Source organism: Pipistrellus hanaki, assembly GCF_964339955.1.
Source record: "Pipistrellus hanaki genome assembly, chromosome: 16".
NCBI lineage: Eukaryota > Metazoa > Chordata > Mammalia > Chiroptera > Vespertilionidae > Pipistrellus > Pipistrellus hanaki.
This window is the reverse complement of record NC_140518.1, coordinates 45,931,172-46,067,525: the sequence shown is the minus strand read 5'-3', so window position 1 is coordinate 46,067,525 and position 136,354 is coordinate 45,931,172. Positions and strand designations below refer to the sequence as shown.

Here is a 136,354-nt window from a genome sequence, read left to right as displayed (position 1 = left end):
TTACTGATACCTAATGATCTTCAGAAGAAGTATGTAAAATGTATATTAAAGGGGAAGTGGGTAAGAATGTGGATTAGTATTTGCTTGTGTTGAATTTATATTGCTTGTTTCTTACTTTCAGGAAGAAACTATAAAAGTGGCCCCTAGGGTGGGACCAAGATTTTTCACGTAAGCCTTTTGAACCAGGTGAGCAATTTTTTCTTAAGACGCGGTCAGTGGTAGCACATGCAGCAGAGCTCAGGGGGCCGACGACAGAATGTCCACTGCATCTGAATACAGGTAGGGGCCTGAGGAGTTCTGCAGGAGTCAGGCCTGGTGGGCGCAGAGCAGAGCGGCTCACAGCGGGTGGAAAGTCGATGAGAATCAGCAAGTTTTGCCAGAGGAATGTTGAACTCTGTAACTTGTATAAAAAGCCTCGCTGAAGTACTTATAGAGTAGAATTTATTTATTTAGAGTAGAATTTAAAGCACACAGTTTTTGAGTTTCTTCTGATATTTTATGTTTTGTTCCTGGATCAGACAGAACCATCACATAACTGTCCACTTTGTTTCCTGAAAAGATGTGCTTTTGTGTCCTCCGTTTGTACACCTCTGCTTACCCCGGAGGACACCACAGGCCGCGTGGCACACATTCCACAGTTGGGGAAAACCATCTACTGTGTCACCTGTAGAAAAGCCATCCAAAGTTACGTTCAGGCTCAGTGATACAAAACGCTCACTTCCCACAGGGATGGTTTCTTCCTGGTCAATCATGTAACTGATCGTTTGGCTTTTTGCTATGCTATCAGGAAAATCAGTAACAAATCTTATACAGTCAAACCTCATTTCTCGAAGGTCTCCCATCTGGAACAATTCGGTTCTCAACCAAGTTGTTCACAAAAAAAATGCCTTGGTTGTGGACCAAAACTTGTTCTGGGCCTGACAAGCCTTTCATGCTGATGCCACAGCAGGACACAAACCGCGGAGAATGGTTAGCACAATTTTAAATATATATATTTTATTGATTTTTTTACAGAGAGGAAGGTAGAGGGATAGAGAGTTAGAAACATCCATGAGAGAGAGACATCGATCAGCTGCCCCCTGTACACCCCCCACTGAGGACGTGCCTGCAACCAAGGTACATGCCCCTGACCAGAATCGAACCCCGGACTTTTCAGTCCGCAGGCCGACGCTCTATCCACTGAGCCAAACCGGTCTCGGCAGTTAGCATAATTTTTAAACAGAGACAACCAAGGTGCTGATGGTGCTAAGGCTTTGAAAGTGCTCACCAAAACAGCACAGCCAAGGCAACAGACTGAAAAACTGCTGGTGACTGGATAAATGAAAAGCAGCTGGTGACAGCATTTCAGAAGCAGATATATTAAAAATTTGTTTAAGGCTAGTAGGGGTAACTCAATAAATTTAATAAGTGCTTATTTATAGATTGAACAGCACATTAGACATGCACTATATTTAAGAAAGATTAAAACAGGAATCATTTGAGGGTCTGGAATGGATTGATTCAATTTATATTACTTCTGGGCTGGCTTTAGCTCAGCGGTTCCTCCGAGTGGAAAACTTCTTATCGCACTCGCCTCAATTTATATTACTTCTAATGGGAAAAAATGATTCCGTTTTCAAACAAACTGCTTCTCAAACAGCCTTCGGAACAAATTAAATTTGAGAACTGAGGTTCCACTGTAGTTCAACTTTAACTCAGGAGGCCCATATGATCTCTCTTTTTTTAAAATTATATATAATTGATATATAATCGATATATAAATATCTTGATTTCAGAGAGGAAGGGAGAGGGAGAGCGAGATAGAAACATCAATGAGAATCATTGACCAGCTGCCTCCTGCACACCCCCCACTGGGGATCAAGCCCACAACCCGGGCATGTGCCCTGACCAGAATCCAACCCCGAACCCTTCAGTCCACAGGCTGAATCTGAGCCAAACTGGCTAGGGCTGATCTTTATGTGTATAAATACTAGATACCTATTTGTTCTAATACTGATACTGACTTGTACTCCTAAATATATTTTTTCTAATGTTGATTTTTTTTTTAAATGTAGTATCTACTTTCCTATGACAATGTATCCCAATAAAACTCTGAAAATTCAATGCAAAAAAAAAAAAAAAGTGTGGAAGAGTTAACAAAAAGTATTGTTACCATTGTAATTCAACATAGTTACTAATAACAGACATGGAGCAGGGGGAAGGCCACATGTGGGCACCCCACTTGTGCAGCTTTGCCAGGAAGCTGCAACTTCACACTCCCCAGGAAGCACAGGCCTATTCCCCCTGCAGGTGGCTGCGGGAGGGACTGGACAGGCCAGAACAGACATGCCCAGTGAAGCCTGGGTGCCAGAAGGTACTTGTCAGTCACACCCGGTAACAGGTCATCGGTCAGAGTAGGTGTAGCCACTGTAAGCTCAGGATGATTTGAGAGGTTTATTTTTATTTATTAGTTTTTAAAAATATATATATTTTATTGATTTTTTTTACAGAGAGGAAGGGAGAGGGATAGAGAGCTAGAAACATCGATGAGAGAGAAACATTGATCAGCTGCCTCCTGTACACCCCCCCACCGGGGTTGTGCCCGCAACCAATGTACAAGCCCTTGACTGGAATCGAACCTGGGACCTTTCAGTCCGCAGGCCAACGCTCTATCCACTGAGCCAAATCGGTTTCGGCTATTTACTAGTTTTTAAAAATATATATTTTTATTTATTTCATAGAGGAAGGGAGAGAGAGAAACACCAATGATGAGAGAGAATCATTGATTGGCTGCCTCCTGCACGCTTCCTACTGGGGATTGAGCCCATAACCCAGGCATTTGCTCAGACTGGTGATCTCCTGGTTCATAGGTCAATGCTCAGCCATTGAGCCACACTGGCCGGGCTGAGAGATATTTAATCTCCTAAACAGGAGCTTTCTCTTTTGTGCTCTTGCCCTCGTGGCTCTGGCGCTCTCCTGGACACCACAGGAAGGGCTAAGGGCTGCACCTAGCCCATGGGACCACGCCCCCAGGAAAGGGAACTGGACACCGGCTTTGCTTCTAGCTCTCATCCTCCAGGATTAGCTGACGGGAAACGGGACTGTGCAAACCCACGCTGCAATTCCACAGAAATAAAGCTTCCTACCAATTTCCTCCTACCATGGGCGCCTCCAAAAATGCTTATTCCAGCGGTACCCCGAGAGCCCCACTCCCACCGGAAACGGAGGAAGCCCATCCACGCTGTTCTCCGATAACACTGTCACTACCAGGAAAGGGAGGGTCTTTGAAGGGCTGGTGTGTGTGTGTTTTAATGTTTTTCCTTCATCTGAATTCAATACCCTGGCATATTAAGTTGGTGAAAATTATGGAACTTTCTGTATGTTTTAATAAAAAAAATTTAAAAACCCACAATAGTAGGGAGTATAATCAAAAGGAAAAGGTGTAGGTAGAGGCTTAGGGAAACTCATTCCATCAGGATCCGCCCTCCGCCCTGTGTGAGCGAGGAGGAACCCAGCGCCTCAGCCCCTCGGGACCAGCGCGTCCGCTTCGGGCAAAGCCAGGACCAGGGCCCCGCCGACCTCCCCCCTGTCCCCCTTTCCTTCCACCGGTGACACCCGCCCTCCGCCGACCTTCCCGGAGCCTCCCCTCCGGCCCCACCCGCCGCCTCGGGCCAGCCCAGCATTTGCCTCGGACCGGACGGAGAACTGAGCTCCAGGCGGGCTCTGCCCTCGGGCTCCGGGGCGCGAGGCTCCAGGGCCCTGCCCACGCCCCGCGCCGCCCGCAGAGCCCGCGGCCGTGGGAAGAGCCGCCAGGGGACGCCCGGAGGCCGGAAAGAGCCCAGCGTCGCCGGGCCGCGAGGAGGGCCGGGCCGGGAGAACGCGGCGCCTCGGGCTGGACGCTCTAGAATCCCGGCCCGGGAGGCTGCGTGGACGTGACGGATTCCCTCAGTGGGATGCTGGGTCCCGGAGCCGGCTCCTCCAGGACGGGAAAATGGCGGGCACTATCCCCGAGCGACGGGGCTGACGACGGAGACGGGCCTGCAAGAGGGGGTTCCGAAAGCCCGGGACAGCCCGGCGCCTCAGCCCCCGGAGCTCCCGGGGCCACCCGCCCACGCCCGGCGGATCGGGACGCGCGCGCACGCACGGGGCGTGGCCTCCCTTTCAGCGGGGCCGGGGCTGCCTGCGCGCATGCGCTGAGGCCGCCGCCGAGTACACCCCTGCGAGAGCCGAGCGCACCCAGGGCGGCGTCCGCCCGGGAGCTGGACAGCGGCGCGCGGAGGGGAGGGGTTGGGGGCGTGGCTTCCTCGGTAGCTGGGCTCGTATTGGGCGAAGCATACAGAGGGGGTGGGAACTCCGCAGAACCCCCCGGCGATTGGCCAGAGGCTGGAGGGAGCGTGGTCTTGGGAGGCGGGGCGGAGGGCCCCGAGGGGCACAGCGCGACGATGAGGTGGTGGCGGCGGCCTTAAACAAGTGAGTTTTGAGGTCCCCTCCACTGGGCCGGAAGTCGGCGACCCGCGGGGACCTCCGAGAGCCCGAGGGGCGTCGGTGAGGCGCGATCGGTGAGTGTGAGCCGGGGACAGCCGGTGCCCCGCCCCTCCCTTTCTTCCTGGACCGCGCCTCGGGCGCCTCCCCCACCCGCCCCTGCCTTCACCGGACCTGATCCCTGAGCTCCGAGTCCCGGCGTGGACACCTCCCACGTGCAGCCACCCTCCTTTGCCTCCTACTCGGCCTCCATCGGCTTAGGGAACTTGGAAATTTCCTGGTCCTGCTCCCCAGCCTCAGAGGGGAAACTGAGGTCCTGGTGGGCGGGCCTCGCCTCACCAGTGTTTTCACGCAGGCGCCATGGCCGAGCCCCTGAAGGAGGAAGACGGCGAGGACGGCTCTGGGGAGCCCCCGGGGCCAGTGAAGGCGGAACCGGCCAACACCGCTGCCTCTGTAGCGGCCAAGAACCTGGCCCTGCTGAAAGCTCGCTCCTTGGATGTGACCTTTGACGTGGGGGACGAGTACGAGATCATCGAGACCATAGGCAACGGGGCCTACGGGGTGGTGTCCTCCGCGCGCCGGCGCCTCACCGGTAAGCTTCCCTAGGTGTACTGTTACCAGATGTGGAAACCACTTCCCCAGAGCGAGAAAGCCGCCCCATCTCAGACAGCCAGGAAGGATAGCTGGGATGCAGATTCTGGTTTAAGTCAAACATGGGTTAGGTGCCATCTGGGTGCCAGGCTCTGTGTTGGGTACAGGTCTCAGAGACGCTGTCATGATGGTTTTGCCAGCTCATCAGCCGACATCCTCAGAAAAATGACAGTCCCGATTGGACCAGGTTGGAGATCCTGTGCTGGGTAGAGGTAGGGAGGTAGAAAGAGCACAGGCATTATGGAGTCTAGACTACCACTAACTACAATAGCTATGCAACCCCCAATAAGTTACTGAGATGAGATTTCCTCATCTGTAACTTTGAGCTACTAGTAATTGTCTCAGGAGATGGATGAGAAGGGAAAACCTGATCATGTATATAAAGTGCTTAGCACAGAGGGCTTGTACTAGTAGGTGCTCAGTATACAGTTATAACAACTGCTGTTATTCAGTATGTGGCTGCTCCTTTGGTCGCTCCTGCCCCCAGCCCCCACCCCTGCACCAGCCCCTCTATGGGTGCAGCCTGTGGCCAAGTGCACGCTGTTGTTATTTGCATCCTGGATGGGAGGTGTTGGAGGCGGCCCTGTGCCACTGCAGCTGCCCAGGTACCTTACAGTACCTGCCTTCCTCTGCTCCCAGGCCAGCAGGTGGCCATTAAGAAGATCCCTAATGCTTTTGATGTGGTGACTAATGCCAAGCGGACCCTCAGGGAGCTGAAGATCCTCAAACACTTCAAGCATGACAACATCATCGCCATCAAGGACATCCTGAGGCCCACTGTGCCCTACGGCGAGTTCAAATCTGTGTAAGGAGGGGTGTTGGGAGAGGAGGCTGGATGGGGATGTTTTCTGAAGGCTGGACAGGATTGCCACAGTTCTGGAAGGACAGCTGGAAAATTCCCACAGTTCCAGGACCAGTGTTTCCTTAGGGCAGTGGTCGGCAAACTATGGCCCTCGAGCCAGAGGTTTGTCATTTTGTTGACTAATGAGTTTGCCAACCACTGTCTTAGGGCATTCTCAGGGACAACTGTGATTCCTCAGGAAAAGTACAGGTGCTACAGTTTTATAGACTCAGTATACTGGATGGCAAATAACCACACTCTCCTTTTCCCACAGCAAACATCACTAGTCAATCACAGAACACTTTCCTATAGAAATGGACAAGGTACCACAGTTTTCATCATAGTCTTTCAAGCAGCCACTCCCAAATAATGGAGTTTGCTGCCAAACGAAAACTATTGGCCAGCCCTAGTTTAGTCTGACCTCATCTTTTCTCTCATGGAGAAATAGGTCTGGAGAGAAAGGGCTTTAATTCTTTAAGTTCATGAAAAAACTGTAGAGACTCTAGGATCTTTATACCATGCTGTTGGCCCCTACAGAATCTGAGGGTAAGGCCCTTCCATGTCTGGAGTCAGGAGAGCATGGTGAGCTTGGGGCTGGAATGTGGGCAAGACAGCCATGCCTTTTCCCTGTCCCTTCTAGTTACGTGGTGCTGGACCTGATGGAGAGTGACCTGCACCAGATCATCCACTCCTCGCAGCCGCTCACACTGGAGCACGTGCGCTACTTCCTGTACCAGCTGCTACGGGGCCTCAAGTACATGCACTCAGCTCAGGTCATCCACCGTGACCTCAAGCCCTCCAACTTGTTGGTGAACGAGAACTGTGAGCTCAAGATCGGTGACTTTGGCATGGCTCGGGGCCTGTGCACCTCACCTGCTGAGCATCAGTACTTCATGACCGAATATGTGGCCACGCGCTGGTACCGTGCCCCCGAGCTCATGCTGTCCCTGCATGAGTATACGCAGGCCATTGACCTGTGGTCCGTGGGCTGTATCTTTGGTGAGATGCTGGCCAGGCGCCAGCTCTTCCCAGGCAAAAACTACGTGCACCAGCTGCAGCTGATCATGACGGTGCTGGGTACCCCGTCGCCAGCTGTGATTCAGGCCGTAGGGGCTGAAAGGGTACGGGCATATATCCAGAGTCTGCCACCACGCCAGCCTGTGCCCTGGGAGACAGTGTACCCCGGTGCTGACCGCCAGGCCCTCTCGCTGCTGGGGCGGATGCTGCGTTTTGAGCCCAGTGCCCGCATGTCGGCAGCTGCTGCACTGCGCCACCCCTTTCTGGCCAAGTACCATGACCCCGATGATGAGCCTGACTGCGCCCCACCCTTTGACTTCGCCTTTGACCGGGAAGCCCTCACGCGGGAGCGGATTAAGGAGGCCATTGTGGCTGAGATTGAGGACTTCCATGCCCGGCGCGAGGGCATCCGCCAGCAGATCCGCTTCCAGCCTTCTCTGCAGCCAGTGGCCAGTGAGCCCAGCTGCCCCGACATTGAGATGCCCAGTTCCTGGGCTCCCAGTGGGGACTGTGCCATGGAGTCGCCGCCGCCAGCTCCACTGCCGTGCCCTGGCCCTGCACCGGACACCATTGACATGGCCCTGCAGCCACCCCCCGCGTTGGCCAGTGAGCCAGCCCCTCCGAAGAGGGAGGGTGCCATCTCAGACAACACCAAAGCCGCCCTCAAAGCTGCCCTGCTCAAGTCCCTGCGGAGCCGGCTCCGAGGTGCCTTCCAGGAGCCGCCGCTGCCTGGGGGAGGGGGCGGCCGGAGAGGGACCCTGGGCTTGCACAGGGCCACAGGCTCTTACCTCCCCCCTGTCCGACTTCCCTGCAGATGGGCCCACTGCCCCCCCAGAAGCACCTGAGCCCCGGAAGCCAGTGACGGCGCAGGAGCGCCAGCGGGAGCGGGAGGAGAAGCGGCGGCGGAGGCAGGAGCGAGCGAAGGAGCGGGAAAAGCGGCGGCAGGAGCGGGAGCGCAAGGAGCGAGGGACTGGGGCCTCTGGGGGCCCCTCCACCGACCCCCTGGCGGGGCTGGTGCTGAGTGACAATGACCGCAGCCTGCTGGAGCGCTGGACTCGGATGGCCCAGCCCCCAGTCCCCGCCCCCGCCCCCGCCCCTGCTCCAGGAACAACACCGCCAGCCCAGCCCCCCAGTCCTACTGGCTCTGTAGCCCAGCCCACTGGACCCCCACCGCCACCTGCAGGCGCCACCCCTGGTCCTGCACCACAGCCCGCCTGCCCAGCCCCTGGCCCTGCCCCCCACCCCGCTGGCCCTCCTCGGCCTGGCCCTGGCCCTGCTGCACTCCAGACCACCGCCACCACCTCCGGCCTCCTGGCCCCCCAGGCGCTAGTGCCACCCCCTGGGATGCCTGGCTCCAGCACCCTGGGTGTTCTGCCTTACTTCCCACCTGGCCCACCCCCTCCAGACCCCAGGGGGGCCCCTCAACCCTCCACCTCAGAGTCACCCGATGTCAACCTGGTGACCCAGCAGCTGTCCAAGTCTCAGGTGAGAGAGGAGCCGGGCCGTGCAGACCCTTGGACCTGGGCCCAGGGAGACGGGGTGGGAAGTCTTGGCTGTGGGTGGTGTGTCTCGTTCCATGAAAAGTGAGCAGCAGAGGCTTTATCTCTGCACGTGTGCCCGTGCTCGTAGGAGGAGCATAATGCTGATGAGCAGGTGGCTGAGATAAATGCGATGCTCCCCAGGAAGGGCCCGGCCTGGAGATGGGCCCCAGCCAGCTCGCAGGGATTGTCGAGGCTGGCACTGGTACCCATGGGCGGGCATCCAGCAGAGTCTTGGACAGGGCAGTATCGGGTCAGGGGCTCCCTGCAGGCCTCCGTCTGCTCTTGGTGGTGCCTGCGTTGTAACCTGCCGATATGCCCTGCAGGTGGAGGACCCTTTGCCCCCCGCGTTCTCAGGCACTCCAAAGGGCAGCGGGGCTGGTTATGGTGTTGGCTTTGACCTGGAAGAATTCCTAAACCAGTCTTTCGATATGGGTGTGGCGGATGGGCCACAGGACGGGTGAGTTGTCTGGACTGAACTCTGGAGCAGAGCTGGGTTCCTGGTGCAGGAGGAACGTGCCTGTGGGGGTGAGGAGGGGAGCCAGCCCCGGTAACCACTCTCCCTGCTCCCCTTCCCTGCAGCCAGGCGGACTCCGCCTCACTCTCAGCCTCCCTGCTGGCTGACTGGCTCGAGGGCCACGGCATGAACCCTTCTGACATCGAGTCTCTGCAGCGTGAGATCCAGATGGATTCCCCGATGCTGCTGGCTGACCTGCCTGACCTCCAGGAGCCCTGAGCCCGCAGCCCGTGCTGCGTGCCCGGGAAGACCCAGTCCCCAGGCCCTGCAGGGCACGCTTGGCTTGGGATCATCCGGAGGTTCCGCTGAGACCACCCCACAGCCTTAAGAAGCCACCTGAGCCACCACCGAGCCGTGACAGGATCAGGAAGCCCCTACTCCCCGGGCGATCCTTCTCAGTATTCTATTTTTATTATGTAATTTTATTATTAGTCATTCTCTTTGCCATAAAAATGAGGCCTGTGAAATAGAAGGTTCTCTCTGGCGCTAACTCGGGTGTCTTTGTGGAGTGGAGGGCGGGTGCTGTCAGTGAGGAGAAGGAGGAGCCAGGCCCCGCATTCGGGGGCCAGCAGATGCAGTTGCACGCACAACAGCCACAGCCCACTTGCTCGTCCTGAGGCTGAGACCTCCTCTCCCCTCCTGCCTCCAGCCTGCGACAGCGTCCTGTGGTCCCCTCATGGCCAGACTGCAGCCTGGGCCGGGGCGGACCTCATCTAAGCCTGCCCGGCCTGTGGCTGTTCGGGGAGGGGGTGCGGGGCGTGCAGTAGCTGTGGTGGCCGAACCTCATCTATGCCTGCCCGGCCTGTGGCTGTTCAGGGGGGTGGGGCGTGCAGTAGCCGTGGTGAAATACAGTTTGGGCAGAGCTTTGGAGGCCTGGGGCAGGAAGCAGGGAAGCTAAGGTGACAGATGGGGCAAGGGGCCCGCGGTGCTCACCACTAGAGAAGGTGGTGGGAGGAAGGAAGCGAAGGTGAGACATTCTCTGAGAACAGCCAGGGCGTTGCTAGGGTGTGGTGATGGCGGCCATGCAGGTGGGAAGGAGGCCGGCTAAGGGGAGCACCAGCCTGCCGCCTGGGCCAGCAGCTCGTGGCTGGGGGCTGAGCGGAGGCAGAGGAGGCCTGGGAACTGGCTGGCAGCTTCGCCTCAGGTGGAGGGAAGAGGCCTGGCTCCGGGGATGCCTGGTTGGCAGGGTGAGCTGGGGCTAGAGCTGTTAAGAAGCAGGGCTGACGGGGAGGGGGTACTGGGGGGGGGGGGGGGCGCAGGCCCAGCGGGGGAGCACTCCTGGAGGCCAGCAGCCAGGAGCGCTGCCTTGGGGCCAGGCCTCGGCCTCAGGCCCGGCGTATTTTCATCTCGGTGCGCTTGAGGGAGTAGTAGAAGCCCTTCCACTGGGCCCAGTTGATGCCGTTGGCGTAGGAGAGGTGGGAGCCCCCCAGGTAGAAGCCGTTGAGGTTGGCGAAGTGGCAGCTTCGGAACCAGAAGGCGCCCGAGGAGAGGGCCGCGCAGTTCTGCAGGAAGAGGTCCTGGTCCCGGTCGAAGGTGGAGAACTTCTGGCCGCTGTGGTAAGACAGGGAGTCGCCTGGCGGGAAGAGGGATGGCGCGGAGGCTGAGCTTACGGGAGGGAGGGGCCCTTCCCGAGCCAGAGCTGGGTGCTGAGCTGCAAAGAGAAGCAGCTGCTCCGAGGCGGCGGGCGGGGCTGCGGGGCTGCGGGGCTGCGGGGCTGGTTGGAGCCAGCTGTGACCCTTCCTGGCCAGCCCGCCTCCCCCACTCCCTCTGCCTGCCAGGAGGGTACCTGCCCCGCCGTCCTCGAAGCCGGCCACATAGAGGGAGTAGCCGTCCTCCTCGGCGCTGATGGCGTTGGGCGCGATGGAGAAGTCGGCGTACTTGGCATAGGCCGTGTTGTTCTCAAAGTCTTCCAGGTCCACGCGCAGCTCGTACTTCTGCTTCAGCGTGAGGAGGTGCAGGTTCTGCAGCCCTGTGGAGGCAGCCGTCAGCCTGGTGCTGGCCTGGGGGCCCCCCTCTTGCCTGGGCCCCGCCTTACCCAGCCAGTACTCCCCGTCGGCGCGGCCGAAGCCCAGCTTGTAGTCATTCCAGCCCCGGAAGAAGCTCACGGAGCCGTTGAATCGCTTCTGGAAAACCTGGAGCGGAGACGGCAGGCCTGAGCTTTCAGGGTCCAGGGGACAGGGGCTCCCCAGGTCTGGGCCCCGAGCTGCGAAGGGGTTTGTTAGAGACCTAAGCGGGGCGGCCCGAGGCCATGCGCTCTGCACCCCTCGAGCAGCTGCTGAGAGCTGGGAGGACCAGGGGAGTCCGTGCTGCCCTGTGATGCTGAAGCAGTTCCTTCACTGCCCTGGGCTTCAGTCCTCTATAAGGAGCCTGCCTCCGAGGCTATTAGGGGATCACTGCAGACAGCAGCTTACAGCCCACGCCCTGGGGCCAGAGATGGAGCGATCGGGGCTCCCAGAGGCGCAGCCTGTCACATGCCGGGACCAGAGCTCCTCCCGCTCACCGTCCACTTCCCGCCCTCCGTGGTCATGTCGCAGAAGACGGGCACCGGCACGCTGGGCCCCTCGGGGTAGATGAGGTACACGCCATCCGCATGGTAGCCCTGGCTGTAGATGTCGTCGCAGTCCAGGGGTTGCTGAAGGCAGGACCTCTCCAGAGCTGGGGCCGGGAGGGGAGGAAGGGGCTGAGGCATAGCTCGCACCGTGCACCCCACAATTTGCCTCTGTCCCTAGGGGCAGGGTCTCTCACAAGAAATTGCAAGAGTTCTTAGGGGGTGCTCGAAGGTCATCTCATCCATCTGCCCTGGTTAGAGCAGGAGCCGAGTCCTGAGAGCCGGTGGGCTCCAGACACTGGCTCGGAGCCTCGCCCGCCCGCCCGCCCGCCCGCCCGCCTGTGGGCCCGGCTGCTCACCATCTCCTCGGATCATGGGGGTCTGGGGGGCACAGTGGGGAGTGGAGAGCAGCAGCAGCAGCAGCAGCGGCAGGGCCAGGAGGGTCTGGTGGCAGGAAATTGGGGTCCTCAGCACAGTCGTTCCGATGCCAGAGCCCCCTGCTTTCTCTGCACCCCGCCCCCCCCCCCCCTCCCGCCCACAACATACCAACCCGCCAGGAACCCGCTCTGGGCCAGCCCCGTGCCCTGGAGACAGCGGGCTGCAGCGAAAGCCCCATGCGGTCCCCGTCCCCTCTGGCCAGGGTCCTCCAAACAGGGCTCAGTCCCCACAGGGCCGTACCTTCATGCTGCCAGTTCAGCTCCGAGCGGCTGGGTGTCTGCTGCCCCAGACGGCGACCGCGCCGAGTTATGTGCTGGGCCCCCGCCAGCAGCCGGGCCCGCCCCTGGAGCCGCAGAGCCCCCTCCCCGCGCCGGGCGCCGGACCAGCGTCCGCCGGAGCCAGGGGACCACCTGGGTCTCATTAGGCCTGTCTGCTAGACGCCGCGACGTTAACTCTCACTGGCTCGGCCGAAGACGGTTTTCTTTTCTCCCCCCTTCCCAGGTCTGTGTCACCGCTGGGGTGGTGGGTGCGCGGGCCTGGGTTCTGCGGGGGGAGGCCCAGGGGCACAGCTTCAGAGCCCCCGTGTCTGGCCAGGCTGGGGTGGGCTGGAGGCGGCAGGGCCCGCGGGCTCCTGGCAGGGCCGGGGCATTGCTAAGCCATGAGCGCGGCTCGCAGGCGTCCAACTGCTGTCTGCTCCAGCCCCAGCCCCAGCCAGGGCCCTCCAGCCCCTTCCTCCCGCCCAGACTCCCCCGGGGCCTGTCTGGCCGGCACAGCACAGGGCCTCCTTTGTCTTCCATGCACTGTCCCCCCCTTTCCTCAGACCCTCACTTGGCTCCCATCCAACATCAGACTCCCCTCTAGGCCATCGCACCATTTCCAGCCCCAAAACCACCCCTTCCCTTCTCGCCCCATGTAGCCGTCTGTCCGCTGCCAACCAGCCTGAGGACCCGCGCTCCTGGTGTCACTGTGTCTGGCCTCCTAGCCCGCTCCCCGGCCCTCGTCCAGCTCTTCTGGTCTCTGCTCTGTTCCCCCGTTTGTCCCCCCTGCAGCTCTGCCCCCCCCCCTGGCCCCCTCCTGCTCTATACCCCCCACCCCGCTGCTCTGTGCCCCCCTCTGCTGCTCTGGCCCCTGCTGCTGAAAGCCGCCAGGGCTCCTTCAGCCTCAAGGTTGAGGCCACATTCCTTCCTCACCTTGGGCTTGAGAGGAACTGGAAGTTGTGTACCTAAGGACCTTACTGCCTGAAGCTCATAAAGCCCAGGCCAGCCACACCGGCCTCCCGGCCTCCCTGCTCTGGTGGCCCCTGTCGGCCTCCTCTGTTGGCCATGAGTGCCAAGGACAGGTCTCACTCTGCACCCTCAGCACCCGTCCCAGAGCCTGGCACAGAAGCCTGGCACAGCCCTCCTTCACAGACCAAATGTCTTCTGAGCAGGCACTCGGCGCTGGCTGCTGGGGATACGGTATCTGCCCCCAACGAGAGGCAAACTGGCCTTAGCCAGTCCCTCCAAATGTGGTGTGTTGTAAAAGAACCTTTGTTGAGTGCATGGCCAACGGAAATATTCAGAAGCACCAAGTACCAAGTAAGAAAGCAGCTGTGCCTCAGGTCCCCTCTGAGTCCCGAAGGCGAGCCCCGCTGGCCCCGGGACCGTGGCCCGTCCTCGGGGCCCCTCTCCCTCGGCCTGAGCTCGGCTGCTTCAGCCCCGGTACGGCCACATTTCTGGATTTTGCCAACAAGATGCAAACAGCAGTGCCATAAAGGTGGGTTCTGTCACTGGGCAGGATGTAGGAGTGCCAGCTGCCGCCTTAGACGTGGAGGGCGGGGTGCTGGCCGGTGTCCAGAGGCGCGGGTCCTGCCAGCGCCGTGGAGCGGCCCAGGGCCAGCTCTGGCCTGACCTCTAGGCCTGTTTCACGTGCAAGCGAAAGAAATGTGGATCTAGTTTAAGGCTCTTTTTCCTGTTCCCACTGCTGAATGGAAACCAAGTGCAAATGCCAGCTGATTTTAGCACCGGCTACAAAAGGGAAATCATGAAAAATCGGCCATTGAAACAAAAATGTGATCTAAGCCAAGTATCAAAGGCTTTTGCAGAATACAACTAATAAAGGAACCAGAAAAGGAAGAAAAATTAAGCAATGAGATATCGACCTTATTTTGCCTATTAATGTTCTTTTAAGTATTTTATTTTTTAAAAACATGTTTTTATTGATTTCAGAGAGGAAGGGAGAGGGAGAGATAGAAACATCAATGGTGAGAGAGAATCCTTGATCAGCTGCCTCCTGCACACTCCCACAACCCGGCCATGTGTCCTGACCAGGAATTGAACTGTGACCTGGTTCACAGGTCAATGCTCAACCACTGAGCCATGCCAGCCGGGACTTGCCTATTAGTTTTTTTTTTAAATATATGTGGTTGCTGCTAAGTGGTCTGCTCACTGGGCGACATGTGAATGAGCATTGGGAAGAGAAATTTGGTGACATGTACCAAGGTCAGGGGCCAGGATCCTGTTACAGAAGACTGGAGAAAAACCAAGCAATGCTTAGAGAAATGGAGTTACACTTTATTATTATTATTGTTATTATAATGATGATGATGATGATGATGCATGGGCCCAGAGAAAAATGTCTTTCAACTTTCTGGGCAAAAACATGGTGGAAGCTTTTTCTATTATTACTTTTTCCAGTTCTTTGTCTCCCAAATAAGGGTGTTTTTGGTCCCCTTTGCAAGTTCTTTGAGAGACCTATGTGCTGTGGCCTTGAGAAATCAACCAAAGGCCTGGCCTGGCCCAGCACTGATAACTCTGTCCGGGGATGGCTTATGGCCTCTCTAAGATGGGAGTAAACAGGTCTTGCAGGCCCAGGCAATTAAAGGGGCAGAGACTAGACTATAGGCTAATAGGAATGTGTATTAGGTTAATGGCACAGATTCAGATTGCTAGACCCCAAAAATGTCTAATTTTTGCCATCGTTCCCAGTCTGGAAATACTGTGGGAAGGACACTGGCTTTGAAAAGTTATCTGTGGGCATTGCTGGCTACCCAGCCTGGGAAACCTTTCCCCAGCTTTGTGGTTTCCCCCTAATTGGAATGTGGGGTGCTTGTTCTCCCAGACTTTCTTTAAGTTTGGTTGCTGGCACTGACCTTGGTGCCAGTCAAATGCCTTGCCCTCGGCTTCATTTTGGGAGGTGTTGGTTAGAGAAGCAGGGGCATGAAAAATCCATGCTTCTGGAGCGTCTGGGGTCTAGGGCCTCGGGCTGGTTGGGGGTGACTTTGCAAGTGCTGGCTTTGGCTGCAGGCCTGAGCTTGGCTCTGAGCCCTCCTGGTGATGGGTTGGTTGTGCCCGTTCTCCCAGTCACACAGGTGATGCTCACAGCTCGGACTTCGCTGGGACACTTTGGGGGCACCCCTTCCTGTTGGCCTTGCTTGGGTCCCTTGCCTCCCCTCCCTGCACCTTGCTCTGACCTGCTCTGTGCCCAGGGCATCACTCGGCTCCCAGGGCCCCAGCTTTTGGCTGGATGTGGCCACTGGGAGGCCCTGGCCAGAGATGGGAGAAGAGAGAGGCTAGGGTGGTTCTCACTAGCTCCCGACCTACCCAGTCTGCAGCTTTGGTGATGGCTGGGCCTCCCCATTATAGCGGCTGCTGTCACCCCTCACTGGCCTCTTCCCTTCCCCCTGCTCGTCCCAGGGTGCCTCACACTGGGCTGGGTTCCTTGATGCCCACACTCACTAGTCCCTTCATGAAAGTGTCTTAAAAACAAACAGAACAGCTGAGTCTGCCTTCCTTTCCTGCCAAGGTCATGGGTTTTGTTCCAAAAGCCCAGAAGCCCGGAGTGGCCGAGGACAGCCCCGGGCTCCTCCTCCAGTGAGGGGAGGAGGCCCGGCAGGGACTTGGGGGACTCCCAGGAGGGAGAGCACTCGAGGGGAGAGGTGTGTCCCCAGCCCTGCTAGTGAGGGGCTCCACGCAGGGCTCCAGAGGGCTGTCCTGCCCGATGGAGACGATGGAGACGGGCTGAGCCCCGAAGCCGCCCTCCGAGGCTGCTCCTGCGGAGTGGAGGGACGGGACACAGAGACGCGGGGCCGCAGTGTGTGCAGTCCAGCCGGTGGTGCTGGAGCCTCAGGCAGACAGGGCCAGGGCCTCGCCAGCACTCTCCCTGGTTAAATGCCTGCTCCTGGTTTGTCAGGGTCGGGAGGAGGTTCTGGGACCTGTTGGGGTCTGTGTGGGCCCAGCGCGGTGCCTCCCTGTGGCTGCGGCGTGTTCTGTGAACAGACCAGAACAGACCAGCAGCACAGCCCGATGGAGGTGCTCACCAAACAAGCAAAACAGAAAGGAAAGAGCAGGGCTACGTGAGGAGGGGAGGAAGAGGGGAGGAGGGGGAGGAGGGGGAGGAGGGGGAGGAGGAGGAGGGGAGACCCTAAGGGAGGGAGGGAGGGAGGGAGGGAGGGAAGGAGGGAAGCCCGAAGGGAGGGAGGGAGGGAGCTGTGAGGACATTTGGGTGGAGAGCAGTTTACTCAGGCCCCAGGCGGCAGTGGCCCACATGCTGGAGGGACTCTGAGCCATTGGGGTGCGGAGCAGCAGGACAAGGGGGACAGCGGAGACTCGGAGAGGAGGGGAGCCGAGTCTTCGGGGCCTTGTGACGTGGGAAGGGCTTTGTTGGAGTTATGAAAGGTGGAGGAAGGTGGTGAGGAGTCTGAGGACATTCGTGGCTGGATCAGTCTGGCTGCACCAAGGCTAAAACCTGGGCCGGAACCGGTTTGGCTCAGTGGATAGAGCGTCGGCCTGCGGACTGAAAGGTCCCAGGTTCGATTCCGGTCAAGAGCATGTACATTGGCTGCGGGCACATCCCCAGTAGTGGGTGTGCAAGAGGCAGCTGATTGATGTTTCTCTCTCATCGATGTTTCTAACTCTCTATCCCTCTCTCTTCCTCTCTGTAAAAAATCAATAAAAATAAAATATATATATTTTAAAAAAACAAAACAGACTAAAACCTGGCTCCTGCCTGAGGTAGCACCAAGAGCAGGTTCTTCCTTTTCCTGCCGAGAGGGATGGTTATGAGCCAAAGAGGAGCCTGACCAGGATGAGAAAGTCCAAAGTCAGCTTTAATGCCCCCCCACCCCGCCCCACTGCCGGCCTTGGAGGGCACACAAGGCACTTGCCCAGAGCCAGGCAGGCAGGGGCCAGGCGGGTGCGGAGGGGTGTGCCATCCAGGCTGCCTGTGGGCCCCAAGGCCCCGGGTCTCCCTGATCCAGCCTGGCATTGCCACCCCAGTGTCCTGTGGCCTCTGAGGTCTTCCCTGGCTGGCTGGGGTGATCTTGGCTCTTATGGAGAATGGTCATGCCTATTGGGGCTGGGACTCTGACCCTTGGCATTTCAGATAAAGCTGAATGTGCCAGAAGTGGCTTTTGGTTGTTTCAGTTTGGTTGTTAGGACTAAAGCCCCGTGAACATCCAGGGCTCTGTCTCCTGTGGACGTCCCCCTCGCTCCCCACAGATGTTGGCGAGGCACGGGTGCGGGGAGGGAGGGGGAGAGAGACATCGACGTAAAAGAGAAACAGGATCGGTTGCCTTCCACATGCATCTCCCTAGGGATTAAACCTGGGCAGGTGCCCTGCCAGAGACTGACCTGACCTTTCTGTGCTCAAGCCCCTGGGCCTCCCTGGCCAGGGTGACTGCAGCTGGTGCAGAGTGCCACCTGGTGCCCCAAACAGGGCACCTCAACACCGGCTACTGCAGGGGCTTGTCCTGGGTCCCCCCTACACACTCAGTGCCGCCAGCCTGCGTGCAGGTCCGAGGGTCACCGTGGGGACCGAGGGCAGAGTCTGGTGTGTGGTCCCTTGAGGGGTGTCTGCTGGGAGAGGAGTGGGGATCCCCCCCACCTGGAGGTTCAAGGAAGGCCTCGTGGGGGCGGGGGATCCACGCAGAGACCTGGAGGATGAGTAAGTGTGGCCCAGGCTGGGCAGCCTCCCACGCCCTGCCGGGGAGGGAGGGAGGGAGGACGAGGAGGGAGGGAGAGAACGTGTGCATGGGGGGGTTGGGGGGGCGCGATGGAGAGACGTTTAGGCCGGCACCACAACACCCTTGGAGAATTTGAAGCAGGAAGGGACACACTTTAATTTTTTTAATTTTTATTTTCCAGTTAGAGTCACATGCGGTTGTAGGAAATAACACAGAGAGATCCATGAATCTTGTACCAGTTTTCCCAGTGCGGGTGTCTTGTAGAACTAGTTCAATATCACAGGAAACGGACATGCATGCAGACAGCTGAGCTCACAGGGACCCTCCTGCTGCCTTCTCCAGCTACATCCTCCCCAAGCCCCGCCCCCAAGCCCAACCTCCCAGCCACCACCCAGCTCCTGTTTGTATGATGTTGTCCTTCAAGAATGTCATGTAAATGACATCATACAACTTATAACCTTTTGGGACCGGCTTTCTCACTCAACAAAATTCTCTGGAGATTCAACCATATCAGGTGCGTCAACATGTCATTCCTTGTGACCGGTAAGGGGTATTCCACATGTTCATGCACCACGTGGTTTGATCATTTGCTTATTGAAGGACATCTGGGTTGCTTCCAGTTTGGGGCTGTGGTGAATGGAGCTGCTATAAACATCTGTGTGCAGGCTTTTGTGTGAACTTAATTCTTTATTTCTCTGAGACAAATGCCCAGGAGTGCAGCTACTGGGTTGTATGGTAGCTGCATGTTCAGTTTTTTTATGAAACTGCCAAACCATTGCCCAGAGTGGTTGTACCATTTTACATTGTTTCTCCATGTCTTTGCCAGCATTTGACATCGTCATTTATTTTCTTTTATCGAAATCAAAGGGTAGTTTATTACAAAAACTTTAAGGCAAAAGCTCTAAGGACCACTGTGTACATTGTGCACATTGACATGACTCACAAGAATGAAGCTTTTTCAGATACATTAAGATGACACCACCATGTGATGTCATCAAAAGATGTTCGAGGAGCCGAAACCAGTTTGGCTCAGTGGATAGAGCTTCAGTCTGTGGACTGAAGGGTCCCGGGTTCAATTCCGGTCAAGGGCATGTGCATTGGTTGCAGGCACATCCCCGGTAAGGGGTGTGCAGGAGGCAGCTGATCGATGATTCTCTCTCATCGATGTTTCTAGCTCTCTATCCTTCTCCCTTCCTCTCTGTAAAAAATCAATAAAATATATTTAAAAAAAAAAAAAAAAAGATGTTCGAGGATAAGGCTGACTCCAAACTGCATTGCCATTTTAAAGTGACCACATTTCAAACACACAACACGGCCACTGGCAGGAGAGGTTTGGCCTGGGCGCTCCTTCCTCATTTCACTGCGGACTTGATAGAGGTGAGTTGAGAATGTGCTCTAAACACTGGGCTGGGGGCATCCTTCTCAGAGGTATGTCTGGTCCTGTCTGTGCCCATGCTGTAACGAATGGCTTGCTTTTCCTCTGCCAGGTTTTGAGGGATCTTTTTTTTTTTTTTTTTTTTTTTTTTTAAGGTACAGCCTAGAGTAGACATCTTATTTATTTATTTATTTATTTATTATATATTTTATTGATTTTGTACAGAGAGGAAGGGAGAGAGACAGAGAGCTAGAAACATCGATGAGAGAGAGTCATCTATCAGCCGCCTCCTGCACACCCCCCACTGGGGATATGCCCGCAACCAAGGTACATGCCCTTGACTGGAATCGAACCCAGGACCCTTCAGTCCCCAAGCCGACGCTCTATCCACTGAGCCAAACCGGTCTCGGCTTGAGGGATCTTCACATGTTCGGGAGAGCAGTTTGTGTCAGATGCGTGGTTTGCAGGTATTTTCTCCCTCACGGTGAGTGACGAGCCTTTTACCCTCTCCGCAGGCTGGCCTTTCACAGAGCAGACATCTTACACTGATTGCCTTATTTATCAGCTTCTCTGTGGATTCCGCTTTTGGTGTCACGTCTAACAACTTTTTGCCTAGTTCTGTGTCCCAAAGATTTTCTATTTTTCCCCCTAAAAGTTTTATAATTTTACAATTGGGTTGGTGATCCATTTTGAGTTAATTTGTATAAAAGGGTGAGGCTTAAGTTAAAGTTACTATTATTATTATTGTTGTTGTTGTCTATAGATATCCAATATTGCTGTGGCATCATTTATTGAAAAGGCCGTCTTTCCTACACTGAATTATTTTTATATCTTTGTCAAAAGGCAGTTGGGTCAGTGTGGCTCAGCTGTTTGGAGCATCATCCATACATAAGAGGCGGCAGGTTCAGTTCCTAGTCAGGGCACCTACCCAGGCTGTGGTTTGATCCCTGGTCAGGGTGCACGCAGGACCCATCTGATCAATGCAGCTCCCTCCACTCCCCCCCTCACCCCCATCTCTCTGAAAAGAAAGTCATTGGGGTATTTAGGGTATTTATGTGGGTCTGTCGCTGGGCTCTCTCTCTGTTCCATTGACCTATGTGTCTGTCCCTCTGCCAGCACCACACAGTCCTGATCATTGCAGCTGTATCACGTCTTCAAGTTGGGTAAACTAATTTACCTCATTTCTTCTTCTTTTTTTAAAAAAAGTTTTCACTATCCTAGTCCCCCTGCCTTTCCATATAAATTTTAGAATAATCTTGATATATGTACAAAAATATCTTATTGGGATTTTGATAGAAATTGCATTAAATTTGTATATCAGTTTGGGGAGAATTGCTCAACATCTTTACTATCTTGAATCTTCCAATTTATGAATATGGTATGTCTCTCCATTTATTTAGATCTTTGATTCTTTTGTCAGAGTTGTGTAATTTTCAGCATACAAATTGTGCATGTGGCTTGTTAGATTACAAACAATTACAAAATGGCTACAAAATACAAAATAAATACCAAAAAGTAAATATTTTTTAGTGTTGTAAACACGCAGATATTATTAAAGTATTGCATTTTTAATTGCAGTGTCCATGTGTTCATTGCTAGTATATAGAAATAGAATCGATCTTTGTACATGCTTCTTGCTTCCAACTGACCTTGCCAAACTCACTAATTCCTCCTACGAGTTTATAGGTGTTTTTTGTGAATCTCCTGGGATTTTCTACATTGACAGTCATGTCATCTGCAAAGACAGATTTACTTCATCCTTTCTTGTCTGCCTTTTATTTCCTTTTCTTGCCTATTGCACTGGTTAGGACGTCCAGTGCTCTGCCGAGCAAGAGCAGCGAGAGCAGACACTGTGCCTCGCGCTTAGGGAAGTGTGAGTGTAATGTTGGCTGCAGATGCTCTTTGTCAAGCAGAAGTAGCTTCCCTATTCTTCTAAGAGGTGTTTGTTTAAAAAAAAAAAAAAAATTAATGGATATTGAATTTTTAAAAATAGTTGTTCTGCTCCAACTGATATTATGTGTGTGTTTTCTTTAGTCTGTTCATATGATGGGATGCACTGATTGATTTTCAAGCACTGGGCCAGTTTTTCACCCATGGATTATGAAGTCTTACTGATCTTCTCTCTACCTTTCAGTCATTTCTTGTTTTGTATCCACTTTGTCACGGTGTTTAATTCTTTTTTTCACTCTGCTGGTTTCTATTTGCTGATATTTTGCTAAGGACTCCTGCATCTATTGGTTTGGGTATTTATTTTTTTAGAATTTCTTTTGTTTTGGTATAAGGCAGTACTAGGTTTATAAGTAAGTTGGGAAGTGTTTCCTCTTCCTTCCATTTTTCTGGGAGAAATTGTATAGAAATCACGTTGATTCTTCTTTAAAAGTTGGTAGATTCTCAGAGGAAATCACGTTGACCCTGGAGATCTTTTTCCTGGAAGACATTGTGCCACTTCGTTCTGGCCGCCGTGGATTTTTTTAAATTTTATTTTATATATATTTTTAACAGAGAGGAAGAGAGAGATAGAGAGCTAGAAACATCGATGAGAGAGAAACATTGGCCAGCTGACTCTTGCACACCCCCTACCGGGGATGTGCCCGCAACCAATGTACATGCCCTTGACCGGAATTGAACCTGGGACCTTTCAGTCCGCAGACCGACGCTCTACCACTGAGCCAAACCGGCTTCAGCTCTGGCCGCCGTGGATTTTGAAGAGAAATATGCGTCGTTTGAAACGTTTTCTGCGGAGATGAAATGTTGTTTTTTTTCTGGCTGCTTTACATACATTATCTTTAGTTCTCAAAGTCTAGTTACGATGCATCTTGCCTTGAACTCTTTGGGTTGCCTGCCTGTGGCTTGCTCATCTTCATTAGTCTGCAGGTTTACGTCTCTTGTCAGATTTGGGGCGTTTCAGCCATTATTTCTCTGAGTGCTTTCCCTGCCCTTCCTCCCTGTGCCCCCTTCTGGGATCGTGTGTCACAGCTCCGCAGGCCGGAGGCTCCCCCGTCCGTCCCCCACCACTTTTCTTTCTGTTGTCACATGGGGTATTTCGATTGTTTCGCCTCCCAAGTTGCTGGTATTTTCCGCTGCCCCCTCCGTTCTGAGCCCTCCACTAAACATTCTGCTTCAGTTGTACTTCCGTTATAACTCTCCACCCGGCGGTTCTGCAGTGTTTATTGTTTTGCTGAGGCTGGCCCTGTTTTCGTCGGTCTCTGTGTGTTCGTAATGCAGTCTGGACATCCATCACGGCGCGTCGCTGTCAGCGCTGACGCCTCTGTCATCGGCGTGGGCGTCCGTGTGAGGCCTTCCAAGTTCCCCGTAGGATGAGTGGTTTTTCAAACACCATCTGGGCAGTGCTGAGTTATGTTCGGAGACGCTGATTCTGCTTAAGCGTGTTGTGTCTTCGCTGGCTCCCCGGGCGCCCCTCTGGCAGGGCCGCGCCGCCCTGTGCCCGGAGGGAGCAGGGAGCGCAGGTTCTCCTCCTGCCTCGCCGCATCCCCGGGCCCGCTGCCAGGCTCCGGCTTTGGCTCCCCTGGGACCGCCGCTGGCACTTGGGGTGGGGGAGAGCTTGTTTCTGGCTGAGGAAGGTCAGGCGCTCCTCCTGGGCCTCCTCTCATACATCCTGAGCGGGAGGGGGGGGCGGGCCCGCAGTCTGCGGGCCGGGAGGGGGTGGCTGCCTCTGAGGGTCTGGCCGCAGTAGAATACTCATTGTCCAGGAGTTCGCTGTCTTGCCAGACTTTCCCTCTCCTGGCTCCTTGGCTAGAGAGAGCAGGCTTGGAAGGGGAACGGTGGTGGTGGTGGAGGGGGAGGGGGAGGGGGAGGCTTGGGAGGGGGCGGGTGGTGGGGGTGGAGGGGGAGGGGGAGGGGGGAGGTTTGGGAGAGGGGTGGTGGGGGAGGGGGAGGGGGAGGGGGAAGGCTTGGGAGGGGGTGAGGCTTTCTGTTTGTCTCACTGGCATCTCCAGGTGCCGCAGTCAGTTCTGGACCCCGGGCTGCTCCTGAGGTTGCATGGCGGCCCCAGCCTCAGCCTCCCCTCTCCGGCGCCTCCCGGTGGCAGCTACCGTCCAGGCTTCAGGAGCGGGGAGCAGCCGCCACCGTGCCCCCCATGGGGAGGCCCTCGGTGTGTCCACCAGGGAGCGGACTTGTCCTTCGTCTTCCCACGGCCACCGCAGCCCGGGTGCTCGGGCGCCTGCCGGGCAGCACTCACGGTGCTCACTCTGTGGCCCTGGACGGGGGCGGGCGGGCTGGAGGGGCAGCCTGGGCCTGAGCCTGTGCCTGTGGCTGCTCCGCCCGCAGCTGCTTCCCTCCCTGTGGTCCGGAGCTGAGGCCGCACGGCCGCCCGGACCGGTGCCGGCTCCTGCTCTCCTGCACCAGACGCGTCGGAAAGCGGAGCAGCTGCAGCTGGCAGCTCCTGGCTGACCTCGGGGTCAGCGGCAACGTCCGCTCCTGACCTCGGCCAGCGCCCCGCAGGCCGCCGGCAGCAAACACGCTGGTGCCGGACAAGGCCGCCTCCGCCCAGCCCGGGCTGAGGGGCCGGGAGGGGGGCAGTTGGCCTGGGCTTTGCGAGAGGAAGGAGAACCATGTGTGTGTGTGTGTGTGTGTGTGTGTGTGTGTGAGAGAGAGGGGGGGGGGAGGGAGAGGAGAGGGGAAGACGGGCGTGGTTGTGCGTCCCTGGGTGCCCTCGGCCCCCCTTTGGACCCTGAGGAGCCCAGTGAGCGCGTGATCAGCATGTCAGCGGCACCAGCGGGCGGTGGTTCCTGTGGGCGTCTGTCCTCGTTCCTGTGTGCTCCCAGAGATCCTGCTTCTGTGGGAGTCTCCTGGCTTTTGACCAAGAAAAGGGGGTCAGGCTTTGGGGGAGGCTGAGAGCCACGGCAGGAGTGGGGGGACGTGGGCACAGTGCTATGAGGGCACGGGCTTCTGTCAGTGAGCGGCCACTCTGCCTGGGAGCGGGCGGGACGGGGTTTGAGGGTGCTGCCCGGCGCCCCACGTGCTGAGGACAGCCTTCTGCGGGGTCCGGTGCCCACGCTGAGGACAGCCTTCTGCGGGGTCCGGTGCCCACGGCTGAGGACAGCCTCCTGCGGGGCCGGTGCCCACGGCTGAGGACAGCCTCCTGCGGGGCCGGTGCCCATGGCTGAGGACAGCCTCCTGCGGGGCCCGGTGCCCACGGCTGAGGACAGCCTCCTGCGGGCCCGGTGCCCACGGCTGAGGACAGCCTCCTGCGGGCCCGGTGCCCACGGCTGAGGACAGCCTCCTGCGGGGCCCGGTGCCCACGCTGAGGACAGCCTCCTGCGGGCCCGGTGCCCACGCTGAGGACAGCCTTCGCGGCGGCCGCGGTTTGGGTTGGCTGCCCGCCTGTGTCCAGCTGTGAGTCTCTGCCTCTCACTCCGGAGGGCCAGGGCCTGGGCCCAGCTGGGCAGAGTCTGCAGCGTGGGGGGTGCCAACGGTGCCAGCTGGCCGGCGCTCCGCTCCCTGGCTCCGGAGGGTGCTCCAGGCTGGTGGGCAGCATGGGCGTCGGGAAGGGTGGCACAGAGCAGGGGAGGGTCTGCAGCCACGTCTAGATTCTGATCTGGGGGAGATGAAGCGGGAGGGGGGGGGGCTGGTGCCAACAGCCACGGGCCCCCCGGCCGGCTGGGCAGTGTGCCTCTCCAGAAGGATGCCCACCACTGGCCTCGCCTCCCCTCCGCCTCCCCATCCTGTGGTGCCACCGGCAGGTACATTCCACCTGACCCTGCCTCCGTAGCCCGCTCCCTGCAGCCATGTCTCTGCCTCCGTAGCCCGCTCCCTGCAGCCATGTCTCTGCCTCCGTAGCCCGCTCCCTGCAGCCATGTCTCACTGCGGCTCCTCTGTTTTCTTCATTACACTCAGCAAATGGCCGCTGGGCCTGCAGCCCGCAGCCCGTACCTGACCGCACCCTGGGCCTCCTCCTGAGCCGGCAGGGCTGAGGGCAGAGCCTGCGATGGTGCCTCAGGCCTGGGCCGCCTGGCGGTGCCGCCCCTCACCAGCCGCTCGGTGTCTGGCCCTCCGGGTCTGCCCAGGGGGGTCTTCCCGCTGGAATGTTTCCTCACCCGCAGCCTCCACCGGACAACGCGCCCGTTTTCCAGGCTGAGCGTGGCCACTGCTGTGGGAGTCCCTGCGCAGGTGCCCAGACCGATGCGGTGCCTGCGGTCCCTCCACCCCTCTCTCTGCCCTCCCCGAGCGCTCTCACCGGGACCTGCCTGACCCCCTCGCCGGCTGGAGGAGCCCGAGCCACCACCCAGCCCCGCAGGCACGGCCTGGTGCACACTGCTCCCTACACGTGTGTCCTAGGGACTGGCCCGCATGGCTCCATTGGCTGGAGCATCATCCTGGGCACCAGAAGGTTGTAGGTTCGATTCCTGGTCAGGGCACGGACCCAGGTGGTGGGTTTGATCCCTAGTCTGGGTACACTTAAGAGGTGACTGACTGCTATGTCTCTGTCACATTGATGTCTCTCTCTCCCCCATGGTCCCCCTCTGAAAATCAATTTAAAAGTCTGTAATATGGATGGATCCGTATACAAATAGGTAACGGGGTGGGCAGGCGTGTGAGCAGTGAGAGATGGAAGAATGGACGGTGGCTGGCGGACTCACTCGCCTGGCAGGCATAGGGGCGCCGCGGGTGGAGTCAGCACAGGGCACATCCTGCCCAGGGAGCAGGGGCTGTCCTGGGAAACCCCACTGGCTGCCCTAGAGACCTCCGCAGCTTCCCGGTCTGAGAGCAGCACCGGCACTCCGCAGACCACGGTGGAGGAAGAGGCTCTGGGAGAGAGGGAAGGCCGCCCTCGGCCGCGGCCATGGCAGAGGGGGCTGGGCACTGGGGAGAGGCAGGGCGGGCGGGGAGGCGAGCTCCGGCTGGGTGGGGGAGCCTTGGGGAGAAGAAGCCCACCGTGCTGCTGGCTCAGGGGGGTGATGGCAGAGGGGCCACCTCAGCCCCAGGGTCCCACGTCTGGGCTTGCTTCCTCCATTTGCCCAGGCCCTCACCCGGCAGGAAGTGCCCGGGCAGGTGGGTGGAGGCCGTGGGAGCGGTCCTCCGGGAGAGGGCACAGGGCTGGAGAGCCGCAGCGGCCCGGGCTGTGCGCCCCCGTGTGGCCTGCCCTGGGCAGCTCCCAGGAGCAGGGGGAGGCGCTGCTGGCCGGCAGCTGCTGGGCCGGGAGGGGAGAAGAGGGGAGCAGGACTCCGGCAGAAGGGTTTCTGGTCCTGTGAGCCCCTCCAGCACATGCAGGAGACCGAGGCCGCTTTGCCCAAGGCCACCCCGAAAACTGGCTCAGGACCACCCCGAATGCAGTGCCTGCTTCTGCACAGTCTTCTGCCCCCGTCCAGCCAAGGGGCTGAGCCGCAGTAAGACACAAACTTCTCCACGCTGTCAGCACAGGGACATGATCTGCCACCCAAGGATATGGCTCAGTGGATAGAGCGTCGGCCTGCAGACTGAAGGGTCCCGGGTTCGATTCCGATCAAGGGCATGTACCTTGGTTGAGGGCACATCCCCAGTAGGGGGTGTTGCAAGAGGCAGCTGGTTGATGTTTCTCTCTCATCGATGTTTCTAGCTCTCTATCCCTCTCCCTTCCCCTCTGTAAAAAAGTCAATAAAATATAAGAAAAGAAAACCATAGAGTGTAGTGATTTAAAAGCCTGGCATGGGGCCTGAGTGCCTGGGCATGGGTTCCGCTCTGCCATTGACAGATCTGGGATGAGTGATTTAACCGCTCCAGCCTCAGTTTCCTCATCTGGAATACAGTGCCTCCTCGTGGTCTGTGTTGATGAGGGTGAGTTCATGTATGTGCTTGGAATGGCGCCGTGAGCAGGCGTGTGTGGCCTGTGTTTGCCTATGGGAGTAGGTGTGAGCTCATGTGTGAGTGTGCGTGAGTGTGAGGGCGTGGGGGTACAGGGAGGAGAGAGTGGTGAGGGTGTGTGCGCGGAGTCGGGTGGGAGCGTTTTCCACACGCAGGTGTGTGTTACATGGGAGGCTGTGTGAGGCGTGTGTGTGCCTGTGTCAGGGGCTCCGGAGCCTCCACAGAACAGGTCCGGGCTGAGAGGCTGGGTTTGGGCTCCGACGCTGGTTTCTCCAAAAGTGACTTCACGGACACCTCCTCCTGGCCCAGCTGGTCCCTCGGGGGTGGGGATGGGGGTGGGGGAGGAGCCCGATGGCGGCGGGGGACCAGTGGGCACAGGGGTGAAATAAAGACTGAATTAACTCAGCCCCGCAGCTCCAGCTCCTGACGCCAGGACCACCCTGCCCGCCCCTCCCTGTCCGCTCCCTTCTCACCGGAGTCACCCCTCAGCCCCAGCACCAACCTGTCCACCTGCAGGGCGGGGCCGGCTCGCTGTGGCCTCTCCTTTCCCATGAGCCTGGGTGGCTCAGGGCCCACGGAGAGCCTGCGTGGGCCCTCACCGTGTTAGCGAGCAGGGCGCTTCCTTCCCTGCCAGGGGCGAGGCCGGTGCGGGGGACGCCGGGGGCGAGGCCGGTGCGGGGGACCCGGGGGGCGAGGCGGGTGCGGGGGACGCCGGGCGGGGAGGCCGGTGCGGGGGACGCCGGGGGCGAGGCCGGTGCGGGGGACGCCGGGGGCGAGGCGGGTGCGGGGGACCCGGGGGGCGAGGCCGGTGCGGGGGACCCGGGGGGCGAGGCCGGTGCGGGGGACGCCGGGGGCGAGGCCGGTGCGGGGGACGCCGGGGGCGAGGCGGGTGCGGGGGACCCGGGGGGCGAGGCCGGTGCGGGGGACCCGGGGGGCGAGGCCGGTGCGGGGGACCCGGGGGGCGAGGCCGGTGCGGGGGACCCGGGGGGCGAGGCCGGTGCGGGGGACCCGGGGGGCGAGGCCGGTGCGGGGGACGCCGGGGGCGAGGCCGGTGCGGGGGACCCGGGCGGCGAGGCCGGTGCGGGGCCAGGGCAGCACTGGCCGTGGCCCGGCCCGGTGACCGGGAGCTCTTCCTCCATGTCAGAGGGAGCTCAGCAGGAGCTGCCACAGGAATTGGCGGTTGCCATGAATTTTTAAAGGAGGATTTACATAATATTTACAAGGTTGAATTTGGTAAGAACCTGTACTTATTGTGTAGAAACATTAACCGAGTTTCCTGTTTTGGTCACCCTGATGTTCCAGAACCTAGCTCAGTGCTTGGCACTTCCTGGTGTACAAATGCCTGCTGGCTCCGAGGCACCGAGACCGGTTCTGCCTTCATGGTGCGGCCGCGGTTCCGAGAGGACATGATGGCGGTCCCGGAGGACACGGTGGTGGCGGTCCCCTCTCCGGAGGACACGTGGTGGCGGTCCCCTCTCCGGAGGACACGTGGTGGCGGTCCCCTCCCCGGAGGACACGGTGGTGGCGGTCCCCTCCCCGGAGGACACGGTGGTGGCGGTCCCCTCCCCGGAGGACACGGTGGTGGCGGTCCTCTCTCCGAAGGACACGTGGTGGCGGTCCCCTCTCCGGAGGACACTGTGGTGGCGGTCCCCTCTCCGAAGGACACGTGGTGGCGGTCTCCTCTCCGGAGGACACGCTGGTGGCGGTCTCTGGAGGACACTGTGGTGGTGGTCCCCTCTCCGAAGGACACGTGGTGGCGGTCTCCTCTCCGGAGGACACGGTGGTGGCGGTCCCCTCTCCGGAGGACACGGTGGTGGCGGTCCCCTCCCCGGAGGACACGGTGGTGGCGGTCCCCTCTCCGGAGGACACTGTGGTGGCGGTCCCCTCTCCGGAGGACACGTGGTGGCGGTCTTGTCTTTGGAGGACACGGTGGGCGGTCCCCTCTCCGGAGGACACGGTGGTGGCGGTCCCCTCTCCGGAGGACACGGTGGTGGCGGTCCTCTCTCCGAAGGACACGTGGTGGCGGTCCCCTCTCCGGAGGACACGGTGGTGGCGGTCCTCTCTCCGAAGGACACGTGGTGGCGGTCCCCTCTCCGGAGGACACTGTGGTGGCGGTCTCCTCTCCGGAGGACACGTGGTGGCGGTCTCCTCTCCGGAGGACACGTGGTGGCGGTCTCCTCTCCGGAGGACACGTGGTGGCGGTCCCCTCTCCGGAGGACACGCTGGTGGCGGTCTCTGGAGGACACTGTGGTGGTGGTCCCCTCTCCGGAGGACACGGTGGTGGCGGCAGCAGACACTGGGTTAAGCGGGCACTACCTTGATCCTGACGTTTCCTTTCTGCAGTTTAGAATCATTTTTTCATCAGGTTTCTGATAGACCCTCCCTTCCCCCAGCTGATGGGCGATGACGTGACCTGTGGCCTGGACGTACCTGAGCACCTGACCAGGCACCTTATACGGACTGTGCACTGAACCACCATCTGCCCCTGCCAGATGCCTGAGCCCTGCCCCTGTAGGACCGCACATGGAGCCGCCAATCGGCGCATGCTGAGCACTCTAAGCCCCATCCACCCATCCCTCCCCCCGAGAGGTGCGTTCCTCTCCCCTGCGAGGCAGCCAGCAGCCCTTTCCCTGGTAAAGCCTGCACCCTGGTTTTCGGCTCCCGATTGGTTTCTGTCCCAGCTTCCTCTGGGGAGAGGATGCGCTCACCGGCCTGTGGACAGAGGACACAGGGGCGTCCCTGCCTGACCGCCACAGCGGCCTCCTGGACAGGGTTCTCCTGGGAGCCCGGGGCAGCCCAGGCCTCCCTCCAGGGGCACAGGCTCCCAGCAGGGGCTGTGCCCTCTGCCCGCTCTCCCTGTGCCCACAGTGAGCCCTCCAGGTGCCCGGCCTGGGCTGGGGCTCTGCTGAGCCTCCCCCTGCCCTGTCCTTCCACCCTGCTGTCCACGCAGCGGCCCGAGCGGCCGGGCTGCTCCCTGGGGGTGTGATCGGCCCGCACGTGGGCCAGAGCCGGGCGGCGCCGCCTTCTCTGGAAGTCCCTGCGGTGTGAGCTCGGCGTGTGTGTTTCAAGTGAGGTCTGATGGGAAAATGGAGCAAGCACCCTCCCCCTCCTGCCCTTATCTTTTCCGTCTCCATGGTGACTCACCACTGCCTGCTGCCTGCATCCCAGCCTCTGCCAGGGACTCAGAGCCCGGCCGGTCCCTCCCTCCGCTGGGCCTGTTCCCGCACCCTGCCTCCTCCCCGGCGAGTCCAGAGACAGCTCCTCTTCCCACCGACCTCACATCCAGTTCTCAGCTCTGGCTTGGCTCCTCGACCACCCCTTACGCCCTCCGCCTGCCTCGCGCAGCCCATCCATCCCCACGCGGCCTCACCGGCTCTCTGGGCCTCCGCCCTCAGCCTCCGGACCAGCCCTACGCCCAGCCTCCCATGCCCAGGCCCGCCTTCTCAGTCATTTCCTTTTGTCACCGGTTTGGCAAACAGGCAAGTCCTCTCCTAAGACATGGAGGAAGGAGTGGGGTGGGACGGGGCTCCCTGGAGACGGGGTGGAGCGCAGGGGGCGATGGCGAGGCCGTGAAAACCCCTTCTCTGAATAACGGTTCTGTTGTTACTTCCAAGGAGAGAAAGCAGAGCCTCATGGGAAACAGCGGCAACAGTTGGTAAGCGGCGGGCCTGCTGGTGTGGGTGTGGGCCTGGGCCGGCTGTCCGGGAGGCGGGGGGAGCTCTGGGTTGGACCTGCCGGGTCCGGAGCAGGTGCTGCCGGAAATGGCGGTGCTGCAGGGAGGCGATTGGAGCTCCAGAAGGGGAGTGTGGGGCACCTGAGAACCAGGCCTCACCCCACCACCTCAGCTCCTCCCTAGGAGTCCCCCTCGGGGGTCAGGAGACTGCAGAGGGCTCACTCCTGAGGCGGCCCTGACTCCTCCCTGGAGCCCAAGCACTAGGTGGGGTGCAGGCGCTGGGTGGGGTGGGGTGCAGGCGCTTATGGGGTGCAGGCGCTGGGAGGGGTGGGGTGCAGATGATGGGTGGGGGTCAGGAGGCTGCAGAGGGCTCACTCCTGAGGCGGCCCTGACTCCTCCCTGGAGCCCAAGCACTAGGTGGGGTGCAGGCGCTGGGTGGGGTGGGGTCCAGGCGCTTATGGGGTGCAGGCGCTTATGGGGTGCAGGCGCTGGGAGGGGTGGGGTGCAGATGATGGGTGGGGTGCAGGCGCCAGATGGGGTGCAGGCGCTGCTGGGGTACAGGCACTGATGGGGTGCAGGCGCTGGGTGGGGTGCAGGAGCAGTGCCCAGAGCACCATCGCATCAGCTCTCGCCTGCTGGAGATGCGGGAGCAGTCGGATGGGGGTGAGGGGGGGGGGGCGCCCGCGGTCCTGACCCTGAGTCCCCGCCCCCCATGCGGCTCTCAGATGACCCGTCTGCACCCCCCCAGGTCCCACACGCCGCCCCCCAGGCTGGAGCGGGGCCTGGGGTCCGGGCCCGGGGCGCCCATGGAGCCGCCTGCCTGCGCCCTCTGCCCGGAGAGGCCCACGCGGGACCGGTGCCCCCCGCGCCGCAGGGGCCGGCGGAGGGGCCTGCGGGGCCTGGAAGAGAAGATGGGGCGCCTGCTGCGGAGGCCGCCGCCCGCCCTGCAGGTGGGCCGGGCCCTGGGGGAGGGGGGCGCGGGAGCCTGTCGGGCGCGGGGGCTGCGGCCTGTTCCTGGGGTCGGTGCGAAGTGGGGGATGGATGCGCTCAGCCGGGGGTCTGCTCGGGAGTGTCCGCTCCGCGGGGGGTCCGCTCCAGGGGTCCTCTTGGGGGTCCTCTAGGGGGTCCGCTCCGGGGGGGGGGTCCGCTCGGGTGTCCTCTCTGGGGGTCCGCTCCGGGCCCCTCCGCCTCGGGCACTGACCGGCCTCTCCCGCAGGAGCGCGGCGCGGGCCCGGAGCCGCTGCTGCTGGCGCGCGTGGGCGCGGGGGGCGGCCCGCTGCTCAGGATGGGCGCCGTGAGCCGCGGCCTGAAGCACCCACTGGCCCGCGACACGCCCGTCTGCCTGCTCGCCGTGCTGGGCGCGCCGCGCCCCGGGAAGGCCCTGCTCCTCCGCCGCCTGCTGCAGGCGCTGCCTGGCCCGGTGGGCGCGGGGCCGGGGCCGGGGGGCCGGGGTGGGCGCGGGGCCGGGGGGTCGGGGGGGGGCCAGGACAGGGGGCCGGGGGGCCGGGGGGCGCGGGGCCTGGTGGCCTGGGGTGTAGGGTCGCGGCTTCGGGCGGAGCGGCTGGGCGCACCCTGACGCCCTCCTCTGCCAGCAGGAGGCAGAGGGCTGGCCGAGCGGAGGGGGCGCCCTGCGGGGGTGCAGATGGGGCGCCGACAGCCCGGACAGGGGCGTGCGCATGTGGAGCCAGCCCTTCCTGCTGGGGAAGGAGGGCCAGCAGGTGAGGGAGGCCCGGGGGTCCGGGAGGGGAGGGGAGGGGAGGGGAGGGGAGGGGAAGGGGAACGGGGAGATGGGGTGGGTGCAGGCGCTGGGTGGGGTGCAGGCGTTGGGAGGAAGGGAGGCAGGCTGCCCTCGGTCTGACCCCGGCACAGGTGGCTGTGTTTCTGGTGGACACTGGGGACGCCATGAGCCCGGAGCTGAGCCCGGAGACCAGGACCAAGCTGTGCGCCCTCATCATGATGCTGAGCTCCTATCAGGTGAGGCGCGGGGCCCGGGCCCTGGCACCCCGCTGGGTCCGGCCCTCAGAGCCGGTGCGTCACAGAGCCAGGCTTTGTGCACAGGGTCTCTGCGGATTCGGGGGTGCCCTGCCAGGAAAGGATGCCCCCCGTTGGTGAAGGTGGGAGCATTGCTTGTTCTGAAGGAGGCTGAAGTCCTGGGGCAGTTGCAGTTCAGGGTCATCCCGCCTGCCTCCCGTCTCCCCTCCCCCCCCCCCCTCAGGCTGCGCAGACCCCCGGGCTGGGCCTCCAAGGCCCCGAGACCCACAGCCAGACCGGGGGCTCCCCCTCCGGGGACCTCCCTGGACCCCTGCCCTGGCAGGCCCTCTCCCATGTGTCCCCTGTTCCAGATCCTCCACACGTCCCGGGAGCTGGAGGACACAGACCTCGAATACCTGGAGGTGAGGACTCACCGGCGTTGGGTGCTGCCGCCCCTGCCCACCATGAGGCTAGAGGGCTGGGCCAGCCGGAACCAGGCGCCTCCAGTTCTCACCTGGCCTCCCAGGGTCTGCAGGCGTGGCGGGTTCGAGGCAGAGGAGGAAGCCCGAGACAGCTGGTGGGAGCGGGGAGGCTGGGAGCGTGCTGTGGGCCCCGGGGACGGAGGCGCGGACCTGGCGTGGCCCCAGCTGTGCCCTCGTTGCCTCTAGATGTTTGTCCACGTGGCTGAGGTGATGGGCAGGCACTGCGGGATGGTGCCCATCCAGGTGAGACCCGCTCTGGACGCGTCACGCAGCCGCGGGCCCGCGCGCGGGCTGCTGGTGTCAGGAGCCCTTCTCTTCCAGCGCCTGGACCTCCTCGTCCGAGACTCACCCCACCCCAGCCCGGCCGGGCGGGGGCCCGTGGGGGACGCCCTCCGGGTGAGTGCGGAGGGAGGGGTGCGGGGCGGCGGCAGAGGCGGGGGTCCCGTAGGGCAGCCAGGGCGGGGCCGGACCCCCGCGCAGCCATGCCCTCCGTCTCTCAGGAATCTGGCAAGTACCCCCGGGTCCGGGAGCTGCTGCGAGGGAGGCAGGCCCGCCGCTGCCTCCTGCCTGCGCCGAGGCTGCCGCGGGCCGGCAGAGACCGCGGGAGCCCGGGCGGTGAGTGTCCGGGCGGCAGAGGCCCCGGCCGCCCTCCTGGTGACCGGCCCCTCACTGCCAGCGCCCCCGCCTCGGAGCCCCCTCCTCCCGCAGCCCGTCCTCAGCGAGCGTCCCCGCAGGCCCAGACGCCGCCGCCTGCCCGCTGCGGGCCTACGTCGCCGAGGTGCTGAGCGCGGCCCCCCAGCTCGCCAAGAGCCGCAGCCAGGGCTGCGGGAGCGAGGGGCGCCCCGTGGCCCGGGGGGACGGGCGCCTGCTCACCGGGCAGCAGCTGGCTCAGGAGATCAAGGTGCGACATCTCCCCAGAGACCGGGACAGGCCCGCCCTCCCTCCCCGAGGCCCTCACATTTCCCATATTCCCCAGAACCTCTCGGGCTGGATGGGGCGGCCGGGGCCCGGCTTTGGCTCTCCGGAGGAGGTACGGAGCTCCCTGGGGGCCGGGGGGCGGTGGGGGGCGGAGGAAGGAGAGGCAGCTGGCCTTCCTGTGGACAGATGGCCGCCCAGCTGCAGGACCTGCGGACTGTGGAGGCCGCCAAGCAGGAGTTCAAGGAGTTCGTGCGGCAGCAGGTGAGGCAGCCTGCGGGGGGCGGGGAGGGGAGCGCGGGGGGCGGGTGTCCCCGCAGGCGGCCCTGGGGAGGCTCTCAGGTCCGCTGCTCAGGGAGCCCTCTCTCCCCACAGGACGCGGCCACCAAGCGCATCTTCTCGGCGCTCCGGGTGCTGCCGGACACCATGAGGAGCCTGCTGTGGGCGCAGAAGGACGCGGTCCTGGCCCGCCACGCCGCGGCCCTGCGGGGCCCGGGGAGGGCGCGGGCCCTGGAGGCGCTGGAGGCCGAGCTGCAGGCCCAGGCCCGCGCCTTCATGGACGCCTACACCGTGCGCTTCTGCGGGCACCTGGCCGCCGTGGGCGGGGCCCTGGGCGCCGGGCTCATGGGCCTGGCGGGCGGCGTGGTGGGCGCGGGCATGGCCGCGGCGGCGCTGGCCGCGGAGGCCGGGATGGTGGCCGCCGGAGCCGCGGTGGGGGCCACGGGGGCCGCCGTGGTGGGGGGTGGCGTGGGCGCGGGGCTGGCTGCCGCCCTGGGCTGCCTGGAGGGGGAGGAGGAAGAGCGGCTGCAGGCGGGGGACCGAGAGCCGCTGCTCGGGGCGGAGTGAGGGGCCCCCCCAGACAGGAAGAGGAGGGAGGATGGAGGCGGAGGGAGGAGGCGGGAGGGAAGGGGGGGTTCCCCGGACCCCCATGTCCCACCCCGCCTGAGTGAGTGCCAGATCCGGTGGCTGGCTGAGCTGAAGAACCCGGGGCCGGGAGGGGCCGGGGCAGGAGCAGGCTGGGTGGTGAGCGGGAGGTAGGGCTGTTTCGGTTGCAGCATTGCTCACTGGCCATTGGCCCAGATAAGCCTGCCCCGTGTCCCCACGCTGTTTGCTCTGGTTCACCCTGGCGGCTGGAAGCTGAGCGAGCTGGACCTCCGGGGGTGGGGGGAGGGCTTGTCCTTTCAGATGGGGCAGCTGGTTCAGTGACCTTGGTGATCAGTATCGGGGAGCACTGAAGGGGGCTGGGGAGGAGAGAGCAGGGAGGCCCCGTGTCGGGGGCAGAGGAGAAGCCTGTCCCGGGCCTGCTCCCAAGCTGCCAGCGGGACGGGGGTGTCCCCAGTCCTGACCCCCAGGGCATCGGCCGCGGGCCCGGAGCGAGGCCTCGGGGCTGTGCCCTGTCCACGCCGCTCAGGTGCCGCGTGCCTGTGCCGCGTGCGGATGCCATCCCGGCGCCGGGCTGATGGACCCCCGAGACCACGTCCGCGCCGCACAGATGGCCGGAGCCTCTGCGAGTCCTCGCGCTCCGGCCGGGAGCACGCCTCTCCCTGCCCACCGGCCTCGGGAGGACCCTCTGCGCCGTGCCAGCAGGAGCCTGGTGCAGCCCCACGGGGCCCGAGGGCCCGGCCCTCCCCGGGCCAGGAGGTCCCACAGGAAGGCTTGCTTTTGACTGTAAAAAGCCGATGGGCACGTTATTCACAAATAAAACGTGTGCTTGAACGTTCGCTTCCCAGCCAGTCAGAGAAACGGCTCTCCAGCCCCAGGGGCTTGGGCAGGAGGAGTGACCGGAGCTCCACTGGGGACTCCTGGGCGGGAGGAGGCGCACGGACGTGAGAGATCGGGGCCTGCGTGTCCGAGGCCCCGCCGGGGAGGGGGCTGTGGGGGTCAGGCCACAGACCTGTCCGCTCCCGGCTCTCTGTGCTCGGGTGGCCTGTGCTCGGGGGCCGCCGCCTGTCCTGGCAGGAGACGAGGACTGTGGGAGGTCCTTGCTAACGCGGCGGAGAGAGGGCGGCCCAGGCCACTTCCGTGGGGCCAGGCGGGTCAGAGTCGCCGCAGGGGCCCGAACCCGCCTTTCACAGATGCAAACGCAGAGAGGGGAAGGTTCAGCTGAGGCTCCCCAGCCGCTGGCAGCAAAACAGAGCCCCCTCCAGCTCTCCCCCCAAAAGCCTGACCCCGGCTGGCGTTCCTCAGACGCAGCTGCCCGCGGTGCTGGCATCGAGATGCTCCTCTTCGGTGATCTTGCCCCCACCCCAGCCCGGCTCTAAGAGGCGGTGCCGTGTGTGTGTGTGTGTGTGTGTGTGTGTGTGTGTCACAGAGGCAGAGATCTCCGTGTGTGTGTGTGTGTGTGTGTGTGTGTGTGGCGCAGAGGCAGAGGTCGCCGTGTGTGTGTGTGTGTGTGTGTGTGTGTGTGGTGCAGAGGCAGAGGTGGCCGTGTGTGTGTGTGTGTGTGTGTGTGTGTGGCGCAGAGGCAGAGGTCGCCGTGTGTGTGTGTGTGTGTGTGTGTGTGTGTGTCACAGAGGCAGAGGTCGCCGTGTGTGTGTGTGTGTGTGTGTGTGTGTGGCGCAGAGGCAGAGGTCGCCGTGTGTGTGTGTGTGTGTGTGTGTGTGTGGCGCAGAGGCAGAGGTCGCCGTGTGTGTGTGTGTGTGTGTGTGTGTGTGTGTGTGGCGCAGAGGCAGAGGTCGCCGTGTGTGTGTGTGTGTGTGTGTGTGTGTGTGTGTGGCGCAGAGGCAGAGGTGGCCGTGTGTGTGTGTGTGTGTGTGTGTGTGTGTGGCGCAGAGGCAGAGGTGGCCGTGTGTGTGTGTGTGTGTGTGTGTGTGTGTGGCGCAGAGGCAGAGGTCGCGGTGGGGAGCACGGGGCTCAGCAGCAGAGGCTGCAGTTGGTAAGACGGGGGAAATAGCGACGCAGAGAACCCTCAGGGCCAGGGTGGAGGACGAAGGGCCAAGGAGGACCTTCTGAGGACGGAGCCGATGGGGCGGGCCCACAGTGTGTGAGGAACTTGTTGAGAAAGGTTTCGCGACAGCATCTTGTCAGTCTTTCCCTCTGGCGGACACAAGAGCTACAAACCTCCCCGACCTTGGGGTGCAGAGTTAGGACTTGGGGGTGTGGGGCGGCATTAGGAGGAGCCGCCCAGGCAGGGTGCTGTGTTCAGCTAGAGTCCACCCAGTGGCGCTGGAAGGAACTGCAGCGGCTGCTGCCGCTCTTTGGCAGGGGACACGTGGGGGTCGCCCTGCAGAGGCAAGAGGAAGTGTATTAAGTGCTATTTGTCTTCTGCCTTTCTGCTCTTAATTCTCTTAATTCTCACCTGAGGCCATTTTTCATTGACTTTTAGAGAAAGTGATGTACCCTGTTTCCCCGAAAATAAGACAGTGTCTTATATTAATTTTTGCTCCCAAAGATGCACTAGGTCTTATTTTCAGGGGATGTCTTATTTTTCCATGAAGAAGAATATGGTACACATTTATTGTTAAGTGAAAATAAAGGAAATTTATTACCTGTATACGGTACGGTAGTACGGTAGTTGTCAACACAAACCAGACAAACTGTGAATCCTACAGTATCAAGAATTTACTCATTTATTCAATGACAATCATGTCATCATCTTCTGGAACATCATCATAACAATCCAATTCCTGAATTTCCTGGTGAATTTCTTGTGACTCCATTTCTTTCAGAATCAGTGGACCAAATTTTCGGGGAGATACCTTATATTTCACTCAGAAGGAAACCTGTAAATAGGTCTTATTTTAGGAGGATGTCTTATTTTTGGGGAAACATGGTAGGGAGGGAGAGAGACACCCACACACAGAGATACATCTCCGACACACACACACACACACACACACACACACACAGATACATCTATGAGAGAGAGACACACACCAGTTGGTTGACTGCCACACAGGCCCTGACAGCGGCTGGGAGAAGAACCTGCAACCCAAGAATGTGCCCTTGATCTGCAATCAAACCAGAGCCTTTGGTGTGTGGGCCCGATGCCCTACCACTGGGCCACACTGGCAGGGCTGTGCCTCGTAGCTTTCAGAGCATTTTCCCAAACATCATCTCTCCTAAGCCTCAAAGCCATCTCATGCAGGATGTGCTTATTTTTACATATGTTTTTATTGATTTTAGAGAAGGAGAGAGAAACATCAATTGGCTGCCTCCTGCACACCCCCTATTCGGGATGGAGCCCACAATCCAAGCATGTGCCTTAATGGGAATCAAACTGGCAAACTCTTAGGGCATGGGAAGATGCTCAACCAGCTGAGCCACGCCAGCCAGGGCCAGAGTGCTGATTTTTACAGAAGCTCAGGGAATGATGTGATCAGGTGAAACAACTAGTCCAAGATAGGCCGGGACTTGAACCCAGCTTTTCTGGTGCCAAATTCCTCGCTCAAGTGAGCCATCTCCCACCAGTCCGTCCAGGCTCCAAGGCCCGGCCCCTTGGTCCCAATCCAAGCAGGGGAATCCCTGGCTTCCGGTATGGATTCACAGGAGCCTCCGCGACGCTGTCCAAGGTCCCCGCCGCAGCCGACGCCTGGCTGGTTTCTCCTCCGACCTGCGGAAGGTCCTGCCACGGACCTGCAGATGCGTGTGTGACAGGTTTCTGGGCTAGAGAGCTGGTGACTTACGCCCAATCCCTGCCTCCAAGGGCGCCCGGCGAAGACGGCAGGGCCACAGCGCGAAGGACGCAGCCCTGCTCGGACGGAGTGCTTGTGTTCCTCAGGTTCACGCCAAACTCAGTCCCCGTGGGATGGATGAGGTGGTGCGGCCTTTGGGGTGATTAGGCCATGAGGGTGGGGCCCCCATGAGTGGGATTAGCGCTTCCACCACACGAGGACTTGGTCATCATGAGCTGGGAAGCGGCTCTCAGCTCTGTCAGCAGCGATGTTGGTGGCCGAAGGGCACCAGGTGTTATCAGCGAAGTCAGGCCTCCATTCTTTTTTATTTTTATTTTTATCTTTATTGTTGAAAATATTACATATATATTTTTAAAAATCTTTATTGTTAAAAATATTACAGATGTTGTTCTTTTTAAAAAATCTTTATTGTTGAAAATATTACAGATGTTGCCCCCCTTTTTTTTTTGGACCTGCAAATAAAGAATCCAAAGCCAGGAACTCAAATTATAAAAGGAAGTTTAATTAGAATATTACAGAAGGAAGTGAGCCAGATGGGCTGTGTGGGCTCAGGAACGAGCTGCAGCAGCCAAAGAAGGGCCTTGGGGCTTCGGAGAGGGGAAGGTGACGCTCGGGGTGGGAAATGGGAGTTTGCTCCTGGCAGGGAGGGTGTGCTGGGTCCTTTCTCACGAGTTTTTGTTGTTGTTGCTGTTAATCCTCACACGAGGATATTTTTTCCTTGCTTATCACACACACACACACACACACACACACACGCACACACAAAAACATTGCTGAGAGAGAGACACATTGATTGATTGCCCCAGCATGAGCCCTGACTAGGAATGGAACCCGTAACACTTTGCTGCATGGGCTGATGCTCTAACCACTTAGCACACTGGCCAGGGGGAGTTTTAAAGACTGAGAGTTTAGGGGAGGTCTATGGGAGGACTCAATAAAATTCAACAGCTTTATGCTGATGCACAAAAAGAAAGAAAGAAAGAAAGAAAGAAAGAAAGAAAGAAAGAAAGAAAGAAAGAAAGAAAGATTTATTTCTTTCTCTGACTTAATGTGTCCTTGGGTGTGGTTGGCACAAAAAGCACTGAATTGGAGTTCTGGCCGGGTAACTATTTCAGTTCCTCTGCCGCGCTGTCCTCAGTATCTCGCCCATCAGCTGGCCCCAGGGTCTTGGGCTCCTGATATCCAGACCTGTGAGAACAAGCGTTTGCTGTTTTTAGCTCCTAGTAACGTGTTTTGCTATAGCAGCACCCTGACTGAGTGGACCAGGAGCCCCTGACTGCGTGAAACCGTGTCATGAGCAAGAAGAATCCACGAGAGCCGGAGACACCACATGCAGGAAAGGCTTGGAGATAAGAAAGGGGACCTAGGCTGTCAGACACCGGAGCTGGGGGTGAGGTATGCACCTTGGGGCCATTGCAGGACAACAGGAAGAGCAGGAGTTTGTCCCACCCTATAGACACAATCTCTGTCTGGCCAGTGTGGCTAAGTGGTTGGGGTCATGAGCCATGAGGTCACAGTTCGATTCCCAGTCAGGGCACATGCCTGGTTTGTGGACTCCATCCCTAGTAGGGGTGCATGCAGGAGACAGCCAATCAATGATTCTCTCTCATCACTGATGTTTCTATCTCTCTCTCCCTCTCCCTTCCTCTCTGAAATAAATAAAAATATATTTTCAAAAATTATTTCTGATAATCTCCCATAGTGGGCGGGGTTCTTAATTCAAGTTCTTCTAGGCAGTCAGGGAGGAACAGAGTTTCTCTGGAGCCTGTGGCTAGCGCTGCCTCTAGCACAGAGCAATCTGTGTGCTACACAGGCACAACTTAGGTGACTCATTCGAACTCCACAGCGCGATATGTAGGTTTATCTATTACTGCATTGTAGCCTCCCCGCTCTAACGAGCACAGAAATTTGTCCCCTGAAGTGGGTGACGCTCTAACAAAAACCCCCAGTGTCGGCGGCTGTTGGAGGCCGGAGGAAGCACTGCTGGGTCCGCCTCACGCGCTGACACAGCGTTTGGGAAAACGCGCCCACAGCAGCGTGGGGGCAGACCCTGAGCTGTGGAGGGAAATTTTCAAAACTCTGCCAACCTGGAAAGCCTCTGCAAATGTAGGAAAGAAATAGCTCTGGTATTGAGTGAGCATTAAACCAGAGGGGGCTGTGTTGAGGAGTTAGGAGCGGGCCAGGCAGTCAGGGGTGGGACCACGGGAGAGGGATATAAAAGGGAGGTGCAGCTGAACCCCGTGAGCAGAAACCAGTTCGTCAGCCACATCCTGTCCCATGAAAAATCGCCAGAACAAAAGGTGGGAACCAGGACTCCGGCCGCTCCTGGCGGGATGCAGAAGGATATCCGGACACAGGGAAGCTCTAGCGGCAGCACCGAACCCTGCAGATACAAACTGACACAGAGCAGGCTTAACTCTATGCACAAAGTGTGAGCACTCTGCTTACTTACTGACATTTCAAATCATGTCAAAAAAACACCAGTCAGGATTTTTAGAAAATGTACCATTTGTCCCCAACATTTAGGGAAAAACTTTTAAGTCCAGAAATAGTGTACATTTTGAAAATGAACAAAAACGAAGTGGAAAACACACAGAGATACTGAGATACATTTTTAAAAGGAAATTAAAAGTGATGAGGCTTGTGCAGAGACTAAAGGGAACAAGTAATCAACCAAAAATGCACGTTCAGGGAGTCAGAATGATGTCATCCCCAGACCATGGGTGTGGGAGCGGACGGCACCCAGTGAGCTGCGGACACAGGCCTCACTCCCGAAGCGCGGGCCCTGGGACGCGTGACACCCGCTGTGGTCCCCCTTCACCGAAGGTCCCCCCTCACCGGAAGTCCACCCTCACCGGAGGTCCCCCCTCACCGGAGGTCCCCCTCACCGAAGGTCCCCCCTCACCGAAGATCCCCCTCACCGAAGGTTCCCCTTCACCGAAGGTCCCCCCTCACCGGAGGTCCCCTTTCACCGAAGGTCCCCCTTCACCGAAGGTCCCCCCTCACCGAAGATCCCCCTCACCGAAGGTCCCCCCTCACCGAAGGTCCCCCTTCACCGAAGGTCCCCCCTCACCGGAGGTCCCCTTTCACCGAAGGTCCCCCCTCACCGAAGGTCCCCCCTCACCGAAGGTCCCCCTCACCGAAGGTCCCCCTTCACCGAAGGTCCCCCCTCACCGGAGGTCCCCCTTCACCGAAGGTCCCCCCTCACCGGAGGTCCCCCCTCACCGAAGGTCCCCCTTCACCGAAGGTCCCCCCTCACCGGAGGTCCCCCCTCACAGAAGGTCCCCTTTCACCGGAGGTCCCCCTTCACCGAAGGTCCCCCCTCACCAAAGGTCCCCCCTCACCAAAGATCCCCCTCACCGAAGGTCCCCCTTCACCGAAGGTCCCCCCTCACCGAAGGTCCCCCTCACCGGAGGTCCCCCCTCACCGAAGGTCCCCCTCACCGAAGGTCCCCCCTCACCGAAGGTCCCCCTCACCGGAGGTCCCCCTTCACTGAAGGTCCCCCCTCACTGGTGGTCCCCCTTCACCAGTGGTCCCCCTTCACCGAAGGTCCCCCTCACCGAAGGTCCCCCTTCACCAGTGGTCCCCCCTCACTGAAGGTCCCCCTTCACCGGAGGTCCCCCCTCACTGGAGGTCCCCCTTCACTGGTGGTCCCCCCTCACCAAAGGTCCCCCCTCACCAGAGGTCCCCCTTCACCAGACGTCCCCCTTCACGGTGGTCCCCGCTGCTCCGTGAGGCCATTCATGCAAGACCCGGGCCTGGGGCCGCGACCTGGCTCGGTGAGAGGGCCCCGTGTCCTGCTGGCCTGGCCAGGCTCCCCAGCAGGAGCAGGGCCTGGCTCCCACAGGGACGGAGCCTCCCTGCTCCTGGGCCTGGGCCTGGGCGCGCGCTGGGCACCGGGGCCCGGCCCTCCTGGCGCTGGGTGGACGCCGTTTGCAGAGCGCCTCCTCGGACAGCGGGCGGGGAAGGAGGGAGGCCTGGGCCGCCCGCTCCTCTGTGGGGCCAGGAGTGTGCGCCATGGCCTGGACCCCTCCTCCCAGCACTCCCCTCCCTGCTCAGGTAGGAACGGCTCCTGAGACCAGTCTCAATGGTCAGCTTCTCTCAGCTGATGGTCAGTTTCCTAAGAAGCTCTGTCCGGGTCCTGGCCGACTCTGAGTGTCTGTCTGTGGCTCCTCCGCCAGCCTGTGTGACTCAGCCCGCCTCCCCCGCACGTCCAGGCACAGGAAACAGGCTCACCCACACCCCGGCAGGGGCGCCCGGTGGGAGGCTTTGCTGGAAGAGGGAGCGGAGGGCGAGGAGACCTGCCCGTGCCTCCTGGGGCTCACCTGCCGCAGGAAGTCCCAGGGCCGCACCTCTGATCCAAAGCCACCTGGGCGAGCACAGACGCTCTGCACATCACAGGGCTGTTACTGTGAGACAGGGACGGCAGCGAGAGCCTGCAGCGTTCAGCCCACAGGACCGGAGGCAACGTCTCCTGCTCCCCCAGCAGGCACAGCCCCCCTCCCCCCGCTCCCCCAGCTGTGACTCCGCCGGCAGATCTCTGCTGCACCCACTTCTCCTTGGACCCTAGTCCCCGCAATGTCACATCCTTGTCTTCATTCCAAGCAACGATTAGATTTATTTACTGCTCTGATTCTTACTATGGTCATGGTTTTTACAAGCAGAATTTTCTAGATCAGAGATAAAATTTCCCATGGGGACATTTGAGGTCAAATCAGGTTGGTTCGGGCGATGCCAGGACAGGGCTGAGCAGTGTCCCCATGTGCCTGACTTCCTGCTATGCCGACCGTGTGAGACGAGCCACAGGCCGCAGTGAACCATGCTCCCTCAGCAGCAGAGCACGGCCAGAAGCTTGGCATCAACACCGAAACCATTTGTGACAGCAGCCAGCTCCTGCCTCCTCGGCCGGCTCTGCACTGCTGTCGCGCCCGGGGCTGTGCACGGATCTCCCTCAGCTGGTCCTCAGCATCCGAGTCCGGCACCCACCCCCTCCTTCGGGCTCTGGCCAGGCCGTTCCATGGGCCGTGCTTCTCATTCCACTTTGTCAGTCTATAATATTTTGTTTGTTACATTCCACCAATCTGAAATGTGCCAAAGGGGGCGTGATGTCCCCGAATCCTTTAAAAAAAAAAAAATAATAATAAAAAAAAAAAAAAAAAAATATATATATATATATATATATATATATATATATATTATTGATTTTTTACAGAGAGGAAGAGAGAGTGATAGAGAGTTAGAAACATCTGTAAGAGAGAAACATCGATCAGTTGTCTCTTGCACACCCCCCACTGGGGATATGCCCACAACCAAGGTATGTGCCCTTGACCGGAATTGAACCTGGGACCTTTCAGTCTGCAGGCCGACACTCTATCCAATCAGCCAAACCGGTTCAGCCCCAAATCCTTTCAGGGGCCATGTGGACCAGCCACCTGAAGGCCATTGACCTGGCTCACATCTCTGGGGGAAGACGAGGAAACAGGCTGGGAGGAGGAGACAGACTTGCCCACTGCCACACGGGGTGTTGGTAAGACAGAGGCAGGTGTAGAAATGGCCAGTGGGTCTGGGGGAGATGCTAAACATACTTAGTCATCCAGGAAATGCAAACCCAAACCACCAGGAGATGCCACGCCCCCACAACAGGGCTATAATCACTTAATATATATATATATATATATATATATATATATATATATATATATATATATATATATATATATATATATATATTTCAGAGAGGAAGGGAGAGAGCGAGACATAGAAACATCAGTGACGAGAGAATCATTGATCGCCTGCCTCCTGCACGTCCCCACACTGTGGATGGAGCCCGCAACCCAGGCCTGTGCTCTGACTGGGAATCAAACCTTGACCTCCTGGTTCATAGGTGGATGCTCAACCACTGAGCCATGCCAATCCTGTGTGTTTTGAATAGTTGTTAAAGATATCCAGATATTTAAAATTACCATCTCCCCAGTTAGTCATCCTATATAATAAAAGGATAATATGTTAAGTGTCCGACCGATTGGTTGACTGTTCAATCTACTGCTCAACCAGTCGCTATGATGTGCACTGACCAACAGGGGGCAGACACTCTGGTAGGTTAGCTTTCTGCTGGGGTCTGGCTGAGAGGGCCGGACACGCCCTGGAGCCCTCCCGCCGTCCCTCCCTGGCCGGCCAGCCCCCACTGGCCCGGTTGGAACTGGAATAGATGGCTCTGATTGGCCTTGATTGCCGGCCAGGCCGAGGGAACCCACCTGTGTGCAAATTCATGCATCAGATCTCTAGTCTATCTATATAAAAGGTTAATATGCTAAGTGTCCTTCCCACTATCTGACCAGTCGTTATGACACGCACTGACCACCATGGGGCAGAGACTCAGCGCAGGAGCTGCTCTGAGGCACACTTGCCATTTACAGAGAAACGGCAGCGTGGACCTGGCGGACAAAGCAACCCTCTGCTTCCCCCAAGTGGGACACAGGCCTCACCACCACTCTGGAGCAACGCCCACCAGATTGCAGCTAACACTGCCGAGACTCCATGGCCAGCCGGAAATGGCTCCGGTACTGATGTCCATAAGAACACCCGGCTTCCTCTCCCTAGCAGCTAGCCTCCTTGCAGATTCTTCAGCCCAGGAACACGACCTGCTTTACAGCCAGGTGCAAACACTTCACAGTTTAACCAAATGTCTGTGAAGCGTTTTCCCGTGCCTCATCTCATTTGATCCTCATAGAAGTTCTGGAGTAGGGAGATAGGAGAGTGGAGGGAATACTATTTTCTTTTCATTAGCCAGAAAACAGAGATTTAGAAAGTTTAGAAACTTGATCTGACTGAAAAGAAGTAAGAAATGGTGGAACTTGAAAATGACTTTGGGTTATCTCACTGCACAGAATATAGTCAAGCACTGCTGCAGTTACATATTTTACCCTTTGTTCTCCCTGCGTGATCTACAATAATAATCTGCTTCATGTTGATATTTACTGCTGTGTTGCTGACAATTACCTGAAAGAAAAGTTGGGGTGCTTCATTGGGCTGGGAAAAGTTTAGCTGCATCAGAAAGCAGGTCTAATTAAGCAAGTTTGATACATATATATATATATATATATATATATATATATATGGCTAAGTTGACTTGTGCATGTGTGATACATATATAGCTCTTGCTGGTGCCAATTGCACGTGTGTGTTTCCATCTGTCATTGCTGATCATGAATTTGCTTGACACTTCTATTATAGAGAAAGGGCGAATAGTGATATTAAAATATTTCTTCTAATTAATTTCCTTTCACTGTGCATGAATATGTGTGCTGGACCACTAGTATATCAATAAGAAGATATCCAGAAGCTTCTAAAACAAATGAAACACTAATTATTCTTACAAATTTTAGAGAGAATAATTTATTCCCTTTCTTTGCATAACCCTCAAAAAACAATTCCCACAAGTGGATAAAACAATTAGAAAAGGTGGCTCAAAGCTGTCTCTAACTTTCCTAAGACATGAATAAAGGCGCTCCGGTTCCCAAGGCCCAGCAAACTAAACACTGTTAACGAAGCCATCGTGAGCAGTGTGTGGCCTTTGATTTGCCTTAGCCAGTCGAGGGGAGTTCATGCTGTGGCACACGTTCCGTGTGAGGCCTCATGGGGACCCCAGGCGAAGGGAGCAGTGTGACTAGGCTGGAAGGACACGGACCAGCTCTCCAAAAACAGCCGACCAGGCTCCGGCCCCTGGCTCTAAGCTCCCAGCGCCCTTTGTTTGTGACACCTGTCTGTTTCCGTTGGTTTCCACGTCCTGTCTGGAGTGTCAACGCTGCTGCACAGCCACTGTCACGCCCGGCGGTTCAGCAACTCATCCCGCAATGATGGGCGGACTACAGAGTGCATCTAAACATGTGCTCTGACCGTAGCAAGATGGCGAGCAGGACAAAACCCGGACCTCGTGAGTCAGGCCTGAGGCCTGAGGTCTGTGCTGGCCGCAGGAGGGCCGGAGAGCAGCTGCTGACATCTGCCCAGCTCTGCGTCCTGAGGCCGCACAGGACAGGGGCCTGCGGGCTCGCGGCCAGGCCTCTGCGTTCCGCTGGACAGGAAACTCTCACAGACCATCAGCCTCGGAGGTCGCCCTGAGACCAGGATGAATAAAACAAAGCCAGGCTCTTATACAATAGTTTACCCAAGAGCAGCATGGAGTGCCAACCACGGCCCTGTCCCTGCTTTCTTTTCTTTTTAAAAAAATATATTTTATTGATTTTTTACAGAGAGGAAGAGAGAGGGATAGAGAGTTAGAAACATCGATGAGAGAGAATCATTGATCAGCTGCCTCTTGCACACCCCCCTCTGGGGATGTGCCCGCAACCAAGGTACATGCCCTTGACCGGAATCGAACCTGGGACCTCTCAGTCCGCAGGCCGACGCTCTATCCACTGAGCCTGTCCCTGCTTTCTGACAGCATTCCATCCAGGCCGAATTCCTGGCTCCCTGAGCCCTCCACCAGTCACCCCTAACCGCGAGGCCGCCCAGGCTCTTCCTAACCCCTCCCGCCCAGCGCCTGCCCCTGGGTGTGCTCCCTCCTGCAGCCGGTCAGAGCTCAGGGCCCTCAGCGCACCGGTCCTGGTGAGAGGCTGAGGACTCAATGGAGCTGCGAGGGGGCTGGCGGGGCTCCGCCCCCACCCTGTCTACTCACTAGTGACCTGCACGCCTCGCTTTACCCAAATGCACAAAACCGGAGCGTTCCATCGCAAAGGGGTGATGAGAACAATAATGAGAAGAGGCAAAAAATAGCAAAAGACAACAAAGAGCGCCTGTTTCTATTTCTCCTTACAATGGCAAATTATTCCAATTTCAACTCAAGATCTGGGGTCCGAGTCCAGGTGTCGCTGCTGCAGGCAGGGCCCTGGGCCCCTTGGCCTCCACTGAGGCTCCGCAGGTCACAGGGGCCACACTCGCTCCTGGTGTGGAGAGAGGCCCACAGACCTGCTCCCCCTCCTCCTCACCAGGGAGCTCCGCCAGTCACCCAGCCCCTCTCCGACCCTGAATGGAAGTACTACGGTAGCTTTACTGTGTATGTGACCACCCCCTGCTGGGCCCACAGAGTCTCTCCTAATGCCCTCAGGAGAGGGAGCGGGCGGCCAGCCCGCCTCTGCCTGGGCCTGGGCCGCTCCGGTTCACTCTGCCCGTGAGTGGCCTCAAGCCCGCGTGCTTTACCCGGGACCCAGGGATGGACTGTGTTTTAGTTCACCCAGCACCCTTCACATTCTTTCAGTTAACAAGTTTGTTGTGGTAAAGTACACGTAGCATACCATTTGCTGTTTGCCTATTTTCAGTGTCCTGTTCTTCGGCGTTTCGCACACTCACAGTGCAGTTCGCGTCAGCGGCATCACAGGGCAGTGAGGTGCTTGTCCTCCCCTCTCCCCGCCCCCATCACTCCACGGAGACCCCTCTGCTCAACGCACAGGAAGCTGGGAGACCCACTCACCTGCACCGAGGTGGAGGGGGGACTAGGAAACGGCAGGGATGGTGCCACAGCCCCACGGCCCTGCCATGGCAGCTGAGCCCGTGGCCCAGCCAGACAGTGGGCATGGCAGGTGAGGCCCAGGACTCTGCCCCACCCCTCCCAGCCCAACGATGGAGAAAGAAGGCGGCAGCCACTGTGCCCACCACTGCCCGGCTGTGCCATGCTCGGTGGCAGAAGTGTGGGCAGCGCAAGTGACTCAGGCGTCCCAGCTGCAGGGCCCTGGGCAGCAGAGCAGCAAGATACTCCTGCCCCCACCCTTGGTGCAGAGATCTCGACGCCCCAGGAGCAGCAGGACACAGGCTGTCCTGGCGCCCGTGGTGACACCTGCGAGTGCAGGAAATGCGTGACAGAGGGCGCCTGGGAGCCTCTGCCCGGCCAGGAGGGTGGGAGCACTAGCTCTCCAATGTAAGGAAGAGCAGGCAGAACAAGAAAAGATCGGTGCTGCAGCGCCACCTGGCGAAGGCAAAAGAAAGGCCTCTTCCTACCAGCTTGCTGAATTGTTAAACGCAACAAAATGCGCCTAAGTAACAAGTGTCTGCCGCCTCAAATGGGCAGAACAACAACCCATGGAGAAGAACCACGAGTGATCGCAGGAACACTGCTTCACAGAAAGGCCGTGCAATTCTCCGGAAACCAAACCGCAGCGCAGAAGCTGCGATGTAAATGACAGGGAATTAAATGTAGCTCTCTCTCCTAGAATGACGCAATAAAGTACAGGAAATGAGAAAGGCAGTTCAGTGAGTTCAGGAATAAAATTAATGAGCAGAAGTAGTACGTTACCAAAGTGATTTAAACTCCGAGAAATAAACAAGTTCTGGAGCTGATGAACTCAATAAATAAGATGAAAAATTCATTAGAAAGCCATGGAAACAGAGCAGACCATGGGGAGAGAGAAGCAAGCTTGAAGATAGAAATAGAAATGTCCTGTGGAAGAGAGAACTAGGGCTTTTTAATGAGGGAACTCTATGAGAGCTAGCTGACTCTGTTCGAAAGGGCGTCAGAGGGTCATGGGAATCAGAAGAAGAGAGGGAGAAGGGGTCAGAAACTGCTTGGAGAAATAATAGAAAGAACTTCTCAAAACTGGGGCAGGGGCAGGGCATAAAAGTACAAGAAGCTAATAGAACACCTGGTTGTCTCAACAAAAAAGACCTTCTCCCGGACATATTAAAACAGCGACAATGTTTATAGTAAAGAGAGAATTCCAAAGTCAGCCAAGGGGGAGAAAAGAGTCGCAGAGAAAGGAAACCCCTATCCGGCTGTCATCAGATCTCTCAGCAGAAACTACAGACTAGGGCAGGGTGGGATGCCATGTTCAAAATAGTGAAAGATGAAAGCTGCCAGCCAAGAAAAATCTCTCTAACACGGTTCTACTCCAGTTACGGAGGAGAAATAAAGGCTTTCCCAGACAAACAAAAGTTGAGGAGTTCACAAAAAACCTTCTGGACGTAAAATGTTGGCAGGAGCTTTACTGCCAGAAAGAAGAAGGCAAAAGTACACAACACTGAGCAGGATGACAGAATCCAAAAAGTGGAACTCTGTTACAGACCAGGGTGTCAAACACAATCACAGCATAAAGGGGAAAGGGGGGAGAGCATGAACATAGCTACAGCCACTTCATTCAGTGACGAACGCCCAGCATAAAGGATGGTCTGTGACAACGAGAAGGAGGGAAGGAAAAGGCCTGAGGTTGTACAGGCAAAAGGAGACGACATGCTATTGTCTATGAAAACCTCAGGATAACCACGGGACAGAAACGTAGAGCAGAGACATAAAACATTTAACAAAGGAAAGTGGGGGGAAATTATACAAAACCACCAAACTAAAATGGAAGACACAGGGTAGAGCAACAATGAAGAGAGAACCAAGCTGGTGGCGTAGGTAAATGCCTGTCTCACCGCCTCCCATAACTACACCAACATTACAACTAAAATACAGAACCTAAAATCAATCAATCAATCAATCAATAAAGTAAAATAAAATAAAATTAAATTAAATTAAATACAGAACCTCTGAAAGTGGGCTGAGTGGAAGTCTTACAACTAGAGAAGTAAAGAAGGAAGTACACCGAGACAGGAGGAGGGACGGAGGCTGGAACAGGGCGGTCCAGCACCCACGTGTGCCGTTTTATCAATCGGGAGGGAGATCGTCTCAGCGAGGCCTCCATGAGGAAGGAGCATGGGGTCCCAGCCCCACACCACACCCCAGCCCAGGGTCCGAGAGCTGGGAAGAGAAGTCCCCAAAACTATAGGCTGTAAAACCAGTGGGGATTGTAGCTGAGTGACATGGAGGCTGCTGGAGACGCAGCTGCTTCTCTTAAAGGGCCAGCACATGAGCTTACTTGGACTCACTCCATCTGAGCTCCAGTGCCAACCTCCAGGTGGCAGCTCTGGGGGACCCAGACACATAGGAGGAGGAACTGGATTGTCTGGCATCGAGGCAGGAACTTGGGGTGGCTTTCTCCCAGATGGAGGTGCTTGCAGGGGTCATTGTGCCTGTGCTGAGACTTCCTGGTCTCAGGGCTGACTGGCAGTCATTTCTGTTTGCTCCACTCTGGTGATTCCCTGAGACCCCACTCCAACCAGTTTGCAGCCCCACACAACCTGCGTGCAGTGGCTTTTGCATATGAATGGCTTGTCCTTGCTCAGGCTTCAGACTTTGCTAAAATCTCTCAAACAAGCAACAGCTTGGTCAGGGTGCCCCAAACTCATCAGTAAAAGGCCCACGACCTGGCACTAGCCCCAGCCTGCCTTACTTCACAGCTGGGCCTCACCTGGGCACCTCCAAACCCAATAGAAATAAGAAGAATCGGAAGATCTTTCCGTAGCTTCTGCCAGGTGGCCCAGGCAGTGACTGACTTTCCACCTCCCAGGAGACCCAAGAGCCAGTGCATCCACTGATCAGTGTCAGAACACACAAGATTACAACTCTACACATCCACAAGTGACACACTCCAGGGCAAACTCGGTGAGCACCAAGCCCCACTGAAGCAAGTCCTGCTCCATTGGGGTGTCTCCTGCACAGCATCTCTTCCACTGTAGTCGCAGCTGGTCCTCATAGCCAACTGGCCTGGCAGTCAATTCCTCCCAGTGATACAAACAGATATCAAGGCTCAATACAATAAGACTGTGCACACAGCCCACAAAGGGGTATACCTAGAATGTCCAGCTCAGGGGATGGGGGAGGCTAAGCCATTGAACCCTAAAGAACACCTACTGTTCAAGGTCCCCTACCAATTCTAGGAGACACAGCAGCTCTACCTAATACATAGAAACAAACACAGGGAAGCAGCCAAAATGCAGAGACAATGAAACATGTCACAAATGAAATAAATGGAAGAAAGCAAATATAGAGTTCAAAACAATAATCATAAGGTTACTCAAGAATCTTCTTGAGACCTCCAAGAGACTTCGTGAGACTTTCAAGGATCTTAGTGAGAATGCCAAAAATAAAAAATAAAAAAACAGAAAAGGACCAGTCAGAAACTAAGCATACAGTGACTGAAATAAAGAATAATATACAGGAATTCAAGAGTAGAGTTGAGGATTCCAAGAATCAAATCAATGATTTGGAATATGAGAAAGTAAAACACACCCAATCAGAAGGAAAAAAAATCCAAAAATATGGAGATAGTGTAAGGAGCTGCTGGGACAACTTCATGTGTACTAACATTTGCATTATGGGGGTGCCAGAAGAAGAGAGAGAACAGAATATTAAAAATCCATTTGAAGAAATAATGACAGAAAACTTCCCCTACCTGGTGAAAAAAATAGATTTACATGTCCAGGAAGCACAGAGAGTCCAAAACAAGAGGAAGCCAAAGAGGCCCACACTAAGACACATAATTTTTAAAATCCCAAGGGTTAAAGACAAAGTAGCAAGAGAAAAGTAGCAAGAGAAAAGCAGTTAGTTACCTACAAGGTTATGATTGTCATATGATTGTCAACTGATTTCGCAACAGAAACTTTGAAGGGCCGAAACCGAAACCGGTTTGGCTCAGTGGATAGAGCATCAGCCTGCGGACTGAAGGGTCCTGGGTTTGATTCCGGTCAAGGGCATGTACCTTGGTTGTGGGCACAACCCCAGTGGGGGGTGTGCAAGAGGCAGCTGATCGATGTTTCTCTCATCGATGTTTCTAACTTTCTATCCCTCTCTCTTTCTCTCTGTAAAAAATCAATAAAATATATTTTTTTAAAAAGAAACTTTGAAGGACAGAAGGAATTAGCAAGAAATATTCAAAGTGAGGAAAAGCAAGGACCTACAACCAAGATTACTCTATTCAGCAAAGCTATAATTTAGAATTGAAGGTCAGATAAAGAGCTTCCCAGATAAGACAATGCTAAAGGAGTTCATCACCACAACATCAGTATGAAATGTTGAAGGGTATTCTTTAAGAAGAGGAAGAAGAAGAAAAAGATAAAGATAAAAAATATGATCAACAAAATGGCAACAAATACATACCTATCAACAATTGAATCTAAAAATCAAAATAAATGAATAAGAAATCTGATGAACAGAATAAACTGATGAATAAAATAGAATCAGAGGCATGGAAATAGAACACATACGATTCTCTGAGGGAAGAGGGGTGGGGCACAGGAAGAAATTAAACAAAGATCTTATATTCATACTAGAGGCCCAGTGTGCAAAATTCATGCATGGGTAGGGTCCCTAGGCATTTAACAACCTTAAGGAAGAATCTGACAGCTACACAATAATAGTAAGAGACTTTAACACCTCACTTACACCAATGGACAGATTCCCCAGACAGAGCGAACAAGGAGACATTCATTTTAAATGATACATTAGAATATATATAGCACCAGACTGCATTCTTCTCAAATGCACATGTAACATTCTCAAAGATAGACTATATATTGGAAAACAATACAAGTTTCAAAAAGGTAAAAAGATTGATGCCCTACCTGTTTTGATTCAGTGGATAGAGTGTCAGCCTTTAGACTGAATGGTCCTAGGTTCGATTCTGGTCAAGAGCTTGGTCCTCAGTAGGGAGCATGCAGGAGGCAGCTGATCAATGAATCTCATCTTTGATGTTTCTATCTCTCTCTCCCTCTTCCTTCCTCTCTAAAAGCAATTAAAAAGAAGAAAGACAAGAAAAAAGATAAGATTAAAATCATATCAAGCATCTCTTTTAAAAAATACTTTCTCCTCAAAGTTTTTTTTATTGATTTCAAAGAGAGAAAAGGATCGGGCCTAAACCAGCAGTCGGGAGAGGGAGAGATGGAAGCATCGATGATGAGAGAGAATCATTGATTGGCTGCTTCCTGCACGCCACAAACATGAAAGTGGCCATGACTTCTTTCGTGTCTGACAGGAAGAGCTGTGGAAGCTCGGGGCCTCCTCACAGTAACCAGTGTGGCGAGAGCCCTGCACCCCACAGCTTCTCTCCTTTGTGCAGCAGACACAGCTCCTCCTTCTACAGGGACTGGAGCCCGTTCCAGACCTTTCCTTCTCTTCAGAACACCAGGCTCTGTGGGTGTGTTCTTTGTTGAATTGAGATTGATGCTTCATGTTCTTAAATAAACTGAGGGCTCCATCCCCATTGGGTTGCATCTCTCATCACTGATGTTTCTGTCTCTCTCCCTCTCCCTTCCTCTCTGAAATAAATAAAAATGTTTAAAAAGATAAACAGACCAGGATAGTGCTTTATCTATGTAATTGCCTTTCTACTTAAGCGCATAGTTATTTTAATAGTGATGACCAGGCTCCTGGAAACTAACTGGGCCCAAATTAATAAACAGAGACTCCCAGCTGCTCCGGAAGCCCGCCTCTCTCCAGGCGCTTAGGTAGAAGCCTGCCCTGGACTGCCTGCTGCTGGCCCCGCCTCCTGAGCCCACGTGGGACTGAGATTTCCTCATCCAATTGGATCCATTAGCATATTCACCAAGCCGTCAAAGCAGTTCCATTCTGACCAATCAGGACAATGCTTTTTGGACCAATCAAATGTGAGAACTGGAGTCCTGGTAGACACAAGGAGGACCATCAAGGACCAGAAGTGGGGACTTTGCTCTATTGGGTCAGCTCAGGGAGCACCTGACGGCTGCAGCCCTGCTGTTGTCATCGGAACAGCAGTAGCCATGTGACAACGGGCTGCCTGCACTGAATAAAGTTCCCTCTTCGCAGCACCCCAAACTGGAGATTCCTGCTGGACTGGCACCAAGGACTCTTGGTTGACAATAGTTTTATCCTTTATTTAATAAAAATGAAAAAATGCTGTTCAAAAGCAGGAACTTAACAGAATGGCTACTGTCAACAATGACAAGTGCTGGGGAGGATGTGGAGAAAGGGAGCCCTCGTGCACTGCTGGTGGGAATGCAGGCTGGTGCAGCCGCTGTGGAGAACAGCATGGAGCTTCCTCAAACAATTATACTACCGTGTTTCCCCGAAAATAAAACATCCTCCGAAAATAGGACCTACTTACAGGTTTCCTTCTGAATGAAATATAAGGCATCCCCCCGAAAATAAGTCCCCCCCCCCAGGCTCTGTCTCAGAATGAAAATTAATTTACCGTAATCAGATAATGATTCCCGCAGGAATGACGGCTTATCTCCAGACTCTTTTTTTTTTTTTAAATCAATCTTTATTGTTCATATTATTACAAAGGTTCCTCATTTCTTCCCCCCTCCACCAGGTTCCCACCCCACCCTCTGTCCCCTCCCCATCCCCCATTGTCCTCATCCATAGGTGCACAGTTTATGTTCAGTCTCTTCCTCCCTCCCTTTCCCCGATAGTAAATCCCTTTTCAGATAGTAAATCTGTTACTTAGCATTTTCTCATATCAATAATACCTCCACATGCCCAATGATACACTTCACACAAAAGACATTTTCAAATAGGTCAACCAGCCTCATCCAGGCCCCACCCAAGGCACTCACAGATCAACACCCCAGCACTATACTAACTCAACACATCCAGATCTAAGCCTTCATCACTTGATTCAGCAGACCCTCAAGTTCCCGCAAAAGTTTCCAGCCATGTCTGAGAGGCAGCCGTGGGCAGGTACAGGCGAGGAGCGAGCTGTTTCGGGCCTGGCTGCTCCGGGCCTGGCCTCTGTTGCTCTGGTTCGTTCCACAACCAGCTGCTCCGGGTCTGGTCACTGCCGCTCCCGACCTAGTTGCTCTGGACTTGGCTGTTGCTGCTACAGGCCTGGCCGCACCCGACCCGGCTGCTCTGGGCCCGGTTGCTCCGGTCCCGGCCGCTCTGGGCCTGGCCGCTCCCAGCCTGTCAGCCGCTGCTCTGGGCCTGGCCGCACCAGACCCGGCTGCTCCGGGCCTGGCCGCTCCCAGCCTGGCAGCTGCTGCTCCGGGCCTGGCCGCTCCCAGCCTGGCTGCTCCGGGCCTGGCCGCTCCCAGCCCGGCAGCTGCTGCTCTGGGCCTGGCCGCTCCCAGCCTGGCAGCTGCTGCTCCGGGCCTGGCCGCTCCCAGCCTGGCAGCCGCTGCTCCTGGCCTGGCCGCACCAGACCCGGCTGCTCCGGGCCTGGCCGCTCCCAGCCTGGCAGCCGCTGCTCCGGGCCTGGCCGCACCAGACCCGGCTGCTCTGGGCCTGGCCGCTCCCAGCCTGGCAGCTGCTGCTCCGGGCCTGGCCGCACCAGACCCGGCTGCTCCGGGCCTGGCCGCTCCCAGCCTGGCAGCTGCTGCTCCGGGCCTGGCCGCTCCTAGCCTGGCAGCCGCTGCTCCAGGCCTGGCCACACCAGACCCGGCTGCTCCGGGCCTGGCCGCTCCCAGCCTGGCAGCCGCTTCTCCAGGCCTGGCCACTCCCAGCCTGGCAGCCACTGCTCCGGGCCTGGCCGCACCAGACCCGGCTGCTCCGGGCCTGGCCGCTCCCAGCCTGGCAGCTGCTGCTCCGGGCCTGGCCGCTCCCAGCCTGGCAGCCACTGCTCCGGGCCTGGCCGCACCAGACCCGGCTGCTCCGGGCCTGGCCGCTCCCAGCCTGGATGCTCCGTGCTTGGCTACTGCTGTTCTGGGCCTGGCTGCTCCCAACCCGGCTGCTCTGGGCCCGGCTTCTCCGGGCCCAGCCACTCCGTGTCTGGGTGTTCCTGGACTGGCCACCCTGGGCTTGGCTGCCTCCGCCTCAGGCCTGGCTGCCACTGCCCCAGGTCTGGCTGCTCCAGTGCTGGCCGTTGATGCTCTTGTTCTGGCTGCTGCTGCTCTGGGGCCTGGCCACTGCTGCTCCGGGCCCAGCTGCCACTGCCTTGTGCCTGGCCACTCTAGGCCTGGTCGCCACTGTTCCAACATTCTGTCCCTTTTTTCTCTTTTTTTTTTCTTTTTTAAAAAAAAACAAAAACGCATTTATGTTGCAATGTTGGCTGGTGCGTTGAGTTCTGACTTAGTCTTTGATTTTTCAAGATCTTCTTTGTATTCTTTCTTAAGTAATTTTACTATCATTTGCTCTCACTTGATTTCTTCACATTGAGAACTTCTTTGGTTTCTTCCTCCTTGTCCTGGGAGCTCAGCAGGTTGGCCTGTGGCACCCCTTTGTTCTCCGCGGGCTCCCGCGCTGCTCCAGCCTGTTACCGGGGTCGGCGCCGCCCAGGAAGCAGCCCCCGTCCTTGGCTCCGTTGCCAGCGCTCAGCAGTCGAAGGCTCAGGGGCACCCCCCCCCCGGGGGCCCCGTCGCCCGGCTCCTTGCTGGCGCCCGGCTGGCCGGTGTCCGGCAGGGGCTCCTGTTCCTCGTGGCGTTCCTCCAGTCTGGAGCTTTCTTTCTCCCTCCCACTAGGGGAGTCCAGGATCAGAGTCAACAGACTGTCCTCTGCGCACAGTGTGCGCGACTCCGGGGGCTCGGCCTTTCGCCTCGCTCCCAGGACTCCACCTCACAGCTCCGTCTCCCCCTGCCCGAGCCTGGGTCCCCAGGGACTGGCCCAGACCTGGAGTTCGGGGCGGTCTGGACTGAGGCTCAGAGCCGCCACCGGAGGCTTTGTTTCTTCCGGCTAGGGTAATCCAGCATCAGAGTCAACATTCGGTTCTATGCGCGCCATGTGCGCGCGACTCCGGGGGCCCCGCCTTTCGCCGTCCCCCGGGATTGTCTCCCCCTGCCGGAGCCTGGGTCCCCAGGGTCTGGCCCATAACTTGGGGCTCAGTGCTGCCGGTTTGGGGGTTCAGCCCAGGCTGGGGGTTCTATTTCCTTCCTGCTAGGGAACGCCGGGCAGCACCCAGCCCTCTCCTCTCCGGCTGCGACCTCTCCGCGTGCGCGTGTGTGCGAGCGCGCCGCATGTCTCCGTACCTTAGGCTTTTTTTCAGCTCCTCTGATTTTCCTTCTGGTTTTCTCCCTCCTTCCTATTGTAGAGTTTTCAGTCAGTCGACTACCTGTAGCTCTGGGCAATGTCCACTCTACATTTTAGTTGTATTCACTTGAAATTGTTGTGAGCTGCTGCGGCTAGGTGTATACCCGAGCAGCCATCTTGGATCCTCCTCCAGACTCTTGATATTGCAATAAACAAGCCATTCAAAGACAATTTGCTAATGGAAATTAATGACTACATTAAAAACAGAATGGAGAGAAATCAGCGAGGAAACTTTGTGAAACCTAAACTGCAAGAAGTTGTGACTTGTGTGAAGAATTCATGGGAGAAAATCACTGACAGTTGCATTGCAAATTCACTGTGAGCAGGCTACCTTGACAAGAAGTACTCATTGAAAGACAGTGCTATTGCTAAACATGAGAGATTCGGTCCACTGATTCTGAAAGAAATGGAGTCACAAGAAATTCACCAGGAAATTCAGGAATTGGATTGTTATGATGATGTTCCAGAAGATGATGACATGATTGTCATTGAATAAATGAGTAAATTCTTGATACTGTAGGATTCACAGTTCGCCTGGTTTGTGTTGACAACCACCGTACTACCGTACCGTATTCAGCTAATAAATTTCCTTTATTTTCATTTAACAATAAATGTGTACCATATTCTTCTTCATGAAAAAATAAGACATCTCCTGAAAATAAGACCTAGCGCATCTTTGGGAGCAAAAATTAATATAAGACACTGTCTTATTTTCGGGGGAACAGGGTAGTATATAGAATTGCCATTTGACTCAGTGTCTAGGAATATATCCTAAGAAACCGGAAACACCAACCAGAAAAAATGTATGCACCCCTATCCTATGTTCATAGCAGCACAATTTACAATAGCTAAGATCTGGAAACAGCTCAAGTGCCCATCAGCAGATGACATAACAGCTGTGGTACATTTATACCAGGGAATACCATGCAGCAGTAAAAAAGAAGGATCTCATACCCCTTGAGACAGCATGGAGGGACCTGGAGAGCATCATGCTAAGTGAAATAAGCCAGTCAGAGAAAGACAAGTATCACGTGATCTCACTCATATGTAGAATCTAAATAACAAAATAAACTGAGGAATTGAGTGGATCCAGAGACATGGAAGCATGGAGCAGAGTGCGGTATCTCAGAGGGAAGGTGGGGGGAGGTTGGGTGGGGTGGGGGGGCTAATCAACCAAAGACCTTGTGTGCACATATGCATGGCCCCTGGACAGAGACAATAGGGTGCTGAAGACCTGGGGTGGGGGGCGCTGCAGGAGGTCAGGGGTCAATGAGGGAAAATGGAGGACATATGTAATACTGTCAACAATAAAGAATAAAAAAAAATTAACATGAAGAAAGAAAAAGGGCAGGAACTTAAGATTCCCCTGAGGTGGGCATGCACCACTTATCATGATGCTAGGGAAAAACATGAACTCCAGGGGCCAATATAACAAGTGAGAAAATTAGCATCCTGTACAATGTAATCTCATCTCAATAAGGAATCTGAAGTGACTGGAAGGGGAATGAATGCTGATGTTCTCTTTCTTATCTTTGTGCTGGACCCAAAGCATTTGCAGTTTGAAAGGATAATGGATATTCTGTCAACTGAAGATTCAAAAACATATTTGGAGATACAAAATCAATGGCTTTTTTATACACCAATAATGAATCCTCAGAAAGATAAATTAAACAATCCCATTTATTATTGCAACAGAAAAAAAAATTAAGATATTTAGGAATAAACTTAACCAAGGAGGTAAAAGACCTGTACTTGGAAAACTACAGGACATTGAAAAAACAGACAGAGGAAGACATAAATAAGTGGAAGAGTATACCATGTTCATGGATTGGTAGAATCAACACCATTAAAATGTCCATATTACCCAAGGTAACCTGCAGAGTCAGTGCACTCACCATTAAAGTACCAACAGCATATTTCACAGACCTAGAACAAACTCTCCAAAAATTTATATGGAACCAAAAAGAGCTCGAATAGCTGCAGCAATTCTGAGAATGAAAATAAAGTTGGAGGAATCACAATGTCAGATTTCAAGTTATAACCACCGAAATAGAAAAATAAAACCATATTTGGGATACATACGTAGCCAGTAAAAAACCGGCTTCGGTACTTTCTTCATTTCCGCAAGGAAAATGTTTACAGTTAAACATAATAAAGCTGTTTTCCCAGCTCCTTTTCCAAGCCCCTGTCCTCCGCCAGGGGGCCGTGGGCTCGGCGCCCCAGCTCGCCCACCCCCACCCGGCGGTGACCCCCCCATGTTAGGAGTTGGTGGAGGAACCGGCCAATTGTGCCTCACGAAAGTCCCAAACTCAGGGACCCCCTCCAGCCGGAGCGGCGCCCCTCTCTCCCCGCTGCCCCTATCTCCCCCCCCCCCCCCCCCCCCGCTACTCCCCATCTCCCCTCGCTGACACCCCATCTCCCTCCCGCTGACAACCCATCTCCCCCCGCTGACACCCCATCTCCCTCCCGCTGAAGCCCCATCTCCCTCCCGCTGCCCCCCTTCTCCCCCCTGCTGACCCCCATCTCCCCCCGCTGCTGCCCCTCATCTCTCCCCGCTGTCCCCCATCTCCCCCCGCTGTCCCCCATCTCCCCCCGCTGACCCCCATCTCCCCCCCCCGCTGTCCCTCATCTCCCCCCGCTGACCCCCATCTCCCCCCGCTGCTGCCCCTCATCTCCCCCCGCTGACCCCCATCTCCCCCCCCGCTGTCCCCCATCTCCCCCGGCTGCTGCCCCCCATCTCCCCCCGCTGACCCCCATCTCCCCCCGCTGTCCCCCATCTCCCCCCGCTGTCCCCCATCTCCCCCCGCTGACCCCCATCTCCCCCCCCCCCGCTGTCCCCCATCTCCCCCGGCTGCTGCCCCCCATCTCCCCCCGCTGACCCCCATCTCCCCCCCCCGCTGTTCCCCATCTCCCCCCGCTGTTCCCCATCTCCCCTCGCTGTCCCCCATCTCCCCCCGCTGTCCCCCATCTCCCCCCGCTGTCCCCCATCTCCCTCCGCTGTCCCCCATCTCCCCCCGCTGTCCCCCATCTCCCTCCGCTGTCCCCCATCTCCCCCCGCTGTCCCCCATCTCCCCCCCGCTGTCCCCCATCTCCCCCTCTGCTGTCCCCCATCTCCCTCCGCTGTCCCCCATCTCCCCCCGCTGTCCCCCATCTCCCCCCCCGTTGTCCCCCATCTCCCCCCGCTGTCCCCCATCTCCCTCCACTGTCCCCCATCTCCCCCCGCTATCCCCCATCTCCCTCCACTGTCCCCCATCTCCCCCCCCCGCTGTCCCCCATCTCCCCCGGCTGCTGCCCCCCATCTCCCCCCGCTGACCCCCATCTCCCCCCCCGCTGTTCCCCATCTCCCCCCGCTGTTCCCCATCTCCCCTCGCTGTCCCCCATCTCCCCCCGCTGTCCCCCATCTCCCCCCGCTGTCCCCCATCTCCCTCCGCTGTCCCCCATCTCCCCCCGCTGTCCCCCATCTCCCTCCGCTGTCCCCCATCTCCCCCCGCTGTCCCCCATCTCCCCCCGCTGACCCCCATCTCCCCCCGCTGTCCCCCATCTCCCCCCGCTGACCCCCATCTCCCCCCGCTGTCCCCCATCTCCCCCCACTGTCCCCCATCTCCCCCCGCTGTCCCCCATCTCCCTCCACTGTCCCCCATCTCCCCCCCCCCCGCTGACCCCCATATCCGCCCCCCGCTGTCCCCCATCTCCCCCTCTGCTGTCCCCCATCTCCCCCCGCTGTTCCCCATCTCCCCCCGCTGTCCCCCATCTCCCCCCGCTGTCCCCCATCTCCCCCCGCTGTCCCCCATCTCCCCCCGCTGACCCCCATCTCCCCCCGCTGTCCCCCATCTCCCTCCACTGTCCCCCATCTCCCCCCCCCCGCTGACCCCCATATCCGCCCCCCGCTGTCCCCCATCTCCCCCTCTGCTGTCCCCCATCTCCCCCCGCTGTCCCCCATCTCCCTCCGCTGTCCCCCATCTTCCCCCGCTGTCCCCCATCTCCCCCCGCTGTCCCCCATCTCCCCCCGCTGTCCCCCATCTCCCCCCGCTGACCCCCATCTCCCCCCGCTGTCCCCCATCTCCCTCCACTGTCCCCCATCTCCCCCCCCCCCGCTGACCCCCATATCCGCCCCCCGCTGTCCCCCATCTCCCCCCGCTGTCCCCCATCTCCCCCCGCTGTCCCCCATCTCCCTCCGCTGTCCCCCATCTTCCCCCGCTGTCCCCCATCTCCCCCCGCTGTCCCCCATCTCCCCCCGCTGTCCCCCATCTCCCCCCGCTGTCCCCCATCTCCCTCCGCTGTCCCCCATCTCCCCCCGCTGTCCCCCATCTCCCTCCGCTGTCCCCCATCTCCCCCCGCTGTCCCCCATCTCCCCCCGCTGTCCCCCATCTCCCCCCGCTGTCCCCCATCTCCCCCCGCTGTCCCCCATCTCCCTCCACTGTCCCCCATCTCCCCCCCCCGCTGACCCCCATATCCGCCCCCCGCTGTCCCCCATCTCCCCCTCTGCTGTCCCCCATCTCCCCCTCTGCTGTCCCCCATCTCCCTCCCGCTGTCCCCCATCTCCCCCCCGCTGTCCCCCATCTCCCCCCGCTATCCCCCATCTCCCCCCCCGCTGTCCCCCATCTCCCCCTCCGCTGTCCCCCATCTCCCCCTCCGCTGTCCCCCATCTCCCCCCCGCTGTCCCCCATCTCCCTCCGCTGTCCCCCATCTCCCCCCCCGCTGACCCCCATCTCCCCCTCCTTTGACCCCCATCTCCCCCCGCTGCTCCCTGGTGTCGCCGCCAGGCGGTGGCTCCGCTTCGGCGCCTCCTCTGGCTCCGATGCCCCCGGAGCGCCGCCCCCCAAACCCCACGGGACGCGGTGGGGCGCTCTCCGGGGTCCGCTCCGCTGGCGGCGGCCGGCGGGGGCGCGGGTGCGGCCGGGCGGGGGTGGGGGTGCAGCTGCCCGGGTGCGGGTCCCACCAGCGGACAGACTACCCGACCGGAGGGCGCGGGCCTGGGCGGGGGCAGCGGAGGGCCGTGCGGGTGCGGGGCTGCACCTGTAATTCTCTCAGCAACAAAGATTTAAAGAACCAAGCAGCAGTCAGAATGGAAATCAACTTATGGAATGGGATAAGTTATTTGCAAATCTGATCAGAGGTTAATATTCAAACTATACAATCAATAGCAAACAGTCTGGCGTTTACAGCGGCAGCGGAATTAAACACATTCCCCGGAGAAGCTCCGGTGAGCGGCGGGCACCAGAGAAGGCGCTTCTCCCTCTGACGGCGCCTGAAGCCCGGGGACCGCTCCCCGCCCGCCGGCCGGCGCAGTGAGGACTTCAGCGATGCGGAGCCTCCCGCCCGCTAGGACCTCGTGGCGCAATGGTAGCGCGTCTGACTCCAGATCAGAAGGTTGCGTGTTCAAGTCACGTCGGGGTCACATCGGCTCTTTTTCTCCCCGCCCCGCGGGGGAGCGGGACACACGGCGCCGCAGCCCCCGAGGGAGAACCTGGGCCGCGGGAGGCTCGTTATCCCCCAACAACAGCCCGGGGAGCCGCTCCTTTTTCTTCCTCACGAACCTGCACCCAGACCCTGTCAGCGCGGACCGCGAGGCTTCCTTCCGGAGGCCGCCGGAAGCCGCCGCGCCCGCGGGGCCCGAGGGGCGGGACTGGCCGCCCGCCGCCCGCCGCCCGCCGCCCGCCGCCCGCCGCCCGCCGCCCGCCGCCCGCCGCCCGCCGCCCGCCGCCCGCCGCCCGCCGCCCGCCGCCCGCCGCCCGCCGCCCGCCGCCCGCAGTCCCCTCACTGCGGCCCGGCCCGCACGGCCCTCCCGCCTCACCGCGCGCTCTTTCAACTCGCCCGGGGCCTCCCGCCCGGAGGACGCGGCCCCCGCCCCCCCTCCCGCCGCCCGGCCTCCTCTGTGTCCGGTCCATGGTCCACTCCAGGAGCGTGCCACATCCATAAACCTCGACATTCACGCCAATATTGTCTGTTAATAGTTAAAAAAGAGAAGAAAAGCTCTGCCTGCTCACCAGCGGAGGGATGCTCAGGAAAAAGCAGGCTGCATAAAACATTAAAAACAGAAGTGTGAACACATACTGCACTTGTAGCCACGTTAGAGCTGTGAATGGGAGTTACACACCAACTCCCGAAAATGGTGACCTCTGCGGAATGAGGAGGAGGGATAGACAATTTCTAACTTCTGTTTTTAATGAACATTTTCAAATGTTGATATTCATTGAACTTGGTTAGAGGGTTCATGGCATCTAGTGCGTTGAAGCATGAGTTTCAGGTTGGAATTCCCTCTACATGCCTGGTCCAAACCCTCCCAATCAAGAAACCGATTCACAACTTCCCAGGTTAGTAGGACCCAGAGCATGCTGGCAGAAGTAGAGTTAAATTCTCTCTGAAAGTAATAAATCTTCAAAACAGGCCTTCTAGTTTTCACATATATTAAGTTCCAATCAAAATTTGCTCATAATATATTTTGTTTTAAATATATATTTTTTATTGATTTTAGTGATGAAAGGAAAGGGACCGAGAGATAGGAACATCAATGATGAGAGCGAATCATCCATCAGCTGCCTCTTCATTGGGGATTGAGCCTCCAGCCCAGCCCTGGCATGTGCCATGACTAGGAATTGAACTGTGACCTCTTGGTCAACCACTGAGCCACACCGGTGGGGCAAAATTTGCTCATAATATATTTTCAAAGAAAGTAAATTGATAGAGAAGCCCTTATAAATAAGAACCAGCAAAATCAGATCCACAGACTTCAGCTATGGGGATTAACAGTTACAGAATGCACAATTACACATTTAGTCTTTTAAAAATAAACAATAATGAAAGAGAGGACTAAAAAATGGACTAGAAACTAAGGGGCAAAAAAACTGACCAAGTATACTACTATTTTAAATAACTGAAAAATATATATTTCTAGCAATGAAAGATTTGTTTGGAATTAGAAGCAATAGTTATATTAAACAGCAGATAAGACAGAGTTGAAAATAAAGATTAATAAATGGAATATAATAAATGAAATATTTTAGTGGTTCAAAATATGCCCACAGATTCTTGACACTCCCTTCAAAAGGTGAAGCCTAGTTCTCGCCTGAGTCTAAGAAAAGAAAAAGCAGATGTCGCAGCCTGACTTGGGAGGCTAGGTCATAAAAGGGGCTCTGGTTTCCGGCTGCCATCTCTTTGGGCCGGCGGCTGCCATGCCGGAGGGCATTTGGGAAGGCCTACGGGGAGGTTCATGGATGCAGAACTGAAGCCCCTAGCCAACTGCACTGTAAGTAAGCTATCCCATGTCTGTGGCGCCAGCCGACATCTTCTCCAAACTCATGTGAGACTCTGAACCAGAACCAACATGCCAAGTCACACCTGGATTCTGGACCCTCAGAAACGGATGCTTGTGAGATAATAAATGTTAAGATCTTAGATTTGGGGGGTTCTGCTTAATTTTTTCTATTATCATTTTATACTCTATTTTATTTATTTTTTTCTTATCTGACTGTTGTTATTTCCTTCCTTTTACTTAGTTTGGACTTTGTTTTCTCTTTTCTAGTTATTTAAAGTATAAGGTTGGAGTATTTATTTGAGATGTCCCTTCTTTCTTGAGATAGGCCTATATTGCTATGAATTTTCTTCACAGAACGACTTTGGCTGTGTCCCATAGATTTTAGTCATTGTGTTCATTTTCATTTGTTTCACAAAGCACTTTCTTGATTTCTTCCTTGATCTCATTGTTAACCTATTAATTGTTTAGTAACATGTTATTTAACCTCCATGTGTTTGTGTGATTTTCAGTATTTTTCTTATAATTGATTTCTAGTTCCATATCACTGTGATCAGAGAAGATGCTTGATATGATTTCAATTTTAAATTTATTGAAACTTGTTTTATGGCCTAAAATGTGGTCTATCCTAAAAAACATTCTATATGCACTTTAAAAGAATGTATATTCTGCTGCTTTGGAGTGAAATGTTTAAAAAATCAATTAGCCCTCACTGGTTTGGCTCAGTGGATAGAGCATTGGCTTGCGGACTCAAGGGTCCCAGGTTTGATTCCGGTCAAGGGCACGTACCTTGGTTCCGGGCACATCCCCAGTAGGGGGTGTGCAGGAGGCAGCTTATGGATATTTCTAACTCTCTATCCCTCTCCCTTCCTCTCTGAAAAAAATCAATAAAATATATTTAAAAAAATTAAAATATCAATTAAATCCATCTGGCCTAATGTATCATTTAATGCAAGTTTTCTTGTTGATTTTCTTTTTTTTAAAAATATATTTTATTGATTTTGTACAGAGAGGAAGGGAGAGAGATAGAGAGCTAGAAACATCGATGAGAGAGAGTCATTGATCAGCTGCCTCTTGCACACCCCCTACTGGGGATATGCCCGCAACCAAGGTACATGCCCTTGACCAGAATCGAACAGGGGACCCTTCAGTCCCCAAGCCGACACTCTATCCATTGAGCCAAACCGGTCCCGGCTCTTGTTGATTTTCTATCTACTGATGATGATGGGGTGTTAAAGTTCCCTACTAGCTTTATAGTTAGTTGATCCACTGCTTTTACTAAGTGTTTGCTTTGTTAGTTAGAATATATTTCTTTCCTGTATATATATATATATATATATATATATATAATTGATTTTTTACAGAGAGGAAGAAAAAGGAACAGAAAGTTAGAAACATCAGTGAGAGAGAAACATCGATCAGCTACCTCCTGCACACCCCCTACTGGGGATGTGCCCACAACCAAGGTACATGCCTTTGACCGGAATCGAACCCGGGACTTTTCAGTCTGCAGGTCAATGCTCTATCCACTGAGCAAAACAGGCCTTGGCTTTCCTGTATCTTCTTATTCAAATTTAGATCTATGCTTTTCTACTTAAAGAAGTCTTTTCAATATTTCTTGCAATACTGGTATAGTGGTGATGAGCTTTTTTTTTTTTTTTTTTTTTTTTTTTTTTTTTTTTTTTTTACCATTTTCTTGTCAGGGAAACTATCTCTTCTTCAATTCTAAATGATTGCCTCTGGCATGAAATATTTCTGTTGAAAAATCAGCTGATAGTCTTATGGGATCTCTCTTGTGGATAACTAACTGCTTTTCTCTTGCTAATTTTAAGATGCTCTCATTGTCTTTAACCTTTGGCATTTTAATTATGATGTATCATAGAGTGGGCCCCTTTGTTTTCGTTTTTTAAAAATTAATTTATTATTTTTATTAAATATATTTTCTATTGATTTCAGGGAAGGGGGGGAGAGAGAGAGAAGTGAGAAGAGAGAGAGAAAGAGAGAGAGAGATCAATGATGAGAGAGAATCATTGATTGGCTGCTTCCTGCATGCCTGCCACTGGGGATAGAGCCTGCAACCTGGGCATGGGCCCTGATGGGGAATTGAACTGACCTCCTGATCCATAGGTCAATGCTCAACCACTGAGCAACGCCAGTGGTTGTTATTATTTTTAATCCTCACTTGAGGACACATTTTTCACTTATTTTAGAGAGAGAGAAAGGAAGAGAGAGAAAGGGAAGAGGGAGAGAGAAACATTGATTGGTTGCCTCCCGTATGTGCCCTGGCTGGGGATAGAGCCCACAGCCGCGCCCTGATCTGGAATCAAACCTGGGACCCTTTGGTGCAGAGGACGATGCTCCAACCAAGCTAGCCACCCCGGCCGTGCGGGTGGGTTTTATCTGGGACTTTCTGCACTTCTTGGATTTGTGTGTCTGTCTCCTGCACCAGGCTAGGGAGGTTCTCAGTCATTATTTATTCAAACAGAGTTTCCAACCCTCGCTTTCATTCATGACCTCACAGTCTTTGCATCAATCTCAGAAGGGATTTAGTCTCTTTCTTCAGATGGTAGTTTACATTCAAATAGCTAAACAACTTGCTCAGCGCTCAGTGGCCAAAAGTGCCAGAGAGAGGACTGGAAATAATTCTGCCTCACTCCAGAGATAGAAGTGGGAATAAAAAGTCATAATTTAAAACCAGGTAATTAAGAGACAGGAATATCCATCCAACTCTGCCCATTTGGTCATCAGTCACCTAGCAAATGTATGTGAGCACTGCTGTCCCCAGAAACTAACAGCCTTTATAATAAAGATGTAATATGCAAGTGGTCATTATGCCGTGAAGCATAATGACCAATCGCATAACGACTGGATCACGATCAGCAGGAGGGTTGAGCAGCGAGCTACAAGTGGGGCAGGGCAGTGAGCTATGAGGTGGGGAGGGGGGCAGAGGGAGCTACAGGAGGGCAGGGCAGAGGGCAGAGAGCTATAGGAGGATGGCGGCGAGCTACTGGCACATGGATTCCTGCGCAGGGCTACTAGTTAAAGATAAATACATTCTACACCCTCTGTTGTGAGGGGTCAGAAATAAAGGCCATCATCTCTAAAATGCCAGGAGAAGACTAGACCCTAGGGTCTATGAAGTGTCCATATTTGTAGTCATTCTGGCTGCTTGGCTCTTTCTTTAAGATGCCTCACATTTATTTAATCTAGAGTAGTAGAGCAGATGTGCCTACTATTTTTTTCCCCAGAGTGGAATATATATATTGCTTTTTACATATTATATATATTATTGCTTTTTACGGAGAGGAAGGGAGAAAGAGGGATAGAGAGCTAGAAACATCGATGAGAGATGAGAGAGAAACATCTATCAGCCGCCTCCTGCACACCCCCTACTGGGGGTGTACCCACAAACAACGTACATGCCCTTGACCAGAATCAAACCCGGGACCCTTCAGTCTGCAGGCCGACGATCCATCCACTGAGCCAAACCGGTTAGGGCAGGGTGCAATATTTTAAAATTTCTATTGCTTTTAATAAATATTGTGTGTGTGGGTGTGGGTGTGTGTGTTTTCTAATTTACCATATGAAGAAACATATTTCTACCTGTATCAGGAAAGGCTTGTAAGTTAAGCAATTGCATCAAATACAGTCGCTCTTTATCAGTAACTGTAAAGACTGGTCAGCAATGATGATCACACATAATAACCAAGTGGAAAAGGAGCCCAGCACTTAACACTAATATTCTACACGGCGCAACTTTGCATTTCAGACATTTAATAAATTAGCAAAGTATCTAAAAGTAGTAACTATGCAGAAATAGTCTCTTATTTCCTGGCAGACAAAACCTTAATAGCTCTACATAATCTCTATGTATGAAAGCCTAATAAGCAAAGTGTCACCTTGGGAGTTCCACCTGCTGCGAGTTTGATCACTCGCTATGATGTGTGCTGACCACCAGAGGGCGGTGCAGAATGAAAGAAGGCCCCAGCTGGCAGCTGGCAGCCTGGGAAGAGAGGCCCCAGCCAGCAGCCAGAAGCCGCTAGGGACCCTACCCCTGCACACATTTTGTGCACTGGGCCTCTAGTAAAGATATAATCATGAAAGTCCACGAGTTTTTAATAACATTAATACACCAGGCACACATATAATAACAGGAACATTGGTTTGTAACACAAGCAATTGGAACTTAAGCAAATGATTTTTGTGAGGGGACACTAATATTGGATAAAATTAAAAGCTGGGGTTGAACTTTTAAAAAACGGCCTAACAGCATATAATAAGTAAAATTTACCTGAAAAAGTAAAGTCCAACCTGATGGCCATTATCTTGAATTTAAATCGTTTCTGAATGTTCAACAAATTCCAATGATTAGACAAAAGATTATGGAGTTAACAACGTAGAAACCTAGAATACACAACCTTTTTTTTTTTTTTTTTTTTTTTTAAGCAGGATATGGTTACTATAATAAATCCAAGGAAAGGACAAAAATAGACTCAGGTATTTCTGAAGTCTCAGGGAAACAGAAATATTTTTGAAATTCAGATTAAAAGTTAGTAAACCTGAGGTGGGTTCTGACTGCATTTTACACCAAGACATGCCTCTGCTTCAGGTGTAAGGACCACATTCTGAGGATCAAGGTTGGAGAGAGTTAAGATTGGAGAGTGTGAACCCTGGATGGGCCTTAAAGAGTATCCAGTCTAACCCTTGCACCGAGACATTGGGTAACTAGGCCTAAGTGGGAGGAGAAACCTGTGGATGACCACACAGGAATGCAGGGGAAGAGCTGACCTAGAAGTCAGTGACCTTAGACCAATGGCTATAAAAACAACACTGGTCAACATTAGTACAAGAGTAACCAACACACCTTAACATCTCCAGGCCCTGGAACACATTGCGCCACTTGATTCCTGTTGGGGGAAAAGAGAGCACGCTAGGCATATGACTCCTCATTATTATCATTCAGTTAGAAGACTTACAAGGCCTGCCCAACTGGCTTGGCTCAGTGGCTTTGCATCGACGTGTGAACCTGTGTATTCCCCTGCGGTCCTTCACAGGCTTCTTCTCCTGCTTAGGCCTAGTTACCCAGCATGTTCAATGCGAGGACTATACTGCCAGGTTCGATTCCCAGCCAGGGCACATGCCTGGGTTGCAGGCTCAATCCCCAGGGTGGGACATGCAGCAGGCAGCCAATCAATGATTTCTCTCTCATCATTGATGTTTCTATCTCTCGCTCCCTCTCCCTTCCTCTCTGAAATCAAGAAAAAAAGTATTTTTTAAAAAATGACACACACAAGGCTTATAGGTCTACATAATAAATATATAATCATGAAAGTACATGAGTTTTTAATAACATTAATATACCAGGCATATATATCATAATTGGTAGCCCAGTGCATGAATTTATGCACATTAAAAGGAAATTACTTAGAAGAAATATTTTAATATCACTATTTGCCCTTTCTCTGTAATAGAAGTGTCAACCAAATTCACAATTGACAATGACAGATGGAAACACACATGTGTGATTGGCACCAGCTTTACATGTATTGCTCATGCGTGAGTCAACTTAGCCTTCTATAGATATAGATTAGACTTGCTTCATTAGACCTGCTTTCTGAGTTAGCTAAACTTTTTTCAGCCCAGTGAAGCACCCCAATTTCTCTTTCAGGTAATTGTCAGCAACACAGCAGTAAGTATCAACATGAAGCAGATTATTATTGTAGATCACACATGGAGAACAAAGGGTAAAATATTTAACTGCAGCAGTGTTTGACTATATTCTGCGCAGTGAGAAAACCTGAAGTCATTTTCAAGGTCCACCATTTCTTATTTTCAGTAGGGTCAAGTTTCTAAGCTTTCTAAATCTTGTTTTCTGGCTAGTGAAAAGAAAATAAGATTCCACCAAGTCTCCTATCTACCTTCTCCAGAACTTCTGTGAGAATCCAATAAGTTGAGGCACGGAAAAACACTTCACAGACATTTGGTTACAGTGTAAAATGTTTCCACCTGGCTATAAAGCAAGTTGTGTTCCTGGGTTGAAGAAACTGCAAGTAGGCTAGTCGCTAGGGAGAGGAAGCCGGGCATTGCTATGTGATGTCATTGCCTGGCACCCACAGCGACCATTTCTGGGCTGGACTGGACTGGGCTTGGGCCGAATTTTGTGTCAGGGGGTCTTGGCAACATTAGCTGCAATTTGGTGGGGTGTCACGCTGGGGTGGTGGTGGGGCCCACTTGGAGTGTTGCTTTGTGGGCATCAGGTCCGCAGTGCAGTTTCTCTGTAAATGGCCATTGCATATCATGCCAGCTGCTGCATTAAGCATCTTCCCCCTAGTGGTCATTGTGTGTCATAGCGACCAGTTGGACAGACACTTAGTATATTTTATAATGTATAGACTAGTGGCCCGGTGCACGAAATTCATGCACATTAAAAGGGAATTAATTAGAGGAAATATTTTAATATTGCTATTTGCCCTTTCTCTGTAATAGAAGTGTCCAGCTGGCCCCACCAGGCAGGGACGCAGCCTCATGTCCCAGCACCAGGGTGCGGGCACGGCCTCAGGTTCCCTGCCTCAGCCCCATGCCAAACAGCTTCATATCCCTGTTGATCAGTCGTTATGGCATCATGGTGTGATGACCACTTGCATATTAGCCTTTTATTATTAAGATAACAGGATTTGATTGTAAATTAACTTCAAGACCCACACATATTTATCTTATTTTAAAACACCTAAGACAACATGCATGATTTTCAAATACCAGGAGACTCAAACTGCATTCAATTACAAACTATCCCTATTTTTCACAATGAAAAAAATACACACACCAATTAGATGGTTTTCAATTATTTTAGTTTTCCCATAATCAAATTCTACTTATGTGGCTGTAAACAGGATTTAAAGTTCTGTAAATTACTTCAGTGATCAATGGAATATATACATTAGTAATACTTATATAATAAAACTACTTAAAATAATATAAAACATTTAGAGCAACAAACTGGAGAGGAAGAAGTAAAATTGTCAGTATTATCAGATAATATAAAAAATATATACAGAACCTTAAATGTTATACCAAGAACTATTAGGACTAAAAACTGAATTCACTGCAAGAAGCCCGATAAAATTAATGTTCACCAACACAAACTTTCATATGCTGATAATAAGCTACTATAAAGAGAAATTAAGAAACCAATTCCATTTACATTTGCAACAGCAACAACCTATGAAAAAACTTACTCTATACTTGAAAACCTATAAGACAATGAAGAAAGACAATGAAAAGATGTAAGTGGAAGCATATATTGTGCTAATGGATAGGAAAATTAGCATAGTTAAAATCCCCATATTATCCAAAACAATCTACAAATTTAATGCAATCCCTATCAAAATATCAATGGCAATTTTTCATTATCTATACTAATAATAGGCTAATATGCAAATTAGTCGGGATGTCATCGCAGTAGACCGATCAGCAGGCTGCCTGTGCAGCAGACACGGGTAGGCGGGGACTTGCAGCTTTAGAGATGGGGGCGGTGGAGGGCGGCCTGTACCCCCCACAAGGCGGTGGCGGCTGTGAGCGGCACCAAGCAACGCCTGTGGCCATCAGCCAGTCTCGCCTCCTGGCCCAGAAGGTGCTGATTGCAGGGACAGCCATGGTGGGGGGACAGATTGACATCCTCCTGGCCATGCTGCATGGGTTTGTGGATCTGCGCAGGCCTCTGGTGTGCCGCCCCCCCCCTCCCCCCCCCCCCCAATGTGCGAACACCGCCAGCTGTCACCCACGTGCGCCTGCAGCAGCCCCGGACCAGGGCGCGCCGTCCCCTGCCCCTCCCCACACTCCCGTCCCCCCTGGTGGGCCCACGCCCCCACACAGTGTGCACGTCCCCCCGCGCTCACATCCTGTGGAGGTGGCGGGGTGCCGGGTGGGCGCCTGAGCGGGCAGTGAGGGGCGGAGTGCTGAGCCCAGGTCCCCGAGGCCGGTGCGGGAGGAGATGGCCCTGTGGGTGGGCTGATGCCGGTGCTGAGCGGGAGCAGGTGCGGGCAGACACCCTTGTGGTGCGGGCAGCCCGCTGAGCTGCCTTCGTCAGCGTCCGGGGTGGGGACCCAGAGGAGGGGGGAGGTCCGTCCTCTCAGTGACACTGCAGAGGAGGACTGCACGCTGGGGTGCCGGCACCCTGAGCCTCGCTCGCTCGGGACCTAGAGCCTCCGCCCGCCGGGCAGCAGGTGACAGGACGAGCTTTCCGAGTGACTGAGAGGAGACTTGGATCCTCCCACCGCCCTGACGGCGGACGGCGGAGCGGGAGACATCCGGGAGTGAGCGAGGTTCCCCGCCTGGGCTTCCAAACCCGCCGTTGTTCCTTCCACCGCTGACTAGAGATACACAGGGTGTGCCCCCAAATGTATACACACTTTGAATACCTACTGATTACAATGGGGTTAAGCATGAAAAGAAAAGAACAACCATGGAGCTGCCATCTGTTAAAAGTGCGGGCACAAACCAGCAGTCGGACACCCCCAAGGGGTCCCTGATTGGAGAGGGTGTGTTGTGGGCCAGCGGCGAATGACAACCACCAGTCAGCCAGATTGGAATTTAGGAAGCCTTTATTACGAACTCGAGTCAGGGCTCACGTTTCAACTGACACAGCAGTGAGCTACGAGAGCCCCGACCCACTCTAAGCATGCTACTTTTATCCCCGTCTTAGGGATGCCTGGCAGATTATGATTGGCTAAAGTTTTAACAAAGAAAGGTCAGTTATAAGTTATAGAAAAATTCCACTAGTACAGTAACATTTAAAGTTCATACAACACCTGGGGTGTTTATTTTCAGGTTAAGCAGTTTCTGTTTGACCTGGTTTGGTCTGTTTTTTCTGCCTTGCGGCTACTGGAAACAGAATGTGCCTGCCTGGGCGTTGAGCCTTGCAACAGAACTATTTTATGGCTAACAGTTATGCTTGGCTAAAGCATATCATGCTACATTCTTTGTTGTGGGTTTGGTTGCTCGTTCCTTCCCTGGCCTGGAGCCCTGCTTCAGGGTTTTGCTAGCCATCTGGAGCCCTGCCTCGACCGGGTCTTGTTGGCCACAACAGGTGCAGGCTGGGCTGAGGGATCCCCTGGCCCCATGCACAAATTTCATGCACTGACCCTCTAATATATATTATATATACACACAGATATGTATATATATTTTAAATATATTTTTATTGATTTCAGAGAAAAAGAGGAGAGAGAAATAGAAACATCAATGATGAGAGATAATCACTGATCAGCTGCCGCCTGCACACCCCACACTGGGCATGGAGCCCACAACCTGGCCATTGAGCCCACAACCTGGGCATGTGCCCTTTACCAGAATTGAACCCAGATCCTTCAATACACAGGCTGATGCTCTGTCCACTGAGCCAAACCAGCTAGGGCATCAATAGCATTTTTAAAAAAGTATATTTTATTGATTTTTTTACAGAGAGGAAGAGAGAGGGATAGAGAGTTAAAAACATCAATCAGCTGCCTCTTGCACACCCCCTTCTGGGGATGTGCCCAAAACCAATGTACATGTCCTTGACCGGAATAGAACCTGGGACCTTTCAGTTCGTAGGCTGACGCTCTATCCACTGAGCCAAACTGGTTTTGGCTCAATAGCGTTTTTTACAGAACTACAATAATCTTAAAATTTATATGAAACCCAAAAGTGTAGGCTACCTGAATTAAACTGTACTATAAGGTTATAACAATTAAAACAGCATGGTTCTGGCATAAAAACAGATACATAGATTAATGGAACCCAACAGAGTCCAGAAATAAATACATGGCTATAAGGTTAATTAACCCATGGTAAAGGAGGCAAAATTATATAATAAGGTAAAGACAGTCTCTCCAATAAATGGTATTGGGAAAACTGGACAGACACATACAAAAGAATAAAACTGGATTACCTTCTTATACAAAAATAAACTCAAAGTGGACTTAAGACTTAAATGTAAGACCTGAAACCATACAACTTCTAGAAAAAAACACATAGGAGTAAACTCTTTGACAAGTTCTTGGTAATACTTTTTGGATATGTCTCCTTGATCAATAGAAACAAAAGAAAAAAATAATCAAATGAGACTACATCAAACTGAAAAGTTTTTGCACAGCAAATAACTTATTATGTAATTGGAAATTTGTTTTGTAATCCAGGATTGATTTTCATTTGCTTGCATCTCATAATAATATTTTAAAGTTTTTTATTAACAGCTCTGTCTTAGCTGATTGCTTTGTTTTGTTTTGTTTTGAGCCTCATCCCAAGTGTAAAATTAATGAACTACAGTTAAATTAATGTACTTAAAAAAAAAAAAATCCTCACCCAAGGATTTCCCTCCCCCCCCCCCCAACTGATTTTTCTAGAGAGGAAAGGGAGAGAGAGAGGAAGGGAGAACCAATGATGAGAGCGAATCATTGACCGGCTGCCTCCTGCACTCCTCCTACCCCCACTGGGGTTGGAGCCCACAACCCGGTCATGTGCCCTCCTGGTTCATAGGTTGACGCCCAACCCCTGAGCCACACCTGCCTGGCAACACTCTCCCCTTCTGCAGGCAACCACTCTGTCAGCCATTCCAGCTGTGCCCCGGGGACAGCCCCCTCACTCCCCTTCCTCCAGGAGCTCCATCTCCCCTTGGCTCCCAGCCTGTGTTGGACCGTTTCTCAGGGCGGATGAGCTACCGGAGCAGATGGCAGGATGGGCTCACCGAGCGTGTGCGTTGACTCTCTGCACTGACTTTGCCTTCTGACTCGACCATGTCCCCCGTTCCAGGCTCTCGACCTCCCCAGAGGACCCACGGTGATGGAGAAAGATTTCTTATCGCTAAACCCAAGCGTTTCCTGCAGAGTTGCCACATAGTTAGAATTATGACCTAAAAGTCACGCAGGTTGCAACCTGCTGTCCAGGCCTGTCAGTGGTGCTAAGACCAACCTTATCCCTTATTACATAGGGCCTATGTGAGGTAGATCCGTCCACATCCTTCGCTTGAAAAGTAATAGTCAGTTCACCCACAGTCATCATAGCAGCACCGTCCTCGGCCTCGTGTCTTGCCTCTGTTTGGGCTGTGGTTTCAGGGTTAGAAAAGGGCCTCCTTTTTTCTCAGGGCCCAGGAAAGGGAGGTCTGAACGGGGGTGGAACGAAACCGGGCCCTGGAAGCTGTTTGATCCTGATAGTGTGGGAGCAGTTAGACAGAGCAGAGTGAGGACGTGCAGGAACAGAAGGTCACGGCGGGGGGGAAGCCCGGTGCCTAGCAAAGGATAGTCAGCTGCAGGCAGGACCCGCCCCGGGTGACCTTTCCTTCCCGCACATCACTGGCCGCACGGTTTGGACTCCTGACCTTTCTGCCCAGAGATAACATCGAGGCTTCATTGTACTCAGCTCCGGGCCCAGAGGAGCAGCAAGACCAGCCCTGCCGACCTCAGGACCGGCTGCATCAGACAGCCCTCCGCCCCGTCCATCAGTCAGAGGACACCTGGGAAACGCTGCCGTTCTACTGAGGACCCTGAGCCCTCCCTCCGGGAGCTGGCCTGTGCCTTCCCTTCCTTCCCCTCCCTCTCCCCCTCCACCCCCCTCTTACCCCGTCTCCCTGCTCCCTCTCCCCCTCCACCCCCCTCTTACCCCGTCTCCCTGCTCCCTCTCCCCCTCCACCCCCCTCTTACCCCTTCTCCCTGTCCCCTCTCCCCCTCCACCCCCCTCTTACCCCGTCTCCCTGCTCCCTCTCCCCCTCCACCCCCCTCTTACCCCGTCTCCCTGCTCCCTCTCCCCCTCCACCCCCCTCTTACCCCGTCTCCCTGCTCCCTCTCCCCCTCCACTCCCCTCTTACCCCGTCTCCCTGCTCCCTCTCCCCCTCAACCCCCCTCTTACCCCTTCTCCCTGCTCCCTCTCCCCCTCTCCAGGCACATTTCAGCCTGGAGCTGAAATACTTCTGAGGCCTAATTGTCCTGCCTGGGCACATTGCCATTAGCTTCCTCATTCTCAGGCTCCAAGGACCCTTTCTTTGCCTCTAAGACTTGTTTCCTAAGCCCACTGCTTCTAGGAATGACTTCCACTTCTCCCTCCGTGATTTACCCGATCAGTGTTCTCTCAGTCTGGGTCTGGACCCGAACGCTTTCCCAGCCAGAACCCACGTCCTGAGGCTGCTGAGCCCAGGTTTGGTGACTCCACCGGTCACACACGTGGTGGTGGGCACCCCTACCGCAGGGGCCTGCCTCCTGGGGAAGAGCCGGGGAGCAAGCACAGGAACCCCCTCACCTGAGCGCGGAGCCGGTCCTCGCACAGAGCAGCCACCGCCTGCTGCAGCCCCAGGGCCCTCGGGCAGTCACACCATTCCTCTGGCTTCGCTGGCACTGCGTGTGTTTGATGGAGCCTGTCCCATTGGTCAGGTCAGTCTGTTGAAACATTAGGCCTAACCTGGCTGCCTTTGGAAGACACGGATTTCCTGTCTCTGTCTCAAAAGGAACGTTCTTTAGGAATCACAGAGCTAACGTTAACCCGTCTGGTGATGGGTCATTCTGGTTTCTATGGGCAACGTTTAGGATAACTTTGGTTACACTTCCCTCAACATGTTCAAGGCTGACATTTCAGCAATGACTGGCTCTTGAGCAATAGTCTGACACCTGCTGTAACTTCTCACCGTTCTGTCCTGATGTGACCTCCACGTCCCCTCAGGCGGCGAGGCTCAGGTCCCCTGAACCACCGGTGACGGGGTCCCTCTCCAGCCCGCCCGCCTCCTCACTGCACAGACACCCCGGCCGGGCTCATGTCCGACACTCACAGCGCCAGCTGTGTACTGTCATCGGTTACAGTTATTTTCCCTCCGGCTTCCAGGTCTTCGGGGCTGGGCCAGCCGACACCCCCGCAGCACCCTCCCTGTGGGACGTCCGTCAGGGTGAGGCATCGCACCGCCTGGCACCCACCGGCCTGCAGAGGACTTCCGGCTTCACCGTCACTGCTTTGACAGCAGCTGCCTCCCTGGCCCCCCCGTCCAATGGCACTTCTCATTCAGCTCGGTCTCCTCCTTTTAAGCCTGCAGCGGCCGTCAGTTGTGAGGGCGGCGGCCCGCGGGCCGTAGTTTGAAGATGCCTGCCAGGTTTTTTGGGCAGTGAGCGCAGCCGAGGTGTTACAGTAGGAATTAGTAGTTCATATAGTCCGGCCCTCCAGCTCTCTGAGGGACCGTGATCTGGCCCCCACTTTAAAAAGTTTGAAGACCCCTGGGCCTAGCCTGTCCATGACCCTGCACAGACCCCCGGAGGTCACAGCTCCTCAGTGCCCGGCCGCGGTGCTGCCCGAGGCCCCTGTGGCGTTGCTGCGGAGAGTGTGGGCCATGCTCCTCTCGGGGAAAATCACACACTGCCCTCTGAGCCGGAGGTGCTGATCCTTCCTTTCAGCACGTTTTAAAGGGGGAGCACTGCTAACATTTAAAAAAGCGCGGGAGGAAACGGCCAGCGATGATCTGTTCTTTCTGATGAAGAGCGCGCGCAGCCGGCTCTCAGGCGGCTCTGGGGGAGCAGGGAGAGCGGGGTGTCCCTCAGAGCCGCCGAGGCCATTCTCCGCTCAGACCGCCGCTCTGTCTGCGGCTCAGGGCGCTCCTCTGGTCTGGCTGGCTGCATCCAGGCTGATCCTCACTTCATCTGCCCTGGACACGGCAGCCTCCGGGGAAGTCTGCTCTGTTGTGTTCACACCCACAGGGCAGCGCCCGCTCTCCAGCGCCACGTGCAGTGCTCAGTGTGAGGAGGCTCCTTTGTTTAAAGGATGAAACATGATGTCACGTCTATGAGATGAAGTCCATCAAACTTGGGGGAGATTTGAGGAGGGACTTTTTTTCTTTTATTTTTTAACTAGAACCTGGTGCACGAAATTCATGCACTGGAGGGGGGCCCCTCAGCCCAGACTGCACCCTCTCGTAGTCTGGGAACCCGCAGGGATTGATAGCCTGTGGCAGACGGACATCCCTCTCACAGTCCGGGGCCCTGGCAGTCAGGGACCCCTCGCGCCTTACCGCCTGCCTGCGGCGGAGGAGGGAGAGGCGCTCGCCACCATGGCTGCGCTCCCCGGGAGAGCCGGGCTTCTGGCTGATGGTGCTTCCCTGTGGAAGCACACTGACCACCAGGGAGGGGGCGGCTCCTGCGTTGAGCGCCTGCCCCCTGGTGGTCAGTGTGTGTCATAGTGACGGGTTGTTCCACCAGTAGTTCTGCCCTTTGGTTGATTTGCACATTAGGATTTTATTAAATAGGATTTATTTTTATTGATTTCAGAGAGGAAGGTAGAGGGAGAGATAGAAACATCAATGATGAGAATCATTGATCGGCTGCCTCCTGCGCACCCCACTCTGGGGATGGAGCTCACACCCGGGCATGTGCCCTGGACTGGAACTGAACCTGGGTCCCTTCAGCCCACAGGCTCACTTTCTATCCACTGAGCCAAACCAGCGAGGGTAAGGGGGGTGCATTTTAGAAGTGATTTCAGAAGGACAGGGAGTCAAACACTTCACAATACCTTTCTCTGCTAAGAGTTCATCATTCAATGAAAGATTTCAGTTTTTTAAAATGTGTTCTTGCCATTTTATTTTTTTTCTGAAAACCATTTCTAAAAATTTGAAAATAAAACCACAGTCTTTCTTCTTATAAAAAAATGAAAGACAACCTACTGAATAGAGGAAGATATTTGTTAACGATATATTGGTAAGGGGTTAATATCTAAAATATATAGGGAACTCATACCACTTAACATAAAAAATAACAACATTCCTATTAAAGAAACTGGCAGAGGACCAACACGTTAAGTGTTCTCATGTTTCCATGTTTGGACACAGCCCTGGCTGGTGTGGCTCAGTGGATAGAGCATCCGCTTGGGGACTGAAGGGTCAGGGTTCGATTTTGGTTAGGAGCACATGCCTATGTTGCGGGATTGAGCCCCAGTGAGGGACATGCAGGAGGCAACCGATCAATGATTCTCTCTCATCATTGATGTTTCAATCTCTCTTTCCCTCTTCCTTCTTCTCTGAAATCAATAAAAAAAAATATTTTAAAAAATAGTATCTTGCTATTTGCAACAACAGATGTATATAGAAGGTATTATGCTAAGTAACATAAGTCAGACAAAGACAAATACCATATGATTTCACTTACTTATATGTGGAACCTAAAAAACAAAATGAGCCTACAGAACACCTGACCTCGAAGGGCCCCTCGGACCCCGGCTCCAGGCCCCTCTGCTCTGCTCCGGCGCTGAGCCCTCCTGTGTCCCTGTCCTGAGGGGCGCTGGTGCGGCCAGTTCATCCCGCTGGCTTTGCCACACTTTGACTTTTGATTGAAGGCTTTCCCTCAAGAAGATAAGAATGTATCATCTCACCAATAACAATAGGCCAATCTCTGGAATCTTAAAAAGGCAAAATAATATTTTGATGGGGCCTAAAACAACGTGTGCCTCAAAAACCTGTGTGTGCAGATAACAAGAAAGCAGCTATTGTGACTACCGGACCGAAAGGTGGGACATTTATCAGAATCAGCACCAGTGGGTGTGATACCTGTGCCAACAGAAATGCCTTCCTCTGCCTCTGTCACTGTCACTGTCACTGTCACTGTCCCCTTTCCCTCTCACCAGCACCGCCGCCTTTTCTCCGAATCACAGCACCGTGTGCACTCCTGCCCGGTTCAGTGCTTCCGTGTCCCATTCTTACTCGTCTCAGCAATGCTCGTGGCCTCTCACTTTAGTTTTAGGTTACCAAAACTCTATCAATGCAGACCTTGACTTAAACCTGCTTTTTTCCTCGTCACCTCCCATACCCAACTCCCTCTGAAGCATAGTGGTCCCTCCTTTGGAAAAGCTGCTGTTTGAACTACTCTGTTATTCTTAGACAGTCTCTTAATCTGTAGGTCACCTCTGTTATTTCTTTTAAAAAAATATATTTTATTGATTTTTTACAGAGAGGAAGGGAGAGGGATAGAGAGCTAGAAACATCGATGAGAGAGAAACATCTCATGCCTCCTGCACACCCCCAGTGGGGATGTACCTGCAAGCAAGGTACATGCCTTTGACTGGAATCGAACCTGGGACCCTCCAGTCTGCAAGCCGACGCTCTATCCACTGAGCCAAACTGGTTTTGGCACCTCTGTTATTTCTAGACTCTAAAGTATAATAACTCTGTTTTTTTGCTTGAATAGAAAAGATAAATTTAACTCTGACCTTGCAAGCTAGCCATCTAACTGATACGCTGGTATTGATGCCAGGTGCCTGTATAGATATGATACTCAAGATTACAGGTGTCTGTATAGATAAGATATGTATTTAAGGGTACAGCTGTGTCACACATGAGCTGGAAGGATATAAAGAGGAAACACTCCCTCCTGTGTTTGTTCGGAATGTGACAGATAACCTGCTCCGAACCTGCACACAGTGAAGAGGACTCCTAACCAGGGCTCATTAGGCTCTTGTCCAGCCGCTGACTTGCGATACCACACCTCCGCCCCGATCTCTGTTTCCTGTCTTCCGCTGAACATGGAGTTTCAGGTCCTGCTCCTGCCGTTTTGATGAAACTCTATTTGTTTCTCTCTGTCGGTCTGTCTTTTATTCCAGGCAGGCTCAGCCAGGAACCCGGGGGTGGAGGGAGCTATTTCCCTCTCTCTGAGGATCTTATATGACCCGGAAATCACCCACGAGGCCTTTCCCAGGAACCCCATTACTAAGCAGCGGCATTTAGGGGAATCCCATAAACTGACTGGATTAGGGGTGTGATTAGAAGGCTCAGTATTTAATCAGGTACATTCTTTCTGAATAGGTTATGGACGCCATGTAATGTCAATAAAAACCCCAGCACTTTCCAGATCAAGCAGGTTTTCTTCAGCGCCTGAATCAGGTAGAGCCCTCATCATCAAAGCAGAAAGCTCACCTCTGGGTGGAGCATTAACATCCTAATAAGACACGTGACACATGGAAAAGCAGGTGAATCTCAGCCTCTACGCACTTAGACCTCATCTTCCCAGCCTCCACTGTTTCAGAGCTGCTCCCAGCCTTTTCCTGGGCTGCTCCCCGCGTGGGGAGCGTTTCTGGTGAATCACCCGGATTCCCATCTTGGGAGGCGCCTGGCACGCCTGCACCCATGACACTTGTAGTGTAAACCTTTTCTTCTTCACCAGTTTCAGTGGCCTTCTCAGAGGTGACATTAGAACATAACAATGAGGTCAATTTCTTGTGTGCCTATTGCTCCCTTATCTAGCTGTATAGTCTTGTGCTCACTGCATACTGTTTTAAAAACTACTTATTGATTAATAAAGTTACTTCTTTCCCCATTACTCTGTATTGATGTTGTTTTTCCATAATTTTTTTTTTCGTATCTTGCCTTTTATACTCCCAGAGTTTTTAGAATCACTATTAAACATTTAAAACAGGAAGTAGAAGGTGTCCCAGACACATGTACACACTTTCACAGCTGGCAGCCCAACTGATGCTGCTTTCTGTTCAGCCAGACTAAGCTGTGAACAAGGGAAATTCGTCCTGAAATGCTCCTGGGAGTTCAGGAATACAATTGAAGCACAAACACTGTCTTTATAATTATTCAAAGTGTGTCTACATTTTTAGGATGTCCCCAGTAACAGGTGAAACCAGACTAACCTTTGAACAAGGACAATTTATCCAGTAGACTTTAAAATATATATATATATTTTATTGATTTTTTACAGAGAGTGGGATAGAGAGTTAGAAACATCGATGAGAGAGAAACATCAATCAGCTGCCTCCTGCACACCCCTCACTGGGGATGTGCCCACAACCAAGATACATGCCCTTGACCGTAATCAAACCCGGGACCTTTCAGTCCACAGGCCGTCGCTCTATCCACTGAGCCAAACCAGTTAGAGCTATCCAGTAAATTTTTATGGGCAAGCAGAAAAGCACAAAACCAGCAGCCGCTGGCGAAGGTGCACAAATATCAAGCTAAGTGATTCTTTTTTTAAATGTTTTTTTTTTTTTTTTCAGGGAGGAAGGAAGAAGGATAGAGAGTTAGAAACACCAATCAGCTGCCTCCTGCACACTCCCTACGGTGCCTGCAACCACGGTGCATCAGTCCGCAGGCTGACGCTCTCCCCACTGAGCCAAACCGGTTAGGGCTCAAGCTAAATGACTCTTGATATTTGCGACTCCATTGCTTCAGGTTATCAGCAGTGCCTGGGCCATAGGGGTCATCTGCTTGAATCAGACATTGGCAAAATAGTCATTTCTGTGGGTCCTTTAACATTTTGAAAAGGAACGGTATGATAATAAGCCTTGACGCTAGAACCGTTCAAAGGGCGAATCCTTTGTGGTAGAGCCTGGCGCCGGGATGGGAAAAGGACAGCACGTGCTTTCCACTAACTCAGGTCTTTCCCAAACTCATAAACAGACACCCATGTATTTCACATTAGATTTATTCACATTAAAGACACACCAAAAGGTGTTCGGAGGCTCTGCCCCAGTGCGAGGTGACTGGTCCGCGGCCTGGCCGGCGGGGACCGGACCCTCCGTGGCGCGGGGCGGGAGGACCGGGAGCTGCCAGAGGCTCCGGAGCGGAGCTCCTCTCCAGCGTGACCGCCAGGCCCGGAGCCACAGTTCCAACCGGGAGAGACCTCCAGGTGGACGGCACGTCCTCTATGGAGCGGCGGGTGTGTGTGTGTGTGTGTGTGTGTGTGTGTGTGTGTGTGTCCAAGTCCGTCCCCAAGCACGTGCTGGGTTGTGCCGAGGGTCCGGGGCGGGCGCGGAGCCTGCGCCCGGCGGCGCCAGCGGGGGCCTGGCTCCCAGCCTCAGCCCCTCCGCCCGCCCGGCGCCGGGCTCCACAGCGTTTGGAGCGGGTCCCGAGCCTGCAGTCCGGGCGCCTCGCCGCGCGCAGGGAGCAAGGGTCGCCCGGCCTCCGGCGGCTGGCGGCGCGCCTACCTGGCCGAGGGCGGGGAGGGCGGGCCGGGGCGGGACCGGGAGGCGCCGCGGGCCCTGCCTCCCCGCAGCCCGGCACTCGGGCACCGGGCGCGGCGGCCGCATGGAGACGCCGGCGGAGCCCGCGGCCCGGCCCCGAGCCCCGGAGGTCGCCCCCGAGCGCCGCCTGCGCTGGCGCCACCTCCGAGAGGAGCTGCGTGCGCTGCTGGTGCTGGCGGGCCCTGCGGTGAGCCCGGCGGTGCCCTTGTCCCCGGGCGGGGGGCGGGGGGCCGGGGGGGTGCCCTTGTCCCCGGGGCGGGGGGCTGGGGACGGGAGGCCGGGGCGGGCACCGGGGTGCGCGCCCAGGGGGAGCTCGGGCGCAGCTGGCTGGCGCGGCTTTGGGGACTCAGGCAGCCGGACCTGGGGCCGCAGGGGCTCGGCCCGCCCTCTCCTCCGGGCGTGCACTTTGAGAAGCAGCAAGTCACCCGAAACGCCTAACACAGGGCACCGAAACCCAGCCAGGGGGCCGAGGGAGGGAAGTCACCCGGGGGGCGGGCAGGCGGCTCCCTGCGGGGGGCTGAGGGCTCCCTGTGGGCTGAGGGCTCCCTGCGGGGGGCTGAGGGCTCCCTGCGGGGGGCTGAGGGCTCCCTGCGGGGGCTGAGGGCTCCCTGTGGGCTGAGGGCTCCCTGTGGGGGACTGAGGGCTCCCTGTGGGGGGCTGAGGGCTCCCTGTGGGGGGCTGAGGGCTCCCTGCCGGGGGCTGAGGGCTCCCTGTGGGGGGCTGAGGGCTCCCTGTGGGCTGAGAGCTCCCTGTGGGCTGAGGGCTCCCTGTGGGCTGAGGGCTCCCTGCGGGGGGCTGAGGGCTCCCTGTGGGGGGCTGAGGGCTCCCTGCCGGGGGCTGAGGGCTCCCTGTGGGGGGCTGAGGGCTCCCTGTGGGCTGAGAGCTCCCTGTGGGCTGAGGGCTCCCTGTGGGCTGAGGGCTCCCTGCGGGGGCTGAGGGCTCCCTGCGGGGGGCTGAGGGCTCCCTGTGGGGGGCTGAGGGCTCCCTGTGGGCTGAGGGCTCCCTGTGGGGGCTGAGGGCTCCCTGCGGGGGGCTGAGGGCTCCCTGTGGGGGGCTGAGGGCTCCCTGTGGGCTGAGGCTCCTTGTGAACTGAGGGCTCTCTGTGGGCTGAGGGCTCCCTGTGGGGGGCTGAGGGCTCCCTGTGGGGGGCTGAGGGCTCCCTGCGGGGGGCTGAGGGCTCCCTGTGGACTGAGGGCTCCCTGTGGGGGGCTGAGGGCTCCCTGTGGGCTGAGGGCTCCCTGTGCGCTGAGGGCTCCCTGTGGGCTGAGGGCTTCTGCGGGGGCTGAGGGCTCCCTGTGGGGGGCTGAGGGCTCCCTGTGGGGGGCTGAGTGCTCCCTGTGGGCTGAGGGCTCCCTGTGGGCTGAGGGCTCCCTGCGGGGGGCTGAGGGCTCCCTGTGGGGGTCTGAGGGCTCCCTGCGGGGGGCTGAGGGCTCCCTGTGGGGGGCTGAGGGCTCCCTGCGGGGGGCTGAGGGCTCCCTGTGGGCTGAGGGCTCCCTGTGGGGGGCTGAGGGCTCCCTGCGGGGGCTGAGGGCTCCCTGTGGGGGGCTGAGGGCTCCCTGTGGGGGCTGAGGGCTCCCTGTGGGCTGAGGGCTACCTGTGGGCTGAGGGCTACCTGTGGGGGGCTGAGGGCTCCCTGTGGACTGAGGGCTCCCTGTGGGGGGCTGAGGGCTCCCTGTGGGGGGCTGAGGGCTCCCTGTGGGCTGAGGCTCCCTGAGGGGGGCTGAGGGCTCCCTGTGGGGGGCTGAGGGCTCCTGTGGGGGGCTGAGGGCTCCCTGCGGGGGCTGAGGGCTCCCTGTGGGGGGCTGAGGGCTCCCTGAGGGGGGCTGAGGGCTCCCTGTGGGGGGGCTGAGGGCTCCCTGTGGGCTGAGGGCTCCCTGCGGGGGCTGAGGGCTCCCTGCGGGGGGCTGAGGGCTCCCTGTGGGGGGCTGAGGGCTCCCTGTGGGCTGAGGGCTCCCTGTGGGGGCTGAGGGCTCCCTGCGGGGGGCTGAGGGCTCCCTGTGGGGGGCTGAGGGCTCCCTGTGGGCTGAGGCTCCTTGTGGACTGAGGGCTCTCTGTGGGCTGAGGGCTCCCTGTGGGGGGCTGAGGGCTCCCTGCGGGGGGCTGAGGGCTCCCTGTGGACTGAGGGCTCCCTGTGGGGGGCTGAGGGCTCCCTGTGGGCTGAGGGCTCCCTGTGGGCTGAGGGCTCCCTGTGGGGGGCTGAGGGCTCCCTGCGGGGGCTGAGGGCTCCCTGTGGGGGGCTGAGGGCTCCCTGTGGGCTGAGGGCTCCCTGTGGGCTGAGGGCTCCCTGTGGGGGGCTGAGGGCTCCCTGTGGGGGCTGAGGGCTCCCTGTGGGCTGAGGGCTACCTGTGGGGGGCTGAGGGCTCCCTGTGGGCTGAGGCTCCCTGAGGGGGGCTGAGGGCTCCCTGTGGGGGGCTGAGGGCTCCTGTGGGGGGCTGAGGGCTCCCTGCGGGGGCTGAGGGCTCCCTGTGGGGGGCTGAGGGCTCCCTGAGGGGGGCTGAGGGCTCCCTGTGGGGGGGCTGAGGGCTCCCTGTGGGCTGAGGGCTCCCTGTGGGGGGCTGAGGGCTCCCTGTGGGGGGCTGAGGGCTCCCTGTGGGCTGAGGGCTCCCTGTGGGGGGCTGAGGGCTCCCTGTGGGGGGCTGAGGGCTCCCTGTGGGCTGAGGGCTCCCTGTGGGCTGAGGGCTCCCTGTGGGGGGGCTGAGGGCTCCCTGAGGGGGGCTGAGGGCTCCCTGTGGGGGTGCTGAGGGCTCCCTGTGGGCTGAGGGCTCCCTGTGGGCTGAGGGCTCCCTGTGGGCTGAGGGCTCCCTGCGGGGGCTGAGGACTCCCTGTGGGGGCTGAGGGCTTTCTATGGGGGACTGAGGGCTCCCTGTGGGGGACTGAGGGCTCCCTGTGGGGGACTGAGGGCTCCCTGTGGGCTGAGGGCTCCCTGTGAGGGGCTGAGGGCTCCCTGTGGGGGACTGAGGGCTCCCTGTGGGGGGCTGAGGGCTCCCTGTTGGGGCTGAGGGCTCCCTGTGGGCTGAGGGCTCCCTGTGGGGGGCTGAGGGCTCCCTGTGGGGGCTGAGGGCTCTCTGTGGGCTGAGGGCTCCCTGTGGGGGGCTGAGGGCTCCCTGCGGGGGCTGAGGGCTCCCTGTGGACTGAGGGCTCCCTGCGGGGGGCTGAGGGCTCCCTGTGGGGGGCTGAGGGCTCCCTGTGGGCTGAGGCTCCCTGAGGGGGGCTGAGGGCTCCCTGTGGGGGGGCTGAGGGCTCCCTGTGGGCTGAGGGCTCCCTGTGGGGGCTGAGGGCTCCCTGCGGGGGGCTGAGGGCTCCCTGTGGGGGGCTGAGGGCTCCCTGTGGGCTGAGGCTCCTTGTGGACTGAGGGCTCTCTGTGGGCTGAGGGCTCCCTGTGGGGGGCTGAGGGCTCCCTGCGGGGGGCTGAGGGCTCCCTGTGGACTGAGGGCTCCCTGTGGGGGGCTGAGGGCTCCCTGTGGGCTGAGGGCTCCCTGTGGGCTGAGGGCTCCCTGTGGGGGGCTGAGGGCTCCCTGCGGGGGCTGAGGGCTCCCTGTGGGGGGCTGAGGGCTCCCTGTGGGCTGAGGGCTCCCTGTGGGCTGAGGGCTCCCTGTGGGGGGCTGAGGGCTCCCTGCGGGGGCTGAGGGCTCCCTGTGGGGGGCTGAGGTCTCCCTGTGGGGGCTGAGGGCTCCCTGTGGGCTGAGGGCTACCTGTGGGGGGCTGAGGGCTCCCTGTGGGCTGAGGCTCCCTGAGGGGGGCTGAGGGCTCCCTGTGGGGGGCTGAGGGCTCCTGTGGGGGGCTGAGGGCTCCCTGCGGGGGCTGAGGGCTCCCTGTGGGGGGCTGAGGGCTCCCTGAGGGGGGCTGAGGGCTCCCTGTGGGGGGGCTGAGGGCTCCCTGTGGGCTGAGGGCTCCCTGTGGGGGGCTGAGGGCTCCCTGTGGGGGGCTGAGGGCTCCCTGTGGGCTGAGGGCTCCCTGTGGGGGGCTGAGGGCTCCCTGTGGGGGGCTGAGGGCTCCCTGTGGGCTGAGGGCTCCCTGTGGGCTGAGGGCTCCCTGTGGGGGGGCTGAGGGCTCCCTGAGGGGGGCTGAGGGCTCCCTGTGGGGGTGCTGAGGGCTCCCTGTGGGCTGAGGGCTCCCTGTGGGCTGAGGGCTCCCTGTGGGCTGAGGGCTCCCTGCGGGGGCTGAGGACTCCCTGTGGGGGCTGAGGGCTTTCTATGGGGGACTGAGGGCTCCCTGTGGGGGACTGAGGGCTCCCTGTGGGGGACTGAGGGCTCCCTGTGGGCTGAGGGCTCCCTGTGAGGGGCTGAGGGCTCCCTGTGGGGGACTGAGGGCTCCCTGTGGGGGGCTGAGGGCTCCCTGTTGGGGCTGAGGGCTCCCTGTGGGCTGAGGGCTCCCTGTGGGGGGCTGAGGGCTCCCTGTGGGGGCTGAGGGCTCTCTGTGGGCTGAGGGCTCCCTGTGGGGGGCTGAGGGCTCCCTGCGGGGGCTGAGGGCTCCCTGTGGACTGAGGGCTCCCTGCGGGGGGCTGAGGGCTCCCTGTGGGGGGCTGAGGGCTCCCTGTGGGCTGAGGCTCCCTGAGGGGGGCTGAGGGCTCCCTGTGGGGGGGCTGAGGGCTCCCTGTGGGCTGAGGGCTCCCTGCGGGGGCTGAGGGCTCCCTGCGGGGGGCTGAGGGCTCCCTGTGGGGGGCTGAGGGCTCCCTGTGGGCTGAGGGCTCCCTGTGGGGGCTGAGGGCTCCCTGCGGGGGGCTGAGGGCTCCCTGTGGGGGGCTGAGGGCTCCCTGTGGGCTGAGGCTCCTTGTGGACTGAGGGCTCTCTGTGGGCTGAGGGCTCCCTGTGGGGGGCTGAGGGCTCCCTGCGGGGGGCTGAGGGCTCCCTGTGGACTGAGGGCTCCCTGTGGGGGGCTGAGGGCTCCCTGTGGGCTGAGGGCTCCCTGTGGGCTGAGGGCTCCCTGTGGGGGGCTGAGGGCTCCCTGCGGGGGCTGAGGGCTCCCTGTGGGGGGCTGAGGGCTCCCTGTGGGCTGAGGGCTCCCTGTGGGCTGAGGGCTCCCTGTGGGGGGCTGAGGGCTCCCTGCGGGGGCTGAGGGCTCCCTGTGGGGGGCTGAGGTCTCCCTGTGGGGGCTGAGGGCTCCCTGTGGGCTGAGGGCTACCTGTGGGGGGCTGAGGGCTCCCTGTGGGCTGAGGCTCCCTGAGGGGGGCTGAGGGCTCCCTGTGGGGGGCTGAGGGCTCCTGTGGGGGGCTGAGGGCTCCCTGCGGGGGCTGAGGGCTCCCTGTGGGGGGCTGAGGGCTCCCTGAGGGGGGCTGAGGGCTCCCTGTGGGGGGGCTGAGGGCTCCCTGTGGGCTGAGGGCTCCCTGTGGGGGGCTGAGGGCTCCCTGTGGGGGGCTGAGGGCTCCCTGTGGGCTGAGGGCTCCCTGTGGGGGGCTGAGGGCTCCCTGTGGGGGGCTGAGGGCTCCCTGTGGGCTGAGGGCTCCCTGTGGGCTGAGGGCTCCCTGTGGGGGGGCTGAGGGCTCCCTGAGGGGGGCTGAGGGCTCCCTGTGGGGGTGCTGAGGGCTCCCTGTGGGCTGAGGGCTCCCTGTGGGCTGAGGGCTCCCTGTGGGCTGAGGGCTCCCTGCGGGGGCTGAGGACTCCCTGTGGGGGCTGAGGGCTTTCTATGGGGGACTGAGGGCTCCCTGTGGGGGACTGAGGGCTCCCTGTGGGGGACTGAGGGCTCCCTGTGGGCTGAGGGCTCCCTGTGGGGGGCTGAGGGCTCCCTGTGGGGGGCTGAGGGCTCCCTGTGGGCTGAGGGCTCCCTGTGGGCTGAGGGCTCCCTGTGGGGGGCTGAGGGCTCCCTGTGGGCTGAGGGCTCCCTGTGGGCTGAGGGCTCCCTGTGGGGGGGCTGAGGGCTCCCTGAGGGGGGCTGAGGGCTCCCTGTGGGGGACTGAGGGCTCCCTGTGGGGGTGCTGAGGGCTCCCTGTGGGCTGAGGGCTCCCTGTGGGCTGAGGGCTCCCTGTGGGCTGAGGGCTCCCTGCGGGGGCTGAGGACTCCCTGTGGGGGCTGAGGGCTTTCTATGGGGGACTGAGGGCTCCCTGTGGGGGACTGAGGGCTCCCTGTGGGGGACTGAGGGCTCCCTGTGGGCTGAGGGCTCCCTGTGAGGGGCTGAGGGCTCCCTGTGGGGGACTGAGGGCTCCCTGTGGGGGGCTGAGGGCTCCCTGTTGGGGCTGAGGGCTCCCTGTGGGCTGAGGGCTCCCTGTGGGGGGCTGAGGGCTCCCTGTGGGGGCTGAGGGCTCTCTGTGGGCTGAGGGCTCCCTGTGGGGGGCTGAGGGCTCCCTGCGGGGGCTGAGGGCTCCCTGTGGACTGAGGGCTCCCTGCGGGGGGCTGAGGGCTCCCTGTGGGGGCTGAGGGCTCCCTGTGGGCTGAGGGCTCCCTGTGGGGGGCTGAGGGCTCCCTGCGGGGGCTGAGGGCTCCCTGTGGGGGGCTGAGGTCTCCCTGTGGGGGCTGAGGGCTCCCTGTGGGCTGAGGGCTACCTGTGGGGGGCTGAGGGCTCCCTGTGGGCTGAGGCTCCCTGAGGGGGGCTGAGGGCTCCCTGTGGGGGGCTGAGGGCTCCTGTGGGGGGCTGAGGGCTCCCTGCGGGGGCTGAGGGCTCCCTGTGGGGGGCTGAGGGCTCCCTGAGGGGGGCTGAGGGCTCCCTGTGGGGGGGCTGAGGGCTCCCTGTGGGCTGAGGGCTCCCTGTGGGGGGCTGAGGGCTCCCTGTGGGGGGCTGAGGGCTCCCTGTGGGCTGAGGGCTCCCTGTGGGGGGCTGAGGGCTCCCTGTGGGGGGCTGAGGGCTCCCTGTGGGCTGAGGGCTCCCTGTGGGCTGAGGGCTCCCTGTGGGGGGCTGAGGGCTCCCTGAGGGGGGCTGAGGGCTCCCTGTGGGGGTGCTGAGGGCTCCCTGTGGGCTGAGGGCTCCCTGTGGGCTGAGGGCTCCCTGTGGGCTGAGGGCTCCCTGCGGGGGCTGAGGACTCCCTGTGGGGGCTGAGGGCTTTCTATGGGGGACTGAGGGCTCCCTGTGGGGGACTGAGGGCTCCCTGTGGGGGACTGAGGGCTCCCTGTGGGCTGAGGGCTCCCTGTGAGGGGCTGAGGGCTCCCTGTGGGGGACTGAGGGCTCCCTGTGGGGGGCTGAGGGCTCCCTGTTGGGGCTGAGGGCTCCCTGTGGGCTGAGGGCTCCCTGTGGGGGGCTGAGGGCTCCCTGTGGGGGCTGAGGGCTCTCTGTGGGCTGAGGGCTCCCTGTGGGGGGCTGAGGGCTCCCTGCGGGGGCTGAGGGCTCCCTGTGGACTGAGGGCTCCCTGCGGGGGGCTGAGGGCTCCCTGTGGGGGGCTGAGGGCTCCCTGTGGGCTGAGGCTCCCTGAGGGGGGCTGAGGGCTCCCTGTGGGGGGGCTGAGGGCTCCCTGTGGGCTGAGGGCTCCCTGCGGGGGCTGAGGGCTCCCTGCGGGGGGCTGAGGGCTCCCTGTGGGGGGCTGAGGGCTCCCTGTGGGCTGAGGGCTCCCTGTGGGGGCTGAGGGCTCCCTGCGGGGGGCTGAGGGCTCCCTGTGGGGGGCTGAGGGCTCCCTGTGGGCTGAGGCTCCTTGTGGACTGAGGGCTCTCTGTGGGCTGAGGGCTCCCTGTGGGGGGCTGAGGGCTCCCTGCGGGGGGCTGAGGGCTCCCTGTGGACTGAGGGCTCCCTGTGGGGGGCTGAGGGCTCCCTGTGGGCTGAGGGCTCCCTGTGGGCTGAGGGCTCCCTGTGGGGGGCTGAGGGCTCCCTGCGGGGGCTGAGGGCTCCCTGTGGGGGGCTGAGGGCTCCCTGTGGGCTGAGGGCTCCCTGTGGGCTGAGGGCTCCCTGTGGGGGGCTGAGGGCTCCCTGCGGGGGCTGAGGGCTCCCTGTGGGGGGCTGAGGTCTCCCTGTGGGGGCTGAGGGCTCCCTGTGGGCTGAGGGCTACCTGTGGGGGGCTGAGGGCTCCCTGTGGGCTGAGGCTCCCTGAGGGGGGCTGAGGGCTCCCTGTGGGGGGCTGAGGGCTCCTGTGGGGGGCTGAGGGCTCCCTGCGGGGGCTGAGGGCTCCCTGTGGGGGGCTGAGGGCTCCCTGAGGGGGGCTGAGGGCTCCCTGTGGGGGGGCTGAGGGCTCCCTGTGGGCTGAGGGCTCCCTGTGGGGGGCTGAGGGCTCCCTGTGGGGGGCTGAGGGCTCCCTGTGGGCTGAGGGCTCCCTGTGGGGGGCTGAGGGCTCCCTGTGGGGGGCTGAGGGCTCCCTGTGGGCTGAGGGCTCCCTGTGGGCTGAGGGCTCCCTGTGGGGGGGCTGAGGGCTCCCTGAGGGGGGCTGAGGGCTCCCTGTGGGGGTGCTGAGGGCTCCCTGTGGGCTGAGGGCTCCCTGTGGGCTGAGGGCTCCCTGTGGGCTGAGGGCTCCCTGCGGGGGCTGAGGACTCCCTGTGGGGGCTGAGGGCTTTCTATGGGGGACTGAGGGCTCCCTGTGGGGGACTGAGGGCTCCCTGTGGGGGACTGAGGGCTCCCTGTGGGCTGAGGGCTCCCTGTGGGGGGCTGAGGGCTCCCTGTGGGGGGCTGAGGGCTCCCTGTGGGCTGAGGGCTCCCTGTGGGCTGAGGGCTCCCTGTGGGGGGCTGAGGGCTCCCTGTGGGCTGAGGGCTCCCTGTGGGCTGAGGGCTCCCTGTGGGGGGGCTGAGGGCTCCCTGAGGGGGGCTGAGGGCTCCCTGTGGGGGACTGAGGGCTCCCTGTGGGGGTGCTGAGGGCTCCCTGTGGGCTGAGGGCTCCCTGTGGGCTGAGGGCTCCCTGTGGGCTGAGGGCTCCCTGCGGGGGCTGAGGACTCCCTGTGGGGGCTGAGGGCTTTCTATGGGGGACTGAGGGCTCCCTGTGGGGGACTGAGGGCTCCCTGTGGGGGACTGAGGGCTCCCTGTGGGCTGAGGGCTCCCTGTGAGGGGCTGAGGGCTCCCTGTGGGGGACTGAGGGCTCCCTGTGGGGGGCTGAGGGCTCCCTGTTGGGGCTGAGGGCTCCCTGTGGGCTGAGGGCTCCCTGTGGGGGGCTGAGGGCTCCCTGTGGGGGCTGAGGGCTCTCTGTGGGCTGAGGGCTCCCTGTGGGGGGCTGAGGGCTCCCTGCGGGGGCTGAGGGCTCCCTGTGGACTGAGGGCTCCCTGCGGGGGGCTGAGGGCTCCCTGTGGGGGGCTGAGGGCTCCCTGTGGGCTGAGGCTCCCTGAGGGGGGCTGAGGGCTCCCTGTGGGGGGCTGAGGGCTCCCTGAGGGGGGCTGAGGGCTCCCTGTGGGGGGGCTGAGGGCTCCCTGTGGGCTGAGGGCTCCCTGCGGGGGCTGAGGGCTCCCTGCGGGGGGCTGAGGGCTCCCTGTGGGGGGCTGAGGGCTCCCTGTGGGCTGAGGGCTCCCTGTGGGGGCTGAGGGCTCCCTGCGGGGGGCTGAGGGCTCCCTGTGGGGGGCTGAGGGCTCCCTGTGGGCTGAGGCTCCTTGTGGACTGAGGGCTCTCTGTGGGCTGAGGGCTCCCTGTGGGGGGCTGAGGGCTCCCTGCGGGGGGCTGAGGGCTCCCTGTGGACTGAGGGCTCCCTGTGGGGGGCTGAGGGCTCCCTGTGGGCTGAGGGCTCCCTGTGGGCTGAGGGCTCCCTGTGGGGGGCTGAGGGCTCCCTGCGGGGGCTGAGGGCTCCCTGTGGGGGGCTGAGGGCTCCCTGTGGGCTGAGGGCTCCCTGTGGGCTGAGGGCTCCCTGTGGGGGGCTGAGGGCTCCCTGCGGGGGCTGAGGGCTCCCTGTGGGGGGCTGAGGTCTCCCTGTGGGGGCTGAGGGCTCCCTGTGGGCTGAGGGCTACCTGTGGGGGGCTGAGGGCTCCCTGTGGGCTGAGGCTCCCTGAGGGGGGCTGAGGGCTCCCTGTGGGGGGCTGAGGGCTCCTGTGGGGGGCTGAGGGCTCCCTGCGGGGGCTGAGGGCTCCCTGTGGGGGGCTGAGGGCTCCCTGAGGGGGGCTGAGGGCTCCCTGTGGGGGGGCTGAGGGCTCCCTGTGGGCTGAGGGCTCCCTGTGGGGGGCTGAGGGCTCCCTGTGGGGGGCTGAGGGCTCCCTGTGGGCTGAGGGCTCCCTGTGGGGGGCTGAGGGCTCCCTGTGGGGGGCTGAGGGTTCCCTGTGGGCTGAGGGCTCCCTGTGGGCTGAGGGCTCCCTGTGGGGGGGCTGAGGGCTCCCTGAGGGGGGCTGAGGGCTCCCTGTGGGGGTGCTGAGGGCTCCCTGTGGGCTGAGGGCTCCCTGTGGGCTGAGGGCTCCCTGTGGGCTGAGGGCTCCCTGCGGGGGCTGAGGACTCCCTGTGGGGGCTGAGGGCTTTCTATGGGGGACTGAGGGCTCCCTGTGGGGGACTGAGGGCTCCCTGTGGGGGACTGAGGGCTCCCTGTGGGCTGAGGGCTCCCTGTGAGGGGCTGAGGGCTCCCTGTGGGGGACTGAGGGCTCCCTGTGGGGGGCTGAGGGCTCCCTGTTGGGGCTGAGGGCTCCCTGTGGGCTGAGGGCTCCCTGTGGGGGGCTGAGGGCTCCCTGTGGGGGCTGAGGGCTCTCTGTGGGCTGAGGGCTCCCTGTGGGGGGCTGAGGGCTCCCTGCGGGGGCTGAGGGCTCCCTGTGGACTGAGGGCTCCCTGCGGGGGGCTGAGGGCTCCCTGTGGGGGGCTGAGGGCTCCCTGTGGGCTGAGGCTCCCTGAGGGGGGCTGAGGGCTCCCTGTGGGGGGCTGAGGGCTCCTGTGGGGGGCTGAGGGCTCCCTGCGGGGGCTGAGGGCTCCCTGTGGGGGGCTGAGGGCTCCCTGAGGGGGGCTGAGGGCTCCCTGTGGGGGGGCTTAGGGCTCCCTGTGGGCTGAGGGCTCCCTGTGGGCTGAGGGCTCCCTGTGGGGGGCTGAGGACTCCCTGTGGGGGGCTGAGGGCTCCCTGTGGGCTGAGGGCTCCCTGTGGGGGGCTGAGGCTCCCTGTGGGGGGCTGAGGGCTCCCTGAGGGGGGCTGAGGGCTCCCTGTGGGGGGGCTGAGGGCTCCCTGAGGGGGGCTGAGGGCTCCCTGTGGGGGGGCTGAGGGCTCCCTGTGGGCTGAGGGCTCCCTGTGGGCTGAGGGCTCCCTGCGGGGGCTGAGGACTCCCTGTGGGGGCTGAGGGCTCCCTGTGGGCTGAGGGCTCCCTGTGGGCTGAGGGCTCCCTGTGGGCTGAGGGCTCCCTGCGGGGGCTGAGGACTCCCTGTGGGGGACTGAGGGCTCCCTGTGGGGGACTGAGGGCTCCCTGTGGGCTGAGGGCTCCCTGTGAGGGGCTGAGGGCTCCCTGTGGGGGACTGAGGGCTCCCTGTGGGGGGCTGAGGGCTCCCTGTGGGGGGCTGAGGGCTCCCTGCGGGGGGCTGAGGGCTCCCTGTGGGCTGAGGGCTCCCTGTGGGGGCTGAGGGCTCCCTGTGGGCTGAGGGCTACCTGTGGGGGGCTGAGGGCTCCCTGTGGGCTGAGGCTCCCTGAGGGGGGCTGAGGGCTCCCTGTGGGGGGCTGAGGGCTCCTGTGGGGGGCTGAGGGCTCCCTGCGGGGGCTGAGGGCTCCCTGTGGGGGGCTGAGGGCTCCCTGAGGGGGGCTGAGGGCTCCCTGTGGGGGGGCTGAGGGCTCCCTGTGGGCTGAGGGCTCCCTGTGGGGGGCTGAGGGCTCCCTGTGGGGGGCTGAGGGCTCCCTGTGGGCTGAGGGCTCCCTGTGGGGGGCTGAGGGCTCCCTGTGGGGGGCTGAGGGCTCCCTGTGGGCTGAGGGCTCCCTGTGGGGGGGCTGAGGGCTCCCTGAGGGGGGCTGAGGGCTCCCTGTGGGGGTGCTGAGGGCTCCCTGTGGGGGTGCTGAGGGCTCCCTGTGGGCTGAGGGCTCCCTGTGGGCTGAGGGCTCCCTGCGGGGGCTGAGGACTCCCTGTGGGGGCTGAGGGCTTTCTATGGGGGACTGAGGGCTCCCTGTGGGGGACTGAGGGCTCCCTGTGGGGGACTGAGGGCTCCCTGTGGGCTGAGGGCTCCCTGTGAGGGGCTGAGGGCTCCCTGTGGGGGACTGAGGGCTCCCTGTGGGGGGCTGAGGGCTCCCTGTTGGGGCTGAGGGCTCCCTGTGGGCTGAGGGCTCCCTGTGGGGGGCTGAGGGCTCCCTGTGGGGGCTGAGGGCTCTCTGTGGGCTGAGGGCTCCCTGTGGGGGGCTGAGGGCTCCCTGCGGGGGCTGAGGGCTCCCTGTGGACTGAGGGCTCCCTGCGGGGGGCTGAGGGCTCCCTGTGGGGGGCTGAGGGCTCCCTGTGGGCTGAGGCTCCCTGAGGGGGGCTGAGGGCTCCCTGTGGGGGGCTGAGGGCTCCTGTGGGGGGCTGAGGGCTCCCTGCGGGGGCTGAGGGCTCCCTGTGGGGGGCTGAGGGCTCCCTGAGGGGGGCTGAGGGCTCCCTGTGGGGGGGCTTAGGGCTCCCTGTGGGCTGAGGGCTCCCTGTGGGCTGAGGGCTCCCTGTGGGGGGCTGAGGACTCCCTGTGGGGGGCTGAGGGCTCCCTGTGGGCTGAGGGCTCCCTGTGAGGGGCTGAGGGCTCCCTGTGGGGGACTGAGGGCTCCCTGTGGGGGGCTGAGGGCTCCCTGTTGGGGCTGAGGGCTCCCTGTGGGCTGAGGGCTCCCTGTGGGGGGCTGAGGGCTCCCTGTGGGGGCTGAGGGCTCTCTGTGGGCTGAGGGCTCCCTGTGGGGGGCTGAGGGCTCCCTGCGGGGGCTGAGGGCTCCCTGTGGACTGAGGGCTCCCTGCGGGGGGCTGAGGGCTCCCTGTGGGGGGCTGAGGGCTCCCTGTGGGCTGAGGCTCCCTGAGGGGGGCTGAGGGCTCCCTGTGGGGGGCTGAGGGCTCCTGTGGGGGGCTGAGGGCTCCCTGCGGGGGCTGAGGGCTCCCTGTGGGGGGCTGAGGGCTCCCTGAGGGGGGCTGAGGGCTCCCTGTGGGGGGGCTTAGGGCTCCCTGTGGGCTGAGGGCTCCCTGTGGGCTGAGGGCTCCCTGTGGGGGGCTGAGGACTCCCTGTGGGGGGCTGAGGGCTCCCTGTGGGCTGAGGGCTCCCTGTGGGGGGCTGAGGCTCCCTGTGGGGGGCTGAGGGCTCCCTGAGGGGGGCTGAGGGCTCCCTGTGGGGGGGCTGAGGGCTCCCTGAGGGGGGCTGAGGGCTCCCTGTGGGGGGGCTGAGGGCTCCCTGTGGGCTGAGGGCTCCCTGTGGGCTGAGGGCTCCCTGCGGGGGCTGAGGACTCCCTGTGGGGGCTGAGGGCTCCCTGTGGGCTGAGGGCTCCCTGTGGGCTGAGGGCTCCCTGTGGGCTGAGGGCTCCCTGCGGGGGCTGAGGACTCCCTGTGGGGGACTGAGGGCTCCCTGTGGGGGACTGAGGGCTCCCTGTGGGCTGAGGGCTCCCTGTGAGGGGCTGAGGGCTCCCTGTGGGGGACTGAGGGCTCCCTGTGGGGGGCTGAGGGCTCCCTGCGAGGGGCTGAGGGCTCCCTGTGGGCTGAGGGCTCCCTGCGGGGGGCTGAGGGCTCCCTGTGGGGGGCTGAGGGCTCCCTGCGGGGGCTGAGGGCTCCCTGTGGGGGGCTGAGGGCTCCCTGTGGGGGGCTGAGGGCTCCCTGTGGGCTGAGGGCTCCCTGTGGGGGGCTGAGGGCTCCATGCGGGGGGCTGAGGGCTCCCTGTGGGGGGCGGAGAGCTCGGACATGTCCACCCGGAGCCGCTGAGCCGGGATGTGGGGGTTCCTGTGACGCCGGCCCGGCCCCCGGGGGTCGTGCTCAGCACAGTTTGGTTGAGTTTATTTACTGATTTCTCCAGGGAGGGCTCTTTCTGCGTTTTCTTGTAAAGCAATGCGGGCTTTAAAACCACAGGACCCACGAGAAATGTGACCCGCCCTGCGCCTGCAGGCGGTGGTTTCCAGTCCGCAGGGTGAGGTCGGTGCCGGTGCCACCTGGGCGGCTTCAGGGCGCAAACAAGCCCCTGGCCCCGCAGCCCTGCGCCTGCCAAGCCTGTGCCCAGGGTGCCTTTAGCGTGGTGGCCGTGCTCGGGTCCTGGGGTACCCACTGTGGGGTGCACAGTGGTTTTGAACATGGCCAGGGGCAGCGCCCACGGGCAGGAAGAAGTTTGTGGAGCTCCCGCAAAGGGACCGAGAAGGCAGGACCAGGATCTCTGGGGATGGGGGGTTCGGGGGGTGGGGGGGCCGCCAGGTCCCCAGGTCTCAGCAGGAGGCCTCCCCTGTCCCCCTGTGCACTCGCCCAGCACGTGAGGGCAATCACCTAGTGGGCGCGCCGCTGCAGCGCCACCGTGAGGAGGGCTGGCGAGGCTGTCACTGCCCAGCAGCTTCGGGAGACCAGCCGGACGGGCCCTCACCGCTGCCCACTCCCGCAGTGACCAGCCCCCTCGGCCCAGGACCTTCCCGGCCTCCAGGGCTGAGCACTGGGCTGCATGCCTCGCCCTGTATGTTGTATATCACCGTGTATACGTACGTAACTGCATTACGTACCAGTGTGGTTCATGCCTTGTAAAAAACAGAAAGCCAAGGTAAGCAAGAGCAAAGCTCTGCCATTTCAGCGCTGGGCGGAGACTTGGCACTGCCCTTCCAGGTCTGTGTGTTTCTGTGGCTGCTCTACCCAGCGAGGTCAGAGGCTTCGGCACCTGCTTAGTCCCTCAGGATTGTACATGAGCCCCGCTGGTCCCGTCTCCATTCCCGCCGCACAGCCCTCCCCGGGGCCAGGAGAGGGGTGTCCTGGCCTCTGCCCTCCCGCACTCTGCTCTCCGGCCCCTGTGCTGGACAGGACGCCCGGTCTGGGTTCCCTCTGACCCCTCTCCCGCCCCATCGCCCTACGCCTTCCAGCCGAGTCTGCGTATCCCAGAGGGCTCACCAAGATGGCAGCGCCCAGCACCCTCCCAGGGGCCTCCCCCGGGGCCTGGCAGAGGGCAATGTAGGACAGAGCGTGAGCTGGCCCGCCCCGCGCCCGCAGGAAGCTGTGGGGAGGGTGCGGGTGTGAGGGAGGGAAGGGGCCGAGCCGTGGGTGTTCCCACCAGACTTCCTCTGTGTTAACAGCTCACCGCCCGCCCGCTGATTGTCAAAAAGCTGGAAAACAGTCCCGAGGGGCCCGCCTGTCCCTGCGCGGCTGTGCCAGTGAGACACGGGGACCGGCCGGGCCCAGACGGGCGCTGGTTTCATCCGCGGAGAAGGGGGTACACGGGCGCTGGGAACCGCAGGCTGCGGGCAGAGGCCCGCCGAGTGAGGAGCAGCTGCAGACGCTGGCTGGGCTGCGGGCAGAGGACACGGGACAGGCAGGCCCAGGCTCGCCCTCTCTCTCGTGGGTCGTTTGGCCACATCTGAGCCCTGCGGTTCGGGCGGGTGGAGCTCTGGGCTCGGGGGACAAGCCAGGGTGCAGGCATCAGTCCCCGGGGCACACAGTGCCCGGGATGCGCAGCTCTGAAGGGCCAGGCGAGGGTGTGCTTCCGGGAGGGGGAGCCCACGGGCCCTCCATCCTGAAAGCTTTTTAAAAAACATGTATTTTTATTGATTGCAGAGAGGAAGGCAGCGGGAGAGAAAAGACAGAAACATTAATGATGAGCGAGAACCATTGATTGGCTGCCTCCTGCACACTCACTCCTCCCCACTCGGAATTAAGCCTGCAACCTGGGCTTGTGCCCTGACCGGGAAGCTGGGCGTGACCTCCTGGTTCATAGGCTGATACTCAACCACTGAGCCACACTGTCTGGAATGATTGTTGTTTTTTAAGAAAGGGGAAAGGAGAGAGAGCGAGCGAGCGAGAGAGAGAGAATGCAACATCGATGTGAGAGCAAAAGTGGAACTTTGATTGGCTGCTTCCTTCACACTGCCTACCAGGGATCCAGCCTGCAACTCAGGCAAGCCAGCAGCCTCCAAGCGCATGGGGTGACCCCCAACCAACTGCCTTACTGGCCAGGGCAAGAGGGTATGTTTTTATTGACTTGTGAGAGAGAGGAAAGAGGGGAGGGAGATGGAGAAAGAGAGAGAAACATCAGTCGGTTGCTTCCTCCCATAGGACCCGCCCAGGGATCAAACCTGCAGCCCAGGTCTGTGCCCTGACCGGGAACTGAACCCGGAAACGTGTGGTTCCCAGGGCAGTGCTCCCGCTCACTGAGCCGCCTGGCCGGCCATCTGGAGGGTTTCAGGCTGGGAACTTCGGGCAGGTCCTGTGGGTTATCTCAGCAGGACTCCCACCGGCTCATGCTGCGGCACCAGGGTGGGTGTGTTCCCCTGACTGCGTCTGCCCGTGGTGGGGCTGCACCCAGGGCGCAGACGGGCCCCGCTGTCGGCCGCCCTGCGGGGGGAGATTTCAGCTGTTCACCTCTGGCTGGGAGGAGTGTGAACCCTTTTCCTAAGCGTCCTTGCTTAGGAAGGCAGGACTCTGCAGTTACTATCGATAGATGGCTTAAACTGCTTGTGTGTAAACTGCTTGGCCGTTAGCTGGCTGCCTCAGTTTCTCTGTGCCGTCTGCCCTGGCCCGCCGTCTGCCTCAGTTTCCCTGTGCCGCCTGCCCTGGCCTGCCACCTGCCTCAGTTTCTCTGTGCCGCCTGCCCTGGCTCGCCGTCTGCCTCAGTTTCCCTGTGCCGCCTGCCCTGGCCCGCCGTCTGCCTCAGTTTCTCTGTGCCGCCTGCCCTGGCCCGCCGTCTGCCTCAGTTTCTCTGTGCCGCCTGCCCTGGCCCGCCGTCTGCCTCAGTTTCTCTGTGCCGCCTGCCCTGGCCTGCTGGCCTGCCTCAGTTTCTCTGTGCCGCCTGCCCTGGCCCACCGTCTGCCTCAGTTTCTCTGTGCCGCCTGCCCTGGCCCGCCGCCTGCCTCAGTTTCCCTGTGCCGCCTGCCCTGGCCCGCCGTCTGCCTCAGTTTCTCTGTGCCGCCTGCCCTGGCCCGCCGCCTGCCTCAGTTTCCCTGTGCCGCCTGCCCTGGCCCGCCGTCTGCCTCAGTTTCTCTGTGCCGCCTGCCCTGGCCCGCCGTCTGCCTCAGTTTCCCTGTGCGCCTGTCCTGCCTCAGAGACACAGAACGTGTGTGAGGCTCCCTCCGGTGGCTCCCTGCTCATGGCAGCTCGATGTCAGGTCACAGTGAGGTTCAGCCCCACTACAATCCCACGGAACGCCGCCGAGGATCGGGTTCCTCAGAGGCCGTTTCGGATGAAAAATAATATTGACTCGGTGTTTCATGGCCAAAAACGATTAATTTGGGGGAAAATAAAAAGTTGGGATAGACCCAGGACTAGGCCAGGAGCCTGGATAAACCAGTCAAAAGTGGAGCCCCAGCAGCCAGGAGGTTCTGGCCCCAGGCTTCTGCTTCCTCTCCAGGAGCCCAGGAGCCGGGGGCGGGACCCAGCAGGGGGGTCAGGGGTCGCCTGGGGGGAGGCGCAGGGCTTCGGGCCCCAGGGCTGTCCCAGGTCCCTTCATGCATCACTCCTGTCTCAGCCCGCCCCCTCCTGGGTCAGTCCTGGGACTATCATGGGAGCTGTTCACCACTCTGCCTGCGCCAGTGAGAAGCCCTCACCAGCCGCAGCCGCCCGGCAGGGGCTCCATCCCGGGTGCAGAGGGCAGTGCAGCTCGCCCAGGCCTGCGAGTCTTCTGCCAAGTGCTGGGGCTTTATGTCCTGCCTCCACAGGCAGGGCGCTACATACCTCCCTCACAGCGCGCCCTGGTCTGAAGGGAGCTTGAAATCTGGGGGTGCGCAGGCTGGGCTAACTTTTCCTCCCTCTCCAAACCCTCCACACACACACACACACACACACACACACACCCTTTGGCACTATCTATGCAAATACAGTTAAATCCCTTTCAGGGATTTCTCTGAAAGGGCCTCTTCCCCCAAGTGTACAAAGAAATGTGTGTACGTAAGAAGTTCATTCTGTGGACACCTGTGGGTTTAGTTCTAGGTGATGGTGCATTCATACAATGGGGAAAAGGGTTGCAACCATTGTGTGCAGACATTACAAGCTGTGTGCACACTGCTCCGTGGGGAAGTGTATGCAGAGGGAGGAGGAAGTTAAGCTGAGGGACAGTTAGGCCAGAGAGCTTTGTCAGCACGCTTTCTTCTGCAGGGCTCTCAGTGAGGAGTGCAATACCGTATGTCTCCCAAGAGCCCTGGCCCCGCCCACAACCCTGGCTCCGCCCACAGGCCTATGTTCCCAAGTGTCAATCATAATCAACCCAAATGTCACTATGCGGCACATGACTGTATTCCCACCAGTGGACAGGGCGTTTACCCTAAGAAAACGCCGTTCTCCACCCATTGTGAGCGTGTTCTGTGCAACGTGATCTGTAACATCCAAACCTGCGAAGCAGCCAGAGGCCTGGCCTGGAGGAGCCCCCAGGCTCCGCGTGGAGCCGGGGTGTGTGTGTGTGTGTGGGGGGGTTGTCCGCGTGGCGCCGGAGCCGGCAGGGTGGGAGCGCAGAGCTCCGGAACAGGCAGCAGACGCTGGGCCGCTGATCGCTGTGGTGTGTGTGAAGGCTCAAGGGACAGGGACCTGAACAGATGGGAAAGATGCTGAGGTTACAGAAAGGGAAAAAGAGGGGACCTGGGACCTTTAAGTGACATAAATTCGCAGTTAGAGACACCGCGCTCCTGCGGACGAAGCCCCGGGCAGCGCCTGCGAGGCTGGCCAGGCCCAGGGCTCCGCTGCTCTGGCTGCGGCTCTGCGGCGCTGGGAGCTTCAGACCAGCCTCATGCACACGCAGCCCGCCTCCTCCCAGGCCCGGTCTCCGCTCTCATTCCGGCTTGCTGTTGCAGTTCACTCCAGAAGCAGCGCCTGTGGCGGAACAGGAGGCCCGGGAGATTAGCGTCGTTTCCTGCAGTGAGAGAGGCTCTGGGTCACGGTCTGGAAGTTGGTGCAGAAAAGATGTGCTCCCCCCAAAAAAACAAACAAACAAACAAACAAAAACAAACAGGTCTTCCAGCTGAAGACTCTGCCCCCAGATGCAGATTTGGGGAAGGAAAGAGGGCTGCCATCTGAAACATGGGGGACTGGGGCGGGGACTGGTTAGGTCTCAACATCTCAGACTGACCCTCGGCAGTGCTGGCCGTGGTGGGCTGGCGGAGGGGAGGGCTAGAAGCTTCCTTGGAGCCGAGAAGACGGTGCTGTCTGTGCCCGGAACCCGGAGGCCTTTCCCTGAGGAGCGGAGAGGGCAGCAGCAGCGGTCCACAGGCACCTGCTCCCTTGCCTCGGGAGTGGCATCAGGGGATCCCACCTCTTGGACCGCAGGGGCCTCCCAGAGAGAGGCTTTCCCAAGGTGCCCTGGGTTTCCTGGGTCTGGCAGGGGGTCTGGGCCTGAGGAGAGGAGGGAGGTGGTTTTAAATTAATGGAAGGAAATAAGATAAGAGTGCAAACCGGCATTCCTGCAGGCGCCTGGAACGGTGAGGGAGAACAGCTCAGTGTCCCAGAAGCTGGGCTTGCTCTCCTAGCGGAGGCGTCCTAGAATTCAGGAATTAACGGCTCTGCAGACCGGTAACATGCCCCCCAAACCCCAGATCCCGCTGGGCTGGTCGGATGGTCTTACTTCCGCCTTGGCTGCTCTGTCTGTGGACCTCCTTGCTGGCAGTTGGGGGCTGTATTCTCTCCAGTTCTCACTGTGAATCTCGGAAGGCAGCCTCTGAAAATCTCAGAAAAAATACACATGTGATCTGTGGCATGAAAATAGATTTGAAAAGCTGGGACTCTGAGAGCAGTTACAAATGGGCTTTGAATGTTTTCAAGAAGCCCCCCAGCACCTGCCCATTCCCCGTGGGAGCCGCGGGGCTCCCTGAACCCTGGCGCCGCCGCTCCTAAGGAGTTGGTTCAGAGGGCGAGGGGGGCGGGGGCGGGGGAGTGGGGCGCCCCAGGACTCACACTCCACTCCTCTGTGATGGTTGGCATTCACATGTAACTTTCTGTTTTCTGTCTTCCCAGTTCCTGGCCCAACTGATGGTGTTTCTGATCAGTTTCATCAGCTCCGTGTTCTGTGGCCACCTGGGGAAGCTGGAATTGGATGCTGTCACACTTGCCATCGCAGTACGTGTGGGACTGTTCTGACACGTCCGTGTTACTCATGAAAGCCGTCTGTACGCGCTGCCTCTTGCTATGCTTAGGCGTGACAAGCTTAGCCGCTTACACCGATGCGGTGTGCTGGCTCGCGGTGCTGCAGGTCAGAAGTCTGGAATGGGCACCACTGAGCTCACTGAGTTCAGGCGTGGGCAGGGCTGCAGCCTTCCTTCTCCTTTGCCTACAACGTCACACGTGCCCACTCTCTGCGGGTGCCCACTCTCTTTGAGGGGCCTTCGTTCTGTCTACCACACCAGCTTACTTGTAATCCATGGAGGTCTGGCTCCCATTCTTGGTCCCGCATCTGGGGGAAGGGAATCGGAGAAGAAGGTTGAACGCTGGCTCCAGGAGACACTGTGTTCAGGGCCTGGTTGGAGGCATCACGTCCCGAGAGCATGAGAGCATGCGCGGGAGCGCTTTCTCCGGAGCCACGGCGAGGAGCTGGAGCCGGGACCGGTCGGTCGTGGTCCAGCGTGCAGAGCGTGTCCTGAAAAGCAGCTGAGGTCATGAGGATGGAGGTGTTCGGGGGGGCTCGCACCCTCTACTCAGGAGCCACGGTCACCTGGAGGGCACGGACCAGAGGACCCCGGAGGAGGAGTTACAGGCCCTCTACTGCCAGCGGGTAAGGGTGGCATTTTGACAAACAAAAGGCAAGACCCTCCATTAACCAAAAGACTATGATTGGTTTATTGTAATAGCCGCTTTATTACAACGCCCTGGGACCAAACTGGCAATATCTTGGAGGTGTGCCTGTGTTAAAGAAAATAAAGCAGAGTGATGCCAGAGGAATGGCGGCGTGAGAGAACGCTCTGGTTTCTTCCCTTAAAGTTTTAACAATTTGAACAACTATAACTCAGCTTGGGATTCCCTGCTCAACGTCCAGGCACAGCGGAGAGACCTTCACATGGCAGCATCAGAAGGTGGGCAAGTGGGAACAAACATGGGAGGCAGGAGGGAGGAGGGCTCAGGCGAGCCGTGGATGCAGGGGAGGAGAGGGATCTGGTTGTGGCTGGTGCTTCCTTCAGCCAGGAGGAGCAGAGAGACTTGGTGAGCACTCCTGCAGAGGTGAGCAACATTGAGCTGCAGCTGAGCCCAGAGACCTGGGCAGGACACAGCCTTGAGCTGCTGCTGCAGCAGTCTGGCAGTTGGAATTCAAGGCAGAGAAACAAAGCCATGGAGTCCTGCCACCGGTAGACTCCCAGGACTCATCTCCCTTCACCCTTGGTGTTGGGTTGTGGAGCACATTATTCACAAACCTGAGAACTGGTACAAAAGGGTCACTATTTCCCTGGTCCCTGGTTGGGGTTCACGGGGGCCTTGCAGAGGTCCAAGGTTGCCTTTATTGGGAGGTCAAAACAAAGAAGGCGGCTGGGTTCCCTCAGCCAACCCCATTTCTAAGCATCACGGCTATATCGATGGCAGCCAGAACAGTGGCTGGGGTCAGCAATCTGATTTTATAGAGCTAAAGAACTCGTGATTCATTGCCACCTTCTAGAAAATTATAAAAAGACCTCTTCATAGTAATCAGCTAGAAGTGTCACTCATACATATATGCCTAGACAGAGAAGAAATCCAGCTAATATCATGAATAACCAAGGTAGTGAGGCAGCTCAGAAACAAAATGAAAAATCTTTATGAAACAAACTTAAACACATGAAAATATGTGATATAAGTGACAGAAAATTCAAGATTGCTGTTCTGAAAATACTCAATGAGATGCGAGAAAATACAGACAGGCAATTTAATGCATTCAGAAAACAAATTAAGAAACAAAACAAGTACTTTAGCAAAGAAATTGAAACTTTATTAAATAACTAAACAAAAATTCTGTAGATGAAGAACTCAATAAAAGAGTTTAATAGTGAACTAATGAGCATAGGAAATAGAGCAGACCAGATGGAGGAAAGAATTACTTTATCTAAGATGGAAATATTGAAATGATGCAGAGGGAAGAAGAGAGAAACTTGAGCTTAAAAAAATATATGAAAGAACTCCATGAGAACTATCTGACTCCAACAGAAAGAGCTATCTGAGAATCATAGGGCATACCAGGAGAAGAGAGAAAAAAGAGAATGGTGAGCCTATTCAAACGAAGAGTAGATGAGAACTTTACAAACATATGGAAAGAAATAAACAGAACACCTAGTTAACTCCAATCTGAAGAGGCCTTCTTCAAGGCACATTGAATTAAAACTGTCAAAAAGTAGTGACTTTGCAAGACAGCCAGGGAAGAGAGGAAAGTAACTGATAAAGAAAATCTCATTAGGTTATCATTAGACTTCTAAGTAGAAATTCTACAAGCCAGAAGAGAGTGGAACCAAATATTCAAACGTCTGAAAGAGAGAAATTACCAGCCAAGAATAATAGCCAACAAAGTTATACTTTAAATATGAAGGCGAGATAAAGATTTTTCCAGACATACAGAAACTGAGGGCTTTTACCACCAGAAGACCTCCATTGTAGGAAATACTCAAGGGTCATTCTACCTGAAACAAAGAACATAAGGTCACAATACTACAGGTGAGATCACCAAAAAACTTACAGCATTAACAAGGATAATTTGTGACAACAAAAACATAAAAGGAGAGAGGGAAGGTCTGAATTTGCAAAGGAGGATGAAGATCAGATGCGTTTAAAAGAAAAAGGACTACAGTATATACCCAACTTTAGATTTTATAAATCTAACTAGAGGCCCAGTGCACGAAATTCATGCACTGTGAGAGGGTGCAGGCCTCAGCTCAGCCTGCACCCTCTCGCAGTCTGGAAGCCATTAGGGGATATCTGAGCAGGCCTAAGCTGGCAGTCAGACATCCTTAGTGCTGCCACAGAGTCAGGAGAGGCTCCAGCCACTGCTGCTGTACTCGCCAGCTGTGAGCCTGGCTTTTGGCTGAGTGGCACTCCCCTGTGGGAGCACACTGACCACCAAAGGGCAGCTCCTGCGTTGAATGCCTGCCCTCTGGTGGTCAGTACACATCATAGCGACCGGTTATTCCTCCATTCGGTCAATTTGCATATTAGCCTTTTATTATTATATAGGATGGTAACCACACACACACAAAACAAAATGGAGAAACAGTGTAAAAAACAAAGAGAAAACAGAGGAGAGAAGTATGGAATAACACTAAACAAAAACAAAAGATAGAAACACAAAGGAAAACAACCAATGAAGGCACAGAGCTACCAGAAAACAGAAGATAAAATGGCTATAGGAAATCCTCATACATCAACCATTACCCTAAAAGTCAATGGACTGAATTCACCATTAAAGAGGCACAGAGTAGCAGAGTGGATCAAAAAAACAAAACCCATCACCCAGCCAGCGTGGCTCAGTGGTTGAGTATTGAACTATGAACCAGGAGGTCACGGTTCGATTCCCAGTTAGAGCACGTGCCCAGGTTGCAGGCTTGATCCCCAGTGTGGAATGTGCAGGAGGTAGCTGATCAATGGTTCTCATATCTCTCTCTCTGTCTCTGAAATTAGTAAAAACATATTAATCACATACACACACAAAACCCGCCCATATGCTGCCTTCAGGAGACACAGCTAAACTACAAAGATAAAGGTAGATTCAAAGTGAAAGGGTGGAAAATGATTCTCCAAGCAAATCACAACCACAGAAAAGCAGATGTGGCCATACTTACATCTGATGAAATAGATGTCAAGATAACAAAGGTATCAAGAGACAAAGATGAAAATTTATAATGACAAAGGGGACATATGTCAAGAAGACAAAACACTTACCAATATATTTGCACCCAACCAGGGAGCACCAAAATATATAGAGCAACTCCTAACAGAAGACATACAAAATGCCAACAGATAGGAAATTTTTTAACTTCACTAGCTATTAGGAAAATGCAAATCAAAACTGCAATGAGATACCACCTCTACCCCTATACACGTCATTAAGACAAGTATTAACAAATTTTGGGAAGCATATGAAGAAAAATGAACCCTCATTCACTGTTGGTGGGAATGTGGACTGGTACAGCCACAATGGAAAACAGGCTAGTGCTTCCTCAAAAAATTAAGAAATTAAGAATAGAGTTAACATATGACCTAGCAATCCTCTCTTGGGTATCTACCTGAAGAACTTGAAAACATTTATTCACAAAGCTCTGTGCACCCCTATGCTCACTGCAGCATTATTCATAGTGGCCAAGGCATGGAGACAGCCAGTGTCCTTCCATGGAGGACTGGACAAGAAGATGTGGCACGTATATGCTATCGAATACTAGTCAGCCATAAGAAAAGACGAAATATTGCCATTTGTGACAACATGGATGGATCTTCAGAATATTATGCTAAGTGAATAAGTCAGTTAGAAAAGCTAAGAACCATATGATTTCACTCATGTGGGACAAACTGAAATCATAGACATGGACGACAGTCTGGTGGTTACCAGAGGGAAGGGGGTGATGGAGGTAAAGGGGCCACATATATGGTGACGGAAGATGATTTGACTTTGAGTGGTGGGCATACAATGTAACATACAGATCATGTATCATAGAAATGCACACCTGAAACACGTATGACCCTATTAACCAATGTCACCTCAATAAATGTGATTTAAAAAAAGGAGAAACCGAGACCTCTACTCCCATCCCAACGACTTGTCTGTCTTACTGAGAGTCCTGATCTAGAAATTAAACTGGTGCTCGCTTCGGCAGCACATATTCTAAAATTAGAAATTAAACTGGAAAGTGAAACCCTGCATCCTATTATCTAACCTTAAAGTCAGAAAAAAACCCTAAATCCTCTCTGAATCTTAGATCAAACCAGAGAGAGATGTCCTTGGCCTCTGCCGGGTGAACTGGCTCGGCGTGGCCAAAGGGCCTGCTCCCAGCACTGCTCCTGCTCTCCAGCCTCTCCCACGCCCTGGCTCTATGACAAGGCACACACTGCCTTCCCTGCCTGCGCCCTCCAGGCGGGTGAGCTGTATCCGTGAACTTGGGGAGACCAGCACTCTGCACCAGTCCCCAGCACAAACGGAGCGTTTGCTTTCAGGGAGCAAGTGGACAGCCTCAGGCTCCGTTTTCCTTTTTGGGTTTTGCTGTTTGGGAATTGGGGTAGGGGGGATAGAAATGTACTCAGCCAGACTCCACTGGATTCTCTGGGTAAGGACGTGCAAGAAAGCTGGTGCTTTCAGGCTGGACGGTGTGGCTGCTGCCCGCACCTCCCCGCAGACTCTGGCGGCAGCAGGTTCCAGACAGGCCGGCATCAGAGGTCCTGCCAAGCCCCTCCCTGACTTGGGGCTGCAGCCATGGGCTCCCCAGAGTCCAGGAACCCCAGGCTTTGCCGACCTGGTCAAACCAGCACATGTGGGAGCCCCTGGCATTGGCCTTGACTTCAGAGACCGGCTCTGCACTCCAGAGTCCTTTGGGACATTGGAATAAGCCAGGCTTGGTTTTGAGCAAGTGGACTTACCCGCCTGGCGTCCTGCTAAGTGCCTGCCCTTAGGAAGGATCATATTCCTCTGAAATTAGGGAGCAAATGCTGAAGAGTAAAAAAGAACAAGGCTGAGGGTAGCCTCTGGTCTAGACTTCTCTGAGCGTGTGCACGCCCTCTGTGCCCGCCCTCTGTGCCTGCCCTCTGTGCCCGCCAGTGGTCTCTGCAGGCGGAGGCCTGCGGCTCCCCTGAGGCCGGCCCAGCTCGCCCCTCCTGTCTCCCCGAACGCTGAGCGGCCTCTCCTTTGCATCTCTTTCCAGGTGATCAATGTCACCGGGATCTCCGTGGGATTTGGCTTATCTTCTGCTTGCGACACCCTCATGTCTCAGGTAAATGGAGCCCAGGCCCCTCTCTCAGTGACCCGGGCGTCTCCCTGGGTGTATCTGGAAGAGCCACAGGCAGGAAGGGTTGAGTGCACAGAGCGACACATTCTGAATCCCTGGGGCCTGCTCCCCTCAGTGTGGGGGTCGTGCTCCTCTGTGTGCTTCCTCAGACTGCATTTTGACCGAAGAGGGACATTCTATAGAAGTCCCTTCCGGCGCTTCCCACAGCATTAAGTGTGGTGTGGCCCAGGTTCTCCACCGCCGTGCTCCTCAGACCCACGGGCTGTACAGCACCGGGTGGCGGCTCCCGGGGGCGGGCGGTAAACCCTGCAAGGCCGGCCTGGGTGGAGGAGTGCTCCTACCTGCCCCCTGGCCAAGGGCCCGAGGAGGAGGCTGATCCTCTGCATCCCCCTGAGCTTGTTACAGAGGAGGCGCAGCTGGCAAGGCCTCTGTGCCCCGAGGGGGGGGAGGGGTGGGCAGGCCGGGTGGAGAGGGCCCTGCGGCCGCCCGCCTGGTAGGGGAAAGACCTTGCATGTTACCAGGGCAGGGCCGGGCATGTTCTAGGAGCCACACACTCCGGCCATGCAAGGGGAGGGCCCATCAGACGTCCCTGTCCGTCCCAGAGCTCGCTGCGGCCTGGCAGCGCCAGGCAGTCACACAGGGCAGGGTCTCTCCACCTTCCACCTTGTGCCTCTCCCATGAGGTGCCCTGGGTGCCTGCAAGGGGCTTCATTGGCAGGGAGGCAGCTCTCCTAGTCGCCAATTGCCCACGTTAGGGACATAGTGCACAGCAACAACATAGGGTGCGAGAAAGAGAGAAACATTAAAGCAGGGATCCACGTATGAGAAACAACGTTTTCCATGATGATCCTCAGGATCTGAGCTGGGTGCGAGGTCACCTGGACATGGGGCCGGGGCACTGAGGCGTTTACGTGAGCCTTCACATGTGTTAGAAAGAAGAAATACGAGCAGATTCATCTGGTATAAAAAACACCACTGGCCTGTTTGGCTCAGTGGATAGAGCATCAGCCTGTGGATTGAAGGGTCCCAGGTTTGATTCCAGTCAAAGGCACATGCCCAGGAGGCATCCCATCAATGATTCTCTCTCATCTTTAATGTTTCCATCTCTCTCCCCCTCTTCCTTTCTCTCTGAAATCAATAAAAACAACAACAGTAGCAAAACAAAAACAAAAACCAACACGCCACACTCAGTCGGGGTGCCCTCTGCCCCATAACGGTTGGCTGCCACAGAGCAGCCGAAGTCCAAGGTCAGCAGGGACTTGCGTTGGGAGGTCTTCCTCTGAGTGTGACGCTCGCAGCCGGGTCTTTGGATGGTGACGTAGCCACGGCCGTGGGAGCCTGGCCAGGCTGTGCGAACTCTACGTGTTCGCCCCGGGTGGTGCTTCCTGGCACGAGGTGGTAAAGAGGGGGAGGACTAGCCTGCCGGGACCCCAGCCTCTCCCCTCTTTCACAGGTGTGTGTGCCTGTCCACATGTGGCTGTCTCCATGGGCCCTCCTGCCTCAGGGTGACAGGGTCCCCAGGAGACTGAGAAGTTCCTCTCCACCCTGGTGAGCGCAGTAACTGACGCTCCGCACAGAACCCCATGGCAGAGTCCATAAACGGTCCCTGTTTGAGGGACAGCAGTCTGTGTCCCATGAGCACGCCCTCTGGGCCAGGCAAGCCTCTGTGCCACCACTGCGCCGGGCATCCCACCTTCGCCGCATAGGCCGCTGGCTGGTCCCTCGTGTGGCTGTGGGTTATTTAAATGTAGCGAGGCCTGGGGCCCGGCCAGGTGGCTCAGTTGGTTAGAGCATCATCCTAATATGCCAAGGCTGCGGGTTCGATTCCCACTCAGGCACATATAAGAAGCAATCAGTGAATGCATAAATAAGTGGAACAAATCTCTTTCTCTTCCCCCTCCTCTCTCTCTAAAAAACAAACAAACACAACAACAACCAAAACAACAACAAAAGCCCATAAATGTTTAATGCCTGCGAAAGCACCCTTGTTCATCCAGCCAACGAGGTTTTCCAGCCTATAATTTTATCTGTTGCTCAGGGACATCATTTTCCTGACTTACCCGCCCGCTGCCTGCTGGTCACAGGGGCGGTGGAACCTCCATTCAGGACCCTGTTCCGCTGGCCGTGCTTGCATGTCACGTCCTCCGAAAGGCGACCCCACCCTCACTCTCTGCGGCGGGGTCCCCGTGCACAGATGGGACCTGGGCCGTCCTAGTCCCTTTGTGGGAGCAGCCTCGCCAGCTGCCCTCCTGTCCAGACAGTAGGCTGCCCCTGCAGTGCTCCCGTTTGCGGTGCCGGCTGGCGGAGCTGCCGAGGCGTCTGCTTCCTGCCTGCCTGGAAGTGTAGACCCTGTGGGCAGGGGCGGGAAACGCTCAGCGCGGCCCCTGGCTTTGCCAGTGAGCCCCGATATCTCCCCACCTCTCCTGTCCCTATGTAGGCTTGCTCATTGCTGTCCCCCCCACCCCCCTGCCTCCCACTGTCAAAGCCACAGAGCGCTCCGTTTAGAACAGCCCAGCTGGCAGTATCGGGGTCAGGGAGCAGACAAACGACTTTTAGCTCAGCCCCCTGGCTGCTAAAAGTGATTTGTTCCTGCTTCCGTCCGGGTGTAGCAGTGGGCGGCGGAATGGCGGCCGCACCCAGTAGACAGATTGTCCCCGCTAGGGCCGTCAGTGCAGCCAGAACGTCCCTCCCTTCTTGCAGGTCACAGGCTGGCACGGGTGGGAGGGGCTTCTGGAGGCTCTGTTGCTCAGCAGGCGCAGTAGCCCCTGAGCCGTGGAGACGGGACTGTTTGCAGGGCCCTCCCTGGGTGACGGCAGGCCATGCAGTCAGCACAGAGCGTGACCCCTGGCAGGGCCGGGCGATGAACATGTGACCCGCTCCCTGATGGGAAGGGAAAGTCTTCTGACGACTGGTTTTCTATCAGGGAGTGTCTGCTCTCTGCCCTCTTCCACAGTTGGGACCAAAATCCAGGGCACTCTTTCTCTTTGCCATTTTTGCCACAATGCCCAGCTCATGCCTTCCAGGGTGACTGAAACATGTAATCCACATGGCACCACACCTGTGAGATTCAAAGAGCTAATCTGTTTGACTAGTGTTTTGTTTTTTGTTATTTTTCAGAGAGAGAGAGAGAGAGAGAGAGAGAGAGGAAGATGGGGAGAGAGGGAAGCATCCATGTGAGAGAAACATCAACCAGCTGCTTCCTGCACACCCCCTACTGGGGATTGAGCCTGCAACTTAGGATGTGCCCTGACCGGGAATCGTACTGACACCGGCCAGGGTCACCAGCGTTTTGCTTTCTCAAAGGCAGCCTGCTGTCTGCTCGCCAGGCCCATATATGTCCTTTCCTAACCAGGCAATAATGGGCGAAGGCATTACACTCAATGGGGTCTAAAAAGTTCAGCAGTGCCCAGAACTCCCGGGAAAGACTGCACCTCTTTCACAGGTTTGGCTCTGGGACAGGCCTGAACTTGGTCAGTGACAGCCTTGGGGACAGCCAGCCATGTGACTTCATTCCTGGGCACTTCCCCGTGGGGCCTGCTGCCGAGGTGCCGGGAGCCTGCAGGGCCTCCCCGGCGGAGACGAACCCCCGCAGGTTACCGTTCCGTCATCGGCAAGGCAGCCCACTCACGGCGGCTGGGGAGGAAACCGGCCACAGGTCCCAGGCCGCCGTCATGGCCTGTGGTGGGCTCTCGAAGGGAGCACTGGAAGGTGCACCCTGCATGGGAGACACGTTTCTTAGCCGTGATGGTCACTGCGAGGGCATTGGGAGGGGCGGCTGCAACCCCTCCAGAGAGTGTGGGCACGCCAAGAGCGCATTGGTGACCCGCCCTGATGGCAGCGGGAGGGAGCCCAGGCGGTGGCAGTAGGAGCCTGAGGACGCAGACAGAGGGAAATGGGGCTTGGCAGGGAGCCGAGAGGAACCAAGAGGCCACCTGGTCTCCAAGGCCCCAGTGGTTCACCCACCTGGTTGCTCTGATTGGGGCGCAGCCTGTTGCCATGGTTACAAGGACTTCACCACGGAAGCCCAGCAGCGAGGGCTTGTTTTTTTTAAAAAATATATTTTATTGATTTTTTTTTTTTTACAGAGAGGAATAGAGAGTTCATCGATCAGCTGCCTCTTGCACACCCCCTACTGAGGATGTGCCCGCAACCAAGGTACATGCCCTTGACCGGAATCGAACCCGGGACCTTTCAGTCCACAGGCCGATGCTCTATCCACTGAGCCAAACCGGTTCCGGTGAGGGCTTGTTTTTGCAGAAACAGGATAGACTTCATCCCCCCAGGTCACAGTCTGACACTTGGGTCAGTCCCTTCGATGTGGCCTCAGCTTTGTTGACAGACATCTTATGTCAGGAGAGCTCAGATTTCCAGCAATTTCACGAACATTTATACAACTACAACATAAAGAAGGCTCAATGTTATTTCTTATTTGACAATGTTTCCCGAGTAACTTCAGCATTCCAGGTGGCCTGGTTTAATGTTGTTCTCTTATAAGAAGAGAAACAACCTCGAGGCATTCCAGGGACTTCTGGGACACTTCACAGCCACGTCAAGAGAAAGACTGACTTTGCATCCGATTACCTTCATACGTAAATCCTGTCCTTGATGAACTCGGCTGCCCACACAGAGTTCTGTTCTCATTATTACTTTGCACAAACCTTCTATATTTTCATATCCAGATTTTGTCTTGCTTTTCCTCTTTTCATTCTCAAACAACTAGCCTCACTTCAGGACAAACTTACTATTTTTTCTTTCAAAAATGTATTTTCACACCCTTTCCTTGTCTAACTGAAAGCATATCTTATTTCTTTTCACCTTAATTAGAACTATTAACCCGTAAATAATTCAAAAACATGTCTGTTCTACATAAGTCAACAAACTTAAATTAGCTATAATTTACTAAAGATTAATCTTCTCTGGTGAACTTGGAAAGCGTGTGTTAGTTTCTGCATTTCTGAGGATTTTAGAGTAGCCAATCCTTATACATGCTTGTTTGTTTTTGAAGCCAATGAAACACAGCTCATTTACAAATTAGCAACACCAGCCAGAGGTAGAAAACACCACACACGTAACACGTGTGTAGACACACATGCACACACAAACAGCTGCAGGCGGACCTGTGGCCTCCATAAAAGAAGTGGGATCTCGAGACCTTTCTCCCCCTCCCACCTTTTCCCCAAGCCCGGTCTAACAGAGGTGTAGACAACATTCTGTCATCTTTTTCTAGTTTCAGTCCACCCCCTCATTTTCTACCCCTGGCGCTCAGCCAGCGCCCACCGGAGGGGCCAGCCCTCAGCCGTGGCTGTGCGGCCTTCCTCGCCGCGGCGTATAGCGTGAGACCAGCCGCACGTCCAGGGCACCGGGCTCACACCTCAGTCTAGCATACTGGTCGCCCTCCCCCCCAGAGGTCCGGCCATGGGATTGCCCCTGCGGAGGCCTCGTTCCCAGGCCCTTTGCTTGGGTCTCCAGGCGGAGAGAAACTGCCCTGGGCTGAGAGCCCAGAGGAAGGGCTGACAACGCCACATCACACCGAGTTCGCTGAGGGAGCTCACGGGGAGGAGCACCACGTTGCAGGTGTAAGGGGCAATAGACACTGGGCAGGGGGAGAGGGGTACTTGGGGGTGACACCTGCCCCACCCAGATAAGGGCGAGCGCCCTGCGGACTTCCTGAGGCAGCGCCGCACCTGTCCCAGAGCCAGCCTGCCGATGTGATATCGTCCGGGTCCGGATTGTAGGGAGCAGTGTGGGCCAGGCCAGCGGGTGGTGGGCGAGGCAGCAGTGGGCAGGGGGCAGGCCGTGTGCATCTCTACGGAGAGAAGCACTTTGACGTGTGCGTGGCTGATCTCGGTGGGGTAAGGAGCTCCCTCTGTGGCGAATCAGCCTCCCTCACGTCACTGAGCGGGCGGGGGAAGGGATGTGCAGTTTGGCGTGGGCAAGCCAGTAGCCGCTGGCCCCGGCCAGCACCGTCCCTTACCCGGAGTTTCTGCTTAGAAGGCCTGCGTGAGGCCCAATATATTGCATTTCTAACAAGTTTCTAGGTGGTGCAACCCTAACTAGAAAGCAGTTATTTATTTATTATTTATTTAAAAAACACTTTTATTGATTTCTGAGAGGAAGGGAGGAGATGGACACATCAATGTTGAGAGAGAATTGTGAGTCAGCTGCTTCCTGCATGTCTCACACTGGGAATCGAGTTCAAAACCCTGGGCATGTGCCCTGACCGGGAATCGAACCATGACCTCCTGGTTCATAGGGCAATGCTCAACCCCTGAGCCACACCAGCTGAGCAGAAAGCTTTTTAAAATTATGACATTTGGGCCTCACCCTGGACCGGTCAAGTCCAGACTGGGGGGCGTGGGCACTGATGGTTTGCTCTGGCTGTGTGTCCCCAGACGTATGGCAGCCCCAACAAGAAGCATGTGGGGGTCATCCTGCAGCGGGGCGCGCTCATCCTGCTGCTCTGCTGCTTCCCCTGCTGGGCGCTCTTCCTCAACACCCAGCACATCCTGCTGCTGCTCCGGCAGGACCCCGCCGTGTCCAGGTGAGCCCCTGGGCAGGGCCCCATGTCCTGGTGAGGCCCCCGGGCAAGACTGTGTCTAGGTGAGGCGGCCGTGCAGGGCAGGGGGCCATCCCAGCAGAAAGGTGCTCCCATCCAGGTCTGGCCTCTGGAAGTGCCAAAGGCCAGGGCGCGGCCCCACATGAGGCTGTGAGCTTCCCTCGGGTCATTCTCCCAGGCCTGGTGCTCCGCACGCCTGCGCCTGTGATGCAGACCCCCTTACCTGGGGACGGCAAAGGGGAGAAGTGAGATTTGACAACCTCTCCAGAAGGGGTGGTCGCTGAAGGTGTTGGGTGGTGGTTTCGCGCTCATTGGCCCTGGTTGCTATGAGTCCCCTCAGTGCTTTCAGAGCCCACCCCCTTCCTCCCTCCCCCCCACCCCCGCTCTGTCCTCATTGGCTGGGGCGGCGGGGCGCAGTGTCTCCCAGGGGTCACCTAGACGACCCTCACATGCTGCCGAGACTGAGACCCACCAGGGCAGCCCTTGTCTTAGGCTAGCGGCTCTGAGCCCGGGGCAGTTGGCAATGTGGGGAGGCATTCTGTTATCGGAACTGGTATGAGGGCATGGTGACTAGTAGAAGCCCAAGATCTACAAACCACAGGGAAGTGGCCACAGCAGACAAGTCAGCAGCCACAGAGCTGAGCTGGAGAGACGCGGCTGGGAAGAACCAGAGAGGCCTCAGGGTTATGCGATGGCAGTTCTGTTGTAAACTGCACGCCTGCTCCAGCAGTTCAGTCCATTCATCCAGAAAGAGCCAGGACTGGTGACAGAGGGTTTTCCCTGAGCTGGAGACCTCACGGCTTTCCTTTCTGTTCGTTGTGCAGGCTCACCCACACCTACGTCATGATCTTCATCCCAGCCCTTCCCGTAAGTTTCCAGGAGTTTGGCTGTTTCTTCTTGGGGCTGCTGAGACACGCCGCTGAGACACCCACGGCCCAATGAATCGGACCTGGTGGCACCCGCAGTGACGGGGCTCACCTCAGAAAGCGCGGTTTTAATGGTGCTCAGGAAAGACACAAACTCTGTCCCTCAAGGAAGCCCAGGCTCAGGTGTCTCCAGGGCACTGTCCTGGCTCCTAGAGCTGGAGGCACTCTGGGGTCAGGCAGCCAGGGAGCTGTCCCCCACCCCGGGGCCAGCGGGTCGAGTGCACGCACAGGAGAGGAGCCGAACCCTGGCTCCGGACCCCGCTCCCGCCCCCTCCCTGTTGACAGCTCTGGTCCCGGTGGAGCAAAGGGCAGGAGAGCAGTGGCTCTCAGCTCTCTGCACGGCCAGGCCAGTGTGAACATCATCTCTATCTTTCTCTTGTAGGCGACGTTTCTTTACACATTACAAGTTAAATATCTGCTCACCCAGGTAATGCCGGCTCTCCTCTTCCTCTGTGGGGCTGATAGGATTCACAGCTTTCAGGGCTGGGGGGCCGGGCCGGGAGCCGCCTGCCAGCACTGCCTACTCTCCCAGCGGCCGCTCCGGGTTCCTGCAGTGGCCGCGGCCTCTCCCCTGTGCGCCCTGCCCCGCTGCGCTCACTGCACTTCACTCTGTCTGCTTCCACCTCCCCGAACTGCAGCTCGGCCCGCTACCCCCGTGCTTAAGCTAACAGGTCTCCGGGAAATACGTGGCCCACGAAAACGGTTGGCCAAGCCTTTGTCCTGGCCTCTGAGCCCAGGACCACCGAGGCCACCAGACAAACGCACAGCCTGGCTATCAGGTCTGTCAGCCGGAGCTATGGCAGATCGGAGGGGCCGTGGGCTCTCACCAAAGGGGGTGGAGGTCAGTGAGATCCCAGGGAAGCCGGCTTCACGAGGTCAGAGCTAGAAGGTTGAGCGGAGAAATCGAGGCCAGGCTCCAAGGCCAGGCCTGCGCTCCGCCCGTGTCCCCTCTGGGGAACCCGCAGGCTCAGGCCCGGTGGATGGCTGTGCGGGGCCCGTGGAGCGTCGCCCTGGGTGGGACATGGAGGCTGCTGTTTGGGTGACGCTGACCTCAGCCCTCAGGCAGAGCGGGCGCTCTGTCTTCACTGACAGGGTTTCAGACAGCGAGGTTTTTCCAGGTGTGGGCTCAGAGAACAGGTTTCCTGGAGATGAGAGAGGACTCAGGGCCGAGGTGACCCCGCAGTGGGGATGGTTTCCCTGTTTCCTGCAAGTGGCGGCTCACTCCCTCAGCCCAGCAGCAGGGCTTGGGTCTGAGAGGCCAGACTGGATGGACGCTGCTGCTCCGAGCTCGTGAGCAGAGCCAGATGGGACGGAACGCATCCCTCACTCCTTTGCAGACCCCCCTTGTGCTTGGGGAAGTGCTGCTCTCACCGCAGCCCCATGTGGGAAGCAGCGTGTGTGTACGATCAGTCCCTGCCGTGCTGGCACTGCTGCGGGTCTCTTCTCTCCTCTCTGCGTCCCCCTCCTGCCCGGCTCTCCGGCTCCGAGACGGGTGTGTGTGTGTGTGTGTGTGTGTGTGGAGGGCGGAGGCCAGCGCAGCAAGGAGGGCCCAGGACGGCCTGCCTGCCTGTGGCAGCCCGGCCCCTGGTCCGGGCCTCCAGCAGGTGCGGTCTCTCCTCGCTAGGGAATCATCCTGCCCCAGATCCTCACCGGAGTTGCCGCCAACCTCGTCAACGTTCTCGTCAACTACCTGTTTCTCCATGAGCTGCATCTTGGGGTGATGTGAGTTCACCAAGTCTTGGGCCAGGGAGAAGGCATGGCGGCGTGTGGCTTCTCCAAGGCCGGGGGCAGTGAGACGTCCTGGCCGTGTCCACGTGTGGTCCCTCCTCGGGCACTGGCACACGGTGCGGCCGGGGTGGAGGAGAGCAGTGCTCTGGGAGGATGGCCGCAGGGCCGGCCGCAGCCGCCCCAGGCGGGGGGCACCTCCCGCTGCGGGAGGCTGGGAGGGCGGAGAGCGCACCCCTCACGGACGGCTCTTCCAGGGGCTCAGCACTGGCCAACCTGATCGCCCAGTTTTCCCTGGCTCTGTTCCTCTTCCTCTACATCTTCTGGAGGAAACTGCATCGAGCCACTTGGGGAGGTAAAGGCCGTCTTTCGTTTTCCGCCTTGGACACGGCTCTGCCTCGGGGGAGCTCCGGGCGGTGCCCAGCTGTGTGGTAACGGTGTGTCCCCTCAGGCTGGTCCCTGGAGTGCCTGCAGGACTGGGGCTCCTTCTTCCGCCTGGCCATCCCCAGCATGCTCATGCTGTGCATGGAGTGGTGGGCCTACGAGATCGGCAGCTTCCTGAGCGGTCAGTGCGGGGGAGGGGCGGCTGGGGGAGGGGAGGGCGGCTGGGGGAGGGGGGGCGGCTGGGGGAGGGGAGGGGCGGGAGGGGGAGGGGAGGGCGGCTGGGGGAGAGGGCTTGCCCAGAAGCGTGCACAGCGGCCTCTCTCCGCAGGGATCCTCGGCATGGTGGAGCTGGGGGCCCAGTCCATCGTGTATGAGCTGGCCACGATAGTGTTCATGGTGAGTGTCTGAGCTGCTGTGCGGAGGTGCTAAGTGTGCCTATTGATAACATTCAATCCTTCAGAAACTCTTATCCCAGAGCTGAGAGGATCCTTTTGGTTAGGTGGGTCTTCCTGTGGGCTCACTGGTGGGATGGGGGTGGGGTCTTCCTGTGGGCTCACTGGTGGGGGTGGGTCTTCCTGTGGGCTCACTGGTGGGGGTGGGTTTTCCTGTGGGCTCACTGGCAGGGCGTTGGGGTCTTCCTGTGGGCTCACTGGTGGGGGTGGGGGTGGGTCTTTCTGTGGGCTCACTGGTGGGGTTGGGGTCTTCCTGTGGGCTCACTGGTGGGGGTGGGGTCTTCCTGTGGGCTCACTGGCAGGCGGGGTGGGGAGGCTCTTACTGATGTGTCCACTGCTGGGCTTCCATCCGCCAACACAGTCCCCGTCTGAAAGATCTCATTTGATTGCCAGACGTGCCAAATAGTTGTCACAACACGAACGCCTTGAGGTCAGGCCATGTTCCCTTTCTCTTTCCTCTCTTTCCTTCCTTCCTTCCTTCCTTCCTTCCTCCCTCCCTCCCTTCCACCCTCCTTCTCTCCCTTCCATCCTCTTTCTTCCTTTCTCTCTCTCTCTCTGCCTTTCTTTCTCCTCAGCTCTAAGGGCCCTTCTTTTGCCTCTACAGCTTGTTTCCTGAGCCCACACTGCCCAGCTGCTCACTCCTCCACCCTTGATGACTTTCTAAACAAGCTTTCTCTTACAATTTGAGTTCCTTGGCTCTGAATCCTTTCCCAGCCAAACTCAAGAACTGAGGTGCTTAACCAAGGTCTAACACCTGGTGGCGTTAGCCGTTACCAGATCTGTCCCATTGGTGATGGTAACTGGCTATTGGTGAGAGCACTGCCTGCCGGTTTCCACCACCAAGCCACACCTTCGCACTGTGGTGACAAAGAAGCTGTGGGGAGGCCCTGGGTCTGCCCTCACAGGCCTGGTCTCCCCTCTCTTTTACACGCTCTGCTCTGTCAGCTTCTATGGCCTTCCTTCAGCGATCCTGATCTTCAGGCAAAATCCTTGCTTAAATGAGTGATAAATATTTTGCCTTAATTAATACTTAATCTCTCAAGTGGTAAATTTATAGGTGCACTGGTGGGGTCCCTTGGCCTGACCTGTGCCCTCTCGCAACCCGGGACCCCTTGGGGGATGTTAGAGACCTAGTTTCAGCCTGATCCCAGCAGGCCATGCCGAGGGACCCCACTGGTGCACGAATCTGTGCACCAGGCCTCGAATATATACATAACCATGGCTATTTTTTCCTGAATAATTGCTGTGTTTGAGGCCCTGTTCTAAGTAGTTAGCATGATGGACTCATTTAATCCCAACATAACCCTAATATGTAGGTCCTCTTCTGAGGTCTCCCTTACAGAGAACTGAGGTCCAGTGGGGCAGGTGCCTGGACGCGGACCTGAACCCCGGCCGTCTGGCTTCAGAGTCCCTGTTCCTAAGCACAGGCCACGCCACTGTCCTCTGTCTCGCTGGCACCACTCTGCCCCCACAGAGGCGGCACTGCTCTGGGCTTGGTCTGGGTCTCTGTTTTCCTATGCTCTTTTTATCCAACATTTGCAGGGGAGTGGTCACCATTTTAGGATTCTGTTTTCTGAACCCTTGAGGGTCTTTCAGAACAGACCTGTCTGGGCTCTCAAAATCCATCCCTCCACACCCACGGGCGGAAGTGACGGAGCAGCCCTCCTGGCGCTCAGGCTGGAAGCTCTGTCAAAAGCCAGGCTTATGGCAAGGACCACAGCCCAGGGCTCCAGGTCCCACGTTAGACACAAGGATGCTGCCAACTGCCCTTCTTACAGCTCTAGGCCCAAGTTCTACCCACGAGGCGTGATGGGAAGGTGCAGAGCGAGGCCCCGGAGCTGGAGGCAGGGCTGGTTCCCGCTCTCACGGTTCCCTTCTCCTCGTAGATTCCCACGGGCTTCAGCGTGGCTGCCAGCGTCCGCATTGGGAATGCGCTGGGCGCGGGAGACATCGAGCAGGCCAGGCGGTGCTCCCTGGTCTCCGTGCTGGTCACAGGTGCTGGCTTCCCCGCCCGGACCCCCGGAGCGTCTGCCGGGCCGCAGGCGCCCGGCCCGCAGCTCCTACCTCACCGGCTTTCTCTCCTTCGCCTCCAGAGCTCTTTGCTGTAGCCTTCTGCGTCCTGCTGCTGAGCTGTAAGGACCTGGTGGGGTACATTTTCACTACCGACCGGTGAGTGCCAGATGAGAAACCTGCGGTAGGGACGCGCTGGCAGAGGGTTCCCTCGGGGCCTCCTGAGGGTCCTGTTTGCAGCATCAGCAGCTCAGATGCTCCCAGGAGACTGCGGGCGGGCGGGCGGGCGGGCGGGCGGGGAACCCGGTTCCTGGCATCGGTGGTGGCATTGCTCTGGTGCTCAGGATACTCGTGTGCGTTTTAAAGGAGGAAACTCCTTTTGGGTCCCTCCTGGGTGACCTTTTCAGTTAAGTATTTTGTCCCAATGACAAAATCATCACGACATCTCAGAGTTTGCTCCTGGTTTGCAGTATTTACATAACCCGCCTGTCACACGGGATGGAAGGTAAAGTCGCCCCCGGGGGCTGCCTGTCCAAGTCCATGGTCTGACTGATTGCTGAGGCAGAAGCCTAATCCCGATGAGTGCCCCCGCGGCCGCGGCTGTGTGCTGGCAGCTGCCTTCAGCAGGGAGCCAGCCGGGCAGTTCTCTGTGGATAGACGTGGGGCCACCTCTTACCTGGGACTTTTTATCAGCAATTACAACATGCAAACCAACTCCCATCAGGAGGCAAAAAGCAGGGGGAGGGCAGGACCAAGCTTCGCACTGTTCTCCAGCCTGAGGCTGTCAGCTTGGTCTCGGCCACTCCGCGGTGGGCGGCGAGGCTGTCGGCTGTCGCCCCGCCAGCAGGAGCGGGAAGTGGCCACAGCACCTTTGTTCCCTCCAGAGGGACAGGAGCCCTTTGTCAGATGTGCTCGCTGTGCTGTGGCTTCAGTGGGAAAGTGGGCCTTTGGTTCGGGGTCCGTCCCCTCCCGGAAACCATGCAGAGCAGGAGACAGAGTAAGCAAAAGGCCCCCAGACCATGTGTTGGATGGGAAGAGAAGACGCCATTGGAAACGTGCAGACAGCCTGCAGGCTGGCCGGTCACTGAGCCTGGCGGAGGCGCCCACAGAGGTTCCGGCAGTGACACACCGGACCTGATCGGAGAGGGAGTGCGACCCCCGCCCAAAGTCAGGGAACACCGCAGTCATGTTCAAAGCACAGGCCACTAGTGTGCATAACGTGTGCGCATAAATTTAAAAATCTGGAAGGAACAGATAATTTTCCAGGAAAATAATTTATCAGAGCTTGCCCTGGACAATATAGAAGGTCTAAAAAGATGGATTTCTTTAGAAGAAATAGGAAAAAATTGTTTTAAATCTCAAAATCACCAACCCTACAGGGTGCCAGAGGAAGGTTTTGTAACCTTAAAGCTTAGATAAGGCAACGCTGCCTGAGCCGTTCCGGGAGGCAGACCCAGCGAAAGCCCCCTCCTGCTCGGAAGCTGGCGCCGAGCCCCGAGCAGGCAGCGCAGAGCAGAGGGCCCCGCTCTGCCTCTGAGCACGGACTTCAAACCCCAGAACACATTTCGGGTAAAATTCACAGCGCGTTACAGACAATGTGTTTTGATGGAATATAAAATGGCATGGGATGTGTTAGGTGGAAAATAAAAGTGCATCTGTAGCGAATGCTACAATATGGAATAGTAGAGTCTAGAAGGGGAAAATTAGAATAGATATTTGTATTTCCTATTTTTCATAAACACTGAACCAATACAGACAATACTGGAACTGTTATCAGTTGCGGGGTGGTGGGGTCAGGACGAGGGTGGAGGTCAGGACAAGGGTGGGGGTCAGGACAGGGGTGGGGGGTCAGAACAGGGGTGGGGGGTCCGGGCGGGGGAGGGGGGTCAGGCTGGGGGTGGGGGGTCAGGCTGGGGGTGGGAGGTCAGGCTGGGGGTGGGGGGTCAGGCTGGGGGTGGGGGGTGAAGACGGGAGGGGTGAGGATGGGGGTGGGGGGTCAGGGCAGGGGAGGAGAGTCAGGCTAGGGGTGAGGGGTCAGGGCCGGGGAGGGGGGTCAGGCTGGGGGTGGGGGGTGAGGACAGGAGTGGTGAGGATGGGGGTGGGGGATCAGGGCGGGGGAGGGGGGTCAGGGTAGGGGTGGGGGTGAGGACGGGAGGGGTGAGGATGGGGGTGAGGGTCAGGGCAGGGGAGGAGAGTCAGGCTGGGGGTGGGGGGTCAGGGCGGGGGTGGGGGGTTAGGGCCGGGGAGGGGGGTCAGGGCGGGGGAGGAGAGTCAGGCTGGGAGTGGGGGGTCAGGGCCGGGGAGGGGGGTCAGGCTGGGGGTGGGGGTTGAGGACGGGAGGGGTGAGGATGGGGGTGGGGGGTCAGGGCGGGGGAGAAGAGTCAGGCTGGGGGTGGGGGGTCAGGGCCGGGGAGGGGGGTCAAGCTGGGGGTGGGGGTTGAGGACGGGAGGGGTGAGGATGGGGGTGCGGGGTCAGGGCAGGGGAGGAGAGTCAGGCTGGGGGTGGGGGGTCAGGGCCGGGGAGGGGGGTCAAGGGAGAGGTGGGGGGGTGAGGGTAGGGGTGGGGGGTGAGGATGGGAGGGGTGAGGATGGGGGTGGGGGTCAATGCTAGTGGGGGTTAGGACGGGGACAGGAGTAGAAGGGAGACTTCTGTTTCCTTTTCATGTTGTTGATTTCTCTCAGCCATTTGAGCACATTATCAACCCAAAAGATACAATCAACTTTGAATAAAATAACGATTTCTCTCCTTTATTGGGGAGGTATCCTCTGTTTCAGAGCTGGGTTTCTTATTGATTCTCTAACAGCTGCTCCCCGCCAGCCAGGGTCCTGGCTTCCTGTGAGCTGCTGAGAGGCGGGCGGGCGCTCCAGCCAGGCCTCCCCGCTTCCCCGCTGTGGGTTCTGCCCGCCGGGCCACAGGCAGTCTGTCCAGCCGGCTGGAGAGAGCCTGGCTCTCCCGTGCGCTTCCCCGAGGCAGACGGAGCTGTGTCCTGACCCGGGGACTCAGGTTTCTCCTAAAGCGCGAGAGGCGGCGGAGCGGCACTCCGGGCCCAGAAGCCCGGGCCCTGACCCCCTCCTTCCCCAGGGAGATCCTGGCGCTGACCCCCTCCTTCCCCAGGGAGATCCCGGCCCTGACCCCCTCCTTCCCCAGGGAGATCCTGGCGCTGGTGGCGCGCGTGGTGCCGCTGTACGCCGTGTCCCACCTCTTCGAGGGCCTCGCGGTGAGTATGCACCTCCTGGAGGGGGGGGTGGTCTGACCTGTGTCCCCCGCAGTGCAGGGGGGGGGCTCATACCGGTGTCCCCCGCAGTGCAGGGGGGGGGCTCATACCGGTGTCCCCCGCAGTGCAGGGGGTGGGGGGGCTCATACCGGTGTCCCCCGCAGTGCACGGGCGGCGGCATTCTGCGCGGCAGCGGGAACCAGAAGGTGGGCGCCATCCTCAACGCCGTGGGCTACTACGTGATCGGCCTCCCCGTGGGCATCTCCCTGATGTTCGCCACCAGCCTGGGCGTGGTCGGTGAGCTTGGGGCGCGGAGGCGCGGGGGCGGGATGCGGGGGGCGGGGGGGCGGCGTATGTGTGCTTCCAGGAGTCCATTGTGGGATGACAGTCACCGCTTTATTCTAAATCCCAGAAGGATGCACTTTGCCTGAATCTGGCACCTCCCCGTAAACCATGAGCCCAGCCTGGCCACCTTCCTTTACCCGGATTCAAAACAGCCAGAGACCAACCAGAGGGACACACTGAGGCTGCTCCCTCAGAGCTGCTCCGCTCAGCCAGCGCTGCCCGCGTGCAGCAGACTCACCGGCGGGCGGCGGGGAGGGCGCTGCGGGGACGGAGGGGAGGCCCGCTGTGCCCGGCGAGGCCCGCTGTGCCCGGCGAGGCCCGCTGTGCCCGGCGAGGCCCGCTGTGCCCGGCGAGGCCCGCTGTGCCCGGCGGAGGCCCGCTGTGCCCGGCGAGGCCCGCTGTGCCCGGCGGAGGCCCGCTGTGCCCGGCGAGGCCCGCTGTGCCCGGCGGAGGCCCGCTGTGCCCGGCGAGGCCCGCTGTGCCCGGCGGAGGCCCGCTGTGCCCGGCGGAGGCCCGCTGTGCCCGGCGAGGCCCGCTGTGCCCGGCGAGGCCCGCTGTGCCCGGCGGAGGCCCGCTGTGCCCGGCGGAGGCCCGCTGTGCCCGGCGAGGCTGCTGGCCTGGAGCTGGAGCCGCCCACTGGAAGCGGGGCGTCTGCACTCGGTCAGGGTGCATGCCCGGTTTTCTCTGGCTGGTCCTAGGTAGGAAGTAGGGACAGAATTCAGGGAAGCTGCCAGTTATTGGTCAAATCCTGGTTATTTGCATCAATTGGACAGAAGTTATTATTTCGCTTCCGAGACTGTCCCCAGCAATAGCCGCGCGGCCTCGCCGGGCCTGGGCAGAGCAGCCGGCTCCTGGGTGTTATTGCGGACGCGGGTTGGTTTAAGGCTGGCTGCTTTAGGCTGTTGCCAGAGTTCTGTTTCCTCATGTGGTTTGACCTCTGCTGCTCCCCCCCCCCCCTCGAGTTTCTGATGTCATTAGTTCACTGTTGACCCAAACCCCTTCATCCCTAGGGTCTCCCCTGGCTCTGTGCGGGTTATGGGGGGAGTAGGGATGATACTGGGGATCTACAGGCTTTTCCCATCCTCCATCCTCACTCGGGCCCTGCCCCAGGGCTGCGATTCAGCGCCTGAGCGAGTGAGGGTCAGAGGGAGCACCCAGGGGGAGAGAGAGAGCGAGTGAGGGTCAGAGGGAGCACCCGGGGGAGAGAGAGCGAGTGAGGGTCAGAGGGAGCACCCAGGGGGAGAGAGAGAGCGAGTGAGGGTCAGAGGGAGCACCCAGGGGGAGAGAGAGAGCCAGTGAGGGTCAGAGGGAGCACCCAGGGGGAGAGAGAGAGCCAGTGAGGGTCAGAGGGAGCACCCAGGGGGAGAGAGAGCGAGTGAGGGTCAGAGGGAGCGTCCAGGGGGAGAGAGAGCGAGTGAGGGTCAGAGGGAGCGCCCAGGGGGAGAGAGAGAGAGCGAGTGAGGGTCAGAGGGAGCACCCAGGGGGAGAGAGAGCGAGTGAGGGTCAGAGGGAGCGCCCAGGGGGAGAGAGAGAGAGCGAGTGAGGGTCAGAGGGAGCACCCAGGGGGAGAGAGAGCGAGTGAGGGTCAGAGGGAGCACCCAGGGGGAGAGAGAGAGCCAGTGAGGGTCTGAGGGAGCACCCAGGGGGAGAGAGAGAGCAAGTGAGGGTCAGAGGGAGCGCCCAGGGGGAGAGAGAGCGAGTGAGGGTCAGAGGGAGCGCCCAGGGGGAGAGAGAGAGAGCGAGTGAGGGTCAGAGGGAGCACCCAGGGGGAGAGAGAGCGAGTGAGGGTCAGAGGGAGCGCCCAGGGGGAGAGAGAGCGAGTGAGGGTCAGAGGGAGCACCCAGGGGGAGAGAGAGAGCCAGTGAGGGTCTGAGGGAGCACCCAGGGGGAGAGAGAGAGCAAGTGAGGGTCAGAGGGAGCGCCCAGGGGGAGAGAGAGCGAGTGAGGGTCAGAGGGAGCACCCAGGGGGAGAGAGAGCGAGTGAGGGTCAGAGGGAGCACCCAGGGGGAGAGAGAGAGCGAGTGAGGGTCAGAGGGAGCACCCAGGGGGAGAGAGAGCGAGTGAGGGTCAGAGGGAGCACCCAGGGGGAGAGAGAGCGAGTGAGGGTCAGAGGGAGCACCCAGGGGGAGAGAGAGCGAGTGAGGGTTAGAGGGAGCACCCGGGGGAGAGAGAGCGGCTGCACGTTAGGCCGCTGTGGCTGCTGCTTATTTAAAGCGCCAGTTCCTTTTTCCAGTAAAAGGGGGCCGGTCGTCCGGCAGTGCTGTTAGAGACAGGGTGTTGTTTGTCCTGGAAATTCCCTTTCCTTGTAACTGTCACTTTTCTGATATGATTCGGAACATTTGTTCTGAGACCCAAAACTCCAGGAAGTATCCCAGGGAGCCCCAGGCCTCCTGGAACCTTCTGGAAACGGAAGGAGAGAGGCTCTGGCTCAGTCTCTCCGTGAGAGCAGATGCTGAGCCGGAGACCCGAGAACACGCTCCGCAGGTGCTGGTTTCCCCAGTTAACTCCGGTGCCCGCTCCCCAGGTCTGTGGGCGGGCATCATCCTCTGCACCATCTGCCAGGCCGCCTGCTTCCTGGGCTTCATCGCGCGGCTCGACTGGGGGAAAGCCTGTCGCCAGGTAATGCTCCTGCGCCCCAGCCCAGCTCCCCACGCCCCCTCCCTGCTCCCCGCGCCCCTCCCTGCTCCCTGCTCCCTGCTCCTTGCTCCCCGCGCCCCTCCCTGCTCCCCGCGCCCCCTCCCTGCTCCCCGCGCCCCCTCCCTGCTCCCCGCGCCCCTCCCTGCTCCCTGCTCCCCCTCCCTGCTCCCTGCTCCCCCTCCCTGCTCCCTGCTCCCTGCGCCCCCTCCCTGCTCCCCGCGCCCCCTCCCTGCTCCCCGCGCCCCCTCCCTGCTCCCTGCTCCCCGCGCCCCCTCCCTGCTCCCTGCTCCCCCTCCCTGCTCCCTGCTCCCCGAGCCCCCTCCCTGCTCCCTGCTCCCCGCGCCCCCTCCCTGCTCCCTGCTCCCCCTCCCTGCTCCCTGCTCCCCGAGCCCCCTCCCTGCTCCCTGCTCCCCGAGCCCCCTCCCTGCTCCCTGCTCCCCGCGCCCCTCCCTGCTCCCTGCTCCCCCTCCCTGCTCCCCCTCCCTGCTCCCTGCTCCCCCTCCCTGCTCCCTGCTCCCTGCGCCCCCTCCCTGCTCCCCGCGCCCCCTCCCTGCTCCCCGCGCCCCCTCCCTGCTCCCTGCGCCCCCTCCCTGCTCCCCGCGCCCCTCCCTGCTCCCTGCTCCCCCTCCCTGCTCCCTGCTCCCCCTCCCTGCTCCCTGCTCCCTGCGCCCCTCCCTGCTCCCTGCTCCCCCTCCCTGCTCCCCCTCCCTGCTCCCTGCTCCCCCTCCCTGCTCCCTGCTCCCTGCGCCCCCTCCCTGCTCCCCGCGCCCCCTCCCTGCTCCCCGCGCCCCCTCCCTGCTCCCTGCGCCCCCTCCCTGCTCCCCGCGCCCCCTCCCTGCTCCCTGCTCCCCCTCCCTGCTCCCTGCTCCCCGAGCCCCCTCCCTGCTCCCTGCTCCCCGCGCCCCCTCCCTGCTCCCTGCTCCCCCTCCCTGCTCCCTGCGCCCCCTCCCTGCTCCCCGTGCCCCTCCCTGCTCCCCGTGCCCCTCCCTGCTCCCTGCGCCCCCTCCCTGCTCCCTGCGCCCCCTCCCTGCTCCCTGCTCCCCGTGCCCCTCCCTGCTCCCCGCGCCCCCTCCCTACTCCCCTCTCCCCCTCCCTTCTTCCCCGTCCCCCCTTTTCTCTCTCCTCTCCCTGCTCCCCCCTTTCCTCTCGCTCTCATTCACTTTTGTTGTTAATTAACTGCATCTAATTCAGACCTGAAGGGCCAAATGACTCTTGCTTTACTCATTCCCCTTTGTTCATTGAATAGAAAAATAGGGGAACCCATGCTGGGCTTCTTTCCTTTTGCCTGGAAAGCCAGTTTCAGGATGACGTTTGGAACGGGGGAGGTGGTGTGCCGTCACACGTATCCTGACCCTGCTTTTCTGATCCCACATGTCCCGTTAAGACTCCTGTGTGCATCTTCCCCCCATCTTCCCAGGGCCAGTGTGCGGCTTGGGAAGTTGGTGGCAGATGAGTGAGATACAGGGAACGAGGGGTTAACTCTACATGACCTCGGACCCCGTCTTCCCCTCATCTCGTGCTTTTCGGCCAGCCTTCCGGCCCCCTGACCCCCTCCGTCATGGAAGATGAGCCCCACTGTGAGCCAGAGACGCTCGGTGTTACCGGGAATGGAAGGAAGTGACTGGCTCTTCCTGGGCCCGGAGAGCGGGGGTTCACGCTGTGTTGTTTGCAGGCTCAGGTCCACGCCAACATGAGACTGCCCGCGGCCCAGGACGGCACTGCTGCGGCCCAGGACCTGCTTCTCCCAGGTACGCCTGCCCTCCGCCCGCCGGGAACAGCCTCCCGGAGGCCCGGCCTCTGCGCCACAGCGCCACCCACGGGTGCTGTGAGCTTCCATTCAATTAGGCAAGAGACACCCGATTTGGGGTCAAGGATTGAGCTTCATTTGCTCTCCCTCCGGACACTAGCCTGCTGCTGCGGGCAATCCAATCCGCAGGTGGCCCCCGGGCCAGTGGGTGGCGCTCCTGCAGGCCTCCCGAGGGCTCTCCAGGGCGCGGACCGTGCCCTGGCCCGCCTGGGAACGGCGTCCTGGGTTTGTTTCGGTGGGTTTTCCTGGTCTCCCGGCCCGCGGATTGTTGACTTGAATGCTGCTTCTGGTAAACATCATGCAGGTGACTATCGTTTCCTCTGTCAGCGCAGTCCCTCGCTGGGCTCCGGGTTCCGGAGGCACTGAGTCAGGCGCTCACACCGTCCTTCGCTCCTTAGAACGGAAGCCCCTTGAGCTCGCGGCTGGCTCAGTCACATCAGTAGTCGAGCCTGTGTTTCTGCCCGTCTCATCCCTGGTCCCTCGTCATCACTGACTGTCTTCCAGCTTTTTGCATCTGAATGTTTGTCCAAGTGACTGAGGCCCCAGATGATGTTATCTATCTCCAGAGAGGGTTCTTTAAAAAAAAAAGAAATATATATATATATATATATATATATATATATATATATATATATATAAAATAGATTTTTCACAGAAAAGAAGGGAGAGGGATAGAGAGCTAGAAACATCGATCAGCTGCCTCCTGCATACCCCCTAATGGGGATGTGCCCACAACCAAGGTACATGCCCTTGTCCGGAATCGAACCCGGCACTTTTCAGTCCCCAGGCCAACGCTCTGTCCACTGAGCCAAACCGGTTTCAGCTCTCCTTTGCTTCTAACACTGGCTTACTAGCCATCCAGCCAGGGCAGGGGCAGAAATGGAAGTTCTGGCCCCCCCACCCCACCCCAGCCCCCGGCCGGGCCCTGGCCACCCAGAGGCGGCGCTGGGTAAGGGCGGACTTTCTTCCAGGCCGTGCTCATGCTCGGTGCGCCCTTCAGAGCTCCGGCCCGCGGTGCAGAGGGCTCGCCTGGGGCGGGCTGGGCTCTCCATGTGCTCCTCCAGGGGAGACTCTCGGCCAAAGGCTCCCTCGCCTGGCCCCGCCGCCCAGGAGACGGTCACTGCCTGTCCATCGCTGCTGTGCTCCGGCCTTCAGGTGGTCCGCTTGCTTCGCCAGCTCTGGGCTTGTCTTCAGGGAGGGGCTGGCCCGCGCCTTCTGCCAACGTCCCCCTCCTCCCCCCCAACCCCCCGCCCCGCGTGCGAAAAGCAGGAGCAGCAGCTGTACCTCAGTGCTGTGTGAGAGCAGTGACTCACGCACGTGCAGGCCTCTCGCAAAGCACTTTGGAAGTGCAAGATGCTACTGTTCTGCCTGCAGCTATTTTCTCTCCGACCCCTGCGGGCATGTGGCATCCCTCCGCCGTGCCTGCTCCCTGACAGTCTTCTCTCACTGCGTCACCTGCCTCGGTTTCCTCGGGCGGAGCTCTCAGAAGTGGCTCTCACTCTCCCTGTCGAGGGTCGCGCCTCGGGCTGGAGTCCCCTCCCTCTCCCTGACCTGAACGGCCCTGAGTTACTGCCTAGGTTTCCTCCCCGCTGGCCGCCTCCTCCTCCTGAAACCATCACACAGGCGTGGCCCCTTGAAAAGTCTCCGAATTTTACCTTCGAGAGCCGCCACCTGCCTCTGGGTGGTGGGTGGGCGGGGCTCCTGTCCGGCCAGGGTGTGCGGAGAGGCCTCTGAGAAGGATTTTATTTCTCTGTGGAGCCACTGCTTCCAGAATCACCTTTCTCCGCTGGTAGCACCCAGTGCACACGCCTGTCCTGTCGCCTCCGTGCTGATGGAACATCCCTTCCACGCTGCTAACCCGGTCCCTTCCCCGCAGGGGGCCCTGGGAGCCGCGGAGAGACGGGGACGGGAGATGCTGAGAAGAAGGACGAAGCCCAGTGGGACCAGCAGCTGCACCAGGAGGCGGGCCCCGGGGCCCCTCGGACCCGGCCCCGGCTGAGCGGGCGGCAGCTGGTGCTGCGGCGGGGGCTCCTGCTGCTGGGGCTGCTGGCCGTGCTGCTGGCGGGCGCCCTGGTGCGGGCGTGCGTCTGACTCAGGGCGCAGGGGAGGCCAGCAAGACTGAGCTCAGCCATTCCAGGCCCAGGCGGGAATTGTCTGCAGGTAAGGCCAGCCAGCCGGGCCCTGGATCTCAGAACTGGGACCAGATGTATTTTCTAAGGAAGAAATGAGCCGAGGTGACAGCCCCGTCCAGTCCACCGCAGCATCTGGGGAACACGGCGGAGGCCAGTGCACCCACGGCCTCGGCCACGACCACGTGCTGACTGCACTGCTGCGGCTTCGCTCTTCGCTCTTCTCTCCCCGTTTCCGTGGCACAAACCCCTGTGCGGAGTGCGGAAGGGGTGCTGTCTGAATTGTTGAAAAGATGTCCCATGTGTCTGTCCTTGTGTGTGAGGTGTGACTCCGTGGGAACGGTCCTGTTAATGTTCCTTTGGGTCTGATCCCAGGCCAGAGGCCTTGGAGGCGCTTGGGAAGGAAAAGAGGAGCCGGTTATTCCGAAGGCGGAGTAGGCCTCCGGCGAGGCGGGGGAGGCTGAGCCAAGGCCGCTGGAGCCAGCACTTGGGGTTCTAGTGGTGGCGGCCCGGAGAGCCAGGGCTGGGAGAGCCGGAGGAAGTGGCCTTTCCACATTTGACGGCCGGGATGATAAAGTTGGGGTGACCCCCACGCAGCGGGCTGGCACCCTGTCTCCCGGCGATCAGGAGGTGCCACCTGTTTTCTCCCTTCGGTGAGGTTCTGAGACCTGGCGGGGGCTGCTCTGAGGGCTCCTCGCCCTCCTCCCTCCGCAGTGCTGGCCCAGGGGGCGCTCTCACGGGCATCACCATGGGGGCCGCGGGGAAGTCGAGCTGGATGCCGTCATGGCTGCTGTGTCTGTGGGTTTAAATGTTTATGTTTTTATTCGGGATGACAGCACGGGAAAGCCCCAGAATGTGAATTGTGTGTGTGATGTTCAGCCAGCTGCCGAAGGGAGTGTGAGACACGCAGGCCTGGCTAGCGAGGGGCGCGGACCTCTTCCCTTGGAGTGCCAGGTGACAATGATGACAGCAGCCCCTCCGTGTGAATGAGTCACTATGATACTTTTTTCTTTAGTCAGATCTGCAAAATATATATTCTGTGTGTGCTGCAGAATCTCTTAATTATGTGCCACGAGATACAAAGGGATGAAAATCACTGCTTTACAGGGTTGGAGGTTGACTAGGGTGCTATCACCGCAGCTTCAGGTCTGGAACCACTTACCAAGCTGCACTGGCAACTCGGACACTTACTGGGGGCCAGGCCCCGCCCACCGGGGGCCAGGCCCTGCTTCCCGGGGGAGCTGCTGCGAGGAGTCGGTAGCAGTGAGGGAAAGTGCAGGGGGAGGGAGGGCACTTCACTTTTCCCTCTTGTGAAGTAAACCAAAGAGCTTTGGGTGACCAGGTGGCCTGCTCTCACACGGGCATCGCGGCCCACGGCTCCACCCTCCTGCAGAGTCCCGAGGAGAGGCGATGGGATTGCAAGAGGTCCCTGTGCTGCTGCTTTTGGTTGGCAGCTCAGTGGGCAGTTGCCTCTCCTGCATTTCATCCAGGCGTTCAAAGAAGATGAAGAAACTCCTCCTGCTGGGGAGGGCAGTTAATTTTTCCCAGGCTCAGAACATATCCCCCGAGCCCTGGCTGGGTAGCTCAGTTGGTAGAGCATTGTCCTGAAAGTTGCAGGTTCAATTCCGGGTCAGGGCACATACAAGAATCAACCAGCGAATGCATAAATAAGTGGAACAACAAATTGATGTTCCTCTCAAGTCAATTTAAAAAAAAACCCACAACAACCCTGTTCCCACGTGAGCTGGGCATGTGCCCCAAGATTATTGGGGGGCCTCAGAAATTTCTCTTTTAATTTACGGTGGCGTGAGCTTGGAATGTGAACTCAATTCCATGCTCAGGCTGTGACGGGGGAGCTGATGTGGGCGGAGGGATATGCCCGCCTCCTTAGAGCTCAGGTTTGGAACCGGGTCTGGATCGGCGGCTGACGCACCAGAGTCCATTAGTAGAGACAAGGTTGAATCTCAGATGCCAGCGATCGGGCCGGTATAACCCTCCCTGAAAACCCGCTCTCTCCTCCCATCTCACGGCCGTTACGGAGGGCTGGAGGGTGGGGAAACCTACAGCTGTGTGAGATTCCAGGGCCCGGTTCTAACTTTGTCCTCGCAAAGATGAGCCCCAGACGTTTGTCCCCCTTCAGCGTGCCTGTCCTTGATCTGCTCTCAAAATGTACCTTCTCTCCGAGTGATGGAGCCACCTGGACTTCAAGGTCAATTTATCTTCGTGCCTCTGTTTTTTTATCCAAGAAATAAAAATCTCCTATCCATAGGTAGTGCAGTAACTAGCCATCAATCCACTATGATTCTGTTCTCATTGCGTACCCTACCCCTATCCTTTCCCCAGTTACCGTGTTTCCCCGAAAATAAGACATCCTCTGAAAATAAGACCTAGCGCAACTTTGGGAGAAGAAATTAATATAAGACACTATCTTATTTTCGGGGGAACAGGGTAGTATCAACTCTCAGGCCTGTGGGATTGGTTTCACATGGAAAGTGCCTGCTGCTGATGTGCATTAGTCCCGGCCTGCCTGTCTCCCGCCCTCCTCAGAGACAGACTGAAATCACTCCGGGGGAGGAGGGAGGACAGTCTGTCCTTAGTAACTGCCTCCTGCCGGCCAGGCTGAGGCCCCGCCTCCACAGGGTGTGACGTCTCCCTGCCTCCCTGAGGGACACGGGGCCTGGGGTCAGAGAGGAGAACAAAGGCTGTCAGCTGACTCTCCCACAGGAGGGACAGGCCGGTCCCCAGAGCATCACCATCTTCATGGATTGCTCCATATTTCATTGACTAAGTTGAAGAATAAATTCATGGGTTAATAGATTTCTTTAATAAAAATGTAGACGTTTATTGGAAGCACATATAAACTCCATGAGGGCAGGATGTTTATATGTGCCCCCAAATGGAAAAGGCCTGCTCTCCCTCCCTCTCTAATGGAAAAAATTCAAAACAATCTGAATCTCTCTTTGTCTCCGGGTTTATAAAGGTTGTAGCTCTTTGTCTGAATTCGATCTTCTCTAATCGGTCCCTTTCCTTACTTTGGGACCCCCATGCTCTTCTCATTGGTCATTTTGCTACAGAGCATTAGTTTCAAAGCTCAAAGCCCTCATGGTGCCCTTCACACAGCCGTCTTATCTGTTCAGGGTGGAGTTGCTTTTGCTCTCCCTTATGGTCTCTGTCTGTTGTCCTGGCCGGAGATGTTTTATTATCCCCATGGCTCTCCTAGCTGCTCCGGTCAGGGCTGCTTTAATTGCTCAGCCCAAAAAGTCTTCTATCCTTTGTGGACCCTTATCAATTATTTGCTAGCTAATTCTTATCAATTATTTACACAAACACTACGAGAATAAATTGAGCTTTAGTCAACCCCTCAGGGCACAAAAGCCAATGTTTCCATCTGGTTTTGCGTGTGATACTTATAGGTTAGGGCGCAATCCTCAAGTTCTGAGGCCCCCAAATGTCTTGAGGTTCTTTCTTTGCCATCTCCCAGGAAAGCAGCCTTTACCCCTTACCAAGAAGGACTGCCATGAACCAGATGAATAAGCATGGTACCAGGACGTTTATCCCAGGGGCTTCTATCAGCTTTAAAAACAATCCTCATTTCTTAAAGCTTTCTGGAGACATCTAGATTCCTGGCTTTCTCTCTCAGACATGACATTTCAGTCAAAGTCTTGGTTAATAAACCATAATTGGAAACTGTTTTATGTCCTGTTAAGAATTAGATTCATATTGGATTTATGTGAACAAACATATTGCCATGATATTAATAATACTTATTAAAAGTTTTCAAATTATGGAGGGATCAGGAAGAAAGAAAAATATAAGTGCCTCAATATTGTTTATGAAAGTACAATTTACCAAATTGCTTTAAGAAAAGAAGCAAGTTTTCTTATGTCTGGAAAACAGAACAATAAAAAATCAGCAATATTAAAAAAAAAGTTACCAAAACTATAATTATTTTCAGTTCATTCAGTTCCAAAACCAATTTTTGTTTCTCCTGATTTTTATAACTCCAGTTTTAGTTATCTTTGTCCAGTTTAAGGGTATGATCTGAAAATGTATACTTAGAGACATGTAATTTAAAATAAGTCAGAATCCTTTCCACAGATTTTTCAGAAGATGTAACATTTTTTTAAATGTATTATAACAAAATAATACTGTCTCTAAATGACAAAGAAAATCAATCTTAAAATGACATGATTAGAGATCTGACTATAATGCAATTGACATGGAACCCTATCCTTTCTGTAAAATACAACATTCCAGAATAACAATCAGAGTTGTGAATGAAAGTATATCAGAATTTGTAGACCCTTGGATATTTTTAAAGCCAATTATTATCCAAGCTATTTTCCTGACAGATTTTGTAAGAGAAATGAATAACAAATTTATTTCTGCAGGGAAAGAGAGATTTGTTGTTCCACTTATTTATGAGTTCACTGATTGCTTCTTGTATGTGCCCTGATCGGAGATTGAACCCAGCTCTCTTTTGGTTACTCTGCACAGAATATCTTTCTCTGTCCTCTCATTTTAGCCTACTTGTCATGTTGTCAGTCACTTTGTCATTAAAGTGAGTCTCCTATAGACAGCATATAGTTAGGTAATGCTTTTAATCCATCCTGTCAATATC

At 57.9% G+C, this 136,354-nt stretch overlaps 5 protein-coding genes across 13 annotated transcripts; 3 read left to right on the top strand and 2 right to left on the bottom strand.

Moving 5' to 3' along the window:
• The first annotated feature begins 4,378 nt into the window (after positions 1-4,378).
• On the top strand, positions 4,379-9,515 carry MAPK7 (mitogen-activated protein kinase 7). Its single transcript, XM_084861840.1, has 7 exons — positions 4,379-4,538; positions 4,817-5,053; positions 5,752-5,917; positions 6,594-7,675; positions 7,785-8,455; positions 8,835-8,968; positions 9,091-9,515. The coding sequence occupies exons 2-7, from the start codon at positions 4,822-4,824 to the stop codon at positions 9,242-9,244; spliced, it is 2,439 nt and encodes an 812-aa protein (XP_084717966.1). The 5' UTR covers positions 4,379-4,538; positions 4,817-4,821; the 3' UTR covers positions 9,245-9,515.
• Positions 9,418-12,365, bottom strand: MFAP4 (microfibril associated protein 4). 2 transcript variants are annotated; one of them, XM_084861842.1, is made up of 6 exons: positions 12,252-12,365; positions 11,933-12,017; positions 11,526-11,680; positions 11,061-11,157; positions 10,812-10,994; positions 9,418-10,598 (listed from the first exon to the last, which is right to left on the bottom strand). In XM_084861842.1, the coding sequence occupies exons 1-6, from the start codon at positions 12,255-12,257 to the stop codon at positions 10,351-10,353; spliced, it is 774 nt and encodes a 257-aa protein (XP_084717968.1). In that variant the 5' UTR covers positions 12,258-12,365; the 3' UTR covers positions 9,418-10,350. The 2 variants fall into 2 exon arrangements, with proteins under 2 accessions (XP_084717968.1, XP_084717967.1); XM_084861841.1 differs by having other exon boundaries at positions 10,812-11,157.
• Positions 12,366-28,287: 15,922 nt separating this feature from the next.
• On the bottom strand, positions 28,288-30,349 carry LOC311610389 (uncharacterized protein). Of its 2 annotated transcripts, XM_084861588.1 has the most exons (3): positions 29,558-29,689; positions 29,232-29,464; positions 28,288-28,995 (listed from the first exon to the last, which is right to left on the bottom strand). In XM_084861588.1, the coding sequence occupies exons 1-3, from the start codon at positions 29,670-29,672 to the stop codon at positions 28,438-28,440; spliced, it is 906 nt and encodes a 301-aa protein (XP_084717714.1). In that variant the 5' UTR covers positions 29,673-29,689; the 3' UTR covers positions 28,288-28,437. The 2 variants fall into 2 exon arrangements, 1 of the variants encoding a protein (XP_084717714.1); XR_014792956.1 differs by lacking the exons at positions 28,288-28,995; positions 29,558-29,689 and adding an exon at positions 30,272-30,349 and having other exon boundaries at positions 29,209-29,464.
• RNF112 (ring finger protein 112) lies at positions 29,731-35,042 on the top strand. Of its 4 annotated transcripts, none has more exons than XM_084861518.1 (14): positions 29,731-30,606; positions 30,742-30,782; positions 31,549-31,750; positions 32,017-32,220; positions 32,396-32,518; positions 32,670-32,774; positions 33,143-33,193; positions 33,440-33,649; positions 33,754-33,868; positions 33,988-34,154; positions 34,230-34,283; positions 34,358-34,432; positions 34,544-34,813; positions 34,955-35,042. In XM_084861518.1, the coding sequence occupies exons 1-14, from the start codon at positions 30,214-30,216 to the stop codon at positions 35,012-35,014; spliced, it is 2,070 nt and encodes a 689-aa protein (XP_084717644.1). In that variant the 5' UTR covers positions 29,731-30,213; the 3' UTR covers positions 35,015-35,042. The 4 variants fall into 4 exon arrangements, with proteins under 4 accessions (XP_084717644.1, XP_084717643.1, XP_084717641.1 ...); XM_084861517.1 differs by having other exon boundaries at positions 33,440-33,496; positions 33,575-33,649; positions 34,544-35,036; XM_084861515.1 differs by having other exon boundaries at positions 33,440-33,496; positions 33,575-33,649; positions 34,358-35,036.
• A 48,759-nt stretch (positions 35,043-83,801) lies between these two features.
• SLC47A1 (solute carrier family 47 member 1) lies at positions 83,802-135,678 on the top strand. 4 transcript variants are annotated; one of them, XM_084861437.1, is made up of 18 exons: positions 83,954-83,997; positions 103,625-104,378; positions 104,585-104,676; positions 109,465-109,533; positions 115,940-116,088; positions 116,928-116,970; positions 117,412-117,456; positions 118,654-118,751; positions 119,012-119,109; positions 119,206-119,319; positions 119,467-119,534; positions 121,477-121,585; positions 121,684-121,759; positions 124,749-124,818; positions 124,980-125,112; positions 127,685-127,779; positions 129,470-129,545; positions 131,481-135,678. In XM_084861437.1, the coding sequence occupies exons 4-18, from the start codon at positions 109,525-109,527 to the stop codon at positions 131,693-131,695; spliced, it is 1,398 nt and encodes a 465-aa protein (XP_084717563.1). In that variant the 5' UTR covers positions 83,954-83,997; positions 103,625-104,378; positions 104,585-104,676; positions 109,465-109,524; the 3' UTR covers positions 131,696-135,678. The 4 variants fall into 4 exon arrangements, with proteins under 4 accessions (XP_084717560.1, XP_084717563.1, XP_084717561.1 ...); XM_084861434.1 differs by lacking the exon at positions 104,585-104,676 and having other exon boundaries at positions 83,802-83,997; positions 103,625-103,726; XM_084861435.1 differs by having other exon boundaries at positions 103,625-104,676.
• Positions 135,679-136,354: the final 676 nt, after the last annotated feature.

What these genes read in the sequence shown, in the direction of transcription:
- MAPK7 (XM_084861840.1), top strand. Translation starts at nt 4,822, where the DNA reads ATGGCCGAGCCCCTGAAGGAGGAAGACGGCGAGGACGGCTCTGGGGAG. An exon ending in AGCAGCTGTCCAAGTCTCAG is followed by an intron (nt 8,456 to 8,834) that starts GTGAGAGAGGAG and finishes TATGCCCTGCAG; the next exon opens with GTGGAGGACCCTTTGCCCCC. An exon ending in GCGGATGGGCCACAGGACGG is followed by an intron (nt 8,969 to 9,090) that starts GTGAGTTGTCTG and finishes CCTTCCCTGCAG; the next exon opens with CCAGGCGGACTCCGCCTCAC.
- MFAP4 (XM_084861841.1), bottom strand. An exon ending in CCCCATGATCCGAGGAGATG is followed by an intron (nt 11,681 to 11,932) that starts GTGAGCAGCCGG and finishes TCCCGGCCCCAG; the next exon opens with CTCTGGAGAGGTCCTGCCTT. An exon ending in CTTCGAGGACGGCGGGGCAG is followed by an intron (nt 10,599 to 10,811) that starts GTACCCTCCTGG and finishes TCTTCCCGCCAG; the next exon opens with GCGACTCCCTGTCTTACCAC.
- LOC311610389 (XM_084861588.1), bottom strand. Translation starts at nt 29,672, where the DNA reads ATGCGCCGATTGGCGGCTCCATGTGCGGTCCTACAGGGGCAGGGCTCA. An exon ending in GTGCCTGGTCAGGTGCTCAG is followed by an intron (nt 29,465 to 29,557) that starts GTACGTCCAGGC and finishes TCTAAACTGCAG; the next exon opens with AAAGGAAACGTCAGGATCAA. An exon ending in GAGAGGAGACCGCCACCACA is followed by an intron (nt 28,996 to 29,231) that starts GTGTCCTCCGGA and finishes CCGCCACCACAG; the next exon opens with TGTCCTCCGGAGAGGGGACC.
- RNF112 (XM_084861515.1), top strand. Translation starts at nt 30,214, where the DNA reads ATGGAGCAAGCACCCTCCCCCTCCTGCCCTTATCTTTTCCGTCTCCAT. An exon ending in GTCACCGGTTTGGCAAACAG is followed by an intron (nt 30,607 to 30,741) that starts GCAAGTCCTCTC and finishes GTTACTTCCAAG; the next exon opens with GAGAGAAAGCAGAGCCTCAT. An exon ending in GCGGGATGGTGCCCATCCAG is followed by an intron (nt 33,497 to 33,574) that starts GTGAGACCCGCT and finishes CTTCTCTTCCAG; the next exon opens with CGCCTGGACCTCCTCGTCCG.
- SLC47A1 (XM_084861434.1), top strand. Translation starts at nt 83,875, where the DNA reads ATGGAGACGCCGGCGGAGCCCGCGGCCCGGCCCCGAGCCCCGGAGGTC. An exon ending in CTGTCACACTTGCCATCGCA is followed by an intron (nt 103,727 to 109,464) that starts GTACGTGTGGGA and finishes ATCTCTTTCCAG; the next exon opens with GTGATCAATGTCACCGGGAT. An exon ending in CAGGACCCCGCCGTGTCCAG is followed by an intron (nt 116,089 to 116,927) that starts GTGAGCCCCTGG and finishes TTCGTTGTGCAG; the next exon opens with GCTCACCCACACCTACGTCA.